Below are 141,548 nucleotides of genomic sequence, written 5' to 3' on the forward strand. Positions count from 1 at the left end.
TCCAGCATTGCAACATTCCACTCTCCCCTTGCCACCACGAACACACGCATGCACACACACGCACACACGCACCAAGGACTCTCCCAGCCCCTCAGCCCGACAGGTGTGTTCTACGTGAAGTCTGTACATGTAGACCAGACGGGCCAGGCTTGGGAAAACCACAAGCGCCTGCGAAGTGGGTCTGAGAGGGGAGGGGGCTCTTTCTTAGCCAGAGGCAGCCCTGGCTCTGTGATTGGTCCCCTTGGGTTGGGGGCGGGGACTGGGACTAGCCCTGGGGAGGAGAGGAGGATTTGAAGTACTAATTGATGAAGATCAAAGACTGCAGCCTAAGTGTGAACCTCCCCTAAGAAAAAACAAACAAACACGTTTTAAAAGTCTCCCGGCATGAAGCGGCATTATGATAAACAGACAGATTGAAGTCCTCCAGGATTTTCTTTCCCTGGGGACCACACCAGTGCAGTGGGCAGACCTCCAGCACAGACCTCTCCGGAATGACTGTGAATGAAGAGAGTTCAAATACTCAAGTGTGCCTGACCCAACAGTGGCATCTCCTATCCCCTTGTTTGAATGCCACAGCCGGGCAAGGACAGGGAAGACCTGAGACCCCAGACCCTGGGGACAAGGCTCCTTGGAAACCAGGATGGTGAGACTTGGCCACGCGTGCTCTGGGCGCGTTCTCAGGGTAGAGCAGCGCCTGGAGGGCACCACGCTCGGTCGGGGGTCAGGGAAAGAGAGGAAGCCCGGCAGTGAGCCACCCTGGCACAGTGGCTACAACAGGGGGCTCACAGAGAGACTGTGGGGATGAGGGTACTCAGTAATGCATGGGGTCCCTGGAAGTCAGCCCTGCCAACACCACCAACACCACCACTGGCAAACCAGGCCTGAAAAGTAGGTGTGCCTGAGGCTTCTGAGTGGCCTTTACCTGGAGGGTCCTTTGAGCCGGCTGAGCGAGGGCCCGTTCCTGTGTGTGCTCGCCCAAGCCTTTCATTGGCAGGTGCCTCCTGGGTACTGCCCTTACATTAGAGGTGATTTCATGCCCACAGCCCCACGCCTGATTGATCCCCGTGTGCACTATGACAGCACCAGACAGAAGAGGGGCTCCTGCTGGCGCAGAAGCTAAGCACTGGACTCCCCGAAGCTCAGACACAGCCAAGGCTCTTAACTGCCTTCCTAGCCCTCCTCCACCCCACCCCCACCCAATGGCTCAGTTTTCAGCCAGTGTAAGGGGAACAATGGAGCCCTGGTGGTGTTGGGCTGCTAAGCACAGGTCACCAGTTCAAAACCTCCAGCAGCCACGAGGGAGACGAGACTTTTTGACAATGGTAAAGAGTGAGTCTCAGAAAACCACAGGGTCGCTGAGTGAGCACCGGCTGGATAGCAAGGAGCTACAGGGAGCGCAACAAGAGGACGGTGTGCATACCTTAGAATCACCACGCTACAGGGGCAGCACCTGGCCAGGGGCAACGTGCGGGCAGGCAGAGCAGAGGCGCGGCGGGCACGGGGGCGGGCAGGCAATAGGGCGTGGACGCGAATGCACGATGTTGCATCCAGAGGGTGGCGAGTGGACGGTGCATTGGAAAGCCCCCCCCCCCCACGGGAGCAAACTAACAGGGGCGCATTTCCCTGGCCTGAGCCTCTGCCACCCACCTCTTGGGCCACTGCGGCCTGCATCCCGTGCCACCTGCCCCGCTTAGACTTTGTCAAAGGGAGCCTTCTCTGCCCATGGGGGAGAGGAAGAGCTACTTCCTGTCCGGAACGGTGCTCCTTCAGCGGACAGCCCCCGTGCGTCTCTGCTCCACAGGGAGGGGTCACGGCCCCTCTAGCCCCGAGCCTCCTCCATCAGCCCACTCAGAGTCCACAACCCCATGAGACAGCAGAGCAGCTCCTGGGGGCCAGGCCTCGGGGAGCATGTAGTCTCCTTCTCCCACAGAGCGGCTGACACGTCTGGACTGCCAACCTTGCGTTGGGGTGAGCAGCCCCGCACTGAGTTGCCTGCACCAGGGGAAATGCCTTAGGTCCCCAGAGGCCAAGACGGACCCGAGGCATCTTGCCCAGATAGAAGGGCTGCAAGGGCTGGAGAGGCTGGGCACAGGGTAGGGCTGTGGCTTCTGATCCAGGTGTCCTGGGAGTCAGCGCCGACACCACCTCCTGACAGCTGCCTGTCCTGCTGTGTGGGTGAGCCAGAGGGGGGGGGGGTGCGCTAGTAAGCCCACTGAGCCCTGCCTGTAGCTTTCCAAACACCCCCTGACTGACAGCCCCTCCTCTGACAGCCCAGGGGTTTACTCCGAGTTCACCCTATACCACCCTACCCCTCCCAGCCCCCACTGAGGGCAAGAGCCCTGAGACCCCTCATGGACTGCAGGGCTAGAAGCGGGGTCACAGCCCTGACTTCCTCCAGAGGGAGTCCAGCCACCCCAGGGAGCAGAAGCCCCACCCCCAGCCCACCTCAACGCGCCCACAGCACACGGAGCTCCTGGCCGCTCCCACCTGTCTCACCACCAGGTAAGGGCTCTGAGAGCTGCACTCTGGAAGTACCACCGTGTGGCCGGGCTCCGGCTCCCACAGGTGCAGGCGTAGGCCATGCATTGTGTGTTTCAGCCTGTCTTTGCCAGCATCAGGCTGTTATAGACAAGGCCTCACCTTCCGAAGGCCAAAGTCTCACTGCCGTCGAGGTAATTCTGATACATATTGACCCAAGGGACAGGGTAGAACTGCCCCTGTGGGTTTCCGAGACTGAAACTCCTTATAGGAGCACGAAGCCTCATCTTTGTCCTGAGGCGCGGCAACCGGGTTCAAACTGCTGACCTTGTGGTTAGCAGCCCAACAGGTAACCCATGATGCTGCCATGCAAACAAACTCAGGGTCATCCAGGTGGGGCCGACTCACAGTGACCCTGAAGGACAGGACAGAACCGTCCTTGTGGGTTTCCGAGACTGAAACTGTTTATGGGAGCAGACAGCCCCATCTTGCCCCCGAGGAGTGGCTGCTGGTTTCAAACTGCAGATCTTTCTACTGCAGCACAACGCTTAACCACGGTGCCACCAGGTTCCTTACTAAAAAAAAGTTTAGGTCCAATCCACACAGTGGCTTCCGAGGGCCGGGGAGCGGCTGGGCCCGTGGAGTTTGAGGCCGAGAGGCAGCTCGGAAGGTGGTGGTGACTGAGGGTTGAGATCCCAAAGGGGGCCCTGGCGTGGGTCCTCTGGAAGGACACCGGGCCGTCTCGGGGCTGGTGAGGAAGAAGGGCTAAGGGAACTGAGACGGTGCTGGTGAGAAGAGTCAGGGGAGCTGTGCCCAGAGGTTCTCCCATCACGACCGCTCCTTCTCAGAGGGCCGCAAGGGCAGGCCCAGGAGCACGTCCACCCTCCAGCCAGCGTCTCATTCCATGACTCGCGGAGCCATTCAAGGAGCCATTCAAGGGGGCGCGCGATGGGTGCGCTGCCTTCTGGATGTGGTATCCTTCGGAGAGCAGAGCTCTGGGGAGGGTGGGAGAGACGGACAGGCCACCTTCAGAAGCACAGAGACCTGGGGGCAGCTCTGTCAAAAGCAGCTTCCTGTTTCCACGTCTGTGTTTCATAGGCGCCCTATGATTTGAGAGCAGTACTTCCTAATTCAACCTCATAGAAGTGGGGAAACTGAGGTCACTGGCCCTTCAGCCCGTCGTTCCCCTGCCCAGAGTAAGGGGCCCCGGTGGGGGAGGTTAGCTCGAGTCCCCACAGCAGCAGAAGTAACCCCTGAGGCCCTGCTTTAACCAGCACGTGCTTTCCGGTCCACTGGGGCGGTGCTGGGGTCCCGGAGATAGGAAGTCATTGCTTCTGGTCTCGTGGAAACGCCCAGTGGCTGGAAGGGCCAGGAAAGAATGGGCATGCACTGCCGCGGCTTTCCAGAAGGGGGCAGTGCCACCTCGCACATGGTCTGGTCCCCAGGTTGCGGCCCAGAGGTACAGTCCAGATCAAGACCCTGGGAATGTGTGTGAGGACCAAAGGGGCTGGGGACCGTCTGGCCTGCCTCAGCCTGACCTCTAGGAAAAACCTGTCTATCTCCAGGCCTCTCCCCCTATCAAAACTCCTTGAGGGACTGGGGGTCCCCCAGCTCTGTACATCGACGTTCAAGGGGTGCCCCTGCTAAAGAGCCGGTGGAGAGCGCCGTGTGCAGTCCTGCCATCCGGGTCCAGGAGGGCCCCAGATGGCTGGCGCTGGACTGAGAACGGAAGGGAGGGGAGGATTCTGGGTGACATTGCCACAGTGGACATCAGACACGGGCACTTGTCAACCCCAGGTGCCTGCATGGCCCAGGGACCCCTCATCTGGATTAAGTCTTCGGGGAGGTGCACAGGCATCCATGCCCACTGCAGACAAGATGGAGGTCACCGTCGGGCAGACACAGGAAGCAGAGGTCACAGTGGTCAGCTCTGGAGAGTGACCAGGAGCAGGCAGGGGAATATGGACGGTGAGCCCCAGCTGATGGACCGGCTCAGAAAAGCAGCCAGACCTGCTGCCTCCTCTCGGGCCCTAGCTGTAGCACATGAGGGGGGGGGGCATGGGGGGGTAGGGGTATAGTGGGCGTAACCTGGGGGGTGGGCTCTGCACCACTTTCCCATGAACCAGAATATAGCCCTTGCTAAAGATCAACCAGTGAAAACACTTCAATGAGAGCATGGGCCTCTGTCCTCACCCAGGATGATAAATGAGGATGACCCCTCCTACCTAAGGCCCCCAAGACTCACTGGACACTTCTGGTGTCCATGCCTCCATCCAGTGTCTTCAGGCCACACATCAAGAACACCCCCAAAGACGGGCTTTGACTCCAACTTCCTGTCCAGACACCCACTTCCTCTCCTACCTCCTACTGGTGGTAGGGACAGACCCTCCCCACCAATGGCCCAGTGACCAGCAGAGTGCACAGGAAGTGCTAGATAACAGCCCATCCCCTACCCCCAGCCTGAGCACCCCCCCACTACCCTACCCGGCTGTGGCGGGCCCCTCCTCAGCTGATTCTGCCATGATAAACTCCCCCAGCCCCTCATCCTTGGTCCGGAGGGACTGCCCTGGCAGACGTGGCCATGGTGACGGGCACAGCAGCGAGGCCCGAGCCAGGTTTCCCTGTGATGCCACCTGCAGGCCCTCAGGTTCCTGCTTGGCTGTGGGCTCTGGCCTGCTCGTCCCAGGGGGTCACCTGGCCCACCCGCAGGGAGATGTCCATACCGGAACCCTGTCCCCATGTACTCCACCCACCTCACCTGCTGCTCCAAGGGACCATGAGCACTCACTGTTCCCAGTGCCCCTGCCATCCCCCAGGAGTCTGACCTAGGAGGTCATCTCAGTCACCCATCTACCTGGACCCAGCCGCCCCTGGCCCTGCAGACCACTGAAGGGACTGCCCACCACCCTGCCCCAGCTGGGCCCCAACCACTCTCTTCCCCCAAGGGGGTGGAGGCACAGCCACGAGGAGGGGCCTGTCATTGCGGGCAGCTGGGGCAGCAGCGTTCCTAGGAAGTCCTGGGGGAAACCCCAGGAGCAGCAGCTGGTTGAGGGGAGCCATTCACTACACAGCAAGTCCTGGGTTGCAGGAAGCAGCTCCCACAGCCCCAGGGGGGGAATGTAGTCTTTTGGCCCCATGGGGGCTGGCTCAGGACCCCAGTGCCCCAGGGTTAAGGGCAGACCCTTCCTTCTCAGTGGCCCCAGCATCACCTTTCTGGGGCTTACATGTGCCCTGCGCTGCGTGCACGTGTGTATGCCCATGTATGAGTGTGTGAGAGTGCTGTGGAGGGGCCCCGCACAGGGACCTTAGATGCCATGAGGCTAGATGGCCCCAAGGCCTGGCTCCCGGCACAGAGGTGTCCAAAGGCAGATGTTGGACAGATGTGCTCCGGGCTCCAGGACGACATTGCCCTGAAGCCCAGCTCTGGGCACAGGGGGTCTCTGAGGGCCCGCTGGAAGGAAGCACTTGAAGGTCTGGGACACAAGGTTTCCCCCCAACCCCACCCCACCCCCCAGTCCAGACAGAGAGGCCCTAGCGCCAGTGATTCGTGGGGCAGGTCTCTGACATTCTGAAGCCCCCCACCTGCTCTGCCAGTGTGGGCAGGGGCGGGGGCTGAGCCAGGGGCAGCTCCCGAGTTGTTAGAGGTGGCCAGGAGCCTGGGCAGTGGCCTCCATTTCTGGTCAGGGGGTGGGGCTTGGCAGCAGGCTCCCCCACCCCCAGTCAAGAGCTGGGAGGTCATGCTTTTAGAATATGCTCCCATTTCATCGCTCCCCTCCTGTCGCTCCTCGCACTCCAGCCCTACCACCAGGGTCTGCAGAAGCCCAGGGGCGGCCAGGTACGCTGGCACTGGCCTCTCCAAGATCACTCTGGGCAGTAGGTTCAGTCAGAGCCAGTGGGGGGCCACCGGCAAGGCGGGGTGGCAGCTTGGAGAAATGAATCCGCCCGGGGAAGAAGTGCTTTGTAAGTGTCCAGCCCACCCCATGCCCCAAAGGAAAAACTACACATCTGCAGTGTTCCGTAGAGAGCCTTTATGCTGCGTCACCCACGCCCCGGACAGGTGGGGGCGCGCACCCGGCCGGAGCGCTTCCGAAGCAGCCGTAGGGCCAGCCCCCACCCCCGCCCCCAGCATCTCTTCCTTGTATACACGAGGGATAAAATTACATTTGTACAAAAATAGATTTCTTTTAACCTCTCCTGATGCTGTAGACATCTTCTCTTCGCCCCTCCACGATGCGTGACCCTTGAAGCAGCCGCCCCACATCCCCGCTAAGGCATGGCTTAAGGCTGGGGTCCGCGACCCCCACCCCCACGCATCTTAAAATCGATGCGCCCCCTCGCCTTGAGAAAGTCATTTGAACCCGGATTTCATCCAAGGAGGGGTCTTCGGGTATTTCTTACACACACGAGCGTAAGCAGACATGCAGCCCACGTGGAAAGGGCGCAGGGGCGGGGCCTCTGCGTGGACTCCGCCCCGCTGCCCAAGGGGCCAAGCTGGACACGGCCGCATTCGGGACATCAGCGGACTGCTGCCTTCTGCCAGCCGCCCCCCCCCACCAGAGTGCTTCCTCCAGGGAGCCCAGGCCTCGTGCCCCCCAGGCTGCTGGCCATGCCCAGTGCTGACATGGGACCCTCTGCCATCTGGTGGCCTCCCTCAGGCCAGCTTCCTGATGGGGTGTGGCAGGAACTTGGCCTTGCCACCCCCCCCCCCATGCAGTGCCCTCTCTGCTCCTGCCACAGAGGCACCTGGCGACATCGTCGGTGAGGATGGGGGGCAACTGAGGATGTACTGGGGGGTGGCAGAGGAGGGCAGCTGTGTGTCCTAGGTCATTCAATCTGAACAGCGAGGGGACAGGCACAGGGTGGCCACCAGGTTGATGTTAGTGCTATCTTTAGAAAATTAAAGATTGTCCCACCAAATAACAATAATAACAAACAATAATAATTACAAACGAAATCACCGTAATTGAACCAGATTTGTAAGGACAGTTTAGAGGTCGCTCAAGGACACCCTCTGCCAGCCTAGAGAGGCCTGCCTTTCCCCACCAGCCTCCTTTCCACACGGACAGACGGCTGTAGTCATGACAGTAACCAATCCACAACCCGGGTCTCGACACAGGAAGCAGTCCAGTCCAATGAGAGACTGGGGCCAGGGCCCCTCCAGCCCAGGTCGGACGCTGAGTTCACCCTGAAAGAAGGGCACAGCTAGTGGGCAAGGCCATGAAGGTGGCTGGTGGCCACAGAGGAACATGGGGAGCAGGGGGGTGGTGGGTCCCCAAAAGTGCCCATGCCAAACTTGCTGGCTGACAACCCTCACTTCTGAGTGGAGGCCCCCCCTCAGGCAGCTCGTGGCAGAGACAGAGGGTGGACCATGGGGCCAGGTGAAGAAGCAGCCCCCCTTGCTGCGGATCTGTTCCTGAACACCCCTCCCTAGGGGCCAGATCCTGTCCCACCCAGGCACCCAAATGACCAGCAGTCGGAGATGTAACATGAACAGTGCCCAGGCCTCAAAGAGAGAAGACGCCTAACCACCTGGGATAGCTCCCCCACTTCACCATCAGAGCACTCAGCTGGCACTCAGCCCCGCCCACACTCAGAGCCGCGCCCCCAGCCCACACGGACCATCTCGCACCCACCAGAGCCCCGCCCCGACATTCAGCTCCGCCCCAATAGAGCCACACCCTAGGAGCCCACCACCATTAAAGCCCCGCCCCCACTCAGCTCCACCCACACTCATAGCCACAACCCCTAGAGAGCCCTCCCACACGCCATCAGAGTGCCCCACATACACACACCATCACACACACCCTCAGAGTCTCCCCAAGAGTCCCAGGCACAGTGGAGGAGGGCCCTGACTGGACAGGCTGGTCCAGGGCAGCCCTGGGCCTCCACCCGAGCAGAGGTCAGGGCAGTGCCTACACAACAGGTGTGAGGCCGCTGGGTTGGATGGCCCCAGCTCCCCAAGCCTCACTCGCCTGCTGACCCCACCCTCCAGGAGCTGCTGCTGGCCACTGGAGGAAGCAATAATGGCTCCCCAAGTGAAGGTGGGGGAGGGGAGAGGTCACCCCAGGTGGAGCATGGACACATGCAGAGAAAACCAAGGAGTCAGGGGTGGGCCCCCAAATCCCACACCCCAAGATCAGCTTGGCTAAGCTGCAAGTTATCTTTGGAAAGTGCTGCTCACCCTGCCCTGGTGAGCAGTAGGGGTACCCTGGCCACAGACGGCACCCTCTCATCTTCAGGGACACTGGGTGTCTGCAGCCTCGGGAACACTGGCCCACCCACCATTCTCTCCTGGTGCCAAGGTGCCCCAGGCTGGCCAGGCATTTGATAATGCTGAGAGGGAAAGGGTACTCCTAGCTGTCACTGCCAGCCAAGCCCACGTCCCGGGCCTCCGGCCTTGGACCCGGTCGTCCCCACAGCTACCCCCATGGGGCAGCCTCTGTCTCGGGACACAGACCGGTATAGAGAAAGGGACTGGAGGAGGGCGCATCTGAGGTGGGTAATGACAGTGATGGGCAGAGTCCCGGGGGCCACACAGGTCAAGCAGAGCAGGGGACAGGCGTGGACAGACGGAGGGTCTAGGTGATTTGGTGAGGTGCCTCCAGCATTTCCATGAGGAAGGTGTCGATGGGCGTGTCCCCGATGAGCTTGAAGAAGAAGAGGTGCTCTAGGCACTTCAGGCCGATGGAGCGCAGGGCCGGCAAGCGGAGCAGCAGCTTGGCGAACCTGGATGGGGGTGAAGTGGGGGAGGCAGGGGCAGAAGGTCAACCCGCTGTTGGACATGGGTCTGGGGAGCCCTCGAGGTGCAGGGGGTTTAGTTGGAAGACAGGGGGAAGCAGGGGTGAGGGGTACACAGGGAACCCCAAGAAGGATGGCCACAGTCAACTGCAAAGAGTGGGGCTGGGGAAGAGGGCTAGGGGGCACATGCAGGTTATGCAAGAAGCCCTTCTCCTAGGGCAGTGGGGAGCCACAGCAGGAGAAAAGCAGGGGAGAGAGCAGCAAGAAGGCACCCACGCCACGGCTACTGCCCTGGCCACGCCGGGGAGGTGTGGGGATGAGCAGGCAGGCCCAGGTTGAGCTGCTCCAGGGACATGGGGCTGAACTCAACACAGCTGCAGAGCTGGGGTGTTCAGGAGGGCTCCCCTGCCCTAGCCAGCGCCCCTTCCCACAAAGTGGCCAGAGACCAAGTTGTGGAAAGGCCAGCTGCCTGCCGCCCAGAGAGGAGCTGCCCCTTCTGGGCTATTTCCTGCCCCTTCTGGGCTGCTTCCTGGGAAGGTGCTGAAGTTTAGGGTGGCAGAGGTCAGGGGACAGGCACGCAGGGTACGGATGGGCCAGTGGCACCCCCCCCCATTTCCACCATCCCCTCAGCACTGCCCAATCCTCCGACGGTCCCCAAAGCTCCTGCCTCATCCTGACTTTGGGGAGCAGCCTAGCCCACCCGAGCCGCCATGCGGGCAGAAGCTGGGCCCGCGGCTGGCGCTGTGCCAGGAACTTGCTGTTTTCTGCTGAGCTGGCGCAGCGGCCAAGGGGTGGGCGGGCAGCCAGGACAAACAGGCCCGCGCCCCCCCTGTACTGTCCCTCAGTCCGGGGAGTTTCCCTTTAAACCAAACCAGATGAGGCAGAGGGTAGGCACAATTAACCGTGTGTGCACCATGTCTGTGTACCCCACTACCCCATCCCTAGGAGCCCCACACAGGGAGCCCCACAGCCCACACCCACCCCTGCATGTCCACTGTGTACCGGGAGGGAGCCCCTGCCGGGGGACAGTGAACCTGGTCACCCCACGGCCTGCCTTCAGAAGGTCTGGGGGTGGGGAGGGACAGCACAGTCCCTTCCTCTCTGCACAAATAAAGGAGCATGGGGGGGGGGGGCGGTGACCTAAGGGTCTGGCCATAGGAGGCTACAGCACTCACCTGCCCGGCTGCTCAGGGTACTTGTGTTTACAATAGGCCTCCAGGGATGCGTACACCTTCTCCCTCAGTGCCTCCACCTCGGCCGGGTTCGAGAGCCCCTTCGAGTCTGGAAAGGGAAGGAACCAGAGTCCACTGCAGAGCCCCTGCCAGCCCCAGGGCCACAGGCACCCCATACAGCAGGGTCAAAGTGCCCATCACCCCCAGAGTCAGACACTTACACACAAGGTCAGAATGCCCCACTGGTCCTGGGGTCAATGATGTACCCGCACATCGCAGGTCAGGGACTCCCATTGGCCTCAGGGTCTCAGGCACCCACACAGGGCCACATGGGTCACAAGCACCCACACACACAGGGTCAGACTCCTGACTGGTCCCACAAACTTCTAAGGGAGGCTTGCACCCACAGCAGGCTGCTGGATGACTGTGAGCTGCCCTTGACCGTGGCCTCCATTTGTGCGATCCACCAGCCTGCTGTCCACCCTCCCCTGGTGACCTTGGCGGCTGGAAGCCAGCTCGGGTGGCTGTGGCTATGTTGAGTCAGATCGGGGAAGGCTGCCCACCTTCTATTCTACAAATCCCACCCCCGACCATGGTGCTGAGGAACCCGGAGCCACCTGGAGCCTCAGAAGTTGTGAGTGGGGGACCCGGGGCAGCCAGGAGTCCTGCCTGGAAGGGGCTCACGTGGGAACATGGTGCTCAAACCACCAGGGGCTGGGAGGGGAGGGGGAGAAGGACAGTGCATCACCTGTGGTCACAGGATTTCTGCAGGGGTGAGACCTCCGGGTAGGAGTGCCTCTCAAAGAGCCCTGCCGAGGACTGAGTGTCCACCTCAGCCCCTGCCTGGCCCGCCTTCCTTGCTGACCCCGCCATCAGAGCCTGCGAGGGCCCCCTGTGCCACTCTCTTTGTACTGAACACTGCCCAGGCCAGCCCCCTGCCCACAGCCTGTCCCACCAACCCCAGCTGCCTCCCCCCACAGCTCGGGGGATTCCCAGGGCTCCAGGAGAGCACTTAAATCCAAAATGTGGGAACTCCTTCACTGGGTCCCCAACTCCCATCTTCAGGGCAGGCACCCCCTCGCCACACCCCCAATCCCTAACTTGGGAGAGCATTCCCTTGCTGGACTGCCTCCTCCCGGCACCCCAGACTCCCAGCCCAGGTGTCCCCTCCGCACCCCCATTCACCAGGTCCCTGCCTTTCTGCTCCATCATCTCTGCTGCGTTTACTAACGCCAAGTGTGGGATTGGAGAAAGAGGAGGCGTCTGGGAAAGGCTCGTCCACCGGGCGCGGGGAGCCCGAGCTCGGTTTGGTTTCTGCCTTGGCTACCAGTTTCCCCAGGGCTACACGTGTCCTCCAGGGCCCCAAGGCGGGCAGCAGGAGCGGTTGCCTTTACGCCCTTAAGAACGGGGCAATCTAAACCCAGAGTGTCCCCCAACTGCGGATGATTCGCATTGCTATTCACATGGTATCCGCTAGAGGCGCCCCTTCCCGTTTGACCCTGAGCCCTTCTCTCCACCCCACCAGCGGGGCCAGCTGTGGGCGGGGCCAGTGACGGGGCAGGGCCACAGGTGGGAAGGGGCGGGGCCGGGAGGAGGACAGCGAGGCACCATACCAGGGTTGAAGAGGACGATGGCGCGCAGGCAGCCCAGCTCCGTCTTGTCCATCTGCATGTCCCTCATTTTGGACACGAGCTCCGTGAGCACCCTGCGGGCGGCAGAAAACCACCATGCCAACGGGCCCGCGCCCTCGCAGGGTTGTGGGGGCAGCTGTCCAGAACAGGGGAGGGTGGAAGCCTGGGGCCTGCACAGCCCTTCTCAGGGTGGGCACCCCCTCTCACTCCTGCACCTCTGTGGGAGGGTCTGGGGGCCGTGGGGGTCTTGCGTAGGCTGAGCCGCAAGGCTGGGTCTGGACACGGGCCAGGCTGCTGTTGTCCCTCCACCACACAGCCAGCCTACAGGCCCCCTGTCAGAGAGCTAGGGTCCTCCAGAGGCCGTCCCTTCACCCCCCAGCCCCTGCGACCCCCACTGGCCTCTCCCCTCATCTCCAGTGGTTGGCCCAGTATCTCCAAAAGCATGAGCGCTGGTCAAGGAGATCGGGCTGCAGAGAGGAGATTTGGGGTGCCAGGGCCCGAGGGTGGGCAGGGTGGGCTGCAACTGGGGCAAGCAGGCTCGTGGGGCAGAGGTGGGGCGCTCTGAGCCCGCTCCCTCAGCCTCCTTCATGGGGCCCTTAGCTTCTTGCCCCGTCACCCACACTGAGGCAGGGACCATGCGCGTGTCATTTAAAATGGCCACACCCATGGGACTGCTAATCACAAGGTGGGTGGTTCAGACCCACCAACAGGAAGACGTGGCTGTCTGCTCCCTAGAGATCGCAGCCTCAGGAACCCGGTGTGGGGTCACTGTGAAGTCAGAAGAGACGTGCTGGCGGCCGCTGTGGGTGGCCGTAATGCCCTTGGGAAGGTGGCAATAGTCACAGCTACGCTTGGAGGGTGTGTGTGTGTGTGTGTGTGCACGGTCCATGCACTTCTAACGCCCAGGTGTGACGGGGGTCACCGTCACGTTTCAGGGCCCGCAGGCATACTACGGCGCTCACTTGGGGCCCCTCAATCTGTCCCCCCCCCATCTGGGACCCAGTGCTGCTCTTCCAACCGAATGCACAGGGCCTCAGGCGCTGCCGCCTGGACAAGGCACCGGGGGTGGGCCTGGCATTCGAAAGGAGCAACTTGGGGGAGACAGCCTGTGCCTCCCCCCTACCACACCGCCAGCCTGCCCTCAGGTGAGGGGGGCGCAGGTGCGGGCGGGCCATCAGGTGTGCAGTGCTAGCGCACACCTGGACAGAGAACCAACTGCCAAGTCCCCCAGGCGCAGTGGGGGGGTTCTCAGGCCCGGGCGTGTCGGGGCAGACACGCTCTTGTGAAACTCGGAGGCAGCTGGGCACGTTTGGAACAAAGCCCTAGTTCCTCTCATGGCACAGAACCCACAAAACAAAGGCAACCCACTGCCACTGAGTCGATGCCGACTCACAGTGACCCCCCAGGACAGGGTAGAACTGCCTCTGTGAGTGCCCGAGCAGACAGCCTCATCTTTCTCCAGAGAAGCCCCCCGCGATTTTGAACTGCTGAGCTCGCTGTGGGCAGCCCAATGCAAACCAGTAGGCCACGAGGGTGCACAGATGGGATCGAGGGGAGGGAACCAACTAAGCCACAAGGTTCCCTGGCTAACTGGCTACCTGGTTAAACATGAGAGGACTCCCCCAGATGCTGGCTCAATGGGGTACAGCCCCCCACCAACCCCACCAACAGCATGGCGACCCCCAGGTCCCCCCAACCCTCCCCCGCGCTGCCCGTTCCCGCCCACCTGTCAAAGATGGCACCCACGCCTGCACTGTGGGCGCTATTGCGGTGCACATGGAGGCCAGTGGCCAGCAGGATGCCGTCCTTCACAGTGATGGAGCGGTGGGAGAAGGATGCGATGAGCAGCTCGTTCCACCCTGGGGCGGCAGGGGACACAGGGCACCGTCCGGGTCAGGCACAGGGGCCACCACCCGCTGCATGACCTTCCCAGAGACACCCCCCCCCCCACCCTGCCTGGGTTGCCTGGGCTGAGGGCTGGCTGGGCAGAGGGTGTTGAACCTGGGGCCTGGAGTGGGGACCAGTTAGAACCCTTCCCCAGTGAGGGGTCGTGTCACTGGACATGCAGCTTCAAGGCAGAACTCTCCTGTTCCCAGAGGGGCCAGTCCAGGGCCTCCGGCACAGCCCACTCACCTGCCCGCAGCAGGATGACCTGGTCGTCCAGGGGCAGCTCGGAGAAGTGCGGGACCCGCTTGGCCCACTCCACCAGGGTGAAGAGCTGCTTGTCTGCGGCCTGGCAGATGTTGGTGACAGGGTCATTGGGCTGCAGGGCAGAGTGCATGGGGTCAGGACCACCGCCCGCCCGAGCAGGTCAGGGGAGATGGCACACCACTGGGTGGGAGGCTCAGGAAGGCCTGAGTCCGGGACCTTGGGAGACCATGAGGACTAAGCATCTGAGCCAGAACTGGTGGAAGGGAGAGCTTTGGGATTGAGGGGCCTGAACCCTGGAGCTGGAGAGGTCTCCGAGCTGGGGGGAGGGAGGGGAAAATTATAGATTGAGGGGCCTGAACCAAGGGATTGGGGGCCTGGGGTTGAGAGATCTGATCTGGGGACTGGGGAGGCTTCGCAGAAGTGACAAAAACAAAACTCAGAGCCTCCCCAGGAGCCTCCAGACGGCGCTGGGCCGGCCACCTGTCCCCAGCCCAGGGAGGCTGATTGGAACTTGACCCTGAGCAGGGGATGGCACCCATCTGAAACTCTGGGTCTGAGATCATTCGTTGCCATGGCAACAAGATGGACCTGCATGGTGCCCGGTGCAGGTTTGTGGGAAGAGGTTCCAGAGGAGGAAGAGGAGGGGCATCTCTGGGCAGCCATGCTGCCCACCAAGCAGGTGCTGGGGACACCTGGTGTCCTTTCTTAAAAAAACAATTTTTTAACAGAACAGGAAGTGCAAGTGACAGTCAAGACACAGGACCCTGAGTGTAGGGGGTCCCCTGGCCCGTGGGGGAGGCGGTGCGTGGAGGGAGGGGGCTTCCAAAGCTTCCTGTGACACAAACGTCTACTCCAAACACAGGGTGGAGCAACCAGTGCCACATGGGGCCTGCTTGGTGGCGGGGGTGGGGGCGGTGTCCAGGGGTCCGTGGGGGTCTATCCTTGGGGTGGGCAGAGAGGAGGGCTGTCTGAGGCTCTTGCCAGCTGAGGGCTCCCTGCAGGGGAAGGAGCCATGATACCCCAGCACTGTCCATCCCCCATAGGTGGGCCAGTGGGGGCTTCACTCCCATCTTGGGACCCTCCCTGGACAGCATGCCTGTCATGAGCCCCAGCAGGTGCCAGGGGAACAGCAGAGACTGGCTTGCCCAGCTTCACCCAAGAGTGAACACAGGACCCAGAGTCCAGGGAGTTGTCCACTGTGGCCGTGGTGCTGGGGGCCGCCAGCCCACCCCCACCCTGCTCTGGTTCCTGGTGCTCCTCCCCAGAGGCCGGCTAGGCAGCCTTCCTCCGAAGGCCCACGCTCAAGTGCCTGCAAGCTGCCTTCAGAATGGACTGGGCACGGGCAGCCAGTAGACTCGGGCATCCACAGAACGGAATGGGCAGAGCCAGTGGCCGGCTGCTCCCGTTCTCCCTGGAGCATATCCTGACCCGGGAGGAACCCCCAGCTGGCATCTGCACCAGACCCCTCCCCTAGACCTGATGCTGGTAAGTGACATGGAGTCGTGACCCGATGAACAGCGGAACAAAACACTGCCCTGTCCGGTGCCCTCCTCCCCCCCTCCCTACGTCTGAGCCCACTGCTGCAGCCACTGTGTCAGTATGTCCCCCCGTCTGCCCGAGGGCCTTCTCCTTTAGCTGGCTCTCCACGTGACGGAGCACGACGTCCTTCGCTGGGGACCAGTCTTCCTGACCACACGTCCAAAGTATGAGAGACCGAGTGTCGCCACCCTCGCCTCCAAGGGCCATCCCTTGTGCCCAGACAGACTGGCTTGTCCTGGGGGCAGGCCACGGTGCTTTCGGTCGTCTCTGCCACAGTGCACACCCACCCATTCTTCAGCCGCCTTCCTCGCTCGGTGCGTGACTTTTCCGCCGAGAGGCAACTGAGAGGGAACAGCTGGAGTCAGGCACGCCTTAGCCCTCCAAGGGGCTCAGGTGGGAGATTTGCTCAGTGCAGTGATGTGTGATTTGATGTCTTGACCGCTGCTTCCATGAGCACTGGCGGTGGATCCAAGCAGGAGGATCCCTGACCACGTCACCCTCTTCTCTGTTGACTATGACCTTGCTCGCTGGTCTGCTTGTGGGGGGTTGGGTCTTCCTGACGCTGAGCTGTGCTCCACCCTGAAGGCTGCAGTCCTTGGCTTTCATCAGTGAGTGCTCCCGTCCTCCTCACTGCCAGTGAGCCAGGCTGTCTCACCTGCACGTGGCAGGTTGTTAAGGCGCCTTCGTCCCACTCCAATGCTCGTGTGCCCCGGCTTCTTGGATTACATGCGCAACACACAGGCCAAAGAAGTGTCCTGAACACACCTGGCCAGGGTCAAGGGCGGATGGAGACTCCAGGCAGAAGCCCTGGGAGAAGTAGGGACAGCCACGCCCGGGAGGCAGGAGGAGGCTGACTGAGTCAAGTGGGCCCCAGCGGTCGAGACCCACCCGGCAGGCGGATGAACCTTGGCCAGCACACTGACCACAGCCCAGAGGCAGCGGGAGGTAGAAAGGTGGCCTCAGACATCACGGGGCACGAGGACCAGCCTACAGGGAGGCAGCAAGCAGCCTTGTTTGTGGGCAGACACCTGAGAAGGAGGAGCTGCAGACCACCACCCATTGCCTGGAGGCTGTTGAGGGCAGAGGGGTCCTGGTAGGCAGAGCCCAACTGGGAAGGCCATTCCAAAGCCACCTCCCACATGATTCCAAAAAAGGCCATCACTGGGCCGACAGGCAGCTGCAGGTGACCACAGGGGAGGCATGAGCCCACAGGGCCTGCACATCAGGGGCTCAGCAATTATGGGTGAGCTGGGGGAGGGGCCAAAACTGCAGCAACCTGCAGCCTCCTCATCCCCCGGTTACCTAGAGCAGGGCCCTGCTGGACTGCAAAGCCACCAGTGGGCGGACACAGGCCACAGGCGCCCCAGGGGATGCAGCAGGCACTCACCGAGCTGGGGTTCAGCCCCATGTTCGCCTCCACGTAGGTCTCAGTCTTGGGCTCCACAGCCACCTCAGCCTCCAGAATCTTCTCCACGGGCATGTCCTCGTTGGCACTGCTGGTGGACTCCACCTCGTTCTCGCTCCGGTCCTTGCCCCGCTGCCGCTCCTCCTGCACAGCTGGGGGTACAGGAGCAGGAGGGGGGCAGGCCCAGTCAGTGCCTGCTAAGATGGCTAACCCACCACCAGTAAGCGACTGCCTACAGACCCCAGTCCAGAGCCCCACATCCTCAGAGATGGAGCCAGGGCAGCCAGGGCCTCCCGCCAGTTCCCTCAAGCCCCTTCCCTCTGCCGCTGCCCAGAGCAGGGGTCCGGGAAAGCCAGGGAGGCTTCCTGGGGGAAGTGGCAGAGATGACATCCAGGAATCCAAGACCATCTGTGCAAAGGCCTTACAGGACAGAGTGGGGGCACCCCAAGGAGGCTCCAGTGGCCACGGGGCGGGAATGTGTGACTCAGGGAAAGGGGAGTGGCTGTGGGGAGGCCCACCCGGCGTGGACAGCACGGTGGCAGAGCCGGCTGATGCAGGACCCAGGCAGAAGTGCGAGCTGGGGCAGTGTGGTGGGAAGGGCCTACTTCCATCCTGCCCCCCCACCCCCAGGGAGGAAGGACACTGGACAGGGTTACCTACCCAGACTGGGGGACCACTGTAGCCCAGCTGCTCCCAGCAGGGCCCCCCGCAAGGCTTAAGGCAGTGCTAGGGAGCCCCACCATGGCTGCAGGGTCCTTGCTGACTTCAACCCGCTTTCTGGGGGTGCATTGGGATACGGAGGTTATAGGGGTTCTCAGCCTACCATCGGTCCCCTCAGCACAAAGCAGACACTGAGGGAGGGTCTCAACCCCAGTGGAGTTGGGGGTCCGCAAGGCTCCATCCCCTTAGCCCACACAGATGAGCAACCTGCCCCAGACCTCCACACACAGGCCTCAGCCCATACTGCCACAGCCCTTCAGCTGCCCCGGCTCCTGCCAACCCCTCCCCAGCCCCACCTGCGGCCTTACCAGCACACAAGCCCCCCAGGACTGCACCCTCGATACACCGCCTCCACCACTGCTCGGGCCAGCAGCACAACACCCAGCCCACCGGCACCCACAGCAGCGGGCCGATCTGCATGGGACCTGCACACACCGGCCACTAGCCCCCGCGGGGAAGCACACCCCTGTCCCTGCAGCTCCACGGGCAGCACCGCCCACAGCTCAGGGAACCCGCTGCCCAGAGGGACAGACTGAAGTTGGTACACACCTACTCCATGCACAAACACCCCACACACACACGCATACACACCACACTCACCACATATACCACACCCACCCCCTCCATACACCCCACACACACATACACCCCACACACACATACACCCCATACATAAACACACACACCACACTCACCACATACACCACTCACCCCCTCCATACACACCACACGCATACACCCCACACACACATACACCACACTCACCACATACACCACACACGCATACACACCACACACGCATACACACCACACACGCATACGCACCACACACGCATACACACCACACACGCATACACACCACACACGCATACACCCCCCACACTCATACACCACACTCACCACATACACCACACACGCATACACACCAACACGCATACACCCCATACATAAACACACACACCACACTCACCACATACACCGCACACACACACATACACACCACACACACATACACCCCATACATAAACACACACACCACACACACACACATACACCCCATACATAAACACACATGCCGCACTTAGCACACATACACACACACACACGAGGGACTACCACTGCATCGCTCAGAAGCCACGCCACAGGCCCGGGCGGATCTGGAGGGCGCGCTGCAGAGTGAGGCTGTCAGTCCTCAGAGGCCCCTGTGTGAGACCACTGACACGGAAGTTAATGATAAGGGGTGCCCACAACACAGGAAGCAGATTTTGATGGTTCCCGGGTGGGAGGGCAGGGTGTGTAGATAGGTGTCCACTTGGGTGAAGTCAAAGACAGACAGAAACACTGCCGCCGGCATTCTCCAGAGGGGATCTGAGCCCACAGCCTCACTTTCTCCCGCTGAGCGGCCGGTGGGTTTGAACTGCTGACCCTCGGGCGGACGCCCCAGCACATGCCAGCACATGATGAGGAGACCAGCGAGTGGCAGAGCAGGAGGAGCCCCTGCCTGTGCCCTGCCCCCAGCAAGGGCCCTTGGCCTGCTCCCCAAAACCCACCTGCAAGTCAGGGGACACTCAGCCCTGACCCCGCTTCCTGAAGTGAAGGACCCAACATTCAACTCAGGCCCTGACCACCTGGGGACACGCAGCCCCTGGACGTGGCCTCCTGCAGCTGCTCTGCCAGCCCGGGATGCAAGAGGGACCCGCTTCCAGCACCTCACGGGGCCTCACGCTGGAGCAGAGTCCCCACCCTGCCCCGTCTCTGAGGCCTGTGCGGGGGAGGTGTTCACCCACTCCAGGGTGGCCCCTCCCATGCCCGTGCCCCTCCCTGAGAGTTGGCTGATGGGGTTTCTCGGGGGAGCCCCATGCACTGGGCGAGGGCACTTCCAGCCACACCATGCGGCAAGTCAAGGGCAGGCGCCAGCAGGCCTTGGGATGGGGTTTGCTCTTGCCTGGATCTAATGGAAAACCTGACCGCAACCAGAGCCAGGGCAGGTTGGGGGGAGGCTCCGCCCCTCTCGCCCAGGCCCCCAGGGCCGTCACCTTCCCATTGTCGCCAGCCAGGGCATGGTCAGCAGTCCAGGACAGTCAACCCCCAAGGGGGGTTCCCTGGCAGGAGGTGCTAAGGCAGGCTGACCTCGGCCCACAGGTCGAGGGACCCGGCACAGGGATCTAGTGGGAATCGTGGGTCTTAGCTGAGAGGTCAGCTCCTCCTGCCCCCGGGTGGGGAATCAGGCCCCAGGCAGCCCTGTGGCTCTCTCCCCAATATCCCTGCAGTGAGCGCGGCCTTGTGGATGGGCCCAGGGAGTTTACACGCCTACCCAGGAAAGCAGTCCTGGAGTGAAGGAAGCAGATGAGGTTGGCCCCTGGTGTGGGACTGGAGGGGGTGGGCACAGGCGGAGAGCAGGCTCCTGGCACCTGCCTCCCCCACAGGCTGCCAGGCACTAATGAGCGAATGTTTTACGAAGCACTTTGAAGCTGTGAAGGGCGGCATCGTTGTAAACATCATATTGTTTACAGGCGGCGGCTGGCGCTGCCAGCTCAGTGACCTCTGCAGCCAGGCTCGCGGATGTACACACGCTGGCGCCCGAGGCCTTGGGTGGGAGGAGTCTGCAAACATGGCCCCTCCTCAGGCTCGGCTCCCAGGCTGGGGGGACGCTACATCTACATCTGCCCAGCCGAGGCCCCATCCAGCTGTGTGTGGGGGTGGGAGGGTTGCTCCCCACTGGACCAGACTCTGGGCACAGCCCCTCTGCCAGGCGGACCCTTTACCACACCCTGTCCAGACCCCACTGGGTCAGCCCCAGCCCAGGCACCAGGCAGCCAGGACAGAGCCCGTCTAGCACAGGGCACCTGAGACCCCAAAAGAAGGGTGCGGGCAGAGCTGCCCCACTGGCTCAGGAAGGCCATTAGGCCTGCATCCAGGAAGCATGGGCACAGGGCTCCCACTCAGGGAAACTGAGGCTTTCCATGACCAGGTCCCTGCTCAGTCTCAAAGCCCAAAAGCTCCAGGCCAGCTCTTCAGGACAGGCACACAGACATACACACATACACACATGTACACAAATGTATGCATGCATGCACACATATGCACACCCGCACACACATGAACACTCACATGTGGGCATGTACATGCGCACACACACAAGCTCGCGCATGTCATGCAAGTGCATGCACATGTAGGGGTGTGCATACGCATACTCACACACCTGCATGCATGGGCACATGCATAGCTTGCACGTGTGCACATGCGCACACACATGCACACACAGACGCTGCCCTTTCCTCTTGGGCCTGGTCCAGAGCTTGGTCACAGGGACAGGAAGCAAGGGGAGGTAGAGAGGGGCCATCCTGGTAGAGGGAAGGAGAGGAGCCAGGCCAGCATCATCCCATTGGGGTGGCTGGGTCTCCCCAGCAGGCTGGGAACCCCTGCAGGATCCTCAGGCTTGTCTCTCCCATTAGACTGAGTGTCTGCTGGCCACCCAAAGCCACACAGGACGCCCCAGCAAACAGGCCAATGCTTCCGCATGGTGGAGGGCGGGGGCTTGTCAACATGGCGTTCCCGGCCTCGGCCCCCACCCCCACGGGCCCCCCGGAATGCTGCAGAACGGGTCCAGGGCACTGCCTGTGTGCACAGGCCCTGAGGTTGCTCAACCTGAGATGCTATCAATGGAAGGTGGGGTGACTGACGGCCCTCCTGGGCAGGGCGTGTGGTCAGCCGCCCCACACTGCCATGCCTGCCCTGGCCCCATTGGTAGCGGTGTGACGGTCAGGCCTGTGCAGGTCACGCGGCATCAGGCTGTCAGGGCAGCAGCCAGCCTGGCCGGTAGAGGGAGAGCGGGCAGGCCTTCGGGGCTGACCCTCAGCCCAGCTTCAGGGTGCAGCAGTCAGGACCCCACTAGTAGACCACCATGGAAACAGGACATGCTCAGAGGGAGGTCCAGGGCATGGCCAGGGGCAGAGGCTGCCTGGGACCACCTCCCAGCCTTGTCCTGTGTGGTGGCTGCAGGCGTGGACACCACCTGCACTGCACAGAAGGGCGACTCCCGCCCCACACAGGACCGGGGCCACGTGGCTAGGGCCACGCCTGGCCACCCACATGGGCTGGGGCAGTGCCGTTGGGGCCCTGAGAGGGCTTTGTGGGAGGGTCTTGAATTCCCATTCAAGGTTTACAAACAAACCAGCCAGGGCAAAGGGCGGGCTCCACTGGACCTGGGATTCCTGGAGCGGCTATCAGTCGGGGCTTCCTGCCCACGGCACCTGGCTCGGGGACCTGCTCAGGACACCCACCCACCTGAGCCCAGAGTGAGAAGAGTGTATGGGGTCTGGTCAGTGTAGCCCTGCTCTCAGCACCTGCTCAGACCAAAGGCTGCCATCCAGGGGACTAACACGTGGGGGCCTCCCAGGGGCCTCTGGAGGTGGCACACTGTGACTCTGCAGTCCCCTGGCCCACTGGCCCTTCCCCACCCACTTCAGCGTGGACACCTGCCCTCTGAGGCTGGCCCCTAGCCTCTGCCTGACATCCATGCCTCAAGTGTTGACCACCCCACCCACCAGCACACTTGGGGCCCAAGGTCCACAGAGGCTGCAAACATCCAGGGCCACCAAGGGCCCACCTCCGCCCCACACTCCATCCACTGCTCTCGCCCTGGACAGACTGGTCCTGCCTCCAAGCCTGGGGGCCCTGGCCAGTCCTGCCTGACCACAGGTGCCTGCGGGGCTGGGGGTGGCATGTGCTCTCACCCCTGCAAAGGGAGGGGAGGGACTGGCTGTCAGTCCAGCCAGATGACCCTGGACAAGCCCTGGACCCTCTGGGCCTGCTTCTCCACCAGCACAGCGTGGGGCAAGCACAAACTCGCAGCCCCCACCAAGCCGAGTCACAGGGAGGGGCCAGGCCCACAGTCCCCCAGCTGCCCTGCCAGCTGCAGCCCCGACTCAGGCCAGGGCCCCGGTGCAAGGACACTGGGTACTTCCTTCTCTCCCCATACCCCCTCCCCACGTGCAGCCCCTCCCCATGTGCTCGGGGCCCAGCTGGGGTTCTGTTCTCTCAGCAAGAACAATTGGGGCTGTGGGGGTGCCCCAAAACTTACAACAACAAATTAAAAGATCCCTCCGCCCACCAGCACCTGTGAAGCTGCCCTCGGGGAGAGGTGGGGAGGTGAAAGGGGGGTGTCTAGGGGGAGGGAGATGGGATAAGCTGAGACTCCAGTTTCCAACCCGACTGCTGACCACACAAAGCAAAGGGTCAGCACCTGCATGGACGGGCCACAGGTCAACCTGCCCCCCATGCCCAACCTGTCCTCCCATGCCCATGGCCACCCTGTGCCCCCCCATGCCCAACCTGCCCCCCATGCCCACGGCCACCCTGTGCCCACAGTCACCCATCAGAGAGGGTGCTGGCCACAAGGAGAAGGGTGAAGGGTTGCAGGTTGCCCTATCAGGGATGCCAGACCTAACCAGGGACACGCTTGCCCGTTACAGGCCTGTGGATGGGTCTAGCTGCAGGGCCCAGCAGCACAGTGTCACCGTCGCTGCTGGAAGGGCATTTCTGAGCCAGTGACCGGCCACCGAGCCGGCTCTGCACAACATCACCCAGAGCTGACCCCTACCCTGGGCCGCCCGCCTCACAGAGAGCCTACAGGCTGAGCAGGGCAGCTCACGGGGCACAGGGCTGGGGACCCCACGGAACCTAATGACGAACTGTACCCACCTGCCCCGAAACCAGATCAGAACCAGCCACGGCCACAAGTCCCCCTGGTACACAGCCACGCAGATGGGCAGGGCAGAGCTGCTCCCCAACCTAGACCCCACCCCTGTGCCCCATCCCTGCACTCGTGCCCTACCTCCCCACTCCATGCCCACTGGCCCTATCCGCCCTACCTCCCTGCCCCATGCCCACCCAGCTCCGTCTGCCTACCTCCTGACCCATGCCCAATGGCCCCTTGCCCACCTGCCCTATGCCCATGCGCTGCACCCTGTCCGCCTACCTTCCCGCTTCATGCCCATGGCCAAGCACTTCTGGTAGCGGCAGTACTGGCAGCGGTTGCGCTGGCGCTTGTCGATGAGGCAGTCCTTGTTGTCCCGGCAGGTGTAGGTCAGGTCCTTGCGCACCGTCCGCTTGAAGAAGCCCTTGCAGCCCTCGCAGCTGTACACCCCGTAGTGCTTGCCTGGGGTGGGCGGGGCGGTGAGTGCCCCTACCCTGCTCACAGCACGCCCCCACCCCACCCCCAGGTCTCCGCCACATGCCCCCGCCCTCGCTGCGGACAGGACACAGCCGCTGCCCGAGCCCAGGGCCGGGCCCCCAGAGCCGCTACCTGAGGAGCGGTCCCCGCAGATGGCGCAGATGTGCTTGGTGAAGGGCGCCATGCTACCCGAGGGGTGCGCAGGGACCTTGAGGACCCCATTGAGGCCCAGCGGGGGCTTGATGTCCTCCGTGCTGCTGACCAGGTTCATGGGCGAGTTGAGCTGCAGAGGGAGGGGCGGAGGCAAGGCAGGGGGGACGATGGGAAAGCGGCACTCGGGAAGGCCCCGGGCTGGGTTGCTGTGTGCCCCCACCCTCCCTGCTGTGGGGACCCACCCCCCACCTTGCACCAACACCTCCCTGTGGGGCACCTGAGCACCCACAAGGAGCCCAGCCTGGTCGAGGTGCACCCTCTTGGGGGTGAGTTGGGGGCCTCCCTAGGCAGGCGCTCCTGGCTAAAGACACTGAGCCGTTAGTTTTCACAGCCGGGGGGCTCCCACCCCACCCCACCTGTGTGCACGCTGTCCCCGGGAGCACACTGAAGGGGCAGGGTCTGGGGTCTCTGTGCAGGGGACAGCCCTGCAGTGGGCTTGCACACTCCACGGGGAGGCGGCGTGGGAACCTGGGGGGTCGCTAGGCAACAGGGCAGCTGTGAGACAGCAGTTTTGGCCTCCCCACAGCCTGTCTCCAGCCAGCGCCAGGGCCCGCCGCCAGCCCCATCCTTGGGCGCCGAACCCCAGCCGGGCAGCCCCCACCCCCACTTCTGCAAACCCCAATGAAGGCGGAACTCACAGGCAGGCCTGAGGAAGCCTCGGGGTGGGGGTGGGAGGTTGGCAGCTGTGAAAGCTGCCCCCTGGTAGCCCCGGGGTACTCCAGCCCCCTCCCCTCTTCCTTCTCTGGAGCCCCAACTCCCAGGCCTCTTTCTCAAGAGACAGGAAGGGCGCGGGGGGCTAGAAGCCAGCACAGCAGAAACCACCCCACCCCATGCTGGGGCACACGCGCCTGGTGCCTGGAAGGAGCCTCGGGGCAGGCAGGGAGAATAGAGTTGGGGGCCCAGGCAGGGGTGCTGCCATGAATGAGGTCGGGGCCTGGACTGATGTGCGGCTCAAGGGGTGGGGTGGGGGCTCTGTGCCCCCACACACACCGCTCTGGTGCTGGCGGAGATGGAGCTGGGCGAGGCAAGCCCCTGCCCCTCACTCCCTGTGAGCCTGGACTTGTGCTCTCTGCCCATATCCCGGACAGGTTGGCCCAGGCCTGGCCTGGCAGGGGCAGAGAGGGCATCAGGCTTTGTGGAACAGAAGAGTGCGGGCAGTCACATGACCCCTGTGATGCCAAAGGGGAAACTGAGGCCGAAGGTGGGGCAGGACCTGCCCAGAACCACTCAGTGAGAGGGACACAGCCCCCAGGTCCCTACTTCACCACTGTCCATCAAGAGCCACACACAAATAGCCCGAAAGCCCCAGAGAAGGGGCCATGAGCCCTGCACCCTAGCACGGTATCTCCCAGGGGGGTGGCCCTGGCTCGGGGTCCCTCCTCCCCACCAGGGGCTGCCTATGGGCTCTGACCTTGACCCTCCCCTGGCCCACAGCCTGGCTCACAGCCCTGCACGGCCACCTGGAAGGAGCCTGGAGTGCTGCAGTCCATACCTGTTCCAGGCAGAGGGCTGCCCAGTGGCCTGAAGGGCCAGACAGTGGCCCAAGGCAGAGGGCTGCCTCAGCTGACATCTGTGTGGGGGAGTGGGAGGCTGGGTCAGAGAGGACTTGGACAGGGGGCAGGCTGCTGGTGCCCACTCTGGGGCCAGGGCAGGGAACACCACAGAGAAGGTAAGCCTGGGCCCACCTGTCTTCTCTGGGTGGCCAGGTTTGGCTGAGCAGAGTAGGGGGCTCCCCATTCCTCTTTCTTGGCTCCCCAAACCATGCCAGGGATGGGGGCCCCCGCCCTATCTCCCAGTCCTGAGCCAGGGCAGCCCTGGGCTTGGCACTTGCCCTGAGGCCAAGGCTGGGCCTTGAGATGGGTGGCTGAGGCCTCCACCAGGGCCGGTGCCCAGGCAGCAGAGCAGGGCAGTTACCAGCTCTCCTGAACTTCAGTGCCAAGGCAGCGCCTCGCCCTGAACACAGGGCACTCCTGCCAGCTCCCACAGATGCTGCTGACCCATGACCTCTCTCAGGCAGGATCCCCAATGGTCACCAGGAGAGCAGGCCCGGCTCAAAGCTGCCAGCCAGAGCAAGGTACCCTGGGCCTTCTACCCTGCCCACATCATGCTCCAACCTCAGGGACCCACAGCCGGTCCCCACCCCAGACCACTCCTAGGGAACACCATGATGTGCTGGAGGGGTGGGGTGGGGGCATCCATTTCCCCTTGCCACTCATGTCAGTTCCCACCCAGCCTCCTGGGCCCACCTCAGCTGCTCCTGCCATGCCCACCACGCCCTTCCTCCCCACTGCCCACAGATGGTTCTGCTGCCCAGGCAGGGAGGTGCAGTGGGCAGGCAGACGGCCTGGCAGGCTGTCTTAGACTGCCCTGTGGCACTCAGTGAGGTGGATGCCCGGTCCCAGCAGGCACCACTGCCCGGCCACACGTGTAGGAGCTGCGGGCACACCCAGGCCAGAGGGCACAAGACAGCCTGTCTGACCCAGGACACCGGCCAGCTTCTATCTACTCGCCCAGCGATGCCCACACTGTCCTGGCCATAAGCGTCAGCAGGCCGAGCCCGGCAGGGCGCCAGGCCTCCTGGCTCAGAGAATCCTGCGGTTTCGGCAAGTCGAAGTTTGCGGTTGTGGTTTAGGGTGGGGGGGCACATCCCCCCTGGACTCCACCCACACTCCCATGAATATGGGGAACTTCGAGTTTTCAAGGCAAACTGCTGAAGCCTAGAGGCTGCACGGGGCCCGCCCGACAGAAAGCAGCCCATCCCAGAAGGGGGGCCAGTTCCATAGCAGAACCCCCCCCCACCATGGACGGCTAGCCGCACTCACCTGGGGGCTGCCTGCGCCAAAGCCCAGGGCAGGTGCGGGGGGCACCGTCAGGGAGTGGGGGCCCATGGGAGAGCTGATGACCGAGAAGGGGGGGCCCATGCCGTTGATGGGGGAACTCAGGGTGCTGATGGGCGAGTGCAGCTGGCCTGGGGAGCCCAGGGAGGAGCCGACAGCAGGCCCCAGGGGTGGGTGCAGAGAGGACGCCGCCATGGGCCCACGGCCCGCCGGGGTGCCGAGAGATGAGGGGTTCACCTGGGTGGAGAAGTCTGCAAGACAAGAGAGCAAAGCACAGCGTCAGGGTTGAGGCCATGGCCCCTGGGTCAGCCCCCACCCAACCGGGTCCCCCACGGCCCTAAGGTCAGCCCCCACCGCTGTTCCCCCAGTCCTCACACACCAGGTGACTGGGCTATGTACAGCCCTGACCCCTCCCCACTTCTCCCCATGGACCACAGCTGAGCCCAGTCACAGGCCTCCCCTCACCCAGACTGCAGACACTCAGGGCAGGAAGGAGAAATCGAGCCCCAGGCAGCCCACGGCCTGGCTGGACCAAGGCAACAGTCAGAAATATGAGGCCGCTGGTGGCCCCCAGATGGGGAAATGGAGGCTCTGAGTGCTTGCAACTGACCAGCAGCATGCCCCCCGCCACCACCACCACCACTCAGACTCCTCAGCCTCTTCAGGGGAATCTCGGACTTCACAGGGACGGCTGGGCCTCAGCCTTTCCAGGGCTGCCGAGACTCAGAGCAGAACAAGGGACAGCTGAGAGCAACCCATTCACAGGCACAGGGCGCTCAGTGGTCCTACTGACTGACATGGCGGGGGGGGGGGTGTTGAGAGCCACGCACCCCCGCCCTCAGAGCAAGTCCCCAACAGTGAGGGGCCAGGTCCTCCACAGCCAAGCCCCCAGGCCCCACCCAGTGGCCGCCACGTCCACTTGATTCCGAGTCTTGGAGAGATGCACGTGGTACGTGAGGGCGCTGGGACCCCCACCCCCACCAAGCCCTCCAGGTCATGGAACACATTAATGGAGGCCCTGAGAGTCCCCAGTCCATCCTGCTCCTCGGGGAGAACTTCACCAGCTGCCTTTCCAGAGGGAAGGGGCTGGGATGCCACCCTCGGGTCCAACTTAGCCCGACAGAAAGGCCTGCAATTGGGTGGGTGGCCTGGGCTCACCTCCACCTGCAAGGTAGCTTCGTCTGAACCCTTTGCAATCCACAGCCCCCAAATGGGGGAAATAAAGCAGTATACTGAGCGGGCAGAGGCAAACCTATGGAATTTCTGAACCACAGTGGCGGCGCCTATTGGTGGTGGGTGGGATTGCAACTCAGCTCTATTAACCATCATTGAACTGCCAGCACAGGGACGGGCAAAATCCCCATATGGGTGTCCAGCACTTGGAGCCTAGCGGGAGGTCCCCAGGTCCAGGAGAAACCCCCAGATGGGGAGCTGCAGACACCGAATCAGGGTGAGGGTTTATGCCTGTGTGCCCTGAATCTGAGGCCACCCTCCAGCACCTGTGGTGCACAATGACACAAAGGGTCAAGGAGACGGGAGAGGGGCCTCAGTCACAACCTCACAGCCATCTCCAGCTGCCCCCCCCCTGCCCGGGCAACCAGCAGGGATCCAGCCAGTCATCGTGCCAGCAGGACCCAGCACCCGGCACAACATCATCCCTTAGGCGGGGGACCCTCAGTCACCCTCTTCTCTTTCCACGCCCGGTCCCATCACCTGCCAAATGCAGACAGGCAAGTCCAAGAAGCTGGATTAGTAGAAGAGGCATCAGAAGCGGAGGAAGGCTTATGCAGAAGCTGCAATGTGCAGGTGACCCCCGGCTTCCTGAGAGCCAGAAGGGAGTGCAGCCTCCATCCGGGATGGATCACCAAAAACATCAAGAAAACACAAATCCTCACCATGGGCACTAAGCAGCATCATTCTTGGTCGGCGGAAGAAAGACGGACGCGGGCAAGGGTTTCATTCGACCCGGATCCCCGGCCCCCACCAAGGGCTCACACCTCACACGGCAAGTCTCTGCAGAAGTGCTCAAGGGGCGCAGGTGTCCCTTTGAAGACTAGGGCAGGCCTGACCCAAGCCACGGGGTTTTCAACACCTCACTGCCCCAGAAAGGGGTTTGGGGGGGTGATGTGTTTGGGGGGCTTAGGGGGTGATGTGTTTGTGCCCCAATGCTGGCAAAGAACACCGCACTCACCCGCCCACAGCACGACGAGGAGGACGGACACATCCGTCTCAGACGAAGCACAACCCAGTGCTGCTAAGAAGCAAGGATGGTGAGACTGTCTCCTACGTACATCAGACGTGTTGTCAGGAGAGACCCGCCCCTGGAGAAGGACCCCACGCTTGGCAGCAAGAAAGAGGAGGCTCCTTGAAGAGATGGACGGGGACCATGGCTGCAGCCAGGGGCTCAGGCATGGGGGCAGACGGTGAGGATGGCGCAGGGCGGGCAGTTTCCGTCCCATGTGCCCGGGTCCTTATGAGTCAAAACCAGCGTGATGGCGCCTGACAGCACTGACCCGCACAGAGGGGGCGCAGCAGCCTGCTGCAGGCTGGCACAGAGCCAGGGCTGGCTCTAGCCCCTTCCAGCCCGGCCCAGAGAGGACAGCGGCCGGCTGGGGCCCAGAGCCCATCGGGTGTCCAGAGTTGGGCCAGGCTGGCCCCAAGAGCTGCACCTCTTTCTTCCTGGCCTGGCGGGTAGGGGTGGGGGACAGGACAGTCACTCCTCTATCCTCCACCCTCCCAGACCTGAGGTAATCCAGGGAGGGAGGGAGGGATGGTCTCATCTTGGGGGCAGCCTGCCAGACCACCTCTGGTGCCCCTTCCTGATGGGGCAGAGGCCCTCCATTAGTCCCTACCATGCAGGGTGCAGGGCCAACGGAGAGGAAGTATGCACCGTGGCCTGAGGCTGCTGCCGGGCAGGCGGGAAAAGTCCTGGCTGGACTTTCGGTCTGCTCTCCCAGCAGGAAGTTGGGGGCCAGGCAAGGATCTTGGCCGGAAGGAAGGAGGGAGGGCAGGAGGCAGCGTGTTGGCTATCCACTGCAGACTGCACCCCAAAGGCCCCAGTCCTGTGGAGAGGGGAACCCACCAGGGGGAGGGGGCACTGGTCAGCCAGGGAAAGGTATGGGGCATGGTCAGGGGAGCTTTGAGAAGGGGGCGGGGCAGGTACAGGGGAGGGGGGCACAGGGGTTTTGTCATCAGAGAGGCCAGGCCGCAGGCCTCTGGGGCCTCAGCTGGGGCTGAGCATGGCAGGTGCCCGGAGCATCCCAGCTGTGCCCGGAGGCCAGAAGGCTGGGGGGTAAGGGGGGCATCTTCCCAGTGTGTCCTGTTTACACTTAGGGAGTACTCCAGGAGACCCTCCAGGGCCTGGCAACAATGGGATGGGTGGGCAGGAGGGGACAATGACCAGAGCTGAGGAAGCCTCTAATCACACTGGGCCTGTAGGCCAGGGTGCCCCGCCCTCCTCCATGTGTGGACCAGGCCACCTCCCCAGTTGCAGGCTGGCCCGCCTGCTGAGGGGGGGTTGCGATAAGGCCTTTTCCTTTAAAGACCCCGCTTTGGGCACGCTGGGGGTCCACCAGCTTATCTGGTGCACCTCCCATGGGCTGGAAGGGGGCCCAGGATGCAGCTGGTCCTCTGTGCCCCGCCCACCCAAGGGGCACCGAGGTCCTGTGGAGGGGACCGGGTAACAGCTCTGAGCCTCAGAGCCGCGTAACCTCAAGCTGGCCATCACCCTTGGCATCAGAGAGAACTGGGGCTGGGGGGCAGGCCAGATGGGGCCCTGGTGCTGGGGAGCTACCAGGAGAGCCCCCGACACCCCACCACCGGATGCACACAGGCCCCTGCCGTTATGAGCTTGTCAGCCCCCGAAAACTTACTGCCTGGGGAGGCCAGGGGTGGGGGCGCGGGGCAGGGCTCTGCTGCCTCTGCACCTGAGAACCAGGGCAGTGGGCGGCACACACAAGGAGGTTTGGAGCCCACGTGCTGTGCTGTCCCTGCCTGAGGACTCCCCCGGAACTGAAACCCTGTGGCAGCGAGCTAGGGGGCCCTAAGCAGTTTCCTGGGGCGCCCACCTCCAGCCCCCGACTTCCGGAAGTGCCACTTCCCCTGCCGCCCGCCAATGGGAGAAGTGGCCGCCAGGCAGGGGCTGTGGCAGGGACGTGGCAGCAACCACGGCGAGACGGGGTTTGGAGAGCTACGGGTGGCTGGAGCAGGGAGGCAGGTGTCAGGAAGTGTCCACTGGACAAGGGGCACCCAGGAGCCAGGCGAGTAGGCAGACCTGCCAGAGATGCCACTGCAAGCAGGGGTGGAGACTTCTGTCTACCCACCGTGGGGCCAGGCCCACCACTCGCTGGCTGAGGGGCCCAGGGACAGCCCCGTGCTGGCTGGCCCTCATTTTTCCTGTGTGAATGCAGTAAAGCCTCTGCTGTGGGCTCCTGGCAGAAGCTAAGCCAGGGGCCTGCTGCCCACGGCCCTGCCCGCCCTCGGGAGAGAAACCAAGACCAGGCCTGTGACCCCTGGCCCAGGCAGCAGCACCGCCTGCTCCGGTGTTGGCTTACGACTCAGGTGGCGATGACTGAAATTTCAGCTCCTTGGGGGTCACCCTGCCCTTTCCCCGGCCAGTGGCCTCGGCCCCCAATCTCAGCCCCCACTGAGGAAGTGCCAGGGTCATTGGGTCCTCATGATGGGGGAGGGGGTCCATTGTCCCTGTCAGGTGCTGGACGCTAAGGACAGAATGACTGCCTGGTCCTGCACGCCCCCCAGGCTTGTTAGATCAGCAGACAGCAGGGCCAGAGGCAGTGGCCAGTGAAGGATAAAGTGAGGCCCAAGCCTTCCCTATTGTCCGGAGGGGCCGAGACCACCTTCAGGATTCCTCAGTCTGGCACTGAGACCACCTCCCCCCCAGGAGGCAGGCCGCTGCACCCCAGGCGCCCAGGCCTTGGGAGAGAGGCGTGGGGTTCTGCCCAGCACTTCCTGCTCCCACCCTGGGACCAGAGGGTCCAGCCAGACAAAACCCACCGGAATCCCAGGTGCCCCTTGTGGGTGCCAAGCCTCCCCAACCAGGCAAGCAGGGTCTCAGTGCCCCAACCCCCCAGGAGCGGGCCAGAGTAGAAGCTGATGGGAATGGGGGTCTATGGGGGAAAGCACATCCTCATTACAAGATGGCATGGGACTGGGGCAGTTGAATCCTGCTGTCCACTCAACCTTCTGAGGCCAGCCCCTGGCAGAGCACAGGAGTCCCTGCCCGGGGACAAAGCTCTGGGCTCAGATCACGCCGGTGACAGGCCTCCTCGAGGCTGCACCTGAGGCCGGCCTGCACCCCCAGTGGCCAGAGGGACTGGCGGTGAGCTGACCACAGTCTGCCCCGAGTGGTCAAGGGCCGGGGTGCTTGGGGACAAAAGAGGAAGCAGTGGACACACGGCCTCGCCCACCACCACACAGTGCCTGTGGTCGGCTACAGTGGTCAGCAGACGCAGCCGTCATCACCTGCGGAAGGGGCCCGTGGCTAGCAAGAAGGGCTGGCCCTCTAGCCACCACCCCCCAACTCATGCAAGGAATCTGCAGTGGCCCAGAGGGGCCCCCGAGCCTGCCCTGTCTGACAGCACCCCGAGGACAGACACCCACCAGACAGGCTGTCCCATGGGCACCCACCAGGCCCCTGGCACGGGTGTGGGACCTCCCTGCAGGCCAGCCCCAGCTGGAGCCCAGGCCATCCGGGACACCAGGGTCGGAACAATGAGCCCACCCCCTCCTGGCCTTAGGGGGTCCTCTCTGACTCACCAGTCAGGCCCAGGGCACAGCCCCACGAAGACCCATTGGCTAGAGAGCCAGGTCCAGTGCTAGATCCAGGCTGCTCCGGCCATGGCTTCCTCTAGCTGCCCCTCCCCCGGGACCCTGCCAGGTGGGCTCGAGACTCCCCACCAAGAGGGAGGCCAGGGGCTTGGGCTGCCCCTTGCAGTCACATCTCCCTCTACCCCCCACTCACGCACTCCCACCCCTGTGCTGCCTGGGGTCCCCTTCCCTGAGGTGGGGAGAGTCAGGAGTCACCACACCCTACTAATGAGGGGGGCTGGTGGACGCAGCCTCGGAAGGGTAGGAAATGAGGGACCACAGGGAGGGTCCCCTAAGGCTGGGCTGCTGTGTGAGGTCCAGCAAGGCCACACACCTCACTTCTGCATAGTGGTGCACAGTGCCTAGGGTGGGCCAGCCCTGCCCCTACCAGCCCTGAATGTGACACCCCTGAAACAGTCACCTCTCCCTCCTGTGAGAGCAGTCCCCACCTAACCCTCCACCCCCCACCCACCCTCTACCCAGCCCCACACCTGGCCCCTGCACAGGTCAACAGCAATGGGAGGACATCCACACCCCACCCTGCAGGGGACACACACTGGCACACACATACCCCACCCTTCAGGACCCTTGGGTTCAGTCCACCTCCTACCCAGGCTCAGATGCACACCCCCCTCCACACACATACCCCACATACACCACTTACACACACACACCACACACTCACATACACACACCACTTACACACACACCCCCCACACACACCACTTACACGCAAATACACACAACACACATACAAACACATACATTCACACACACTCACACCCACTACACAAACACTCACAGGGACAGGCTGAGCACGCTCACCTCTGCCAGGTCAGGCCAGGCATCCAGCTGCAGCCTCCTGTCCAGGCTGTCCCCGAACAGTCCCTATCCCGGAGTGCCAGGTGGACCCCGCACCCCCTCCTCCAGGGGAATTCCTGGTGAAATCCCCGAGCACACCGCAGCCCTGGAGGAGGCTGGGGGCTGCGGGCGGACGCCCGCCAGGTGGTTTCTCTTCAACAACAAATACTTTCAGTTTGAGCTGCGCTGTCTGCGGCTGTCGGGGAACTCACTCCCACCAGGCTTCCTCTGACTGCCACCTGTTCCCTCGGCCCAGCACCCAGCTCGGGCACTGTGGGCGCCGCCAGGCGGGTGGCTGAGAGGGGTGATGGGGTGTGCCACACAGCCGCCCTGCGGCTGCAGACTTACCACACAGGGGTCCCGGGAGGCCAGAGCAGCTGGTGGTTCCCCAGGGGCTCCCAGGGGCCCGCTGGGAGTCGGGCGGGGGGGCCTCAGCCGACTGGCTTTCCAAGAACCACCAGCTCGGGGGACGGTCCCCAGTTCTACCCTCAGCAGCCCTGAGTCAGCGTGGCAGCCCTCGAGGAGCCCGGCCTCTGCAGAACGGGGGTGACGACACCAAGAGCAGGGGCAACCACGCTGGGGGAGGGGGCCTCCTGTCTCAACCGTAGGGTGAGTGCCTGCTGGCGGGCCCTCCATGGGGTCATTAGGGCCCAGACAGCGGCGACATGGATGGCCCCCCTCACCCACTGCACCTCCTCTCCCCTCCACTGATCCAAAGGGGCCAACCTCCAGTAGCATGGGGTGGCCCCTCCCGACCCAAGTCCCCACCCGAGCCGCTTGCCCAGCCGGACTCTGCCCACGCTGACCTGCTGTTTCTCTCAGCACCCAGGACGTGCCGGGGTCCCAGCTCCTCCACATCCCCTGCACCCCGCCACCGGGATCCCACACAGGCCCACGCGGCAGCTCCACAACGCCCCTCTGCCACCTAAACAGGACAATCCCCCAGGCACTGCTGCAGGCCCCACTGGGCAGGAAGGGCCGGGCAGCAGAGGCCCGACTCCAGCCAGTGGTGCCAGGCTGCCCTCATGCTGCCCACATCCCCCTCTGCTCTGGGCTCTCTGATGACCACAGGCTGCTATCTCCCACTGTCCCGGGGCCCCCACTCCTACTCCCAGCTCTCTGGGTCCTGAACCAGTCGATGTGGATAAGGGCGGGTAGCCAGCCCTTCTCTTGGGAGCTACAGACAAGGCAGGGGTCTTCCCAAGGGAGTCACAGTCAGGTGAGGGTGGATGGCCATACCATCCCCAGAAGGAAGGGCTGGTCCCAGGCTGGGAGAGGGTGAGGGGGCCCAGCTATACAGCACCGAGCTCCTCAGGGAGAGTAGGGCCCACACCCTGTCTGGACAAGGCCTCCACGGGAAGGTGAGGCCAGGCAGCCCCTGACCTGGGCATCAGCAAGAAGCAGACCCCTTCCCAGAAGCCAGCCAGCCCACCCAGCCTCACAGAGGGAAGCAGGCCCTGACCCGACAACAGCCCGGTGGGGGGGGGGGGGCAGAAACTGCCAACCATATGCCCTGGACCCCCGGCCTGAGGCGTCCTTCCTGAGCCCACTGCCTCAGTCCACAGAGCGCAGGGAGCAGAAATTGAGCGGGACGAGAGACCCCTACCAGCCTGGGGACAGAGTGCTGCCACAACACCAGAGTGCACCCCACCTCCAGGGACAAGGATCCCACGCCACCCCCCCCCCCCCAAGAAGGAAGGGCGGGCAGATGAGTTTCTACATGGTGCTGACTGACTTTGATGACCGAGGGCCCAGGCCACCACCAGGCAGGGACGCCAGGCACACCTGCCCTGCACTGGGAGCTGCCTGGTCATGAAGCCAAGGTCCCCACCGGCACCCCACCTCCTGGAGTGCTGCCCAGGGGTGAGGTTGAGGGAAGGGCACTTCCAGAAGCCTTAGCTCAGGGACTCAATCTGGACCAAGCCGTCGGGACGCTTGGCTATCCCACCGGGGCAGCTAAATCCCCCAGCCTGTGTGTGGCAGGGCATGCCAGGCAGGCTCTCACATGCTGGCCACCACACAGGTGGCCCTTCCCCGGGCGCAGACGAGGGAAGCCAGAGAGACTGGGGTGTCCTGGGGCCAGGGGTCACAGCTAGGCAGCTGTGGGTCAGTCACTTCACCTCTGAGCTTCTGCCTCCCCAGAAGGGCCTCCCCCAGGCCCAAGAAACCCCCAAGAAGGTGTCCTTACCCCCAGGCCAGGGCCAGTGGGGCGGGGGAGGGGGTCCCGGTCCTGGGGGCCGCAGCGTTGAAGGCCACTGTTGGACACAGTGGTCCCTCTCCACCATGACACTGCAGCTGAAGCACCCAGCCCCGCCCACGGCAGGAGTACCTGCCAGGATGCCCAGAAACTGCCCCTCTGGCCCTGCCCACACGGCTTCAGAACTGTCCCTCGAGAGGGCAGGTGGCGGCCAGGCCAAGGGCAGTGGGGCAGACCCACCCCAGGCTATGTCCCTAGGACCAGTGGGGCGTGCTCCCAGCCCCTGAGTCAGCTGCCTTAGCCAGGGCCCACCCCTCCCCCAGGCCTGCCCTGCAGGCGGTGCACCTGGGACCCTCACCTGCCAGCCACCTGCAGTCCCCGGCCCACCAGGGCAGGCCACCGCCCGGCAGCGACGAGAACAGGTGCATGCGCATGGCCATGGTGGGCGTCAGCCCCCACCACGGGGGCGGCCCTGGCCCCCTTAGCGCCCGGCCCGCTGGCTCGGGGCCCCACAGCCTCCGGGGAAGCAGCGTGGCGGCTGGAGCAGGGAGGCAGAGCCAGGGGCAGCGTCCCCAGGCCAGGCGCCCGCTGTTGAGAATGGGTAGCTGGCGCTGCTGGGTGGCAGAGTTCCCCTTTCCCGGGGCCTGCCACCCTCTACCCAGACACCTGTGACCACAGGCGGCTCCCATTGGCGGAACCCCAGAGCCTCTGCAGAGAAAGCAAGGACCCCACATTTCCTCAATTCAGGCAGATGGTGGGGGATGGGGGAGGGGACCGTACACTTGGGGTCTTGGTTGGGTAAGGGACGGGGCCCACACCCTACCAAAGCACCCATGCATGATGCCCCCCATTACAGTGCCAGCTGGTGCCAGCCCTGCCCACCAGTCATGGTTGCAAATGGGGAGTCCTGGCCAGGCACCCCCTCCCAGGACTCACGCCCCCACCCCAACCCCACTCCCAGCAGGAGGCACTGTGCACAGGGCCTGGGGGGAGCAGCCAGGATGGGGGGCCATGGAATCTATACTGCAGGGGAGGGATCTGGGATCCACAACATGGGAAGAGGTGTCCCCAAACCAGGGAGGGCTCAGGGGCTAAGGGGACCTGAACTGACAAGATGTCTCTGGGGCCGAGGGTGAGCCCCGCCCACCCCACTCCCACCACACCAGCACCCTTCCTCCAGCGCATATGCCCGCTGCGGCCTACCCACCAGTAGCTAAGCCCAGGGTGGGCAGTGGAAGGGTGCACACTTGGGGTGCAGCACACAGGGCCTGGCTCCAAGTGGGGGGCATCCATCCCTGTCTCAAGAGCCCTGGGACCCAGCCAGCCCTGCCCACTGGGATGGTCCAGCCCTGCTGCAGTAGGAGAGGCCCTCTCAGGGCACCCCCAGTGGTCAGTGGTCAGTGGTCAGAAGTGAGGCTGCCCCCACTTTGACCCCCTACCACAGGGCCCTGGCAGTGGGGGCGTGGTCTGTGCACCTGGAAGACTTACAGAGAAGGGGTGCAGGAACCACCCCCAGGCCCGGGAGCTACCTGGCCCCTGCCCCAGGGCCCCCACCACACCAGCACGAACCCACTAATTGTTCAAAGCCCCAAGGGCGGTGGGACCCTCCGTCCCCACACCACTAGATCCGGCCCCCGACTCCCCCTCCCGGTGTACTGGTCTGGATCCTGACACCCACCCCCCACGAGTCCGCACCTGTCATAATGACACAAGAACCCAAACGGACAGACAGACCCGCCAGCCGTCCACCCCGCAAGGCCAGCAGCAGACCTGAGCCAGCTCACCCAGGGAGGGGGCCTGACGCAGCCCTGACTACACCTAGGAGCAGCGCTGGCAGGCCGGGCGCTCCCGCTGGGCCAGTCCATGCCTTTACTCACAGGAAGCAAGTCGAGCCGGCTCAGCTGTGGCGGTGGTCAACCGTGACCCCCAGCTCCTCCCCAGGGCCTGAGCTCCTGGGCGGGGCTGGGGAGCGGCCTGCGGGAGGGAACCTCTTGGCTGTCACCTTACAGAGTCAGTTCATCAGTGCCCAACCAGCCCCGCCATCTGGAACAGAGCCCCGCAGTCCTCGGGGCAGAGGGGGGAAGGGGAGAGGGAGAGAAGGGCCCAGGCTGCTCAAGGCTTGGGCTAGGCCCCACAGGGGCGGGGGCTGGGGCTGGCACTGGGGCCTCCTTCACCAGGCCCAGTGTGCATGGACACGGGCTCGGCCCGAGTCCCAGCCTGGCTCCCGCATGGCGAGGCCTCGGCTCTCAGCCCACCCACCAGCCACAGCCCTGCTGCCCACGCCGGCGGGGACATGGCTGAGACCTGGGCGGTGGGGACATGGCTGCCCTGGGTGGGTCCACCCGATACCCCCACCTGCAACAGGACAGCGCTCGGTGCCCAGCCTGTGTGGGCCTCGATGGGGGGAAGATGGGGCTGCCGCCATCAAAATGAGCAAATACCGCGCACACACCCCCAATGGGCAGGGTAATGAAAGGACACCAGCCCCTCTCCCATCAGCTGCACCTCTCTGAGCCTCAGTTTCTCCACCGCCAGAACCCCAGACCCACAGACCTGCTGTTCCACCCAGCACAAGGGATCCAGCTAGCCTGACCCCCCCCCCCAAGACGTTCCTGCCCCTCAATCTGCAGGCCAGGTCTGTCTCCTGCCACTTGGACAGCCCTGGGCCCATGCCCTCTCCCCGGGCTTCACTGGGAGGCCCCCTGCCCCAGCCTTGCCCTCGGGGCCCAGCCAGAAGCACCCAGCCTCCTTCCTCTGGGTCCGGCCCTTGCAGGAGCGCGGGCTCCAGCTTCAGAGGGGAGCTTCGGTCATGCTGGCAGCACGGCCGGGGGTCTTGGCACACAGACCTCAGGCCAGGGCCCCTCGGGAAGGGCTGAGCACTACAGGACAGCCCTAGATGACTGTGCCCCTCCACCCCAACACATTTTGACGGTGTACCACTGGGAAACCTTCTTTCCAAGCCCCCCCACAAATTCAGGGTATCACCCTCAAAGCTACCGTCCCAGCACCATCCCCAAAGATGGGACAGGAGGGCAGATCAAAGGGGAGGACCCCGGGATCTGATCTGCCAATGTCTCCCCCACCTGCCTATTTGCACAACACCTGGGGCCCCAGGCAGCCCCGTCCCTCAGTGAGGTCAATGTGGGGGGGGGGGCCTCAGAGCAAGCTAGCCAGTCACGCTCTAGCCAGGACACCCTCAGCTTCCTCCCTGCCCCCCTGCAGGCACAGTCCAAACCCTCAGCCCTGTAGTAGGCACCCCCCCCTCACCCCAACACACACACACCTTGAGAAGACTCGGCAGGTGGGGCTGCTGGCCACTGGGAGGCAGCTATGGCTTGAAGCCATGCATAGAGCCCAAGAGGGTCCCCTCCTCTGTCCCCAGACCACCCAGCCCTGGTGTGAAGGGACCCCCAAGTGCACTCAGGAGTCCCGCAGGGCTGCTCTCCAGCCTGCCCAGGAACTAGGTCAGAGGTGCTCAAGGCAGCAGCTGTAGGACATGGGCCTGGGGACCAGGTCTGGCCAGTAGCCCTAGCCAAGCCCTCCCACTGCCAGCCAAGTGGGGTTGAGCCATGAGAATCATGGCCCACTGGAGCTGAGAGCTTGGGGACATGCATGGGGGTCTCTGGCCTCTGGTCCTCCAGCCTGCCGTCCCTGCCTCACCCAGGGACACCAGGGACAAGGAAGGGGAGCACCCGCCCCAGAAGACACCGAGCCCTACCTGGCTCTCGGCCCAGGTCTCCTCTTCCTCCTCCATGCCTGCCTCCCAGGGGAGGAAGGGGGGAAGCAGGAGATGCCCCAAGGGACACCCTGCACCCACATGCCCTCAGTGGTTTTCAACCCAGGCCCAGGCAAGCCCAGCACAGGCCTCGGCACGTTGGGTCAGAGCCCACCCCCGGCTCAGGGTGACTCACTGAATGAGCACACCGTCCGTCCTTGTGCACGGGGCAGGGAAGCCGCCCTCTGGTCACACACCTGCCCAGCAGAGCACTCCCACAGCTCACTTGGTGGCAAGACAGGGATCTCTGGGCACCCAGGCAAGACCTTTGGGATGGGGGGACCTGGAAAAGGCCACTGGGCACCCCCCACCCCACAGGGCCAACATCCTCCCTGGCCACCCTGGAGCTGTACCCTCTGGGCACTGGCCCGGGTTCCCACTGCCCCTACCTGCGGAGGCCTCAGGTTTGGGTTTTGAAAGGTAGAATTCCGGGGGAGAAGGGCAGACATGCAGTACGCACTGTCATAGGCCTCTGCCCTGAAGGGACACCTGAACTGCCCCCCTCAGTCTCCCTGTCTGTAAAATGGGAACAAGACCTGGATGCCCAACTGGAGCCCCTCAAGGTGGGGGGGGGTTCGTGGTGTACAGGGAGAGGGGCTCACTGTACTGGGGGAGGAGCTCACTGTGTACAGGGAAGGGCTCACCTTGTACAGTGGGAGGAGCCCACTGTACTGGGGAGGGGCTCACTGTGTACAGGGAAGGGCTCACCTTGTACAGGGGGAGGGCTCACTGTACTGGGGAGGGGCTCACTGTGTACAGGGGGAGGGGCTCACTGTGTACAGGGGGAGGGCTCACTGTACAGGGGGAGGGGCTCACTGTGTACAGGAGGAGGGCTCACTGTACTGGGGGAGGAGCTCACTGTGTACAGGGAAGGGCTCACCTTGTACAGGGGGAGGAGCCCACTGTACTGGGGAGGGGCTCACTGTGTACGGGGGAGGGCTCACTGTACTGGGGGAGGAGCTCACTGTGTACAGGGAAGGGCTCACCTTGTACAGGGGGAGGAGCCCACTGTACTGGGGAGGGGCTCACTGTGTACAGGGGGAGGGCTCACTGTGTACAGGGGGAGGGCTCACTGTACTGGGGGAGGAGCTCACTGTGTACAGGGAAGGGCTCACCTTGTACAGGGGGAGGAGCCCACTGTACTGGGGAGGGGCTCACTGTGTACAGGGGGAGGGGCTCACTGTGTATAGGGGGAGGGGCTCACTATACTGGGGGAGGAGCTCAGTGTGTATAGGCGGAGGGGCTCACTGTGTACAGGGGGAGGGCTCACTGTACTGGGGGAGGGGCTCACTGTGTACAGGGAAGGGCTCACCTTGTACAGGGGGAGGGGCTCACTATACAGGGGGAGGGCTCACTGTGTACAGGGGAGGGCTCACTATACTGGGGGAGGAGCTCAGTGTGTATAGGCGGAGGGGCTCACTGTGTACAGGGGGAGGGCTCACTGTGTACAGGGGGAGGGGCTCACTGTGTACAGGGGGAGGGCTCACTGTACTGGGGGAGGGGCTCACTGTGTACAGGGAAGGGCTCACCTTGTACAGGGGGAGGGCTCACTGTGTACAGGGGGAGGGGCTCACTATACTGGGGGAGGAGCTCAGTGTGTATAGGCGGAGGGCTCACTGTGTACAGGGGGAAGGCTCACTGTACTGGGGGAGGGGCTCACTGTGTACAGGGGGAAGGCTCACTGTACTGGGGGAGGGGCTCACTGTGTACAGGGAAGGGCTCACCTTGAACAGGGGGAGGGGCTCACTGTGTACAGGGGAGGGCTCACTGTACAGGTGAGAGTTCACTGTGTACAGGGGGAGGGCTCACTGTGTACAGGGGGAGGGGCTCACTGTGTACAGGGGGAGGGGCTCACTGTGTACAGGGGAGGGCTCACTGTACAGGTGAGAGTTCACTGTGTACAGGGGGAGGGCTCACTGTGTACAGGGGGAGGGGCTCACTGTGTACAGGGGGAGGGGCTCACTGTGTACAGGGGAGGGCTCACTGTACAGGGGGAGGGCTCACTGTGTACAGGGGGAGGGCTCACTGTGTACAGGGGGAGGGCTCACTGTGTACAGGGGGAGGGCTCACTGTGTACAGGGGGAGGGGCTCACTGTGTACAGGTGAGAGTTCACTGTGTACAGGGGGAGGGCTCACTGTGTACAGGGGGAGGGGCTCACTGTGTACAGGGGGAGGGGCTCACTGTGTACAGGGGAGGGCTCACTGTACAGGGGGAGGGCTCACTGTGTACAGGGGGAGGGCTCACTGTGTACAGGGGGAGGGCTCACTGTGTACAGGGGGAGGGCTCACTGTGTACAGGGGGAGGGGCTCACTGTGTACAGGGGGAGGGCTCACTGTGTACAGGGGGAGGGCTCACTGTGTACAGGGGAGGGCTCACTGTGTACAGGGGGAGGGCTCACTGTGTAAGGGCAGAGCTCACTATGTACTGGGAAGGGTACTCAGTGTACGGGGGAGAGCTTATTGTGTATGCAGAGGGGCTGCAGTGTGAGTAGCCCACTCACAGCCCAGGAGGGAACGTGAACATCACAGGTGGTGACCACAGGGGTGGTCAGCCTCTGGTGCCCTGTGGAGGTCATCCTCTTCCCTGGGTGCAGCCACCTGCAAGGAGTCAGAGATGTGACTACAGGCCCTGACTGGGCCTAAGGTGGCCAGAGTACATGCACACCCCCGGGGACGCTGCTCTCTGTGCCTGGCCACCACCCCCACAGAGGGAAGCTCAAGCAAGCACCCACGCTGCCCTACAGAGAAGTGTCACCTCTCAGAGACACACCCCTCCCTGTGACAAATGCGGGCTCAAGCCGCTTTAAGCCCAGGGGCCTCGTCCTGCCCACTCTCCCCACCTCTGCCCACAGCGCTGCGGCTGACAGCTCCCTGAGCCCCCCACCCAGTGCCCCTTCAGTGTGAAACCCGCTCACCACACCCGGTCCCTCTCCTGGTAGGAAAAATGAACCACAGGAAGTGGGGGCCAGACCCCAAAGCCTCTGCCAAAGGGGGAAACGGGGCGCCAGTCACCCTCGGCGGGGGGGGAGGAAACACTGAGATTAGAGGGAGCGCCAACCTCATGGGCCTGGGAAAACGGCTGCCCAGGCAGCCCCCTTGAGGGCTAGCCCCGCCAGGGCTGTGCCCACCCCACAGAGACCACCCTCAGGGCCCAAGGCTCAGCAGGACAGACACAGGCACAGCCCAGGGTCAGGACGCTGCTCAGGAGCCAGGCCTGCAGACCCACACAGGTCCCTGCATGCCACTTTCTGGGATAGTGGGAGCCCCTGTGAGAGCTGGGGTGTGCATGGGACTGCCCCCCAGGGAAGTGGGCCTGCTGCCCCCCTGCTGGCTCCCCTCCCTGAGCACTGGCAGACTCGGAAACCCCGACAGGGTAGGTGCCGAGGGGTGCGGAGTAAGGAACCGGAGAGGATCCCTAAGGAGCTGGGGGCACTGTGGGTGGGCCTGGGGATGCTGGCGGCCAGGTTGGAGGTTCAAGCACCCCAGTGGCTGGAGGGAGAAAGATGAGGCTGTCTGAACCCACAGAGAGCTCTAGCCTGGAAACCTCACACAGACAAGTGGGTCATGATCAACCCAAGAGCAGTGGGTGTGGGTTGGGGTCCCTGTTCAAACCCACCCACCACTCCAAGGGAGGAGAAGGAGGCTTTCTGTTGCCATGAAACGGACACCCTCAGGAACGCCCAGGGGCAACTCTGCTCTGGGCTCAGAGGCAGTGGGCTGGGGAGTCAGGCCCAGCAGCAAGGGGTGTGCACGGGACAGAGAACCCAGCACAGGACACACAGGCACCCGCAAGGCCATGGATTACCCCCTTCAGTTCCCACCCAGCCGCTGCACAGCTGCCCCGGCCTCTGCCTCAAGGATGACAGGCTGTGCTTTCAGGGTCCTCGGACCCCACGGTGCTGGGTCACATGGCCCCTCCATGTTCCCACTTCCCCTCTCTGAGAACCAGAGCCCCGTGCCCTGTCACTGGTGGCCGCATGCAGAGCCCACGGCTAGCAGGAGGCTGGGATTTGGGGGGGAAGGGGTGGCCTGCGCCTCTGGACACAGAGGGCTTCACATGGGGGCTGTCGGGGACCAAGAGGGAGACTTTGATGATGGGTGCAAGCACACATGCAAGGTCTAGGCACAAAGCCCACCACACACTCATACACACACACACAAGCCCCCAGCTCCTAAGAACGCGAATGTACCCCAAGGCCCAGGGTCTCCAGCCCCAGGAAGGAACCTCCCCCACAAACAGGCAAAGGACATATAGACAGTCTCCCGCCCCACAGCAAGGGCACCCATGCATAGGCTGGGTGCGAAGCACCGTGGGGGACGGGGGCAGATGCTGGCCACATCCTAGGCCTGGTGCTGGTGTGGCTCACACCTTCAGCCACTTACACAGGCCCCCATGCCAGGGGCTCTCCAAGCCAGGGACAGTCACCCTACTGACCCTTCCAGAAGACCAGCCACCCCCAGCACACGTAGGAGCCCGCCAGGAGGGGCTCCACCTGCCACCAGCCCAGGTCCATCAGCCAGGCCAGGTAGCTGGCCCTCACCCACCTGCGGGGCACCCCATCCAGGGTCTGCTGTCCCTCTCCCAGCTGCCAAGAGAGCCGGCCCCTCCAGCCAGCTGGGCTGGCCCTGAGATGAACCAGACTTGCTCTGGACCCACAATGGGAACCCAGCCCCCCGGGTGCCCTCATCTCCTCCAGCCCCTGGCCACCACGGCCACTCCCACTCCACAAGAACCACATGGCCTGGTCCTGGCCAATGTCCTCCTAGCTGGCAGCTGGTCTCTTCCAGGACCATATAGGTTTCAGCCTTGAACATGCTGTCCTGAGCCTGGGATGCTCCGGCCCGGGCCTGCTCACTGGGAGCCCTCCAGTCCTCCCAGCCGAGGCAGAGCCCCTAACAGATTCACAGCACCTTAGACAGATTGGGCACAGGCTGCAGGCCTCCCGGAGGTGCCTCAGGGTCAAGGGTGCCATCCCTGCCAGGCTGCCCACCTTCCACCTCAGAAGGAAGCAGCTGGTGCTGCCGGCACGCCAGGTCCCTCCTGGAGGCTCTGCGTGTCCCCAGCACAGTCAACGCTCCCCCACGCTGACTCCCACCGCCTGAGTGGGCCTGCCCTGTGGGGCCTCCCCTTCCTCATCCCTGTGGACAGCCTCCGGGGCCCCTCCCTGTGGCCGCAGCCTGGGCGAGGTCTGACCACAGCGCTTCTTAGAATCCTCACCCCACCCAGCTGGGTCTGGGGTGGGGGGGGAACACAGCCAATGAGGAAGGCTCACGCCCCTCCCCTCCCCCTGACCACTCCCAGAGCCAGACTGCAGAAGAGAAGGCCAGCAGTCCCCCGGGGCCCAGAGAGGCCGGGCAGTTTCGTGTAGTCACACAGCAGGCAGGGCTGGGCTGGACCTGCACAAGCACAGCCATCCTGCCGAGGGCCTGTGCCCTGGACGGGTCACTCGGCCTCTGTTGGCCCTGTGCACCTAACCCAGCTCCGCCAAGCCAGCGGTGCACCCTGGGGTCACCAAGCCTCTCTTCCCACTGCCTACCCCACTCAGACCAGTCCTGGTCCAGGGCAGCCCAGGCCAGGCCCTGCAGAGGGCAGGGTGCAGGCCCTGAGCCACTACCCTGGTCACCCACCTCAGAGTGCCCTCTCCAGGCACCTGAGAGGCCAGGCCGGCTTCTGCCTCCTCCTCCCCCATCCCCTCTCCATGCTGCCCCTTCCACCAGCACAGTCACCGGGTGCAAATACCGGGGTCCGGATGCCACCCCACTGCTAAGTCATCCACCTGAGCTCCCGAGCCTCAGTTTCCCTCCATGTGTGCATGTGGCAGGGTGTGATGAGAGCCATAGCCCGGAGGACGTCAGGACTTCCGCCAGGGCCCAGGAGGACACGGGACCCCGCAGGCGGGCCGGCGGGCCTGACACGTGGCCTGTGACACCCGGCCCTGTGACAGCCAGGAAGGATGTTGGGAAACTCACGGGCGTCCATTTCAACACAGCTAGGAGCCGGGGACGGGTTTCGACACGCAGCTGCCCGGGCAGGACCATGGCCATCTCGAGGGGTGAAGCCAGCCCCCAGCGCAGTGTCCCCAATGTGGGGACAGACCCTTGACCTCGGGGACAGACACAAAGATTACACCCAGGCCGGGCTGCTGGCCGAGGGAGCCGGAGCTGGGCCCCACGGGCGAGGGCGGGCTCCGTGGGGAGCCGGGTCCCACGGCTGTGAGATAGGATGAGTGGTCCTGCCGACCTGCCAGGGTGCCACTCCAGGCAGAGAATGTTCTAGAAGGGGCCCCTCATCAACATGGAAGCGTCAGCCATGTTAAGGAGAACTTTACCCCGAGGCTACCCAAGCCCCAAAATACAGCTGGGGTCCCTCCACAGTCACCCACAGCCAGGAACCCCCAGAAGGCCCCCATCTGCCCCAGGTTCCGGACATCCCAGGTACAGTCAGGGGGTCCTCCTGCAGCTACCTGCAGTCCAGAGCCCCACGGCCTCCTCCCATACTCTGCTCTGAAGCCCCCCTGATGCTCTAAACACAGCCAAGGGGTCCCTCACAGCTACCCAGAATCAGGAAACCCCACAATGCCCCTCTCTGCCCTGGGACCCATGCCGCCCCCACACCCCAAACACAGCGAGGCCCCTCTGCAGACACAGGCCTTCAGCCGCCTTTTTAGCAAAATCTTTGGCGGCTTCAATTGTTCAATTGCCACTTGAGGGCCACCCAGGCACAGGGGAGGGGGCCCTGGGAGACATCTGAGGCCACCCACGCCCAGGAGGGGCCCCTCTGAGCCAGTGAAAGGAAGAACCTTTCGGGGAGTTGGGGGGCGGGGGTGGCCATCAACCTTGATGTCAAACCCCATACGCCCCTATGTGCCCCACTACAAGATAAAGGCAGGGCTGGGGGTCCCCACGGGCAGAGAGAGGAGCTCCCCCAGGTCACTCTCACAGGCAAGAACACGAATCCCGGCCTCCTGTCAACCCCAGCCTTCTCCATGAACCTATTCTAAGCTGGCACCCAAAAGAGGCTTTGGCTGGCCAGGCCCTGGGCTGGGCAGAGAGAATGGGTCTGCGGGGCCCAGGGCAGGACAAGGGGGCTGTACAGAGACTGGGGAGGGTCTCCAGAGGCCTGGGAGAAGCCTTGCAAACAGCAACAGGCTCCCAAAGAGCGGCTTTCCCCCCCAGGACCCTGCTGCACCCTGCCTAGCCCACTGACCGTCTGCCAAGGCCCTGGTTTGTGCCAAGCTGGGACTGGGGGGCCCCCTTCCTCTAGGCCCACCAACCACACCATCCTCCAGACCACACCACCTGGAGCAGCAGTGTGAGGGCCAGGAGGGGGCAGGCCGGCTTCTGGGGACCCGGCTTCTGGGGACCGGAGAGGGTGAGATTGAGCAGGCTGCGTGTCTTATCGGCTCCTCTCCCTGCCAGAGACATGATCCCGGCTGTCAGGAGCGCTGAGCACCATTAGCTTAATTAGCACTTCCTGCAAGCTCAGCACAAAACCACAGGCTGGGCCGGGAACCAGCAATGCACCAGGGCCAAGTTTGGGGTGGGGCCTGGAGAGGGAGAGGGGCCCACGGGCGTCAGCCAGGCGGCCCCCACCCAAGGGAGGCTGGAAGTGCCAGCATGGAGGTCTCAGGGCCCAGCTGGGGCCTGGAGGCAGCTCTCAAGTCAAGGTCACCCTTGAGCCCCCAAGCCCCCAAGTCCAGGCAGGAAGGGGCAGGGGCCCCCAAGCAGCCTCCACCAGCCGGGCAAGAGACTCCAAGCACCAGTTCTGCGGGGGACCCTCCCGGCCCAGGTGCAGTATCCCAACTAAAGACAAGACTACAGGCCAGGAGCAGCCTGTGCAGTAGCATGCCTGGGGTCACTGCGGTGCTGACAACCAGATTCAAAATCGGGGTCCCAGGAAGATTGAAGGGCCACACAGTGGGGGTGCTGGGGAGGTAAGTCCTAAGAACACACAGTGGGGGTGCTGGGGGGTAAGTCCTGAGAACACACAGTGGGGATTGCTAGGGGGTCAGCCCCAAAAGCTTATAGATAAGTGACAGGCCACAGACTGTGAAACGGTGCATTTTACGACACCGGCCCACGGCCATCGGTTCAGTGAGTGCCACTGTGACTCACAGAGGCCCCACAGGACAGGGCAGAAAGGCCCCTGCGGGGTTCTGAGACTGTTTTTGCAGGAGGAGAAAGCCTTGTCTTCCCCTGAGGAGCACTGGTGGCTTTGAACTGCTGACCTTGGGTTGAGCGGCCCGACAAGTGACCACTAGGCAACCAGGGCTCCTGTGTGATTTTTTTCTGGGTACAGAAAGCCTCTTCTCCCGAGGAGCAGCTCGGTGGGTCTGAACTGACGACCTTGTGGTTGGCAGCCAGCCTGTGAGCCACTGGGCCACTGGGCCCCTGTGTGTTTTGGAAGCTCATTCTGTTGGCTCAATAAACAGCTGTCTGATCAGAAGCTCAGGGCTCTGTGCCTGGGCTGAGCAGCCCCTCCTGGGGCTCAGAGGCGGGGCAGGGACCGGCTAAGCAGACCAGGGCAGGAGGAGTTCTGGGGCCAGCTGCCCATCCTGGGGACAAGTCCGAGCCCGCCCTGTCCCTGTCCCTGTGAGGGTAGCTTTGTGGGTGGCACGGGCCACACAGGCTCGGTCACACCAGCCACCAGGCTGAGAAGCCCAAGGGCAGCCCTGCCAAGAAACCTGCTCCTCGGGGCCTCCGGAGCCCTAGGCGGTGCTCTGACTCAGTTTCCCTGAAGCCACCTGGCTCACCCCCCCTCCCTCAGGCCCTGCCAAGCTGGTCAGCATGCCCAGTCCCCCTTGACCACTCTGGGGCCACAGGGGTGCACTTCTGCTGCCTTTGGGAATACCGCAGGCAGGCTGCTGCCACCATAAAACATTCCAGATGTGGCCAGTGGAGAATGGGAGCAGCCAGCTCCCTGCTGAGGAGCTGGTGCTGAAGAGATCTCGGAATTCCGGAGCAGGCCAGGGCGCGGCCAGCAGGTGCACTTGATACTGGCCCGGGAGACCACCCAGAGGGCCACCCTTCACCGCCCACCGGGCTTCCTGGGAAGCTGTTTCTCTTCCAGAACCCCAGGAAGGGGTGAACCAGCTCTGCAGACGGGGGACCCCCAAGGCCACTCCCCAACTGGGCCGCCACCAGGGGCTCCAGGCGCTCAGCCCTGTGGAGGTCTAGTCCTGAGTGGGGTGGGGGGGAGCCAAGTGGGGCACACGTGTCCAGATGTTACACCGGGGCCTGGCCCTCAGTCCAAAGCCAGCGCACTGCCTCTGAGGTCACCCCACCACATACACTGGTCAGTCCACTGCGTCCTTTCCAACCAGCATCTCTCCCATCACATCCACCACAAAGCTCTGCAGTCGGAGCACCCTTTCCCAGCCTCCGCTGCTTCACATGTAAGAGAGGCTGGGGAGGGGCTCGGGCCCCCCCATCTGTAACTTCTAAGAGACGACGACAAGCCAGGGGCTGGAGAGGAAGTCTCAGCTCCCCCAGCACCCCAAGAGCAGCAGGGCCACTGCAGTTCACAGTGGGAGGGAACAGGCAGGGCCCACAGATGCCTTCCCTCCCGGCCACTCCACCCCTGCGCACACTCACAGGCCTGTGTTCCCCTGCGCATCCACGCCGGGACACAGGCCAGAGTTTCCTGGTGCACGCACGTGCGCACACACACACACACACACACACACGCCTGGGCACATGCACCTGTGTGCACACCTTGCAAACTCAGCTCAGCGGAAAGCTGTCTTATTTCAGTTCAGGAAGACACCGGGTGGCCAAGGAACAGCGATCAAGGGCATGGCTGAGGACGGGCAGGCGACGGGGACATCAAGCCCAGAGGGAACTTGGACACGTCAGCCCAAGGCAGCTCCGAGCTGCAAAGTTCCCCCCAAACCAAACTCCACCATGGAGTTGCTGCCGCTCACGGTGACCGGCAGACAGGGAGGACACTCCTTACAGGAGAAGCGGCCTGGCCTTTCTCCCTGAGGGCGGCTGGGGGCTCCAACTGCTGACCCTGCGGTCACAGCCCAACTCCTCACTACTGAGCCTAAGGCTCCTGGGGAGGTCCTAGGGAAGCTTTGCCCCAAACGTCTGCTCCACGGAGATAAGAAAAGGACACAGTGCGGGGGTCCCACTCCCCCTGGAAGCCGCACCCCCTGTGCCCACAAAGCCCTTTGTGCCGCACTCAGAGCCAGGCCTCCCCTGCCGCGGGCCCCAATTATTCTGTACCCTCACTACAGCTACCCCCTCGCTGCCCGAGGCCTCCTGTCTCTGGGGGCCTTCCCACCTTAGAAGCAGGAAGATGGTTGACCCTAGGGGGCAGCAGGGCCCAGCAGAGGGGACTCCAGGTCCACAGCTGTTCAGGTGGGAGACTGAGCCGGGAAACCAGAGGAGGACGAGGTCCTCTGCTCCCAACTGGGCTCCTACCTCTCCCCTCCTGGGCTGCGGGTGGGCAGCAGGACCCTGGCTCCCGGACGCCCACTGGTTGCCTCAAGGCAGGCGTCTCTGAAGGTCCAGCCTGCCCTGCTACCAGAGATTCCTGGATCCCACACGCCAGGAGTCAGTACCTGCATACACCCACCAGCCAGAGCCCAGGTCCTCAGGAACTTTACAGGAATTTTTACGGGAGCAGGCCACCTCCTCTTTCTCCCTCTGAGCGGCTGGTGGGCTTGAACTGACGGCCCTGCAGTTAGCAGTCCTTGGTCTACAGGAGAGCACCCAGGGCACCTCAGATCAGCCACTAGGCACCCAAATCACAGCGGTCCTCCCAGCCCCCACAAACCTCAGTGCCCCAGGCCCCATCCATCAGCATCCAGCCCACCCCAGCACCCATCCAGCCGCCTGAACCCCATGCCCTGCAGGAGGCACCAGGGACATGGGGCCATGAGACGTAGTTGGGTACATCACATATGCCCGGCCGGCCCTCCGAGGGGCCTCCCCCCAACCCCACGTCCCTCACAATGGCAGCAGCAGATGTGAGACAGGCACCCATGGGGTCTGAACAGAGACCCATGCCAGTGTCGAGGGACCCATGGCGGTGTCGAGGGACCCATGCGGGTGGTCCCCAGAGCAGTGTCCAGGCCTGAGCCTAAAGGGCTTAGGGTATGGGCAATGGCAGGCCCAGATGGACAGCACCCGGAGGCCTGCTCCCCACATCGAACAAGAATGCCAGCAACCCACCCACCCCCCTCGCTCCCTGGAGCTCATGAGTGAACCAACCTGGTCACTTTGATGGCCCAGATGGCTGGCGTGATTCCCGATGCCCTCGGGCTTCTAGCAGTCACTGGGGTTGGCCAGCATCGTCCATCACAGAGGGCCCTTCCTACACAGCAGCATGCCTGTGTCCACCCCAGCCCCGAGGAGTGCCCCCCAGGGTCCTCGTGTCCATCCCCAGCCCTAAGGAGCCCCCCTAGGGTCCCTGTGTCCACCCCCCAGCCCTGAGGAGCCCCCCAGGGTCCCAGCTTTACCATTTGACCTGAGAGGAGAGGGGGGCCTCTGGGTCTGGGAGCAACACTCGTTCCCAAGGACTTCCCGAGGCAGAGCAGGTGGCACCACAGCAGAGCACAGGAAAGGAAACTGAGGCTGGGGAGGGCAGAGCAGGGCCTCGAACCTAGCACCCCGCACCCAACCGGCACTCAGAGAGGCTCATAGCAGGGGGCGGGGGGCTGCTCCTCCTCTTCCTCACAGCCTGAGGGTGGGGTACCAGGGTAGCAGACTGCTGCTTGATGCACCTCTGTCCACTCTGCTGCCTGGCCACTGGGCCCCCAGGCCACACCAACACTGGGTCTGCCCACCAGCACCCCTCACGGAAGAGCCAGGACATGGTGTCCAGCACACATGTCCACACAGGCCCCCACGCCCTCCCCAGCCCAGCAGTCCAGCAGCTCCAAACTCTACCTGGGGGGCCAGGTGGGGACTGAGCTCTCAGATCCTGTTCTCATGGGCCCCTGGTGGCACCAGACAGGCCACCCTGGTCCCTCCCACGAGGCTGCCCAGCTGGACAAGGCCTACAGCAAAAGGGGTCCCTGTCTTGGAGAGGGGGTTCTTGACAGGAACTGGGGTACCTGGGCAGCCTTGCTGTGAGAACAGCACCCACATAATGCCTAAAACCTGATCCCTAGTTAAAGTGTGCAGCAGCGTCAGCTCCTATGAATGCCACCCGCCCCCCCCCCACCCCGCCAGTACCCGCAGGGCCCAAGCCTCCTGGCAGCCCAGGCCCCACACGAGCCCTCCCAGCCCCAGCTAGGGGGCAGGGCCTCTCTCCAGGGCCTCTGGGAAGGCTCTTCCTTGCTGCCACCTCCAGGAAGCACACCTGGAGCCCCCCTTACCCCCCCGCCACAACCTGCCACCCCTTCCTCCCCAAGCGTGGTGGGTGCGGCCAGGACAGCCTGGCTGGCATGTCCTGAACACAAGGGGCACTGTTGGGGTGTAGACGCCCGGCTGCTTGGCCGGGTCCTCTCTGCCCAGGAGGGTGTCCTACTGGGTCCTGTTGGCCTTGGCAGGTTTGGGCCCACCTGTCACTCCTGTCCTCCGCACAGCCGCTTCTCCGCCCCCACATGCGCACATGCACGTGCCTGCGCACACATGCCCACAGGCACAGGGCCCGGCCCCAGCCCTCACAAAGCCAGGTGCCCCCGGGGCTGAGCAGCTGTTCTCTGTCCCTCCCAGGCCGTGGGGCCGGCTGGCCCAGGTCTCGTGGTTGGGTTGGACAGGTCAAAGGTTGCCAGGGCCAACCCAAAACAAACATATGAAAAAACTGTGACTGATGCCCCCACGGCTCTCAAGCTGACCCGTGGCACATGCTAGTGTTCTGGAACGTTCCACCTGGCCATTGTGGCTCTGGCTGGCTGTGGTGCTTGGCTCCGTGGCAGAGGGCTGCCTCAGGCCTGGAGCAGCCCACTCCCACCATGCAAGGCCAAGCCTGGCCCCGTGGCTGCCCACTGCCCTCACGGCGAACGCACACCAAGGGTGGGGGCCACCCAGCCGGTCCCGACTCACAGTGCCCCTCCCTGGCACAAGAAAAAGACATGCTGCAGCATCCTGCTTCCTACGAAGTCCTCACTCACCTCCCCACCCCACCCCCCCTGAGTGGTCTGAGCCCAGCCTTGTAGCCAGTGGGCAGGCCGGCCTCCTCAAGGGCCTTCCTCTGTCCCCCTCCCCCGCCCTGCTTTTTGACCTCAGCATCGTCCTCCAATGTCCCTCCCGATGTCACGTCCAGAGCATGAAGCCGGACTGGCCATCCCCTTCCCTGTACACAGACACTCTTCACCACCGCCACCACCCCCAGAAAACTGAAACTGGCGGGCAGAGCGGCCGTGGGTGGGCCCTGCACAGGTGGGTGGAGGAGGGAGCCAGGCCCGTGAACTCTGGCCAGCTTTCCCTGGGACCACCCCCCCACCCCTCCCCAGGCAGAGCTGAACCTGTCCGACTGCCCCAGACAGCCCTGAGCTTCGAGGCACTATCAGCCCCATCTCCACTGCCCCACCCGCCTGGGCTGAGAGATGCCCTGATAAGCCTGCTGGCTCTTCTGGGCTGGTGGGCTGGGTGGGTTGTGTTTTGTTTTTTGCACTGTTTTCTTCAGCTTCCGCCCAGGCTGGGGATCCCTGCAGGGGGTGGGGGCTGGGCTAAGCAGGACAGGAAGGGCCCCTGAGAACCAGCCTCCCCTAGTGAGGAGGCCCAGTTAGGGCAGGAGGTGCCCTGCGGGAGCCTGCCTGTTCACCCAGCTGGTGGAGACACTGGCCTGCCTGCCCACCCCCACAGCTCCAGACAGCTGCTTATAGGGCACTGAGCAGTACAGTCCCACAGCCTGTGGTGCAGTCAGGGCCCCGACATAGGGCCCCCTCCATGGGACAGAGCCGGGCTGCCTGGTGGCCTTACAGAGAAGAACCTTCCAGAAGGCCAGTGCACTCACGGGCACACATGCTGGGAGCTCCAGTCACACCTGTCCATCCTGGTCAAGGGTCCAGTCCAGCACAGGGACCCTCCACACTGGGAGGGTGTCCACCTGCACAAGACCTGTAGAGGAGCGGTGTGGGGGGTGGGGTAGGGGGACTTGCCCACAGCCCTGCACTCCCCACCTCACCAGGCTGGGGGCTGGGACTTTGGGAGAAGTGGGGAGTGGTGCCGGATCCCCAGAACGCCTCTCTCTCCCAGGTCCCCATGGGGTCGAGGGAGGACTCAGAGTTCACCATTCCAGGTCAGACAGAGCCCAGTCAAGCAAGCCTCCCCAACCCCCTCCTTGTTCCACCAAGTCTCCTCAGCCTGGGGACGCAGGGTCCCTGGACACCAGCCTCTGCAGACGTCCACTCCTGAGATGAGGGACAGCTCCCCAAACATGCGGACCCCAGGGCAGGGCAGGGCAGGCCGGGCCAGGCCCTGGGAGAGATTCCCCAGTGGGCCAGCCCCGACCTGCCTGAGCAGTGGCTGCTGGCTCCTGGGAGCAGAGACCAGGGCCCCCGCCCTCGGCAGGCAGGCGGGCAGGCCGACCGGCAGCTCCTGGGCCTGGGTGGCAGGCCTGGAGGCAGCTACCTCCCTCCCTGTGGGCTGCCCTCCCAAGTCACACTCCCCACACCCAGAGGGAGAAAGCATTAACCCAAAATAGGACCAGGCCCCTCCAACCCCCACCAGGCCCCTGTTCATTGCACACCCAGTTATCTGCCAACTGTCTTCCTGCCCCAGGTCAGGCCTGCAGCCTGCTCAGGGAAGAGCTGGCAAGGCAGAGAGTCTCACACGGAGCCAGTGTACCCCAGTGGGCCCCGGGGGCTAAGGCCTCCCCCAAAAATGCAGAACAAAAGTGCAGAGAAGCACAAACACACATGGGCCTCCAGGGGGAGGGTCTCCCCAGCAGGTCCCTACCCCCACTCGCTGGGTGGAGGCCAAGAACTGGGAGGGGCTGGAGGCAGACCTGTGCAGCCAGAGGCTCAGCCTCCTCTTCCTGGAATCACCCGTCTGGGGCCTTCTAGAATGGAGGGGAAGGGAGGGAGGTCTGTCTCAGGCCCTGAGGGCCAGACCGCCCCACCACCACCCCCACCCCCACCACCAGCAGTAGCTGACCCCTCTGTTCCCACCTGGAGCCGCCCAGTCAGGCCCTGGGGACTCAATGAGCATGGGGCCCAGGCCCAGAGGGAGGGCTGTCCCAGGACAGCAGAATTTCTGGAGGTTTAGACCCTAAAAGCAGAGAGAGCCAGGCCCGGGGGCGGGGGAGGGGCGGCACTGCCCAAAGGAAAACATATAGAATCTGGTCCCACCCATCCACAGCCCCTCAGACCCCAAAGGTTGGCGTGGCCTACCTGCCCAGCAGCTAAGGCTCCTAGAACATCCTCTGAGATGGTCACAAACGCTGGGGCATGATATTTACACTCACATAATCACACACACACTCACATACATACTCACAAACACACACACTCATATAATTACACTCACATCATACACACTCACATAATCACACACATTCACACACTCAAACATACACTCACAAGCACACACATGCACTCACATAATCACACATACATACACAAACACCCATACTCATATACTCACACACACATCACACACACCCACATAATCACACACATACACTCACTCATACATACACTCACATAAGCACACACTCACACACAAACACCCATACTCATACATACACTCACATACACACACAATCACACACACACATACAATCACTCTTACACACATACACACACACTTGCACACACTCATACATATTCATACACACACACTCAGATCGTCTCACATACACGCATACTCGTGTACACATGTATACACACTCACACGCATACACTCGGTCATATACACACAGACGCACACTCACTCACAGACACGCCCAGGGAGGGTGGCCAGGACAACTGAAGCAGTGGTGGGTGGGAAGCAGACCACCCTCGGCGCTGACCTGGCCATCCACCATCCGATCTGCACACTGATCTCTGAGGGGACTGCCACAGCCAACGCCAATCCATGGGCCTTCCCTGCAGTGACCAGACGCCTGACAGCTCTTCCCAGGGAAGGGAGCTGCAGCAGCCCCTCCGGTTCCCCAGTCCCACGGGTGCCCAACACCCCGCGCCCAGGACACTAAGAGGGGCCCGCGGACGACCTCCAAATGGTGGCATCATAGCTCCCACCAGACCCGTGCCAAATACCCGAAACGGGGTCATGGGAGGGCAGCTCCCTGTTCCCAGGGTGGACAGCCTCCCTCAGGGGGACTGGCTGGCCCAGCTGGACGCACTGGGGCACCTGAGAACAAAGGCTCGAAGAACCAGGATGTTTGCCTGTGGCCCAGCCGAGGGACAGTGAGACACACACAGGTGTGTGAACACAGGAGCATGCACACGCATGCACATGTGCAGACACGCATGCAGCACACTTGTACGCACACAGGCATGTGTGCACAGTCATATACGCACATGGGTACCGTCACATATACACACAGGCACATGTACACTGTCATATACACACATGGGCATGTGTACAGTCACGTAGACACACGGAAACATGTACACCATCGTGTATACACACAGACATGTGTGCACAGTCACAAATACATATGGTCACCTGTACAATCGGTCATGTACACACGGACATGTGTACACTGACACGTACACACATGGGCTCAGGCACAGTCAAAATGTACTACACCTTCATTAAACTAAGCTCTCAACACGTTAAGCTAGTGTTTGTGGACAGCCCGTCCTTCGTCCACTCTATGGCCACCTTCGGAAGGCCCTGGTCCATCTCTCCACGCTCCCCTTTTGATCCACACCCCCTGGAAATGGTGGCCTGTAAGGCCTCCCCCAGGGGCCCACCGCGCCCCCTTGAACGGCTCCGCGAGTCATGGAATGAGACGCAGGCTGGAGGGGCAGCTCCGGGCTGGAGGGTGGACGTGCTCCTGGGCCTGCCCTTGCGGCCCTCTGAGAAGGAGCGGTCGTGATGGGAGAACCTCTGGGCACAGCTCCCCTGACTCTTCTCACCAGCACCGTCTCCGTTCCCTTAGCCCTTCTTCCTCACCAGCCCGAGACGGCCCGGTGTCCTTCCAGAGGACCCACGCCAGGGCCCCCTTTGGGATCTCAACCCTCAGTCACCACCACCTTCCGAGCTGCCTCTCGGCCTCAAACTCCACGGGCCCAGCCGCTCCCTGGCCCTCGGAAGCCACTGTGTGGACTGGACCTTGTTTTTAAAGGGCCCTGAGGAGACCGCCTGGAGTGGCCTCGAGGGCTGGAGGGGAGCAGAATGCGACTCCCCAGGGTGACCTGCCGGCAAACAACACAGCAAACGCCCTGCCATCGGTCGGTCTGAAGCTGCAGCAAGCCCACCCCTCTGCGGGTGTCTGAAAGCTGCCCCGGTCCCCCTGGCCTTCTAAGAACACAGTTCACGCTCATGTCTTCACACCCCAAGACGCTCCACGTGGGGCCAGGGCCTGCATCTCCCCTGTGGCTCCGAGGGGGGTCCGGCATCCCAATTCCAGACAGTGAGAGGACCCCACACGGATGCCAACAGAAGAGGATGTGCACACACTCCCAGCAAAACTCAGACGGGCCAGATGTGGCCAGGGGTCACCTGGGGGGAGGGGGGGGCAGGGCAGCACCAGACTGAGTGGAGAGAAGATAACACGACGACCACCCCCTAGATCCTGGGGGTCCGCTGGCACCTCCACCCCAAAAGCGTCTCCTAGCCCTCCTCCATGACCCCACAGGGAGTGGCCGGCTGTTCCGCAGTGGGCCTCCCAGCACAAAAAGCAGGTGTAAAAAGCAGGTTGTGTAAAGCCAGGTGAGTTTGGGTTCCACAGGACACACACAGACTCCTGCCAGGATGCTGTTTCACATGCACCCCCAGCCCCTCCCACAGCCCTCAGGCTGTCAGGACACAGCCGGACCCACTGCCCTGGGCCTCCTGCTGCTGCAGCCGCTCCGGGAACACCAGCGCCATGAAGCAGCGGGCGGGCTGCAGGCCCGGGTGGTGCAGGCACTCGTCCTCAGCCAGTGTGCGCCCTGGCTCGCAGCAGCTTCTTCCCAGAGCCAAGCAGGGCCGCAATGACAAGTCTGGTGCCAACTGGCCCGGCCCCATCCTTCCCAGAGTGAAGAGCGCCCATCATGCACCCCTTCCCCAAGCCATCCCACCCTGCTGTAGCCTGGGCCATGCCCGCTGCCCAGCACCCCACCCCCACCCCGTGCAGCTCAGCACCTACAATGGGGTGCTCAGCCCTGGGCTGCGGGCCCTCAGGGTGCCTCGGGCTGTGCTCACTGTCCTAAGTGCTCATTCACACCTCCCCCCACAAGGGGAGGCCCCGGGCCTCCGGTCCCCCACATACACACTGCCCCACCTGCATCCAAGCCCAGCCCACTCAGAGGGTCCTTGAGGAACAAGCCAGGCTTCAGCCCCCCACATCCACGCACTCACACCCGCATGCACGCTCATGCCTACACTCACCTCTCACATTCACACACATTCACACACTCAGTCCACACCTGTTTCCATCACAGCCACACTATCACAGCCATACTCACACCCATGTTCACACTCGCACCTACACACCCATACACACAGCCACACACTGACACCACACCACACTCCCACTCACAGCCACACTATCACACCCACATGCACACACCTACACTCACAGCCACACACATTCACACACACCCCACTCCCACTCACAACCACACAATCACACCTACATTCACTACTCTCACACTGAAACACCCACTCACTCGCATTCACACCTGCACTCATTACCTTGAGAGTGCACCTGAGCCACACACACTCATGCACAAACACACTACACTCATACACTGACACACTGATACTATATGCACACTCACACCTATGTGCACACACACTCTCATGCCCTGACTCCCACCGACCCTCACATATGCACACTCACGGGGCCCTGCTCAACACAACACACACACACATGTGCTCATGGGCAGTGCATACTGCACACACACCAGGCACATGCTGGCTCAGAGACACGCTCACATGCACCCCCCAACCGCACACCAGGCGTGGGCCAAGCCCGCAGGCCCTAGGGGTCATCACACTTTCCTCCAAAGTCCCTACCTCCCCGCAGACAGGACCCTGTGCCCACGCCCTCTCCCAGTGGACTGGCCATCACATTGCAGCTTAGGAGAGGGGCCCAGGGGAGCTACAACAACGTCACCCTCACCAAGGAAGGTTCAGAGCTACGCCCCATCTCCCTCCCCCTTGCCCCTTCCCCAAGCAGGGACGCAGCTTCAATATTTAATCTGCTGATGAAATATTCACAGCCTGGGCAGGATGGCCTTTCCCAAGCAGGACCCCAAGAGGAAGAGGCCACAGGTGGGGGATAGAGCCAGGGGTGGTGGAGGAGCAGCCCGGGGAGCTGCTGAGCACTCTCATGGCTCGCCCACCCCACCCGCCCCTCTCTGAGGGCCGAATGCCCACACCTCACCAAAGCCCTCTGGGGTGGGCACAGCGGCCTGCAGGGTCACCTGCAACTCCCCTGCTGTTTTTCCCGACCACCAGGCCCGCAAACGCCCACCCCCAGGATGTGCTGAAAACCAGCTCCCCACTGCCAGTTCACACGCCTCACCGGAGCCCCATTTTACAGATGGGGACACGGACAGGCACCCAGCCACCCTGGCACTGCCCATCCCCACCCTCAGAGGCTCACCAGGAAAGAGACCACACGGAAACAGGTGGAGACCGGGCCCTGCACAAGCTGGTGCCGCCACACTGTGACAAAAGACAGCAGACCCAGGCCCTGGGCACTGGGCTCCCCTCGACCCCCAGAAGTGGCCCTGCGTGTACTGGTGGCAAGAGCCACCTTCTTCCCAGGGAAGAGCTCCCCAGGGCCAAGACTCTCACTGGGACAGAGAAGTGATGGCCACTCGAGCGGATGAAGCCCTGGGCGGCAGGCACTTAGCTGCTCCTGTCCCTAAGTGTAGCCTCAAATGGACAGCAGGGGCGCGTCCACGGCCACTGGTGCTGTCCAGCGAAACCACTGCTGCGCTTGTGTGCAGCAAGTGAGCAACCAGTCCACCAAGAACAGTGCCCACCTTCCTCCTTCCCTCCCTCCACAGTTGGGGAAACTGAGGCCACCCCAGGAGTGTCCAGCAGCTCCCCCCATGCTGGGTCTGCCCACACCCTCCTCCAGCGCCAGCTGCCCCAGACCCTCGAGACTCTGCCCACCCCCACAGTGTACAGTATGCAGCCCGGGGAGCCTGCCTCCCGCTGGCCCAGCATGACATTGACCAGCCGCCCAGGAGACTGCAGACAGGCCACTCCATCAAGCAGCCATCAGCACCACATCGCTGGGCCTCGCTGGGCAGCTGGGCCCACTGGCCAGCTGGTAGGCCTCAGCTCCCAAGTCCTGAGCAGAGGTGGGAGTCAGGGCCCAGGGTGGCCGGCTGGGTGCATGGGCACAGGGAGTGGGGCCCAGCAGGGCCCAGCGGGGCCCGGCATGGTCCAGGTGGATGGGAGGAGCTGAGACTGGGTACACCCTCCCTCCCGGGAGCCACACTGCACCATCTTCCTCAGAGAAGCATCCCACAGGGGGATGCCCCGAGATCCCCAGGCCGAGAGAAGCAGGGCACACAGCTGAGATGTCCAAAAGCACATGGAAGACCGCAGGCCAGGAGCCCCTAGGCGCAGGGAGACCCCAGGCCCCAGTGGGCAGGTGGCGCTCAGGGGACCCCGCCCAAGTGGGGGCTCGGGATACTGGGGCTCAAGTCCACTGGAACACCCTGGCACCAGGAACCCCTGTCCGCCCCATTGTCCCATCCCCACTGCTAGGGCCCCAGCCCCATCCCAGGGGCTCAGACCACGGAACAAGTCCTCGTCCCCACCCCTTCACCCACCCCCAGCTGATGCCCCTCTCAAGGATGTCCAGGGCCTGTCCGCCCCCCCGGAAATCCTGCCCCACCCAGCACCCCTCACCCAGCGGAGCCCCCCTCCCCCACCACAGTGCCTTTGCACATGCCCTCTGCTCCTGCCGCCCCACATCCCAACACCCACGTCATTCCATGAGGATGCCCAGAGCCCCACACACCCAGGACCTGACCGCCAACAGAGCAAGCCCTGGCCACACTGGTCAGCCCCGTGCACCTTGAACACTCAGAGGGAAGGCCCCACGTCGGGGCCGGGTCCTCCTCCAGGGCAGGCGGGTGGGCGGGCGGTGTCCTCAGCAGTGCAGAGCAAGGAGACAAAGGCAGCTGACCACCGAGATGGTAATTCATCTCGGTCAACACCCGCCGGGCGGCCTCCGCCCGGCCATTTACATTTTTATTAAATCACCTAGGAAAATTAGAAACAGGGGCACCGTGCTGTCTTAACCCTTCCCTGCCCGCTCCCCTCCGCCACGCCAGGCCAAGCATGGAAGCCAAGTACCGCCCCGCAACCCACCTGCATTCCACCTCCACCTGGTGCTCCTACTCTGGTCATCAGCCATCAGCGCCATGTCCTGGGGGCCCCTACCTGTGGGTCCTCTCACCAGGCAAAGGGGACAATGAGTTGGAGAGGAGAGAGCCGCCTGCACAGGGCAGTGGGGTGCAAGGAAGGGTCCTGGAGAACAGCATGCTCAGGCCATATGGGGTGCGGGCAGGGGGGTCCTGCTGTACTGGGGGCCGGGAGAAGGTCCAGGGCCTCTGAAGGGACCAGGTGCCTGAGGGGCCCAAGTCCGGGCATGGCAGGGGAAGCGAGGCTGGCTTCCTGGAGGAAGGGGCACATGGGCCCAGCGACCCCTGGCCCGGAGGCCCCTGTCACGGCTTCCCCGAGGTGCATAATTCACACAGCTTTGACCACCTCTGGGGCGCCCCCAGAGGCCCTGCCTGGTCCCAAGAGGTGCTGGCACCGTCTCGGGGGAGAAGGGGTGGCGAGCTGGTGCTACCTGTTGTACAATGTCCAAGAGGAGGACTGGGTGACCAGGGTGCCCTGGAGCCGAGCAAGGACTCGGGGCCAGTGAGGGGCCCAACACAACCTCCATTCCGAGTGCCTCCCTCCCAGCAGACTGCTGGGGGCCTCCCTCCTCCCCTCCAGACTCAGCCTGCTTCCTGGGGGTGGGGGAGCAGATGGAGGCCCAGAGCAGCAGCCATGCCCAGAGCTAGCCCTGACCCCATAGTCCCCCACACGCAGCTGGAGACACAGCCCTTCAGCCGCCACCCTCCCACCTGCCTGCCAGCCACCACTGAGAGCTGGAGCCTAGGCACTGGCTGCAGGCACAAAGGGAATGCGGGAATCCCCTTGCCCCCCAACACTCGCCATCTGACACTGCACAGGCCCAAACGCAGATCCTTCCAGTGGGGATTCTGGACGTGAAGCCCGCAGCCCCCCCACCCCCCTCCCCAGCGATCATAGGTACATACAGACTGAGGGGCACTGCAGTGGGGAGCCGGCCCACAGGGAGTGGCCGGTGCTCTGGATACTGAGTGGTTGCCACTGAGGAGCTAGGGCAGCCTGTGGCCCTGAGCCACAGAGGGATGAGCAGGAGCCGGGTCTCAGGGCAGTGTGGGAAAGGGCCCAGGAGCTGGCCCTGCCACAGACCAATTAGTCTGTGAGGGTGTCAGGAGAGTCTGGGCTCTGGGCTTCGGGCGGGACCAGGGTTGGGGTTCCCTTCCTCAGCCTGCTCCTGCTGAGTCAGAACGGCCCCACTTGGCAGGAAGCTGGAGGTGACTGACCCCCAGCCCCCACACCCCCACCACGTGCCCAGCCAGCCCCAAGCTCCCCCCACCCCCACCGCCTCCACAGGAAGCATGCCCCCACACCCTCACGGTCAGCCTGGAAGGGCCTGCTGGGAAACTGAGGCCAGGGAGGGTGGGGCAGGCTTGACTACTCCCGTGCCACACAGCGGGACCCCTGAGGCACAGGCAGGAGAGCCTTCCCCATGAGGGACACCACCTAGGGCCTGGAAGGGCCTTATGAGAAGGGGGAGAGGGCACGTGCCACAGGGGGGTGCTGCGGGGTGAGGTTCCTGCCTGATGACCCATCGCTGGCCCCTCTTCCCCGGGGAGGAAGCACCCATTCCCACAGTTACAAAAGATCCTCTTTGCTGAAACAGGCTGGCAGGAGAGGCTCCACTCCCAGCTCCCCTCCCCCCCACACACACACGCCGGGGTCCCTACCCACAGCCCCAAGGCAGTGCGAGGCTGTGCAGGGGGGGGTCTCAGCTTCCTGGACCCCACCCCCCTGAGAGCCCCTTCCTGGGGAGTAGACACCCCTACCTTTACCAGCAGAGCAGCATGTCTCCTCCCAGCAGAGGGGGACACCAGTCACTGCCCCTCTGCCCCAGACAAGGACTTAGCAAAACCTCTTTTGGTTGCCCTCCCCAGGCCCTACGGGAGCTGCAGAGTTTGAAGGAAACCCCCACCCCAGGTCCACAGCTGTGCAGGGGCTGGGCCACTGGACGATCAGGGTCTGTACCCCAGCACTCTGGGGTCCCAGCCTGAGGGACAAAATACCCCCAGGGGCCTCAAACAGTGGTCCTGGCTGCCCACAGAGAGGTCAGCGGGCAGCACTCCTGTCGGCCCTGCCCACCCAGGCACCGAGTGACCACTGGGCCACCTGTGGGCATAGCTGCTGCCACGGTGGGGGACTCAGAGGAGCAGACAGGCTGGACACAACGTGCGGCGCCCGACATCTAGGCCCCCCACCCATTCTCTGAGGCCTGGGCCCCTGTGGGTCCTGCAGCAGAGAGCACACCACACCCCACCACAGGGCCACCGCCAGGCCACCATAGTCCTAGGTCCGCCCCCCCCCAAGCTGCACCCCCATCAGCCCGAGCATCAGGAGAGCTGGGAACAGGCAGGGACTCCCATCCCCTCAAAGCCCTGCCATGGACAGAGCGCCCTGCCCACAGTCGTGCCCTTGGCTCCAAGGACGGTGCAGCCTTCACAGAGCATGGCCTGTGGACCCCCGTGTCCGACCCACCCTGCCCAGCTCCCACAGGGCACCATCTTCAGCACACACACACATGCACACCCCTTCCTGCAGGCCACGTGTCCAGAAGGCCCCTGAGCCCACCAGCTGAGCGACCGCGGCGGCACTTACACAGGCCTGTCCAACCCGGTCGGGGCCACCCATGCCCAACACAATGCATGACCAGGCCTTGCTGCCCAGTGGTATGGATGCCAGCTGCCTGCAGATTCAACCAGGATGGGGGGGGGGGGCCTCTGAGCCCACTGTCACCTTCTCCAACTCAGGGCTAAGGAATCTGCTGGCTTCCCTCAAGACCCACCACCTTGGCGCCCCCATCCCCAAGGGACGTGAGACTGCCCAGATGCCTCTGAAGCCCCGAGCAGCACCACCGACAACAGGAAGCCTGCCAGGACTGCCTGTCCCTCGCTATTGCCAGCTCGGAGGAGCCACCATGCCAGACAGTTACTGCAGGTCTCCCCCGGTCCCTCTGTGTCCCCATCCACAGCGCAAGGCCACTTGAGGTGGAGCTGCAGGAACTAAAGGCGGGATCCATCAACACTGACCGACCCGTGACCCTGAGGGCCGGCTGGCCCTCCTGAACCTGTTTCTCGCCTGCCTGCAGGCAATGTCTTCCCAGGCAGAGTGTGGTGGGCTTGGCCCCAGGACCCCAGCAGCCAGAGTCCTTGTCTAGACTGGATCTGGCAGCTCAGAACCCCCTCGTAGACCAAACACCACCCACAGCCACAGACAGGACCCCCCTACCAGGCCTGGCAGGCACAAGCAACAACCCCTGCCCAGGGGGCTTCCAGGCTCGCAGTCCTTCAACGGGTGTGGCTGGAGCCAGCAGTGGACACAGATGGAACACGCCCAGCCCTGCCTCGTAGCACCTGCTTGGCCAGTCCCAGGCAGGAACGCCAAGTATTCACCTCCCCACCCGTCCACAGCGCCCCCACACCCACTATCACCCTTCCTCCTTGGCCCAACCAGCCCTGTGCTCAGCACCCAGCCAAGGGCCAGGGGAGGGTGGGTATGAGGGCCTGAGTCACAACCCTCAGCACCCCCACACACTCAGCCGGCCCCAGAACGCTCCCTGTGGACAGGGAGGGGCTGCTCTTCTGAGCAGATTGCCTGGAGGGAGGGAGCTCCCAGTCTCAGGAGGCATGTAAGCCAAGCTGATCCCCCCCCCCCCCACACACACACACACACCCTGCCATGAGGAGCTGAGGGCCATGGCCCATCCAGCCTAAGGCTGCTAAGAGAAGCGAGGAGGGAAGTAAAAATAGGAAATTAAGGCACCCAGAAGGAGACCCCCTGCCCAGCTGGCTGGCTAGGCTCCAGACCCCTCCCGGCCAGGGCTGGCTGCCCACTCCACCTGGACCGCCCCTGCCAGGCCCTGGGCAGAAAGCCCCTTGAAGAAATCTGGAGTGCTGGGTTTGAATCCTGACCACGCCCCTAACGAACAGCGGATCTCTGTTCTAATCCACTCCCGGGCCCCCACCTTCCCCACCCATTCCAGCCTGGCACCCAGCTCTCCCAAAGGTGGGTGGGCTGGGCTCGAGGTGTGGTCCCTCAGCTGCCCATCTGCACAGTAAGACAGGGCATCCCTTCCAGTTCTCTCCAGGGAGGGCCTCCAGAGTTCACGCTAGGCTCATTCACGCTCAAGTGTGCATGACTGCCCTGGCTTCAGTCTCTCAGGTGCCCCAGCCAGAGGGCCACAGGGTGCAGCCCTTGCCGCTACACGCCTGCACACCTCTGGGGTGCGGTGTGTGCTGGGAGGGAGGGGAGGTTCTCCACTACTGCCTCGCTCACCAAGGCACTTGCTGGGGCAGCATGTGATCAAGGCCATCCATTGGTGACATCTGACCAGGACACCTGCGGAGGGAACCTGGGTGCTACGATCAATTAGTGATGTCTGCCCAGTCTTGGGCCCAGAGCAAGGAGATGTGTACTGTGCACTTGCCACAGGGGCCACTCTCATCTCTCCTGGCTGCCCAGCCTCTGCCCCTGGGGCTGGCCACCAGCATCCCCTCGCCTCTCTCCAGGGACTCAGTGGGAGGTCTGGGGGGTTGACACCGTCTAACTCAGCACCTGGCTGCCCCAACCCAATCTCCCACGACAGCCAGAACACTCACCTGCTCTTCACTGCCCTGCCCTGCTCTCAGGGGGGTGTCTGGTATCCTTGCCCTCCTGGCTCTTCTCTGCTGCCTCCCGACAACCAGGACCAGGCCTGGAGCTGTATGCACCCTCAAACACGCGCACACGCACACACACATATGCACACACAGATACACATCCAGAGTTCACACACACACACACACACACACACCTGCACTCCACTGCTCACACAAGCCTGCCCTGGGCCCTTCACTAAGGGACAGGACCCGTGGGGGGGGGGGGTGCTTGACCCAGGCCACAGCTTCTCTGGCTTCAGAATGTGGAGCCTAGAGTGGGTTGACCACAGGGGCATGCCTCCTCCATGTAGATCTGGCACCAGGTCCCCAAGGGGGGGGGGCTCAAAAGGAAAAGGGCCCCCAACCCCACCCTCAGACCCTATGAAGGGCCCAGCAACACAGGCAGGGGGTGTGGGTGAGGCCTGGACAAGGGATATATGGTGAGACAGAGGACACAGGGCCAGAGCTAGGGCCACGGCCTTCACGGCCCCACCCAGACACCAGACCTGGGGGCGGGTGACCCAGATCTCAGGCGGAGTCCCCGGGCTGTCCCGAGGTGGAGGCGGCTGTCCAGAGCCCATAGGAGACAATAGAGATGGCAACAATTGGCCCCTTGTCCTCAGAAAGGCAGCCAGGGAACAGGGGAGGGACAGTGGCCTGCGGCCGGCTGCCAAGGAAGGCGGGGGTCGGCGGACGGATGGGGGAGGGGTCAGGGCGGGTTTGGGAAAGGCCTCCTTCTCTCTGGGGTCTCTGGAGCCCCTGCTCCAGGCCCCAAGCTGGGTGGGACTCAGGATCCGGCTTCCATGCAGGGCCTGGAAGGGGTGCGGGTAGGGGCCCCCGATAAGGAGCTCCGAAGCTTATCAGCCTGGTCCAGGGCCAGCTCGGCTCCCCTGGCACGCCACCGCCAGCAGACAGGATGCGTGCTGGCCCAGCCTGGGCTCGATAACCCTTCCCCAACAGGCACCGGGTTCCACAGCCTCCTGAGTCAGTGTGGCCCGGGCGCTGCCTGCAGCCGCTGACCTAGCTGGAGGGACCAGGCTGGGCACCTGGGCTGGGACGGCCTTCCAGACCCAGCAGCCCGCAAACATGGGCACGAGGGGGCTGTGCACCCCCGCCAAGCCCTTCCATCCTTACAGACATGGCCCACGGTAGTCACTGTGCACACACACGGATGGGCCTGGTCCCAGGCTGGCCTGCACACCTGCCGCCCTCCCGACCTGAGGACACACACTGGGCGCCCTCAAGGCCCACAGGGCCACACAGCAGTCCTGCTTAGGCTCCAGGGAGTGTCCTGACGCACCAGGCTGGTGACGGGACCCCCCTGCCTTACTCCAGGGCTGGGCCCAGGGACCACACTGCAGGGCCTGGAACGGTCACCCCCAGTAGCAAGGGCACCCCTCCTCCACGGAGACTGGTCTCACAGTTTTCCCCGCTGGGCAGGACAGGGAGGCGGCCTCCAGCAGGGCAGATCAGGCCTGAGATGGATAGGGAGGCAGCCCTGGAGCCCCTCCCCCCAGGTCCCTACCCTCGGGCCCTATCCCAGGCGGGACCCTCTCGGGGTGGCTGATCTAGCCTGCACCCTCCAGAGCCACCACCCCCCCGCCCCGAGTTCCAAGGGCTCTGGAATCACACACACACATACACATTCCAATCTATCACCCCACCGGCTTCATCTCCCAGCCTTCCCCAGACACTGACCCCACCTCACAGCCCTTGTGGGATCTCCTTCATCTCTCCCCTTCCCCACAGAGCAGCTCAAACGGCTCACGCCTGCTCAGTGCAGCTTGATCACCCTCCGACGCCCGGACGCCTCACTCCTCAGCACCCCGCCCAGCAAAACCACCCACTGAAAGGCTTGCGTGGGACCATACTCCAGGTGCACCTCACTTCAGGGACCACACAGGGTGCACCCCACTTCAGGGGTGGCCAGAGACCCAGATCCAAGAGGCTCTGGCCCCGAGGGAAGCATGCTGAGAGTTGGGGTGCAGTGCACCCAGCGGTGGGAGGGGGCTGGTCTGGGAGGGCCAAGCGAGGACTCACCAGCTCTGCCTGCTGGCTCTGATAGCAGCAGCTGAGACACGGGCCTGAGGAGGCCAGAAGTGACATCCCCCTGCAAGCGCTCACATATCCCCCCCTCCCCTCAGCTCGGACCAGGGCAGCTGGAGAATGATCCTGTCCCTGTCCGTGGACACAGCCACTGTTTGCCACCGTAGGCCCGACCTGCTTCCGCGCCTGTGAGGAGTGACAGCCCACTGTACAGACAGAGCACCGGGGCACAGCTTGTGCCAGGTCACACGGCTGGGGACCCACTCAGCTCTCCCTCGTCTGGGGCCAAACACAGCCGGACAGCAGGACGGATCGATGGATGGAAGAAGTCTTCTCTGAACCTCTTGGCATGTCTAGCACAGGGGAAGGGGGGTCTCCTCTCATCTCAGGGGGTCCCAGGTTTCACAGTCGGAGCAGCCTAAAGCAGCCATGCCTACAGCAAACAGAGCCGGGGGAGGGAACAGACTCCAGGCCCGGGGAGGGGAGGGCTTTGCCAAGGGGCTCTTAGCCTGAGGGGGGGGGCTCCCTCAGAGGGCCCCCAACTTCAAGGACTGGAGGAACCAGCTAGACACACAGCAGGACTTCCCTGCCATCCCTGGACATTCATTCCCTCAGCAGCACAGGCTCGGGCAGCAAACAGGTGCTAGGGGCCGGCCATGATTGCTTCCAGGGCTGAGGAGGGCCACGTGGAGCAGCAATGCCCACCATGGTCCTAGCCTCAGGAAGCCACTGGCAGACCATCCCACACCCGACCCATCCCACGGCCCCTGCCACTCCACAAACAAGGAAGCCAGGAAAGGAAGGGGGCCACCAAGTCCATGTGGTGAGGCCCAGGCGAGAATTGGGGTCTGGGGTGACCCCTGGGCACAGCCTGGTGCGGCTCTAGGACCTTCCTTGTGCAGGGAGGACTGAAGGCAGGGGGAGGGGAGCGGGGCAGCCCCGACCCCTGGTATTGTCCCTCAGTGTCACCTTCCCCAGAACCAAGGCCAGCCCGGCCCCGAGGCCAAGGCACCCAGTGACTCAGTCCCCCACCGCCTGGCCCAGCCCTCCACACCCCCACCCCCGACCCTGACCCTGGGTGAAAGTCCACCAGGCAGGGTGGGGTGGATGCTGCCACCCTGTGGACTCTGGTCCCCATCGGCTGTGCTTTCTTCTTCCGGGCCACAGGGCAGCCAGGGCCAGCTCCTGGGAAGCGAGTGGCCCAGGCATGCAGGGGCAGGACCAGGGACACGAGGGACGGATGAGGGGTTTGGGGGCAGGCAGCCCCGGCAGCCCACCCAGAAAGCAGCCCTACCCTGTCAGCCCCCACCCAACTCCAGACCAGGAAGTCCAGGAGAGACAGCAGGGGGGCGGGCTGCGGCCACCAGGTCCCAGGAAGCCCACTCCCACCCCCTGCCACAGCCCGCACAGGGTTAATGATTGCCAGACCAGCTGACACCCCCACTCCATGCCCTGTGTCTTCTCCAGCCACCGCCCCCCCCCAAACCCCTAGGAGACAAGGGGCTTGCCCAAAAGAGCCTGTCCCTGTTAGGTCCTGCCAGCAAGACCCCCACACCACATCCCCCTGGGGCCCGGACTCCTGGGAGGGTTCCGCTCCCCCCACCTCCAGGACTCCGTCCCACCCCTTACTCCTCACCCCCAACAACCACAGCATCCTGGGGGGGGGCTCTCTGACCCCCTGCCTTGCTCTATAGACCCGCCCAGCCACCTGCAGACTCAACAAGGCTTCAGACCAGCCCCTCACAGCCGTGGAGGGGCAGCACACTGCAGGTGCTCCCTCAGATTGTTTCTGAAAGGATACAAAGGCAGGAGCCCCCAGGCCAAGCGAGCCTGCCTCAGTCTGAGCCCCCGCCCATGGGGTCACACAGTGCCTCACTTCACAGACAGGCGGCTGAGGTCAGACGCTGCAGTGCTGGCAAGCACGGTCATTGGGGAGGTGGGGGGACTTTCTGAACAATGAGGGGTGCTCCACAAGGTGGGGTGGACCTCTGTGCTGGGGGTGAGAAGGAGCTGTGGGGTGCTGCAGGGGGGAGGGTGTGGCCCCACTGCGCAGGCTCTGCCCTTACCATCATCCCTTTCCCAAGGTGCACTGCCTCCCATAAGCCACTGCCCACCCACGTGTGGCTCCTCCCAGCACGCCCAGGTGGAAGCCTCAGCCCGAAGGGACGGTGCTGTTCCCTGGCTGGGTCTCCGGCCCTCCAGTCCAGTGCATCCCTCCAACGGGCACAGCCCTCTGAGAAGCAGAGGGTTCACTGAGACCAAGGCCCAGAGGGAGCGGGTCTCCCAGAGCCCCGGGACCAGCTGCACGCAGCAGGGGCTAGGCAGTGGCCTTGAGAGAGCAGGGACTTCCCTCTCACAGCTGCCCAGGGGACATGGCTGATAGGAACTGCTCAGGAGCACCCCCTGCCCCACCTAGGACGAGTGCCAGACCTGCCCACTGGCTACCCTGCCACCCCAGGCCTGAGCAGGGCAGGAGCAGGCATCTCAGCGCGGGGGGGAAGGGCGGGGGGACTCATGGGGGGCCCACAGTCCCCTCCCCAGAGCACAGCACCAAAGCATGGGGGTTCCAGGCCAAGGATGCCCTGCTGCTGCCCAGAAATCTGAGAAAGGAGGGGCGGGAGGGGTGTCATCCTCCTTCCCGCAGACAGCAACCCAGGCGGCAGATGCCCCGGGGCGCACCTCACCAACCAGGGTCCTGCAGCCCAGGCATCCACCTGGTCACCGATGGTCAGAGCTGGGGGCGCACCCTCCCAGCCTGCTTAATGAGGGTACCGGCTCTTGGGCATCTAGAGACGGAGCTCAGGCTGTCCGGCTGGAGTGGGGGTGGCTAGCGGGGAGAGGCAGGCCCCTGAACCCCTCACAACATGAGCACAGTGGCCCAGGCAGCGGCACTGCCACTGCCACCACCGGCCTCTGCCCCGGGCGGGCGGCACAGACACTTAAGTTAAATTGGTCAATTAGGGCTGTCCAGCCCCCATGGCTCCGGGCCTCCCTGGCCCAGGGCCGCCCTGGGACGCAGGTGGAATCAGTAACCTCATTACGGAGCTCAGCCACACCCAGGCAGCTTTGAACTCGGCGGGGTTTCTTGGTGGCTGCTGGAGGGTTTGCACTGGCCTGGCCCCAGTCCAGCTCACCCTGCCTGCCTCCCCGGAGCCTCCTGGCTCCAGGCTGGGGGCTGGCCTCTGCTGAGACCCATTGCCACCCTCACCAAGCCAGGGCAGGGCACTCACACAGGGAAGTTGAACAGACAGGCCCGGTGTCACTAGGAGCAGGGTCTCATGCACAGAGCCCTCTCCAGGTGTTAACTGGGAGGCGAGAAGGCAGGTGTGACCACGTCGGGCAGGGGTGGACCCCACACTCACACCCCAGCTGCTCCACCTCTGGGGCCTTCCTGTCAGGCACTGCCCCACTGGCTGGACACCCAAAGCTCTTCCCAGACCACAAAGGTAGGCCCCTACCACACCCCAAGGCTCTTGAGGTGGGGGGCAAAGTCAAAACACTGCATCTCGATGCTCAGGCCTGGGGCCTGTCACCCTCACAGAGAGCAGAGCCTCAGGTGGGGTCAGATGTGCACCCACCCCCCAGCCCCTGCCATGTAGATCCACTAGCTCACCAGGCCCCCAAACAGGGTTCAGTGAACGTAGGGGTAGCCAGGACATGGTGCGATGCCTGTGCCTTCCCTCCCGGGCAGACAGGGCAGACCTGCAGGCCTCTCTCAGGGGTCCTCTGCTAAGGAAAAAGAGCCCCCGGTCCTCCCCACCACCCAGGGCTAGCTGAGTCCCAGGCAGGCTGCTCACGGGAGGCCAGCCAGTTGTCAGAGGTGGACGTGAGCGGGCTCAGAGGCCCCACGGGGACATGTCGGGTGGTGACCTCCTGGGCCAGTCCTCGCTGCCCGTCTCAGCCGTCAGAAGCAGGACTCCCTGAGGCCTTGCTTGCCTCACCTGGGTGCCCCTGCTGGCCAACCCCACAGACTCCAGCAGCCCCCTAGCCTGGCGCCTGCTCAGGCCCCAGGGCCTTTGTCTTACGTCCCTGCCACCTGCAGAGCCCCGCCCCCATCCCCACCACCTGTTGCCACCTCTCTCCTCTCTCAGGCCAGATGAACTCCTCAGGGAGCCACACCAGCCCCCCTTGTGCAGTGGGTGCCCTGTGAGGCCTGTGGGAGGGAGGCTGAGCCATCCCCGGGCACATACCCTGGTTGTTGCCCACACTGTGGTTTGCTCATAAGTCTGACCATGGGCATGTGTGCAAGCTGTGTGTGTGTGTGCACAAATGTGCATTGCTGTGGTGAGTACAAGAGTGCAGGAGGGGCAGGCAGGTGTGTGTCAGTGGGTGTGAGGTATGTGGCTGAACAGCAGGTGTGTGGAGCTGAGTGTGTGAGGGTGTGGGTATAAGGAGTGTGTAAACATGCAGGTGAGGTTACGTGAGAGTGAGTGAGTGTGCAGGTGGCGGGAGGGAAAGTGTGGAGCTGTGTGTGCAACGATGCAGGTGGGGAGAGTGGGTGTGCAGAGTGAGTGTGTAAGGGTGCAGGTGGAGGGAGTGGGTACGTGGAGCTGAGTGGGCAAAGGGTGCAGGTGGAGGCAGAGTGTGCGAGGATACATGTGCACACACGTGTGCACATCCTCCGCCTGCCGGCATCACGGGGGCCAATCTCCCTGCTGGGCTTTCTGCTCCATTTCCCGCTCATTCAGCTGCTGAGCTAGACGATTGCTTTGTAACTCAAGGGAGCCCTCTCCCCGTCTGTGAGGCACTGGGCCACAAATGCTCCCAGCAGCGCATGCCCACCGGCTGGCTGTACCAGGGCCTGGCCCTCACCTCCTGCAAGCCCTGGGGTCCTGTCCACTGCAGAGAAGAGCTGGGCTTGGCCTCAGGGACCCAGCAACCCTCCCACCTGCCCTCTACCCAGAGCAGGGCCACAGGAACCCCCAGGGTCCTGCACCCCGGCAAAGCTTGCCAGACTGACCACCCAGTTGCAAAGGCAAGTGGACAGCAGGCAGCTCTCATGCCTGTGCCCTGCTTGCTCACACCAGCACCTCTGAAACCTCAGCGCCACCCTGACAGCAGCGAGGGGCACAGGGACCACACCCAGGACTAAACCCGAAGGGTCATTTCACAGATGGCCAGTCAATACTGTCAGCAGCCTGGCACTGCAGGGGCGAGCCTGCCCCACTGCCCAGTCCACTTGTCCAAGAAGCACCCAGTCTGCAGGGACCGCCTGCGCTCCCCCCACCCCCACACCACCCCACACACATACACACACAGTCTTGACACCTAGGTTCTCGGAACCAGGTGAGCGGATCCAGAGCCCAGCGCCTCCACCGTGCAAAAGGGTCACGGAGAGCCCCAGCCAAAATTTTTTTAAAAACACAGCCTAGATGTGAGGCATGTGGGGATGCCCAGCCCATGGCTGGCCCTGCTCCGTGGCCTCTGCCGTGGGCCTGCAGGGTGGGCTGGGCCTGGCACCCTCCTTCGATACCCAAAGCCAAGGCCCAGGGCCTGAGGGGCCTCACTGGAATATGAAGGAGGGGCCAGGCCAGATCTCACACAATCAAGCAAGGGGTATCCCACAGGCTGCAGCCCCCTCCCGGTCAGTCTGCAATCTGTCCCCTTGGGTCCCCCAGGGGGAAGGGCCCTCTCCCAGTCAGAGGGGATCCCCAGAATTCAACCCAGCCCACCAGGAATTCCACCGAAGCCCCATGAGGCCCCACTTTCTGGGACAGGGGACCAAGAGGACCTCCAGCCGGAACTGCCAGGGGCTGAGGGGAGAGCAGGGGGTTCTCCTGGAAGCGGACACTCCCTTGAGGTCGGAAGGATGGGAACAGCTGGGGGAGCTCCAGGGCCGTACATCCACCCGGAGCGAACAGACGCCTTGCCTGACCCTGCACCCCACAAGTCCTAAGAGACCCCAGCCGAGCGCCCGACCACCTGACCACCCACCCGCCTGCTTGCCGGCCTTCCTGGGGTCGAAGCTCCACGGGCTACATCTGGGAATGGGGAGGTCAGAACTGCCCACTGGCGCCTGGGCTCCGGGGCCAGCCAGTCCCACATGGCAGCCCGTGTGAGAGCCACACGGTGAGAGCCAGGCGAGGCTGCATCTGTCCTGAGGGCTGTTTTTCCGGCCTTCTCAGTTCCTCAGCCAACAGAGCCCCTCGGGGTTTGCCCAGCCCCACACCCGACCACTGGCAGTGCCCGAGCTGCACACGAACTGCCTCGTCAGGCCGAGCTGGACTCTCGGCCCTGCCTCCGAGTCACGTGATCCTGTTATTTCGGGAGGCCTAGGATGTGCTCTATTTTGGGTTCTGTAGGCTCCGGGGATACCAGTAACCCCTCACCCTTCTCCAGGCTCCCCGACACGCCCCCCCCAAGTTCCCCGAGGGGCCCGTCAGTGGGCTCTGACCCTGCTGCTGGCCATCAGCCGCCCACAGACAGCACGCAGGGGCCCAGAGGGTCCAGCGTGCCCTGAAACCTTTGGACCCTGAGGCTCTGGTTGACCAGCCCTTGCTGGGATCCTTCCCAGATCCCCACTCGGGCCTCCCCGGTGGGCAGCTCTTACAGAGGGCAAAAGTGCCTTGGCCCACCAAGGCCAAGGCCTCTAAGTGGCGGCTCCAGCAGGCTACATGGGGTGGCTGTGGGCTCCAGCCGCCTGGCTGCTCTGGCAGCCAGCATGCTGACACTCACACCCTCACCCCCCCACACACACACACACACAAGGGATTAGGCCATGTTGACCAAAGGGCTTAGGCAAGTTGCCTCTTCAATGAGCCTTCAAGTCCGCTGGCCCTCAGAGTCAGTCACAAGCTCAGGAAAATCTCAACTGTAATTAGAGCCCATGACTGGAGCTCAGGCCTGGGACAGGGGCTTCTGGGAGACCCAGCCAGGCGGGAACACGGGCCCTCGAGACTCCCGAGGGCAAAGAGTGTCCACCAGGGCCCCTCCTGTCACAGGGACTAGGCAGCACAGATACCCTGCAGCTGGGAATGCTGGCCCTGCCCGACATGCAGCAGCCTGCACCGGTGCCTCAGACCAGGTCTGTGCTTCCAGTGTCGGGGACAGGGACTTGCCCTGCCCCAGCACCCGGCCAGGGTGCACCCAGGCCCCCACCACGTCCTAGAGACACAGGGGCATCCCGGTAAAGAACATTCCGGAAGAACCCACCGGGGGGGGGGGGTGTGAGTGTGTGTGTGCCCACGCACAAACATGCACTTACATGCACACAGCTTTAGGGAGGAAGGAGATGGCTGGGCCCACACGGGGAGCGCCCCTCCTCCCCAAAGCGGCCAGCAGCAGTAAAGTCTCTCGGGCACGAGCACCCACAAACTGCAGGTCCAAACCCCAAAATCACCACTCCATAGCGTGGGTTCTCAAGTGAGACCCTCCCTCTGAGGCCTTTATCGGCTGTAAAGTGGGTGGACATGGGCCCAGAGCCGGGGGCTTAGGTGAGGAGGTCTCCGTGAACACTGGAAGCCCAGGGCGAGTGTGCCCTGGGGGACAAACTTATCCTGAGCAGGTTCTGGGCGGTCACACCCTCTAGAGATGTCCCCTGGCCTGGTGCCACACGGCCTCCCAAGCACCCCAGCCGCAGGGGGCAGTGAGCAGGCGGGAGGGGCAGCCCACGGAAGCCTTCATTCATAATCAGCTGTTTTAATTTCCATCCAGCACAAATCCGTCACCCAGTCTGACAGGCTGGCAGCAGCCCTCGCCACCAAATTAATATCCTTCCAGAGCTCATTTATAAAGTACCCCCTGCCCGCCTACCCTGGTGCCAAAGCCCTGGGGAGGGCATTGTGACCGGGGCCAGACCCCCTCCTCCACCGCGGAGGGTCTGGAGTAGGGCAAGGGCTGGGGTGTCCCCCCAAAAGCGACTCCTACTCCAGAGAGCCACCCGGTCCAGCGGCTGTTCCAGAGACGGGCCTCCACAAGTCCGCGGGTTCCACAGGCCCCTGCGTGACCACTCGCCTGGGGCTGCTTCGGTGGGGTGGGGGTGGGGGTGGGGTGGGGGGAGCGACCGGGCTGCCTTCTCCGAGGACACACACACACACACGCACACACACGCACGCAGGCACGCACGAGGGGCCAGGGCCCGGGCCTGCGCTGCCCAGGCCAGGAAGGGCCCAGCCGGCCCGCGGGGGCCCGGCGGAGAGAAGTTCCCCGGCGCCCGACAGGCTGCGCTGGGCCGGAGCGGGACGCCAGCGGCCCGGGGGGAAGTGCCCGCTGGCCGGGCGGCGGCCACCCTAGCGGCGGTCGTGCGCCCAGGGCGATACCGGACTAAGGGAAGGGGGAAGGGGGCAGCTAAATTTAGTCGGGGGTCGGGGATCCGCAGGTCCCGAGCGAACCTGCCGGCCCGCGCTGCCCACGGCGCCCGAGACAACTCCGCTCCGGCCGCCCTCCCCGCGCCGCGCGGCCGGAAAAGTTGCCGGCCCGGCGCCCGCCCGGCGCGGCCAGCGCGCGGGGGACGCGGGCTCCGGGGTCCGCCCGCCGCGACACTCACCGAGCGGCAGGAAATGCTTGGTGTCCATGGCTGCGGCTCGCTCATGCCCGGCCGGCGGGACCAGGGGCGGCCCCGGAGGCCGGCCGGGCCCGGGCGCGGGGAGCCGGCGGCGGCGGCAGGCGGCGCGCGGAGGCCGCGGCGCGGCGAGTTGTTGCAAAAGTCGCCCAACAATGTAAACTCCGCGCGCGCGCGCCGCGCCCCCGCCGCGCGCCCCCGCCGCGCGCGCGCGCCCGCGCCCCGCTCCGACCGCGCCGCTGCGGCGCCGGCGGGAGGGCGGCGGGGGGCCCGCGACGGGCGGGGACTCGGCGCAACGCCGCCGCCTCGGCCCGGCGCGCTCGGACCTGGACCCCGGACCCCGGCCCGCCTGCGCCCGCCGCGCCCCGCGATCGCCGCCGCCCTGGGTGCGCGCCGCCTGCCAACTCGCAAGTTGGCGGCCCGGCTCCGGGGACCCCGCGGCGAGCGGGGCGGGGCAGGGGCGGGGCTCCGGCCGCCGGAACCGACCGGGCGAGGGGCCGAGCGCGGCGGCCTGGCCGCGGCCACACAAAGCCGAGCTGCAGCGGCCGCCGCCGGCCCGGGAGCCCCGGAGCCCGGGACACGCCCGCACGCGGACCCCGGGCACGCGGGGAAACTGAGGCCGCCGAGTGGCCGGTCGATCGTGCTCCCGAGCCGCCCCTTTCACGTCTCCGGTTAAACCGAGGCCGCGGGCACCCCAGCCTGGCCCCCACGCCCCCGCGCTCGCGGGCGGACCCCGGGCCCTGGCAGCGGGGCCGCGGAGGGTGCCAGTGTGGCCCTGAGTTTGTGCCTCTGGTTGCTTCCACACCCCGGGGTAGATCTTTGCACTAACTCTTAAATTCACGAGTTGTTTGTTTAAAATCGAAAGGAAATGCTCGGCTCCGCGAGGCGCTCGGCCTCCTCCTCCTCCCTCTCTCGGGGCTGGACGTGGGCTTTGGGCGTGAGCTCTGCGCTGCTGCCAGCGGCCCCTGTGCCAGGCCCAGCGCCTGCTTCCCGCCCCGCCCCTGCTGGCGTCTGGGCGCCCCAGTTTACCATGTGGAGCCTGAATGCATGCACAGCACCCCGTACCCCCAGGGCTGCCTGCCCGCAGGGGGAGATCCGCCCACCACCCGGGAAGAGTGCCCCTGCAGTGAGCTCGCTGCCCAGCCCAGTCTGTGAAATGAGAGGATAGGTGTCAGCAGACCCCACAAACACCACGGGCTCCATTCCACTTGGGGCAGGAGCCAGGGGCAGCCCCCCACCCTGGTCCCCCAGGGCAATTTTCATCAGCTGTTTCATTACCCCCACCCACCCAGCTGTCATCCCAGCCACAGCAAACCCTCCCCACCCCCAAACTTCTTACCCCTGCCCAGGCCTGGGGGTGGGCACACACAGAGATGCTTGAAACTGGACCCAGCTCTCAGACAGGATCCTTGGTGACCGGCCAGAAGGGAAACTCCTCACCCCATGCAGGGACCGTGGGGCCTGCTCCAGCACTACTCACCCAGAATGGCCCAGCAGACCTGCAGGCACCAGGATCTTCAGCGCTGCCGACTAGTGGGAAACTAAGACTCAGAGAGGGGACTGCAGGAACAAGGGCACAGCAGGACATCTCTGGACTCTGGGACTGTGGTTCTATGGAGCCCCCCCCCCCACCATGCTCCATAGAAACTGGGTCTCCGAGCAGAGCAAGGTGGATGGGTGCAGGCTGACAGAAGCAAGACACCCCAGGAGTCTTGTGCCCGTGTCCCGGATCATGCACTCATTCAACGAACATTAAGACATTGAGCCCTTTCTCAGGGCAGACCCTTGCCCTGGGCTGGGTGTTCAGGTGCAGGTTCGGTCCTGGCATGCATGGGCACTGGTCAGGAAGCCAGACCCCTCCTACCTCCACTCCTGGCTGCCTCCCCGCACCCCGGGCCTCAGTCTCTGAATCTACAAAATGGGTCTGACTACACCCTGCTGTGAGTCACTGAGCTAATACTGGTAGTCCGGTCCTGACTTCTGTAGGTAATAGTTACTGTGATTGTCATCACCCCTATTATTAGGAGGCAGTGTTGAGCCGGAGAGGTCACGGCCCAGAAAGGAGATAAGACTTGCCCTCAGGCACCTCCGGGTCCAGGTGGAGCAGGGTGGGCAGACAGGAAGTGGGTGGATGCATTGGGAGCAAGCTCCTATCCAGGGAGCCTGCACAACTAGTGCTGGAGGTGGACCTGGAGACCGGTCATCTGATTGGGGCAATCAGGCATCCAGGCAGAGGGAACTGACTGGAGGTGGTCAGTGCCAGGCAGCTAGAGGGAGGCACAGGCATACCCCCTTGGCTAGGAGCCAGGGCCGCCGGGGTGGGAAAGGTGACCCCAGCGACCGTGGGGGTGGGCTAAGCCCCTGAGCATCATAACCAGGTGGCAGAAGTAGAACCTGAGCTCCCACCACCCATACCACCCTCTGCCCAGAAATCTCTAGTGCTCAGGGAGGGGGCGCTGGCACACTGCTGCTGTCTAGGATTAGGGTCCAGCCAGGCACGTGGCCCTGTAGGGCCCAGGTCCCTTTCCCCAGGACCTCAGCCCAGGCCTCCTGGACACAAGCACATGGCAGTGAACGGCTCTTGGGTCCAGAGGCCAAGACGCCCACCATCCCTGACGGGCCCCCTGGATGGGCACCATGCAGCCCACTGCTCGTCTTGTCGCACACACAGCCCCGTTGGGGCTTTTTGCTGCAGATGATCCTGGAAGACCGCCCACCAGGGGACGGCCAGGACAGTGCCTACACGTCTGGCCAGGTCCGGCTAACCATGGAAAAAACACCCCAGCCTTCCGGCCAGGGGCGCCAACGGCCAGAAATATTTGTATAGTAATATCCATCTATTTACAGCCCGGATCTAAGAGGGGTTTGTTGTTTGTTTTTTGTTTGGATCTCCTTTTGGGTAAGAAAAAAAAAAGTTCCTGAAGGATGCTTTTTAAGGTGTTTTGGCGGCTCTGTGTGCCTGTCTGGGCCGGGCTTGTAAACAGCCTCCCAGATTGCCGGTGAATAGCGTTTTTAAGGCCCTGTCTACACTGGGCTGAGCTCTCTCAGGCTGGTTTCTGGGCACAGCTCCACACGGGGCCAGGGCTGCCCGGGGGGTTGGGGGGGGAACTGCTTCCGGTTCTCCCCCAGGAGGTGGTATACTCTGGACCTGGCTGTGGCACGCAGTCCCCCAGCTGCCCTTGTGTCATGGCCGCTCTGACTGCCAGGCCCATGGGGTCCACCTCCCCGCAGTCCACCATCCTCTGTGGTTTCTTCAGGGTCATATTTTCCGCCCATGGTGGCAGACGACTCAAGTTGAGCAGTTTGTGGAGTGGGGGAGGAGGGGGGGGTGTGAAGGCAGGTTGTTGACCTGACATCACTCCGGGTCAGTGGAACTGGGTGAGGACCTCGGGGTGCCAGCCCCCAACCACACCCTTTTCCCTCTCTCGGCCTACAGGGAATGGAGGTGCTGCTGGCCCATGCAGGGGAGAGGGAGGCAAGAAAGGAGGGGGAGGGGCGGGGAGCAAGCAGCTCCCCAGCCCCTGAGAACATCCGTCCACCCGCAGGACACTCTGCTGTTAGAGAAGCCCCTGGACCCACCAGCCTTCCACTCCAAGACAGCATCCAAGAATAGAGAGGCTGGCTCTGCCTACAGGTGGGTCCTTCTGAAGGCCAGCGCACTGACCACCCTCATGAGGCAGCCTGTCTGGAGTGGTGGTCTGAGCAGACCCGTGCTGCTGCAGAAGGGTGGGGGCAGCCCCCGGGCAGAAATAGTGGGACCTCTGCAGAGACCCTTTGAGACTCTTGCCATTGGAAGGCATCCCGATACCCTGGTGTCCAGGTGGAGGAGGCCGGCTGACCAGAGCTCAGCATAGTTCCGAGGTCCAGGTCAGCATAGGAGCCCCGGGCCCTGGTCAACGGTCAGACTCTCACGGAAACTCTGGACAACCTTGGCCCCATCTCCCAAGGAGCACTCTGCTCCCTGCTTCTCACAGGTGTCAGTGAACCTGCTCAGAAGACAGGGAGAGGACACGGGAATCCCGGGGCTGGACCATGACTGGGATTTGCGCCCCCCCCCCTCCCCTATGGTCCTCTCTGAACCTTGGTCTCTTCTTCTAAACAATGGCAAAGAGAGCTGACGAATCACTGAAGCCTGGCAGCAGGGAAACCAATGGCCAGCATCCTGGGGGCTTGGGCCCGGGTCTCTGCCGGGTCTGGGAAGGTATCTGCTCCCCCGGCTCCTCTCCACCAGGGCCCTCTCCAAGGGGCTGCCTTCCAGGGGGAAGCTAATGTGTTTTCTCGGGGGAACTTATTCTTGACAGTGGCTGATGCGGGCTCCCTCTGCGCATGCCGTGTAGACCCAGGGGAGAGGTGTGCAGGGCCGGCGCCCACCCCAGCCACCCCAGCAAAGGCAACTTGCCCATAAAGATAAGGGGGGGGATTCATAATATTTGTTTGGCAGATATGACATGAGCCATAATCGCCTGTTGGGAGTAAAAACACCGTCTGTCTCTTGTGTCCCCTGGTGTGGTTAAATGTTACAGATGTGGCGGTGGTGGCACCAGGACACTGGACGCCGTGATGGATGGCAGCTGTAAAAAGGCACCGTTTGCACTGAAGGATGGGAAGAACTGGGGGAGGGCAGGGGGGGCTGCCTCGTGCTCCTGGGACAGCCCCAGAAAGAACTGGGCTCAAAAGCACCATGCGGCCCAGCCTGCACTGCCAGCAAGGGAGGTTGGTCCGGTGGGGACAGTGTTCTCTGCTGCAGCTCCAGGGGCCCCTGAAACCAAAGAAGCTTGGGCCAGGGCAGCCCATGTCTGCTTGCTCCTCCCCAGCTTCCAAGCCCTCCCACGTCTGCCTCCCTAGGGGTCAAGTCCACGCCCCAACCCTCCCTGGTCCCTCTGTCCTCTGAGTCATCTCCCTCCTGCCCACACCCTTCCCCACAGCCCCTTCCTGCCTTGGGTCGCTCCGGCCACTCCACAGTCCACTTGAAACTCAGTCCCACAGACCTCCTGGAGACTGTTTGTCCATGTGCCCATGCCCCCAACCAGCCTAGGCTGGGACTTCTTGGTGATCCCAGCAAGCCACCAGCCCCTCTGTCCCTTGCGGTGGTCATGGCTGGAGCTGGGGAGGGCTAATGTCCCTTTCTTGTGTGACGTCACTGAGGGAGCAGAGTGGACACAGGTGAGTGGGTGAGTGAGGGACATAGAGAATGAGTGAGACCGTAAGAATGTAGGTGGGGGAGGAAGTGAGTGAGAATGAGTGAGTGAGTGTGTGAGTGAGTGAAAGAGAATGACAATGGATGAGTGAGAGTGAATGAGTGAGTGGATGAATGAGAAAATCAGTGAGAGGCTGAGTGTGTGCGTGAAAGAGTGATAGAATAACAATGAATGAATGAGTGAGTGAGTGAGTCAATTAAGTGAGAGACCCAGTGAGAGAGTGAGAGAGAGCACGGACAAGGAGCGTACTCTGCCCTCAGGGTGGTCTCTCTCCACGGAGCAAGGCCAGGAGGGCCTGACTCACTGTCTCTGGCTCCCTCCTTCCAAGACGCTACCCTTGAATAAGCACCTTCCTCCCCAGGGTATCAATTTACCCCTGGGGCAATGGATCACCTGCCTCCGGAGACTGAAACCTGGAGTCACCAATCCTCCCACCCCCCACTGCGCCACCCACCAGCCAGTTTCCATGGTCATCATGCCACTGGGGAGGACCCTCGTCTCTGAGCTGAGGCCCAACGGGGCTGAACCCTGGAGGGAAAGTGCCCAGGGAGAGGGGCCCAGGCCCTGGGGGGGGGCAGCCAGGCCTTGACCCAACCCCCAAACACCTACCCAATGTGGCCAGTGGGGTGGGCGCTCCTTACAGGGCTCCCCAGCCTCCACCCCACTTACGTCCTGTGCCCATCCTGGGACCCAGCAGTAAACGTGGTTGAAGCTAGAAGGGAACACAGAGCCTGTCCAGGGAGGCCGCAGCCCCTGAGGCCCTGGCCAGACCCTAGGGCAAAGACCATTTGCATCAGGAAAGGAAGGAAGACCCCCCCCCAGAGTGCCCCCCCCCCGGACTTCTGAACAGCACATGGGAAAGGAAGGCATGTGGCTCCCAGCTGTCCCCGCTACCATCACAGCCCTGCTGGAGAGCACATCTCAGGAGGGGGCGGGAGGGGCAGTCTTGTGTCCCCCTGAGGTTACAGTTTAGAGTTGTGTGCAGGTGGAGATTGGTGTGTGCAGGCTGTTGGTGGGGGAGTGGTTTGTGCAGGTGGGGGTTGGTGATATGGAGGGTTTGTTGGTGGGGGGTTGTTGGTCTGTGCAGGTGGAGGTTGGTTGTTGGGGAAAACAAAGGTGTGTCTGTGTGAACTGTGAATGGGCAGGGGCGGCGTCCTGGCTGAGGGGGCCACAGGACCTCTGTATCCCCTGCGCTGGGCAGGCAGGGCCCAGGGGGCTCATGGACAGCATTCACAGGTCTGTCCTGTGGACAGATGGATGGCATTCACAGGTCTAGGAAAGAGCATCACATAGGACAGACCCATCCTAAGGGTACATCCACAGCCCCCCATCTCATAAACAAGCTCATGCAGAACCAACCCCCAGCCTCACCTGCCCTGAACTAGAAGGGTGTTCCTCCTGGTCTGTGCCCTGTTCCCAGGGGACACAGATTCCCACCTGTGGACGTAAAGTAGGTGAGTGGACTGAATCCTAGGGAGCCCTTCCCCTGAGCTGCACAGGGCTGGAGTGGCACCCCACCCTGGGGTCCCTGAGGTGGTAAGAGCTTGGCAGTTCAACCTGAGCCCCAGGTTAGCAGCTTGGACCCCCACCCCCAGAGGCAGCTAGGAAACAGGCCTGGCCACTCACTTCCGAAGGATCCGGTCACTATGCAGTCAGATCGCTGAGTCAAGTCCCCACCATGGCAGCGAACGGCAGCCTTGGGGAGTCGCATGGGACAGAAGTGACCCCGGGACCCCCAGGACATGAGAGCTGGCTGCAGGGACACAGACCCCACTGGAGGGAAAGTGCCCACCCTGCCAGCTACCCACAGGTCATTGAAACAGCAGTGGAGAGATGAGCCAGTGCGGGGGCCCAGCCCTGCCTTGTGGGAGGGCAGCAGGCACAGAGCCAGGAAGGGGATTCATCACCCGGACAAAGCTTGGGATGCCTCAGTTGATCAGAAGAAAGGCAGGCCCGGCCAGGGGCTCTGGGCACCATCCCAGGCAGTGAGCCTCCTGCCCACCCACCCAGGCCGAGCCCAGGGGAAGGGACTCAGGACCCCCAGAGCAGCCCGGAGGACAGAGCAGAGCTGCCTCGTAGAGTGGCCTCATCTTCCGCCCATCTTGTAACTGGTGGGTTCAAACCGCCGACATTTGAGTGAGTAACCAAGTGCTTAAACACTGAGTCCCCAAACCAGAACCCAGACCACACTCACTGCCATCGAGGCCTGGAGACCCTCTAGAACAGGGTAGACCTGCCCCGTGGGCTTCTGAGTCTCACTTTGTACAGGAGCAGAAAGCCCCATCTTTCTCCCCAGGAGTGGCTGGTGGTTTCGAACTGCTGGCCTTAGGGATCACAGCCCAGCTCGTACCCACTGAACCATCAGGGCTCCCAGGCCACCCCAAACCCACTTGAGGCCCCCCCTCCCTGCTCTGGTCTTATTCAAGGGGACTCTGGGCCCAGGTGGGCAGGACTTGTCCAGGGCTCGTGGCTCTGAGAAGCTTCCACAGAACTCAGGGTGGAGTGGGGATGCCCCTCCCACCAACACCACCCCTCTGAGAGGTAGGGACCAGCGCTTGGGGCACTACCCATGTGCCTGACCCCCATCCATACTCCAAGGCCACAACATCTGTGAGGGGTGGCTATGCATCCCTGACCAACTATTGCAGAAACCCTTGGTCAGGACGTTGAGGAAAAAGCATTCATAACAAGATATGAACACGTGAGGCTAACCCGGTAGACAAGGTTCGTGTAGCATGACCACGCGGGGGTTTGTCCCAGGGGGGGCAAGTTTGGCCAGCCATTCGTAGAATTCATCATACAAACACAGGAGAGCCACACGGTCCTCTCAGAATGCGGTGAGCTTACATTTGGCAAAATGCAAAATACCTGTTAGGATTCAAAAAGCAATGGAAGCGACTGGAATTCTAGCTTTCGGGAAGCTCGGGATAGCAGGCACTTCCCTCAAACAGGTCAGTGCGGGGTCTGCAAACAGCCGGCAGCCAGCACCACGCCGGCCTCCCGGGTCAAAGCACCAACGTTTGTTTCCCTCGCCGTCTCCACACCGGCAGGCTCAGCATTGCTACATCCACCACCGGAGCCCGCTCCAGCCGGAGGGCCCCAGCAGGATCGAGCTGCCCCCGACCGTTGTCCAGGCTGTCAGTCTTTGTGGAGCGCCCACCATCCTCTTCCTCCCACTCGCAGCGGCCCTCCATAGGATTTCTGATGCCGGCAGGAGCTCACAGCCTCATCCTGCTCCCGGGGCGCAGCTGGTGGGTTTGAACTTCGGACCTCTCAGTTAGCAGCCCAGTGCTTGGCCGCGAGGTCGCCGGGGCTCCTCAGCCATTGCTGTCAGCAGAAGACACTGAGGCAGAAATGGAATGGTGGCATGGTGGCGACACCAGTGGGCTCAGCCACGGGAGCGATTGTGAGGCCGCCGCAGGTCGCTCCGCTGTGCACTGGGCGGCGTGACCCAGGGCTGAGTCAGTGCAGCAGCAGCAGCAGCACTGGCCGGCGGTGTTATTACTATTGACAGGAGGTAGAAAAACCACCACCCAAACTAATAAGTAAATTTGGCCCCATTGTAGGATGCCAGGTTAGCACAAAAGCGCCCATTCTGCTCCCAGGCCGGGTGTGTCTGGAAGTTCGCGGGGAAATGGGATGAGGTGGTAACAGAATGGTCCACCTAATTCACAGCCTAAGACGTGTTGCAAGAGAAGAACAGGGCAGCCCCTTTGGAGTGGCAACAAGCAACTGCAAATGACCGCCAGAGAAAGTCATTGGAAACAGTATACACACAAAAACGGGCTGTGGCAGCATCATCATGTCCTGTCCACGTGAGCAAAGGGGTGGAGTCTAGCCTGTCCATCAGGTCATAGCCAATGGTGCCTCTGTGTGGGTGTGGCCTTCTCCCGAGGATTCTGGGAACTCCTGTCTCCTCTCTGGAGGTGGGACACACACTCTCCCTGTGGGACATTCCTGTTCACAAGCCACATGGAGCCATGCTGTCGAGTCAGAGCCCTGGAGCTGGAGGAGCCACGTGGAGACCCACGCCAGTGCTGAGATGCTTCCACCGCCACTGGATCCACCCACTGGCCTGTGATCTTCCTGCGTTTGGCATCATTGCATGTGTTGCGTGAGTCTGAAGAGGAAGTTACAGACTGGCATTGGACTTGTGGACTTGATGTGGGCTGGGCTGGGCTGTCTTCTTGATGTGCACTCACTCTTCCTTAAAGCTCTTCCTTACACACGCGAGCGTCTATGGACTTGTTTCCGTCGTCCACCAGACTGGCACACATAAACTAGAAACTCGACAGCGCTTAGCTGTGCAGCGCAGCCGTTCCCTCGTCTTGGCCCACGGATACAATCCCAATTAATACCCAGCAGACCCTTGAGCGGACACGTCCAAATGAATTCTACAATGTGCTTGGCACACGCGAGACCTAGACTAACTGCGGGGGTCCTTCAGGAAGAGCAGAGTTGGCAGGGGTCTCCCACCGGCTCCAAGGCCTTCTTCTACAGGCCGGCAGATGGACCAAGCAAACCCACCCCGTCCAGGCGATTCCAACTCATCACAACGCAGTGCAGGGCTTCTGTGGCCGCCAATCTTTATGGGAGCAGACAGCCTCCGCTTCCTCCCTGGGAGCAGCTCAGGGGTTTGAACAGCCAACCTTTCAGCTATCAGTCCAACTCTGACTCGACAGGGCCAGACTTTCTATAACAAATCCACAGTGACCAAGACAGTTCAATATTAGTCTAACATCTACATATGTTCATATAGAGAGACACATATATATGTTCATATATATCAATATGATGTAGTGATGCCAGATCAGCAGTTCAAAACCACCATCCGCACCTTGGGGGAGAGATGGAGATTTCTACTCCGGTCAATGGTTACAGTCTCAGAAACCCCCAGGGGCAGTGCTATTGTCCTGCAGCATTGACTCGATGGCAGTGTTTGTGGCTGTCGGTTTGCGTCGGGGAGTAGAGTGCCCCTGGGTGGACAAGGGTCCAGCTGAAAGCTCATTCCAGCAATCGATTGGGGTCTCTCCGAGAGGACACCTTTTCCTTGTGAACCCTTGTGGGCAGCCTCAGGAGGCAGCAGAGCTCAGACTTGGGACTCTGGGAGATCTGGTCGAGTCCCACCCCAGCACGGTGCACTGGGACAGTCCCTCACACTGAGCCCAGAGTTGTTGTCTACGAAGTGGATCGGGGAAGAGGACCCTAGGTCAGTCCTGGGGTGAGGTGGCTCAGGAACACAGGAGGTGTGTGGCTGCCTTCTGCCCTCTGACCTGATTCTGCCCACCCCTCATTCCTCGGGCAGCTTCGGTAGACCACAGCCAGGGTCCCCCAGCAGTTCCATTAACAGGACCTAGTACAAGAAAGTCCAGGCTGTGGTCAGCACCCCCAACTCACCTGGGGAGACTGGGACTGCCCTGTCCCATGAGCAGGTTGAGGCAGGGCCCCTGCAGTGCCTACCTGGGCTGGGCAGCTCTGGGTTCCGGAAGCTGCATGCCATTCCAGAAGCTCACACCCCCTCCCTTCCTTCTGAGACGTTTCCAGCCCTCTAAGCACTAGCTTCTAAACACACCTGCCTTCCCTCTCCTGTACTGAGAAGCAGCCGGACTGACTTGATCTGCCTTTGGGAAATGATCATGGCTTCCCATGCACCCAAAACTGGAGGGCGCCCAGGCCTACAGGCTGAGCCAGGCCACCCTCACTGACCAAGTCTGTCCAGGACACACAGCCAGCATCACTCAGGCTGTCTCTGGTGCTGGCTACAGCTACACAGCAAACTCCCCAAACAGAGCCGCTTACAGCCCCCGGCGGTCCTGCCTCTTGGTCATCGCGTGGGTCAGGAATGCGTCAGGGTCCACCTAGGCAGCTCTGGGCCACGCGGCATTCGTGGGGCTCCCTCAAGGGAAGGCCGTGGCAGCTGGTCTGGCCTGGAGGTTTCTGAGGTTCTCGCCCGTGTCTGGTCCCCGGGTAGGTGGCGTGGGTGTGGCGACCGCGGTATCTCGGCATAGCGGGCTTCTTGTCTGAGGCTGAGGCCTGGGGCTGAAGGGCTCTTCTGATTTTCCCTTGGAAGTTCAATGGCTCCTTCCCACGGCATTCTGGTATTAAGCAAATCACAAACCAGCCCCGATTCACAAGAAGAATTAGACCCCTCTGCTCCAGGGAGGGAGGGCTTTGGAAAGGCTTTCCAGCTCCTGGGTTGGCTCTGCAGCAAGCTCAAGAGAAAGGTGCCTTCTCACAATTATCACCGTAATCACCACCACCACCACCACCATCACCATCACCACATCCACCACCGTCATCACCATCGCTATTACCACCACTGCCATTACTACCATTACCACCACCACCACCATCACCATATCCACCACAGTCATCACCACCATCACCACCACCACCATCACCACCATCACCATCACCACCATCACCACCACCACCACCACCACCTCCACCACCATCACCACCACCACCACCACCGTCATCACCACCTCCACCACCATCACCACCACCTCCACCACAGTCATCACAACCACCACCACCATCACCATCACCGTCATCACCACATCTACCACCACCGCCATTACTACCATTACCACTGCCACCACCACCATCACCATCATCACCATCACCAACCACATCCACCACTGTCATCACCATCGCTATTACCACCACCACCATTACTACCATTACCACCGCCACTGCCTCCACTATTACCACCACCACCACCATCACCACATCCACCACCGTCATCACCACCACCACCTCCACCTCCACCACCACCATCACCACTGTGTTAGACAGGATTTTCTAGAGAAACAAAACTAGAACACTAATAATTTTTATATATTTATATACAGATAGATATATAACATAAGAAATAATAGTTAATTAAATTATAAATACAAATGGCTCAGTGCAACTCATTCTCGTGAGACAGCTGTGAGACACTGGCAGTCCTTCAAGTCTTGAGGGCCGCCGGGTAGTCCTCTGTAGAGCAATGCAGGCTATGCGGCCACAGGCAGCAAACAGCAAGGCAGGTCACCAACACTCAGCCAGATGACAGGGTCTGACAGCCCTCAGCTCAAGAGATGTAAATTCCAATGGCGTGGCGAAGCAGACCTTGAAGGAACCTCAAATTACAGCAACACAGTCCACGGGTTAGGTGTCCCACAGGTAGTGCAGCTTGCAGATGGAGGCACAGAATAAGCAAGGCAGCTGCACACTGGTATAATGATCAGTGTTTATTAGCCACTAACTACTTCAATTCATCCCTTGCCAACTTGGCACCTGTACACAATCTTTACCATATATAATTTATGGACATTAATGAAATCACACTTATACTTAACATCAATCATCTATCATACATATAAATGAAAACACACTGAGTCCAATTGTATCTGATATATCATACCTGAACAAAGAGAAGACATGCAATAAGCACATAAAAAGAAAATACACTGACAATTACAAACCTCGCTTTTGCAATTGATCACGTGGTCGAATTGATAGGTAGAACTACCTTCTTCTACTACCCATTCTGTATGACCTTTGCCCTCAGCAAGCACCTCAGCTGGCCGTGGCTCTTTGCCTGGCAGGGTGACCCAGACCTTCATTCCTGAGGGGTCTGGGTCATATTGCGTCCTGTCAGGATTGGGTTGCTGCAACTTACCATTTACTTTAATCACAGGGCAGGGTAGTACTAAGAATCGGCCTATGGGATCTCCTGGATTCCAGACATATTCTTCTTTACCTCCATTATGTAGCACCAGTCCAATTTCTCCTTGGTAATCAGGATCAATCACACCACTCAGTACAGTGACACCCTTCCTGACCTGTTGATCCAAAGGCATGAGAAGTCCAAAGTGCCCAGGGGGCATTCTCAGCTGCCAGTTTAGTGGAATCCGTGCTGTGTTTCCAGGTGGGAGAGTTCCTTCCTTGGGGACCAGGACCTCCAGGCCTGAGGAACACAGGGTTGCTGGGACAGGAAGCAAAAATGCTGCAAGGGGATCACTAGGAGTAATAGTGAGTGGTGCCACTCCAGCTTCCACCCCTTGGTTCCTGGACCCATGAATTCTGGCTATTGGAGACACAGTACCATATATTGGCCGCTGGTTTAGAGCATATACAGCTTCCTGGAGAACATTGCCCCAGCCCCGCAAGTTGTTGTCACCTAGTTGGCGCTGTAATCGTGTCTTTAGGAGCCCATTCCATCGTTCTACCAAGCCGGCAGCTTCAGGATGATGAGGAACATGATACGACCAGTGGATTCCATGGGAATGGGCCCATTGCCGCACTGCATTTGCTGTGAAGTGAGTTCCTTGATCTGAAGCAATGCTAGGTGGGATGCCATGCTGGTGGATGAGGCATTCTGTAAGTCCACGAATAGTAGTTTTGGCAGAAGCATCATGTGCAGGGAAGGCAAATCCATATCCAGAGTAGGTGTCTATTCCAGTAAGAACAAAACGCTGTCCCCTCCATGATGGAAGTGGTCCTATGTAATCAACCTGCCACCAAGTTGCTGGTTGATCTCCCCGAGGAATTGTCCCATATCTTGGACTTAATGTTGGTTTCTGTTGCTGACAAATGGGACACTCAGCAGTGGCAGTGGCCAAGTCAGCCTTGGTGAGTGGAAGTCCATGTTGCTGTGACCATGCATAACCTCCATCCCTGCCGCCATGTCCACTTTGTTCATGTGCCCATTGGGCGATAACAGGGGTGGCAGAGGAAAGAGGAGGACCAGTCTCCACAGCGCGTGTCATCTTATGCACTTGATAATTAAAGTCCTCCTCTTCAGAGGTAATCCTTTGGTGAGTGTTCACGTGAGATACAATTAACTTTACTTTCTTGGCCCATTCAGAGAGGTCTGTCCACATACCTCTTCCCCACACCTCCTTGTCACCAATTTTCCAATCATGGTCCTTCCAATTCCCTGACCATCCAGCCAAGCCATTAGCCACAGCCCATGAATCAGTATCCAGTCTCACATCTGGCCATTTTTCCTTATATGCAAACTGAACGGCCAGGTGCACTGCTCGAAGTTCTGCCCATTGGGAAGATTTCCCTTCACCACTGTCCTTTAGGGAGGTCCCAGAAAGGGGCTGTAGTGCTGCTGCTGTCCACTTACGAGTGACACCTGCATATCGTGCAGAGCCATCCGCAAACCAAGCATGACTTTTTTGGTCTTCACTTAAAGTATGGTAAGGAACTCCCCAGGAGGCCATAGGTGCAGACTGGGAGAAAGGAGGCAATGTGACAGGAGTGGAGACTGTTGGCATTTGGGCCACTTCTTCATGCAGCTTACTTGTTCCTTCAGGTCCTGCTTTGGCCCAATCTCATATATACCACTTCCATTTAACAATGGAGTGTTGCTGCGCACATCCAACTTTATGATTACGTGGGTCAGACAATACCCAGTTCATGATAGGTAATTCAGGCCTCATGGTGACTTGGTGGCCCATGGTGAGGCATTCGGTCTCCACCAAGGCCCAGTATCAGGCCAACAGCTGTTTTTCAAAGGGGGAGTAGTTGTTTGCAGAGGATGGCAAGACTTTACTCCAAAATCCCAATGGTCTACGCTGTGATTCACCAATAGGGGTCTGCCAAAGACTCCACACTGCATCTTTATCTACGACTGACACCTCTAGCACCATTGGGTCAGCTGGATCATATGGTCCCAGTGGCAAAGCAGCTTGCACGGCAGCCTGAACCTGTTGAAGAGCCTTTTCTTGTTCTGGGCCCCACTCAAAAATGGAGGCTTTTCGTGTCACTTGATAAATAGGTCGAAGTAGAACACCCAAGGAGGGATATGTTGCCTCCAAAATCCGAAGAGGCCCACTAGCCAATGTGCCTCCTTTTTAGTCATTGGGAGCGCCAAATGCAATAGCTGATTCTTCACTTTAGTAGGAATATCTTGGCATGCCCCACATCACTGGACCCCTAGAAATGTTACTGAGGTGGAGGGTGCCTGAATCTTCGTTGGGTTAATTTCCCAACCTCTTGTATGCAGATGTTGCACCCATGAATCTAGAGTCTTTGATACATCCTCTTTAGTGGATCCAATCAGCATGATGTCATCAATATAATGGACCAGTGTGACATTTTGTGGAATAGACAGGTGATCAAAGACCCTTCGGACTAAATTATGGCACAGGGCAGAAGAGTTGATGTACCCCTGGGGGAGAGTTCTGAACGTTTATTGTTTCCCCTGCCAGGTGAAGGCAAACTGCTTCTGGTGGTCCTTTGAGACTGGTATGGAGAAGAAGGCATTAGCCAGATCAATAGCTGCATACCATGTACCAGGAGAAGTATTAATTTGCTCAAGCAATGTAATCACATCTGGGACAGCAGCTGCAATTGGAGTCACCACCTGGTTAAGTTTACGATAATCCACTGTCATTCTCCAGGATCCATCTGTCTTCTTTACAGGCCAAATAAGTGAATTAAATGGGGATGTAGTAGGAATCCCCACCCCTGCATCTTTCAAGTCTTTGGTGGTGGCACTGATCTCTGCAATCCCTCCAGGAATGCAGTACTGCTTTTGGTTTACTATTTTCCTAGGTAATGGCAGTTCTAATGGTGTCCACTTGGCCTTTCCTACCATGATAGCCCTTATTCCACATTTTAGGGATCTGATATGGAGTACTGCCAGTTACTAAGTATGTCTATTCCAATGATGCATTCTGGAACTGGGGAAATAACCACAGGATGGATCTGGGGGCCCACTGGACCCACAGTGAGGCGTACTTGAGCTAAAACTACATTGATAACTTGACCTCCATAAGCCCACTATGACTAGTGAGCCTTCGAAACACTTTGGGTCTCCTGGAATTAGTGTCAGTTCTGAGCCAGTGTCCAGTAATCCCCAAAAAGTTTGATTATTTCCTTTCCCCCAATGAACAGTCACTCTTGTGAAAGGCCGCAGGTCCCTTTGAGGAAGGTTAGAAGAAAGACTAACAGTATAAACCTTCAGTGATGTAGCAGGATCCTCCTTACAAGGGACCCGGCCTCCCCTTCATTCAAGGGGTTGTGGGTCTGTAAACTGGCTCAGGTCTGGGAATTGATTGAGTGATTGTGACGGTCTATTCTGCTGTTCACCTGATCTACCATTCTTCCGCCTGTACAGATCACGTAAATATTTAGTAGGCTTCCCATCTATTTCATTCCTAGGGACACCGTGGCTAAGTAGCCAGTGCCATAATTCCACACGAGACAGGTTGCTTTGATTACTAGGGAAACCTTGTTATAACCACTCCTATTATAACTACGCCCACCCTATCTCTGTTGATTCACTGCTGACACCTGCCCTCTACCACCACGGGGACCAATCAGCCCCATTGTGGGCAAATGTCGGAGTTCGCTTAGGGCAGTTCCCACTGTTAATCCTGGTGCACATAAGATAGCAATTACAGGAGTCTTGAGAGATGCTGGGGCCCACTTCACAAACTTGTTCCTAATGATTGTGGTAAAGGGTATGTCCTCAGGACACCCCCTTTTTGGGTCTATGGGAATATCCTGATAGATCCATTCCAACACACCAATTTCCCTAAGCTTTTGGATGCCTTCCTCTACAGTGTACCAAGGTAGGTCAGGTCCTTCAAGTTGGTCTAATCTAGGCCATCTGGCAGTCCATGCTTCAGCGAGCCAACCAAATAAAGAATTAGATCCTCTCTTAGCCTGTCTCGCAGAGACATTGAAAGAAGAGTCTGTGCTTAGGGGTCCCATATCCAGAAACTCAGACCGGTCTAATACTACATTTCGTGCACCAGTATCCCACACCCTTAGCAACCATTCCCAGGGGTATTCCCGAGGCTTCTGCTTGTACATATTTGAAAAGTGGAGCAGGTCTCTATGAGTATAGCACGCTTCTTCTTGGGTAATCATCTCAACCTCACCTTTAGGGGTTTTCTGAGACTTAATTTTAGTGACAGGTCTAGTGGAAATAATGGGTGGTGAGGGTGTTTCCTGGGTGCGCTCAGCAATATCTTCTAAGCCTGCTCCCTCAGGCAATGCTGCCGATGCGGCCCCACCTGGCATATCAACTTGAACGGTTTGGCTAATCTGCTCGGGTGTGGATTGTTTTATTGATAGTGGATTAATACTTTCTCTGGGAGGGGTAGATCTCTGGTGTGGGTCAATTGTTTCTAGGGGCTCAATATCCTGTTCTTCTGTATCATCAGCCCATATGTTCCTATCCCATGTTTCAGGGTCCCAACTTTTCCTGATCAATGCCCTCACTTTAGTATCAGACACTGCTGTAGATCTGCAATTCAGCTGCCATTGTAATTCAGCCACTCGTATAATGAGACTCTGGACCTGGTTCTCAGCAGTGTCAGCTCTTTTACTGGAGGAGAGAGGACTCTCCTTTGTAGCACAGATGGAAGCTTTCAAATCTGTTAGTCTGCACCTGAGGCGCGCTTCTGAGGCTCTGAGACCATCCCTCTCCTTAATCACACTTTCCATTGTAAGAAGGACCAGCCAACCAGCTTCCCGATACTTGTCATCCTCACGAAACTCCTGGAAAATATCAAACATATGAGCACTCAGAGCCTCTCCTGTAACCAGCACCTCATCTATCGGTGGTGATACTGTAGGTATTAACTTTGCTATTTCACACCACGGAGTAGTAAGAATAGCAGACTTATCCATACTTTTGGGCATAGAAGTAGCATTATTAGTGCGGTTAAGACTAATCAGGATGGAGAGTCCATTTAAGAAGCCTATATTTATGATTTTATTTCTCTAGAAGCAGTTCTGGTACCAAATGTGTTAGGAATCTCTAGAGAAACAAAACCAGAATGCTAATAATTATCTATCTATCTATCTATCTATCTATCTATATATATATATATACACACACACACACAGATAGATATATAACATAAGAAATAGTTAATTAATCTATACAGCGGTACAAATGGCTCAGTGCAACTCATTCCCGTGAGACAGCTGTGAGACACTGGCAGTCCTTCAAGTCTTGAGGGCCGCCGGGTAGTCCTCTGTAGAGCAATGCAGGCTATGAGGCCACAGGCAGCAAACAGCAAGTCAGGTCACCAACAGTCACCAGATGACAGGGTCCGACAGTTCCCAGCCTAAGAGATGTAAATTCCAATGCTGTGGCGAAGCAGGTCTTGAAGGAACCTCAAATTATAGCAACACAGTCCACAGGTTAGGTGTCCCACAGGTAGTGTAGCTTGCAAATTGAGGCACAGAGCAAGCAAGGCAGCTGCACACTGGTCCGATGACCAAAGAGCAAGAGACAAAAGGGGCGAGGTGCGCCAAGCCATTTATTTCTCCGCCCTTCAATGAATCCCACATGTGTTTATCAGCCAGGTTGGCACAATAAGCTAACTACCTCAACCACCATCACCACCATCACCAACAATCACTGTCACCATCCTCTCACCACCCTCCTCACATCTCACCACCACCTCCAGCACCACCACCATCAATCACCATCACTGTCATCATCACTGTGGTGGAGTGAAATTTCTTACTATGCCTCTTCTTCCCATTTTCCTAAGAGCTCATTGTGCTTATGAGTTGGGCTGCCAACAACAAGGTCAGCAGTTCGAATCCACTAGCCGCTGCTCAAGAGAAAGATGGGGATTTCTATGCTTATGGACGGGTGCGCTCTCAGAACCCACGGGGTCAGTTCTACTCTGTCCTCAGGGGTCACTGTGAGTTGGAGTGGACTCAATGGCATTGGGTTTGTGCCTGCGGCTATTGTTAGGGGTTCCTGAGTGAACTTGAACTCACACAGGCCCCAAGTACAACCTAATGGAACTTCTGCACCAGCCTCACATGGTTCTGGTGTTGCAGCCACTGGTCAGCCCATCGTGTCCAGGGTCATTTGCTGTCTTTTTACTTTACCGAGCATGATGCCCTATCCCAGGGCTGGTCTCTGGTGACCATATGTCCAAAGTATATGAGACGAGGCCTCAGCATCCTTGCTTCCAAGGAGCCTGCGGACTTCCCTTCTGCCAAGGCAGGTGTGCCTGGTCCCATGGCAGCGCACGGCACTGTCAGTGTTCCTCGCAGCGCCGTCTTCAAACGCGCCGGCTCTCCTGTGGTATACCGTCCTGGTACAGAAGACCAGCCCTGGGTTCTGAGGTGGCATCTGAGTCCACCTCCAGCGCAGGTGGAGAAGCTGAGGTGAGCTTTGAGAGACACATCAGGTGCTGGGTACAAGTCCAGGCCTGCACCCACCCCCTCAATAAAGCAGGCGTGCCGTCCGGCAGAACCCACGCCCGGCGTGGGCCAGAGCCAGCGAGAGGACTGGGGCCATGTCATCAATCCTGGGAGAGGAGGAAGCTGGCTGCTCCCAGGACATTTATATCCTGGAGACCCAGGGACTCCTCCGAGGCTGCTCCATGGTCCCCACTGTGGCCTGTGCGGGGAGCTTGGTTGTCCCTAAGCCAGAGGCAGAGGGGTTAGGCGGAGACTCAGTGAGGGCACTGGAAGCTGACCTCTGGCTGTCGGGACACAGCCAACTGCACTCACCAGGAAATCAACGGAGAGGGGACTGGGAGCCAAGGACGGCGCTGTCGACACTAATCAAGTTAATTGGATAATTGGCACTTGGTGGTGTCTGGTGTTGACACAAACTTGAACTTGATCATGAAGGCTTCTACCCAAAGCTCTCCTCCAGCAGGGTCCTCTGGCTGGGGGACCGACAGAGCCTCTTCTCTCCCGGGTGAGGAGTGGCGCTGGGCCACCAAGAGGCCAATGACCACCCTGGAGGCCAGAAAGCCACGCGAGGACAAGGTGACGAGGGAGCCTGCCTGCCCCTGCCCCCGGCTGATGGCGAACCCTTGAAGGAGATGCGTGCCCCTGGCTTCCTGGTCCTCCTGTTGGGGGACCAACCAGGGAGCGTTAAGGGGAAGACAGCACATGAGCGCAGGGAAAGGTGCTCTCGACTCACAGCAGAGGACATTGCCCGGCAGAGCCCGAAGTACCAGCGAGCCCCATGGGGCCGTGGGGCCAGGCTGGCCAGGAGGATGCGTGCGAAGAGGGCTCAGGGGCGCTGCTTCTGCCCCGTCTGTGGGAAGCAGAAAAGTTACTCCCCAGGTTGTCCCCCACCCTAGATGCCAAACCCAAGGTGCCGTTTGCAAACACGTGGTCGCTGACTGCACACTTGGAGGTCAGCTGCTGGAAGGTTATCTGTCTGAAGGTCATCAGCCAACTAGAACAGTGGTTCTCAACCTTCCTCATGCCATGACCCTTTAATGCAGCTTCCTCATGTGGTGGTGACCCCCAACCATAACATTATTTTCATTGCTACTTCATCACTGTCATTTTGCTACTGTTATGAATCGGGCAACCCCTGTGAAAGGGTTGTTCGAGCCCCAAAGGGGTCGCGAACCACAGGCTGAGAACTGCTGCCCTACAGTCTGTCCCCCCTAAGCAGAGCCCACTCCCTTCTGTAAGGATAATGGATGTTTCCCCTGCAGGAGAGCCCACAGACACCTAAGGTCAAGACAACTCAGGGACGGCCAAGGTCAGGCTGCCATCCCGACTCCAGAGCCCGCCCATCTTGTTACAGACGTGCCCTCCTGTCACGTGTACACCTGTACAGCCCCATCCTGTGACGCACGTGGCTTCCTGTAATGAGGGGGTGGCAAGCCCCTGAGTGTGTACAAGCTTCAGTTGGAAATATATTTGCTCTCTCTCTGCGTGGACCTGGCTCCTGAAGTCACGGCCGCCCCGGAGGTGAGCGCTTGCATGCTCTATCTTGTCGGACGTCTCTAAGGTCACCCCTCAGTTACATGACCTTGGGCTCATTCGATTGTGGAGTCTGGCACCCCACACCAGCCCAGGGTGTGAGCCGGCCGCCACGTGGAGAGGAGGATGCTGTGGCAGGGCGAGGAGGCCTAGTAGCCAGGGAGGGATGAAACAGGGCCTGCTGTCCACCAGTGCCCAGGCCCAGTCCTGGCCAGACACGCTGCTAGAACCTGGGAGGAGCCCTCTTTCCCTGGGAAAGGAGGAAGATCGGAGTGTGGCCTGTTCCCTCAGTGACACGTCCTCCTGGGTCTCCTGAGTCAGCAGCAGGGGGTTTGGGGTGGATTTGGAAACACGGCCCCCGGAGCCCTGGTGGCATAGCGGTGAAGCACCCAGCGGGCCATACACTGGAAGGTAAGTTTCTCAAAGCCCCCAGAGGCTCCGGGAGAGAAGAGGCCTGGGCCCCTGTCCCCATTGGCATCTCCAACCGCTGTGAAAACCCTCAGGGGGTGGGTGGGGGCAGCAGGTGGGTGCTGCTTGGTCCCATAGGTCTCAAGTCAGAATGGACTGGATGGCCTCGCATTTGGCCGGTGAGGGATGCATTTGAGAACGCAAACCAAACCCAACTCAATGCTGCCGAGTCCACGCCGACTCCCAGCGCCACCCACGCCCACCCCTCCCCTGCCCAGCCCCCTGACTTCCTGAGCCGGCAGCTGTTGGCAAGAGGAGACCCAGTCGGAGAGGATGGGGACAAAGAACACAGGAGACATTGGTTGGGGACCTGGGATGGGGCCCTGAGCAAGGAGGCGCCTCCTCAGTGTGCAGGCCAAGCTGGGTGTCCTCCAGAGGCAGCCCCTCACGGTGGCCCCAGGGGTCCTGGGAGTAGGCCTAAGCTCCACTCGGGTGCTCTCGGCCGTGACCTTAGGGATGCATGTCAGCAGGCCTTTCACGAGGGGCACCCCGAGGTGGATCCTGCTGCAGAGCGGAATTGATCGGGCTCAGCAGTGGCCGTGGACCGAGAAGGCATTCTAGCCATGTCTGCAGAGGCGGAGGGGGTTTCTCTGCCATTGAGGCTGGCCAGAGCCAGACACAGCCAAGGGTTCAGGATGTCTGGGGCGGGGGGTCCTTTCCCCACTGACAGCGCTAGGGAGCAGCCAGGTAGATGGCAGAGAGCGGGCACCCAGGAGGGAGAGGCTGTCCTCCCCCACCCCTGCCACATGCAGGGACCTTCAAGGTGCGTGCTGTTTACACACCGTGGCTGTTGACCACGTAGGAGGGTAGACATCACGGTCAAAGTCTGCTGCTGCTGGTGGTGGGGTCATCGAGTGGGTTCACAGAAGCATGGTGTCCAGCCCCCCACCCTACTGCCCCACGAAGAAACAACCACAACCGAGACTTTGCTTTGGCCCAGCAACTCCTCTTGGTGCATTCACACACGGAACTGAAGGACAACAGGCTCCCCACAACACTTTGACTCCCCTCACAGACGGACCCTGAGTGTCTCTGTGGGCTAAGGGTGGCGCTTCTAACCCTAAGGCCACTGGTTTGAACCCACCAGCTGTTCCACAGAAGGAAGATGAGGCAGTCATCGACTTCCGTAAAGATGTACGGTCTCAGAACCACCGCTTGGGAAGAGCTCTGCTCTGTAGGCTGGATGCTCTGAGTTGGAACCAACAGTAACGGGCTACTGTGCACATATATCCATGTAATATGCATGTAGTATGCTTGCATGTGGGTATATGCGTGAGAGGACTGCAAAGCTGGTAGGGAGATGGGATGGAAAGAGTGAAATGTGTGGATGAACTTTCTGAAGGATGTACCTGCATACACACGCATGTATGCATACACATGCATATGATGTGGACTTTGAGGACCAAGGCAGGGCAGTTTGTCTCTCTTCATGTGCATGTGAGAGGTGGACACTGGCGACATCATGAGGGGAGGGGGTGACTGCGGAGGGGGAAGGGGGATAAAGGGGAAACCCATCACAAGTTTGGATATATAGCCCCCCAAGGGGACAAGTAACAGAAATGTGGGTGAGGGGAGACAGCGGACCGTGTAAGAACTGAAATAATAATAATATATAATTGATCAAGGATTCATGAGGGTGGGAAGGTGGGGAGGGAGGGATAAAAAGAGGAGCTGATACCAAGGACTCAAGTAGAAAATGTTTGGGGAATGCTGATGGTAAATGTACAAATGTGCTTGATGCCATTGATGTATGGGATGCTTTAAGAGCTATAAGAGGCCCCATTAAAATGATTTATTTTTAAAGAAGAAAGATGGACACTGAATAAGGAAGACCACAGAGGGGCTGGCGCACTCAAATGCTGGCTCTGGCAGAGAACAGTGACAGTACCGTGGCTGCCAACAGGACCGAGAGACCCGTCCAGAAGAGCTAGCGCTAGAAGGCTCCGTAGAAGCCGGGATGGCTGGACTTGGTCTCAGGTACTGGAGAGGGGCTGGCCCTGGAGAAGGCCATCAGGCTCGGCCAAGTGGAGGCGGCAGCGGCAAAGGTGGGGAGCGTCAAGGAGAGGGACAGACGCTGTGGCTACGACCAGGGTTCAAAGTCAGACGATTTTGAGGACGTGGCATGTTCGCGTTCAATTGTTGCTCTGAATCGAGCAGCACTGTACTGGGGAGCGTGCCGCCCGACCCTCGCCGGCAGCCCGGACCACGCAGGATGCCGCCGCATTTCGTTCAGCCACACACAAGGGCGCAGGTGTCACAGCTGACCCCGCGTCAGGTCAGGGCAACAACCTGGTTGAGTCTAGAAGTTCCCTGGGGGACATTTCCCCGCAGCCTTCACATCTCTCGAAGTGCTCACTGTGCCTCCGGCTCTGTCAGCCTGTGAACAAAGAGTCGGAGGGAGAGGGGCAGTCCCAGCTCTGTGGGGTGGGGTGGGATGGGGGGTGTGTGCCAGGTCCTACCCAGCAGCTCCCCACAGGCTGTATTCTGCGGCCGCCTTCCGCCACCCTGGAGGAAATCTACCCCGACTGCAGGGGGGTTCCACTGTGGCAGAGCAGGGGCACCAGCCCTCTGAGCCCCACGGTGTTCTCCCCCGGTGGGTGTCTGTCGGCCTGACTGTGGACAACCTGGTCCCTGCTGGCCACATCCAGGGCCTCTGTCTGCACACATGCCCTCCCAGTTTAAGACAACACCAATCCGGGGTGAAGGTGGGGAGAGCAACCGTTTTCAGAAATGCCAGACTTAAAAGACGCCTGAGTTTCCCAGTGTTGTCGGCCGTGCAGCCGGGGCATCGCTGGCGTCTCTTGCTCCACAGCATCAGCGTCTGGGAGGGAAGCGGGCGTGGGGTGCTTCCATGAGGAGCACAGATGAATCAGCTTGGCGGGGGCGGGCGGGGGGCTGGGGCAGGGGTGGGCGGGGGGCTAGGGCAGGCTCCTCCCCGCCAGAGTGTAGCGCCTCGCCCGCGTTTCAGGGGCTCAGACGTTCCTGATGAGCAGAGACCGGCAGTCCTAGCACTCGGGGACTTGCATGGTCCCAGGAGCATGGGTAAGGGACCCCTTGGAATGACGATGCAGGCCCAAAGTACTGACCCTGCCGAAGACGCCCCAATAACCACAGATCTGACTTACAGGAAGTACGGCCAGAGCCTCCTTAATGGCAAGGATGGCAGGGCTCAGTCTCACATACTCTGGATGTGTTGTCAGCCTCGTTTGGGGGTTCCTCTGCTAGGTGAACAGGCCCTACTTTGGTGCCCTGAGAATGCACCCAGGCCCAAGGCTGTGGGCTCTTCAGGGGTCAGGCCTGGGCCCCAGGCCCTGTCATCTGGCCCCACATGGGGGACACAGCAGGTCACTCAGAAGCCCACCTACCTCAAAGGTAGGGTGAAGCGTGCATTTCACTAAGTGATCCTGAACCAGGGCCCCGAGCCCCCCCAGCCTTCCTCCCAATGGGTGCTATCTCCCTAATGAGCATTCCAGGGGCAGCCCAGCTCCGCCAGCAAGCTGTGGCTGGCACTCTGGCTCTGGGGACCTGGTCCTGGGCCCAGAGGGCTCACTCAGCAAGGTGCCAACCTTCACTCCTCAGGGGTGACCAAACAGAACCCTGTCCACTCGGACACGGGGCTCACCCCTACACCTGAGCCTCCCACCGCTGCTGCACTCCTCTCAGGTGGACACTGCCCCTCCTGGGGGCCACCTCAGGGAAGGGGAAAGTTCATAACCCCATGGCTGTTGGGGAAGGAAGATTCAGGGCAAGTGGCGGTTGTGGGGAGACCTAGAGGGTGGGGAGTCAGGGGAGGGGGCAGTGACCCTTGCCCAGGGCCGGAGGGTGGGTAGGGTTGGTCATGTGAATGTGGTGGGGGCATGGAAATGGCCCATGTGAGCAGCCCATGGCTGGGTCTGGATGGTGTGGGTAGAGTCAGGTGGACACAGGAGAGGCAGGGCAGGGTCCGCAGGGCTGGATGGGAGCCATGAACAAGCTCAGAGGTGGGACGTGGCCTGGAGTGTGCACTTGAATGTGTCCTGAGCCCAGGCAGAGCTGTAGGCGCGGCTGTGGAGCTAGGGCGGTGGGCAAGCTGGGGGAACTTACTGGAAGCATACTACCCCTTCTGGGGGGCCCTTCCTGCCCTGGGGGAGCACCTCCCAACAGATGAGGGTCTGCACACGCGCCTGTGTCTGCTCAGTGTGCAGCATGGGTGGAGAGTTTGGCAGACTGGGCCCTGGAGCATCCCCGAGCGCAGGCCGGGCACACGTCGGTCACAGTGGCTGCGCAGAGGCAGGGGGGCCTGGGCATCCTTCAGGGTCGGCGCTGGGGAAAGAGGGCGCCAGGAGGGGAGCAGCTTCTGTTTCACTGTGGAGGGAGGTCCGAGGATAGCATTACAGGGCGCCCCCCGCCCCCCACAGAGCAGTAGTCGGACCCACGTGACTTTGCAGACAGCAAGCCTAAGGGGCACCCAGAGTGGCCTTCCCGTGGCACCTGGATGGTGGGGCTGGAGGCCAGGGTGTACATACAACATGCCCAGGGGCTCCTTCCCATGACACAGAGGATGCCTTTCGAGCCCCACGGGCTTGGGCGCACTCTGGAACCTGCCAAGTGCTCCCCACGACTCCCAGGAACACCCCTAGCCCCCCAGCAAGCAGTGCCCTGTCCACGTGGCCTGCAGTCCCAGAGGAGAGGGAGCAGGCCACGGTCCTGGGCCTCATCTGTGTGGACGTGAGGAGGCCAGAGGAGGCTGGCTGGGTGCCACTTTGGGACAGGGGTCCTGGTGGAAGGACACGGCTCCTGGGTGCCCAGGCTGACCTCGTCCTCCTCCTGGCTGACCGACCCGCAGACATGCCTGTGTGACTCCTGGCTAAAGAGTGATCCCCGGCTCACGGTGACCCTCGTACAAACCAACAGGGCCCTGGCCGGGCCTGCGCCCCCTCCCTGGTGCCGGTCAGCTCGGACCCACTCCTCCATCACCGTGAGGTTAGAAGGCTCCCGCCCTAGGGGCTGGTCCTCCAGCTGCACACCCCGCAAGGCCCTCTTGTGACCCGCAGGGGTGGCGCTGGCCGGCCACCAGGCACTGGTCGCAGGGAACTTTCTTCCCAGTCTTAGGCCTGAGGCTCTGTTGAAACCTGTCCCTCAGGGGTGACCTGCTGCTATCTGAAATATTGATGCCCCAGCTCCCTGGCAACCACCGGCCACCACCGTAGGACAGACAGACAGACGAGCAGGGAGGAAAACGCCCTCGAGTCCGCTGGCACCGAGAGAGACCAGGTCAAACGACGATGAGGGACCGCCGCACACCGATACCTCTCGAAAAACTGAAACACAAAGCCGGGAACGACTGAGCGCCGGAGAGGATGTGGAGGGACAGGTACACCTGCAGGTTGCCAGTGAGACAGGAGGACCGGACAGACACTGGGCACCGGCGTGGCACTGCCTTCCACCAGTGCCAACACAGCAGCCTGACGATCCAGCCATCTCGCTACTGAATGTGTGTGTGTGTGTGTGTGTGTCCCATGAAGAATCAAAACTCACACAAACAGACACATGACACTGACGCTCACCACGGCAGCAGAAACATGGAAACATCTAATGACTCCAAGCAGAGAGGGCTGGACAGACAAGCTGGCATGTTCTGGCAGCGGAGTACTATGCAGCCATGAGAACCCAAGGATGGCCGTCTTCAACGGCGCAGGGCCCGCACAAGGCTGCAGGAGACCACGCGCAGTGGAGTCGGTCAGTCAGTCTCACAGAGACGGCCATGTAAGGACACCCTGCAAATAAGGGGAAACAAAGAGAAGTCTGGATTTTGCAGGAACGGTTAGACTGCGTTCTGGGAACAGGGAAAGGCAGGGACGGGGACCTGCAGAGAGAAGAAGAGGATGAGGGCTGGGGGAGGGATAACGGGCTATTATTACTGGTTTCATTTTAGAGCAGAGCTGTGCAGGTACCCAGCATGCGCTTCTTTGAAAACGTAAATAAATACTTTTGAGGGGGAACCACCAAGAGTGAAGGGTCACAGCCTTTAAACCCCCTCCAGATGCCTGACCCCCTCGGTCCTGACTGTGCATCTGCGGGGCTGTAAACTGAGGACCACCGGATGGTAATGAACTTGCAGTCTTTGGTGAGACCCGGGTGCATTTCACGCACGTGGAAAGCAGCGAGGCTCAAGTGTGGCAGGCCCTCTGGTCTCTGGTCACCCAGCTCTCCACCAGTGACGTGAGGGGGGGCTCAGGGATCTGTAGTCTCTGCATCCCCACACTCCAGGCCCAGCCCCTGCCACCCATCGTCCTGTGGTGGCCTGAGGTTCCACAGAGGGCGTGGTCCGAGGCTGCAGTGGGAAGCGAATGCCCGGGCACAAGGGCATGTCCCTGTCTGCCAGGCTCTGCACAGGACTCACTGGGGACTCAGTGCCCAACTCCTGTGTACTGAGGTCACAGCTGGGCATGCCAGGCGCCACGGATCACTGACCAATGGACAGCCACACGTGCTGGAGGAAGGCCAGGCCTCTCCACCCACGCCTCCCGGGATGGGGCCTCTGTCCGACCCTCGGGGATCAGGTGTCTGTGTAACGTATCCCCAGAGAACCATCCGGAAGCTCCATTTCCAGTCCAGGCTGGGTTCCGAGGTCGCCCCAAGCTCACGGGGTAAACTCCTCCCACCTCTCACCTTTGCCAAGCCTTACCGTCCACTCAGCCGGGGCCAGGGGGCTTCTGATGGCCCTGTCGGTGTCGGCCTTGGGCTGGGGACATGGCTCTAAACCAGCCCTTGTCCCCAGTTCTCTCCACCCCCCAAAGTGCCCCACCCCCTGATCCCCTTCTATTGGGGGGCCCTGGGTCCATGCTTGTATAGACCCCAGTCGGCCTTCAAACCAACTTCCAGAAGTACCTCAACCGGAAGCCCCGCCCCCATCCCTCCCCTGCCTCCAGCACCTGGTCGGACATTTGAGGTGTCTATTTAAAATGATGACTCTCAGGGCCTTGGCCAAACCCTCACCCAGCATGACCAGAGGGACTTGGCCAGCCTCAGACAGGTGCCCCTGCCCATGCCCTGCCCACAAAGCATACACCCGCCAAGGCCAGCTCAGGGGTTAGCCAGGCTGGGCACAGCAGTGCCAGCCACCTCCCAGCCCTGCCTATGTCCAGCTGCTCCCTGGCCCTGGGCTCCTGGCCGGACACACAGTAGGTGCTTTGTGAGTGGAGTGGTGATGATCAAGGTGGCCACAGGGGTCAGAGAGCAGGCTGAGTCTGGCAGCCGCCACACCTGGAGGAGGCCAAGGTTAGGGCCAGGAGACCAGCCTGGGCAGAGGACAGGTACCCGTAGGAAGGTAGGGACAATGGCCTGCTGAAGATGGGGGTCTCGGGGAATGGGAAAGCGCACTCATTCAATTCGATTGTTCATTGGGACAGCGTTGGCTGGGCCTCACCAAGGGGCCTGCCCCGGGACAGGGGCGAATGGGCTGGACATTGGTGCCTCCCGAAGCTGTGGGTCTGAATCCAGCCCTGAGCTGTGCCCCTCAGCTGACCCTCACACCCGAGGGTGAGGTAAAAGGAAGATCTTCCCAAAGGGGCAGCAGGCAGCCCCCCGAGAGCCAGCTGAGCCATGGGCCATGGGGCCCAGTGGCCGCCCAATCCCTTCAAATCCTCCTTGTCCCCAAGGTCCAAAGGCATAGGTCTTGTAGGTGGGGCAGGAGCTGGGGGGCCATCTGCCCTATCCCCCTTCGGACCACTGCTTGACGTCCCACATCATGGGGAGGGAGGGCTTACCTGGGACAGTGGCCACAGGAACAAAACGGACCTACTGTGCACCAAGCTCCAGGGACTCCTCCCCGAAGTCATTCTATCCCCAGGTCTGCCCACACCCAGCTTGTCCTACACCGAGGCCAGAGGGACCCATGGGGCTAAAACTCGGGGCCGATTCCCTCTGTGAGCCTTCTGAGGCCCCCAGCACTGTCACGGCTCCCGGCACTTGGTTCTACTGTGTCTGTGCACCAAGGTCAAGACAGAAACAAAGGAATGCCCTGCCGGCCACGACAGCCAGACGGGCAGAGAAAGCTGCCCCTGTGGCTTTCTGAGGATGTCACTCTTTTCCAAACAATTATTTTGCAGGCAATTAGGTGGGGGGTACATTTCAGATCACCAGCCTTGCAAACCCTCTTCAAGCCCTCCAGTCATCCATGCCCCACTTACCCCTAGCACCACCACCACCCCCTGTCTTCCATTTCACCCAGATCCACACCCTCCAAGGCTGTCTACCTTTTCGGGAGCAGAAAGCCTCTCCTTTCTTCTGAGGAGTGGCTGTGGGTTTGAACTGTTGACTTTGTAGTGAGCAGCCCCAAGAGTCTCCCCTGCATCTTCCCCAGGGCTCCTGGGACTCTGTGCTCCACTTCACCTTGAGAATGAAGCAGTGATTAAAGGAGGAGAACCTCACCAAGGCCTCCAGGCTAATTAATCAGTTGCTAATTAATGCCATCCTAACTAGCAGTGCTGCAATTCAATGTGGAAAGATTTTCCAAAATAATTGTCAGTCTTCATCGAATAACAGGAAAAAGCAAAAACGCATTCACTGCCACCAAGTGGAGGCGGACTCAGACGCATGGTGGCCCTGTGGGCTGTGGTAGAACTGCCCCTGCGGGTTTGCCAGGCTGCTACTCTTTCCTGGAATGGACAGCCTCGTCTTCCTCTCAAGGAGCGGCTGGTAGTGTCGAATTGCCGACCTTGCGACGGCAGCCCAATACATACCCACGACTCCACCAGGGCTCCCTAAGAAGCATTACGTGTGAGCAATTGACAATTCATTTGTCGCACATTATTGACAGAGCTGTGGAAGGGCAGTCGGTTAGCCACTAGGCTGCTAACCTTGAGGCCGCAGCCTCTCTGTGGGAGAAAGATGAGGCAGGTGCTCCCATAAAACTTAACAATCTCAGAAACGTTATGGGGCAGTTCTGCTCTGTCTGGAAGGGTGGCTGTGAGCTAGAGCAGACAGATGGCAGTGGACCTGAGTTTGGTAAGGATTCTGTACAGTCTGGTACTGCAGGCAGTCTGAGGAGGGGCAGGCAGGGGACACCATGGGCCACATCGGGGGTTGACATCAACCCTCCTGACAGGACTGACTCTGGGTACCAGTACCTGGTCAGGGGGAGCTCCCAGGACTCGGTGAGGAGCCACGGAGACCGAGCACCTGTGAGCAGGGTACTCTTAGTAGCTCATTGCAGGAGGGCTAGCCTGTGTGGGGACCCCGGCCACGGCACTGCTCAGAAAGCACTGCGTCCAGGTCACATGTGTGCCCACCAACGGAAGGCTGGGCAGGGAGGAGCCCGCCCAGGGCCTCCCCCTGTCCTCTATCCCAGCCAGGCATCCTGTGGGAGGCTGGTGGGAACCCTGAGGGCCAGCAGGGATGAGGGAGCCCCCCAGGGGGGCCCTTAGAAGACTCCAGCCTCCGTGCCAGTATTTGCCATGGAGGTGGTCAGCTGGGACGCAGTGGTCCCCAGAGACCATAGAGGCCCAGGGCACATGCAGGCCCACACCTCCCAGCCAAGCTCAGGGTGGCACACTCCCAGGTTAACCTGTGCGCAGGTGCGCTGCATGCTCCTATGCTAACCTGGGCGCAGGTGCGCTGCACTCTCCCAGGCTAACCTGTACCCGGTGTGCTGCACGCTCCTATGCTAACGTGTGCGCAGGTGCGCCACAATCTCCCAGGCTAACGTGTGCGCAGGTGCGCCGTATGCTCCTATGCTAACGTGTGCGCAGGCGCGCTGGTGCTACTGGGCACTGTCAAGCGGATGCAGAAGCATGGTGACCGCCCTACAGGACAGGACAGAGTGGCCAGGGCTGCACCGGGGCCCATCTCCAGGCTGCTCCCTGGGGCTGCTGGTGGGATCAAACTGCCCACCTCTCTGTTAGCACTTCACAGCTGCGGCCCCGGGGCTCATTTCGCAGCTTTCCCAGCCTGGTGTCGCTCACAGGATTCAGTAGGATGAAAACAGGTCTCAAACGCTCAGGAGTGGATGCCGACTCGCAACGAGTCCATAGGACCAGGGGGAACCCTCCTGTGGAGTGGCTGGTGGTTGTGAACTCCCCAACCCTGTGGTTGGCAGTGCCGCGTGTGGGCCACCGAGCCACAGGGCTCCCCAGAGGGAGGTTAGCATCTCTGTCCTCTTGTTCTCGTAATAGACCCCCGAGACTGACTGCCCCGTGAAAGCCGTCCCTGTTATATTGCGGAAAATAGGAATGGCGAGCCTTTCTCGGGAAAAGGAAAAGGCTGGGCAATGATGGAAATCTGTTTCCGCTGGTCAGTCTCGGAGCACCAGCGGGCCGCACGCACTTCTCCGAAGGCCGGTCCGCCCAGTCACAGCCGCACTGAGCGGATGCACACCCACCAGCCCGCGGGCCCAGGGCAGTGGGCTTCGGCCAGGTAGCCCTCCCAGCAAGGTTCTCAGAAGGGGAGCTAGGCTCAGAGGGTGGGGGTGGGGGATCCCTCCAGATCTGGGCCCCCAGAGAGCTCCGTGCCAGGGTCCACGTGCAGACTCAGCGTGCCTGAGCGACAAGCACATGAGGGTGGGCAGAGAGCTGCCGGCACACACACACGCACACGTGTGCCCCATCCAAGCCAGCCTGGAGTGAGTCCCACAGTGCCCCCCCCCCCACCCTGCCCAGGCATCCGGGCCCTGCAGGGAACTGGGTGAATCTGGGGGCTGCCCCGCCCCCTCCGTCCCAGAGCTGAGAAATCCCACCCCCAGCCTCCCGCGCTGACAGTCTGCGCACAGGTCTCCTCGCCATCTACGGTCTATGGGGGCCATCCTGCTGTGGCGCTGACCCCCCTCTCCCATCAGAAGATACGCTTTGGAGGGGGAAGAAGGGGTTCTCCAGCCCAGAACCCTAGGAGCCCTTCCTGTGACAACACCCCTCCAGCCCCAGATGCTGTCTGATAGGGAGCAAGGGAGCCCCAGAGCAAGCCCAACCCTCGCCCCAAGAGGTTGGGTGGGGGTCCCATCCTCTGCCCCCTGCAGGCCCCTCTCAACCCCCTACACAAGCGTCTTGCTGGTGCAGCCAGCTGGGGATGTACACGTGCACCGTGCTGTGTGTTTGCAGTGGCTGCACAAAGCCAGGCCTCACTGACAGGACAGCAGGTGCCCCTAGACTTGAACGCCAGCTGGTGGGCTTGGTTAAGTGGCTTCTCCTCTCTGTTTGGGGGGTGCTGGAGAGGACTGGCTGACCTTGAGGTGCCTGCCTGGGTGGAGGGAAGGTGCAACCCGGACTGGCCCAGCCTCGGCTTGGGCCTCACCTCCTTCTCCAGATGGGGAAATGGACGCCCCGGGCCACCCAGAGCTTCCCGGGGGAACAGTCTCAGAAGCACAGCGGCTGGCCGCTGGACATGCAGTACTGGACTGCCCTTGGTGCCGGACAGCATTTCTAAAACCAAAGCCGTTCCAGAAAACCCGAGGGGTGTGTTTGCACTAAGAAAGAAGCTGACCCTCTCCTAAAAATTGGGATTTTGCAATTTGAGCAAGGCCCGGCCAGTGTCCTATCTGCACCCCTAGAACCAGGGTGAGTGTGGGGACAGCCACCCAGCCCCCAGCCCAACTCCCGGGTCCACAGCACTACCTGAGCCCAGTTCTCAGCCCAAAGGCACTGGCCAGTGACTGGTCCCAAACAGGAGTGCCCCTGGCATGCTGCTAGGGTGGGCAGTCGGCCTGTGCCCGGTGCCCACAGGGATGGTGGTCAACCAGTCGGTCAGCACCCCTGGCTCCACTCGGGCGGGACTGCCCCCCTCCAGACCCTCACCTCCCCACCCATGAGAGATGCTCTTTGTGTCTCCCCGTCCCCACCCCCAGCAGAGGGGGAGGGAGCAGCCCTGGTTTCCAGGGGGGAGGGGCTTGGCCTCATTGGTTCCCAGAGCTGCGCCCCTCCTACCCAGCCTGGAGCCCAGGTGCGCCCCTGTCAGGGAGATAAAAGACGTGTAATTAACTTCCATTCAGCACAGTGATTTGTTATCACAAAGCAATCTTCTCCTTCAGCCCTGCGGCTGGGCACTCCCCCCACCCCCCACCAGGTCTGGCCTCTCTGTCGCCCCCAACCCAGCTGCCAAGACCAACGTCCAGAGGCGACATCCACCCCCTGCTCCAAGTCACCGAGGGTGATGATGAAGTCATTTTTCTAAGGAATGGGCTCCTGGACAGTCCCCCCACCCCACCCCCACAGCCTCTGGCTGATGGTGCAGAAAGCAGACCCAGGGCCCCGGTGAGATGTCTGCCACGGGGGGCCAAGTCCAGTGATGGATATGGGAGTGCCTGTGCCTGGGATTGGGGAAGAGAGCCCAAACCAGGAGGCTCACCCAGCCCAGAGGCCTTCCGGGTGGACAGTGGGCAGCTGGGGCAATGCGTGCCTGGGTGGAGAACAGTGGGAGTCGGATAGTGGACAGTGGGTGGCCGGAGCAGTGGGGACCTGTGTGACAGGGCTCCAGAGGCATGGAGTGGTAGGCGCCTGAGCATGGATGTCTTGCTATGGTCTCACACATGACATTCACAGTGGCACCCTTGCATGACCCCATGACCCAGGACACAAGCCCCACTCAGCCCTCACAGCACACCCGGCCTCGTCCCTGGACGTGGGGGCTCCCGATGGTTCCCTCACTCTCCTCTGGGTGTAACTCGCAAGTCACGCACCTCTGATCCAATGTCCAGAGCTCACGGCCGCTCCCTCACACTGGCTGCTCCACTGCCCGGCCCCTGGGTGCCAGGATGCCTGTCTGTGACGTGCACCTTGCTGGGTCCGTGCACGTACAGCCTTTGGCATGGCGAGCGATGCCAGGAGGCTCAACAGTGCTGCCCATAGGTGTGGACGAAGTTGAACCTGAATGGCGGGTAGCCGAGCGGGGTGGCAGGCCGATGCCTTGCTGGTTTTCTGTGCTAAAATCGGTCTATTGACTTTCAGGAGGAAAAAGCCAGGCCAGTGTGCGGCCAGGGGCTTGGCAGGCCAAGGTGGTATGTGGGCAGCCACAGCGGGTGGGCAGGGCCCAAGGGAGGATGCACTCCTAGGTGGCAGGCAGGCGTGGGGGTGTTGACTTCAGCCTGCAGTGTCAGTGGTGACTGGGCCGTCTAAGGGAGCGTGGGCGTGGGCTCACAGCAGCCATCCTATGCCTAGCTCAGCTGCCCACAGGGACAGGGCACAGAGCCCCACCCCTCAGGCTGCAGAGAGTCCAGGAGGCAGGCCCGTGACTCTACATTCTCCAGGGGAGGGGCCACAGACACACGTGGAAGGACGGGAGAGCTGGCCACGGCTGCCTGGGAGCTGCGTTTTTAAATCATCCACCATTTGGTCCCGCCATAATCTACCTGCCCTGCCTACGTGGGAGAGGACTGGATGCCAGGCTCTGCTGGGTTGGAGACCTAGCCCTGTTCAATTAGTCATGTCTGCCACAGTCCCAGAAGGGTGTGTTGGTTAGTTATGTCTGCACAGATACAGCCAGTGCCAGGCCATCTACTCATTTCTGCCACAGAGCAGTACGAGCATGGTTGACTAGTCATGTCTGCCAGGGTACAGCAGGGTCCTGGTGACTAGTCATGTCTGCCAGGTGCAGCAGGGTCCTGGTGATTAGTCATGTCTGCCAAGTGCAGCAGGGTCTGGAAGGCCCTAGCTCAGGGTTGGTAGGTTTTCCTACCGAATGTAGAGAGGGCTCGGAATCCAGACTTCCATTAGGGTCCAAATCTTGGCTCACCCGAACTCCCTCACCAGCTGCCGGTCCGTCTGTCCATTTGTCTCCGGTCCATGCGGCTCTAGCTCAGGCCTGTGTGGGGCAAAGGCTGGAGGCAGAGTATGGACCACATGGCCCACCTCCAGGGAACTGGCAGTACACTTGGTGCCCGAGGCCCTGCGTGGAGTGGGGGGAGGAGGCACTGGACTCGGGAAGAACAGACACAAGCGCCCAATAGACTGTGGGGTGGGGGTGAGGGTGAGGCAGGGTCACCCAGTAGAGAGCCAGGATGCCCCCCCAACCCCCCCAGGGGGCAGCAGAGGGGCTGAGCATCACAAGCCTTCCAGAGAAGGGCAGAAAAGGCCCCACCTAGCCGGCTCCTGGAGCCTGTGTACGGAGCCTTGGTGTTTCCATGTGTGGCACCAGGAGGAGGCTGGTTCTCGCTTCGATGACGCCATGAGAGGCTGTGTGTGCGCCCACTGCTGACGCGGGCCTCCTCTCTGCAGGACACTTGCTCTCTGAGCCTCAGACCTGACTCAGCCCAGGTGACTCCCAGCGTCCCTGCCTGGGGGGGTGGTGGGGCTGTGACACCTGGCTGTGACAGAGAGTGTATCGGGAAGTGCCCAGGCCCCTGCACAGGGAAGTCTCCTGATGAGGCCGGGGCAGGAGCTGCTGCCAGGGCAGAGTAACAGCGCCCCTCTGGCCTCAGCCCCCGGGAACTGGCACATGCACACCCAGGTGTCCACCATGGGACCAGGCTGCACAGCTGTGGGGCAGAGAAGCCCGGGGGGCCCCCACCAGAGGGGAGCCCCGGCACATGTACTATTGCCCGGCCGAGACCATGTCCCCAGGCCCTGGCCTTGCCCGCACGGACCCTGGCTCGGGGTGACCCATGCACATGGTCCTTGCCTCCCTAGGGAAGTCCAAGTTCTGGCACTGAACAGGGTTCAGAGGTTGACCCCAGGGGCAGGGATGGTGGAGGGTCTCCCGGGGACCTGGGACCAGGTGCCTTGGGCCCTCCTGGCGAGGTGCCCAGGCCCGCCCACCTGGGAACAGGGATCCAGAGCAGGTGGGGCTACAGATGCCCAGATCTCTGCCCACTTCTTCAGGTGGGCCCGGGACTCAAGAACGGGCGAGTGGAGGCTGCGGGGCCAACGGGGAGAAGTGGGGGAGAGGAGCCCGGGCCAGGGCTGACAATAAGGATTCTACCCAGCTCCTTCCCCGGGTGCAGCCAGGGAGGCTGGAGAAGCATCGTGGGGTCTGAGTGCTTTGGCAGACTCAGGCTGGACCCTCCCCCACAGGGACCCTCCCTGGCACCCAGCTCCGGGCCCTCCCCCAGGACACACCGAGGAAGGGGGAGCAGTCACTGGAGAGCGGGTTCATCAAGGCTCTGGGTCTCCCCGGGACCGTGGCCTTATGAAGGGTTCTCTTGGGCTCCTGGGGTGCCCTAGCGGTGACGTGGTTCCCAGTTGGGTCGCTGTCCTCAAGGTCTGCAGTTCAAAACCATCAGCCGCTCCTCAGGACAAAAATGGGTTTTCACTCCCGTAACCAGTTCCAGTCTCAGAAACCCACAGGGGCAGTTCCACCCTGTCCTTCAGGGTCACTGTGGTACGGGGTCGCCTTGATGGGGCAGAGTGTGGTCATTGATCTCCCCACTTGGTCATCACCGCCACTTTGAAAGTTGACCAGTAAAGAGACCAGCCAAATCCCTGGGCCTGCCTACAGAGACGGGAAAGCCGGGATTCGAACACAGGCCCCGAAGGGCCCTTCTTTCTCCCCTGATGTGTCCTGAGCCCCCAGGAGGACAGCCCCCAGACCACCACTCACATCTGGGCCTCCCTGCCAGCCTCCCGGGCCAGGCTTCCCAGCCCGGGCTCAGAGCTGATCACGTCTGAGCCATTTTCTCCGGGAGTTGTAATTTTCCTTCATTTCCTCTTCCAAACAGACTAATTAACCGGACATTGTTGCAGCGGTCCATTGACATGCAAAAAGCAGCCTCTCTCTAAAGACTGTTCCCTGATTCTCTGGAGGCGACTGTGTACATTGCTTGGCTCTCACACAGCTGTACCCATGAGCACACGTGGGTGTGCGCACGCGCACACACACACACACACACACGAGAGCACCCCACGCTGCAGGGCCTCAGCTCACCTGGCTGGCCTTTCGCTCCAGGTTGCACTCAGCGGGACACGGGGTGAATGCTTCCCCCCACCCAGTGTTTTCAGCCAGTTGGCTGAGGAGCAGATGGGGGGCTGGAGGGCAGCTTCATCTTTTCTCTTGCAGCTGGGCCTTTGAGGAAGAGGCTGTGGGAGGTAGAGGCGGCTCTGGGGAGCTCCCTGAACTGAATGCTCGGGGGTAGAGCCCCTGCCTCTTCCCTGGGCTTGGCTCTCAGACTACCCTACTCGCTTTCCTGGGAGCCCCCCACCACCCTACCCCCGGTCTCCCTCTGAGCAGCCACTGGCTCTTGCCGGGCCCTTGAGCTCAGCTCCACTGGATGGACAATGGGGTCCCTCCCAGATGCCCCATGTCCGCTCCAGCTCAGTCAGAGTCCAGGGGCAGTCTGCCTCTGTGTCCACAGCACACAGCCCCCTGGAGCTCAGTCCGCACTCACAGCATTCACACCCCCAGGCCATCAGCTCCTGGACACTGCCCCCAGACATCCTCAGTATCTCCTGCCCCCGGCCATGGCCTCCCTGAGACAGACCCCAAAGGTGACAGTGAGCAGGGAGACCCCAACCAAGCCCACACACCCCCAGGTGCCCAGCACCAGGCAGCCCAAGCTGCCCAGACACCCCTCAAAGGTGCTCGGGGTCAGCTGGCAGTGGCTGGAGGTTGTTGGGAAGCAGGCCACCTGTGATGGCCCATGGTCTCTCCAGCTGGCCCATGGGAGCTCTGTGGGCGGGACTGGGACATTGGCCAACCTACCTGCATCTTGAGTCCTGGGAATGTCTCGGGGGTAAAGATGGCCAGCTGAGCTGTGGACAGGTGACAGGTGACCTGTGGAATGGGAGGGTGCCAGAGAGGGATTCCTGGATGAAGGGACATCTCCGAGAACTGATGTTCATCAGTGCTCAGCACGAGTGTGTGTGGGTGAGGACATGGGTGTGCCTGAGCGTGAGCGTCTGAGGACAAGACCGTGAGTATGGCCAGGGGGGTGAGTCTGGACGTGAGCCTGAGTGTGTGCACATTCCTGTGTGAGCCTACCTGAGCCGGAGGGTCTTTGGGGTGCACTAGGTTGTATGTGTGTGCATGGGTTGGTGTGTACATCAGTGTGATCATGACTACGTATGTGTGAGTCGTATGTGAGTGTCTTTACCTGAGTATGTGTGCATGCGAGTGTGCAGGTGCACACGTGTGAGTGTGCATGTGTGCACATGGCTAGTGTATGGCTGTGTGAGTGTGTGTGTGCCTGATGGAGTGTGTGCACACACAGTCTGCATGCTGTAGGGCAGGTGTTCCCAGTGGGGCGAACCAAGTGTGCCCTGTGGCACACTGAGCCACAGACAGGTGGCATGTGGCCCTGTGGGTGCTGCGGGCAGGGAGGGAGGGAGTACAGAAGGTGACAGGCATCAGGCCATCAGACGTAGGCCTGGGTTTCCTTGAAGGGGTCGGTCCACGTGCTCTTGGCCACTGTTGTTACTCTCTGGGAGGCCATGAGCCCAAGATCAGGCCGAGTCCGAGACCAGCAACTCAGGTGTCCAGGTCAGGAAGGACACAGTGGCCGAGACTGCTGGCCAGCTGCACACCTGCTCCCTCCTGCAGAGCAGCTGCCCTAGGAAGGGTGGAGTGACTGAGACAGTGGCGGCATCCTTCCGACACCTCTGCTGAGCTCCCCCATGGCCAACCCTTAGTCACTGAGACCCAATTGCTTGGCGGCTGCTGTGGGACTGGTTGTCGGACAAATGAATGGCAGAGACCAGTGGGGACCAGTGGGGATTTGGGTCCCCTGACTGCCCACCTGGTTCTGATCTTAGTGGGAGTGGATGTTTGAGGCTGGGCGACCGGTGGGGGGTGGGGGAGGAAGAGCAAATGCTTTGTGTGGACGCACGTGGTGAGAGTGCATGTGAGAGTCAATGAGTGACTGTGGGGGTGAGTGTTTGTCTGACTGCGGGTGTGGGTGTGTTTGAGTGGGTGTGTGAGTGAGTGTCTGACTGTGAATGTGAGAACGGGTGTTTGTTTGACTGTGGGTGTGAGTGAGTGTCTGACTGTGTGAGTGTTGAACTGTGGGTGGGTGGGTGGGTGGGAGTGTTTGTCTGGCTGTGAATGTGAGAACGAGTGTCTGTCTGTCTGACTGTGGGTCTGTGAGTAGTCTGTGGGGGTGAGAGAGGACCTGGCTGCGTCATGTGTGTGAGCATTGAGGGGATCACAGGAGCCTGGGAGACAAGTCCCACGCAGTCACAGCTCCCCAGGGTCTGGGGGGCACTGAGTCTTGGACCCAGAGGGCCTTGGGCTGCCTGCAGGGGACCCTTCACAGGGAGGGCACATGGACACCAGCCCAGGGTCCCATGGCCGTTTCTCCTAGGAAAAGAGGCTGAAGCCAACAACCACCTAGAAAGGGGCTCGGTGTGCTTGGCTGTCGGTGAGATGCCACCCAAAGGAGTGCCGCAGAGAGAAACGGAGACGGACGTCAGAAAGGCTAGACAGACCTGCACTCAGACCCGGCGTCTCCACTCCCAGGTGCACTCCCAGGAGATGGCCACCCAAACACGTGCACACGGGTCTCCTTAGCGGCTCGCTTACGTCCATAGCAACCCCGTGCACAAGAGAAGGAGACACGGCCCGCCCCTGGCCATCCTCACCCCCTTTCTGATGCCACGTGTCCGTCCACCTGAATGCGGCCTGCTCTGGGCCAGCCTCAGCTAGAACAAGCAGGATGCCTCCCACCATCTGCTGTCCACTTGAGCGAAGGGGTGGAGTCTAGCCTGTCAATCAGGTCACAGCCAGTGAGGCCTCTATGTGGGCACAGCCTTCTGCTGAGGATTCTGGGAACTCCTGTCTTCCTCCCTGGAGGCAGGACACACACTCTCTCCCTGTGAGATATTCCTGCTGAGAAGCCACATGGAGCTATGCTGATGGAGCCAGAGCCCGGGAGCTGGAGGAGCCACGTGGAGACCCACGCCAGCGCTGAGATGCTTCCACCTCCACTGGATCCACAAGACTTTCCTCCCACTGACCTGTGATCTTCCTGCACTCAGCATCATTGCACAGATGAAGAGTCTGATGAAGAATTTATGGACTGGTATTGACATATGGGTTAAAATCAGACTTATGGACTTGAGCTGGACTGGGCTGGGAAGTTTTCTTCAGGTACAATTACTTTTGTATATAGAGTTCTCTTATACACATATGAGTGTCTAGGGATTTGGTTCTTTATCCACTGGACTGACAATGCCCTTGCCCCCCAGAGCTCTGCCCCTCCTGGTCCTCACAGCTGGGCCCAGGGGTAAGGTCATGGTCATCAGAGTCCACCGTGCTCCAAGCCACCGTCAGTGCTGGGGAAGCCACAGTCGAGAGGTCAGCATGCACTGGGTGAGGCTGCCACCCGAGACCTCTGTGTTGAAGCACAAGGACTAAGGTGCTCCGGTCCAGGCCGGGCGTTCCCCATGACCGCATCAGCAGGTGAAAGTTGGTGTCTGAATAAGGACTGGAGAGGACTCCGTGCACATGGTGAGTGTGTGAGAGCGGGTGTCGGCACGTGGGTACGTGTCGGTGGTGGGACTGTGTGGTGAGCTGGTGTGTTTATGAGAGTACGTGCACCTGTGTAAAGGTGGGTGTGAGTGTGTGTGAGTGCATTCGTGTGTGAAGGCAGGGGTGCGTGTGTGCTTGTGTCCTCTTGAGGGTGTGCAAGACTGAGCATGTGGATATGCTGTGTGTGAGCAGAGTGTGCACAGGTGGGTGGCTCTACGTGCAAGTGCATTCGTGTGTGTGTACACATGAGTTTGTAAGTGTGTGTGTAAACAAGGGTGTGTGTGTGTGCACTGAGTGTGTGCATGATTGAACGTGTACACAGGCTGTGTGAGGGTGGGGGGAGGGGAGGGGTCTGGCGCAGGTGCAGGTCAGCAGAGTCTGTGGGTCATGACAAGGTGGTCAGGTGTCAGCACTCCCACTGAGGGGTACTGGGGTGCCACAGGCTGCAGCAGGGTCAGACTGATGACAGACTGCTGGATGGGCCACGTCAGAGGTGAGGACAAGGGGCAGCGAGCCAGGGCTCAGGCTCGGGCAAGGCCCTCAGAGGAGCTCAGGAAGCAGCTGTGGGGGTGCTTGGTATCGGGGTCACACACCTGGGCAGCCTGCAGTCCCCAGCTGGAGGCCCCGCCGTGGACCAGGCGGGAAGCTGAGGCTGACTCTGTCTACCTGAAGCCAGTGGGCACAAGGGAGCAGCAGGTTGGGCGGGGTCAGCGAAGTGAGGGTTCGGGGCATGAAGTGTCCCCACTCTGCCAGGAAGCGTGGCCCCATCCCCCGCCCCCTGGAAGGAGCCCAGCTCTTCAGACGGGCAGGACAAAGGGAGACGATGCCCTCTGTGGTGCCCACCCCTGCCCCCAAGAGCACCCATGCAGGATGGAGACCCCAGAGTGAAAGCCTGCGTCAGAGGGGCTGGCTGGACTGGCCACCTCAGGGGGCGCCCTGGCATCACACAGACACGAGGGTGACTTGCCAGGTCGTCCAGGGTCTGTGAGGTCCCCGGCCCTGCCTGTCCTTGCCCACCTACATCTCCAGCCCCTGAAAGAAGGTGGCTGTGGAGGGAGCTCCCTGCACCAGCCCACTCCAGGTCTGTTCATCCATCACCTCCAGATGGGCAGATCCCCGACAGATGCAGGCAGGACTCTTGCCCATCAGGGCAGGGCTGGAGAGAGAGCCTGGGGAGCAGCCGAGGTGGGAGGAGTGGCAGGGGTGGGTGGGAGGCAGCTCTGCCACCAGCCCTGCTGCCCTTCTTAGTGCCACTTAGCCCAACTGTTAAGGAGATTCCAGGCACTCGGCTCAAGGGAAGCCATAAATCGCAATAACCATCAACCCGAGTTTGCTCTCTCCCTGAAGCCACAGATGCGGTTTCACTGGCTGGGCCGCTGGCCGGTCCCCGGGGCCTTCTTCCTGATGAAGAGCCACTTCTTCAGCCTCCAAAACCACACTCCTCTCCATGTCCCCAGGGGCTCCCCCGGGGGCTGCTCGTGCGCCCGCCCCACGCGGCCACAGGCAGGTCAGGGACCAGGGGGGTGAACTGGAGTCTACCCAGGTTTCAACTGCCTTCAACCTGCCAGAGGAGTCTCAGGGCTGCCAGCTCATCTCTGCTAGCTTACCGCCAGTGCTGGGGTGCTCACTACCTCACACAGCGGCCCGCCTTGAGAGGGGCTGAGCAGAAATAGGTCGGATGTTGATGTCCCCTCAGCCCCACCTTGGACACCAGCATAGCCCGTGGGGGGGGCAGGGAGCACCCAGCCCCCTGCACTGAGCCTCGGCCCCGGGGAAAGAGCCCATGTGGTATAGGGGGAGGGTCACCACTCACAGCTTTTGCAGAGAGCAGGTGCTGGGTGTGTGCAGAGCAGGGTTGGGGGCTGCTTGGAGGAGGGGCTGCCTGGTGTTCATGTAGCCCAGGAGGGGGTCGCATGGGACTCTCTGACCAGCATCCATTTGTCACTCAGTCACACATGATGACTCAGCTACCCACGGCCATTGGGGACCCCAACCCACCAGGAGGGGCCCCAGAGAGGACACGGTGGGCCGAGCTGCGGCACTGGCTGACCCGCTGCTCCTGGCCGACCCCATCTGTGACCTGGGCTGGCTCCTCTTCTCACTGCTCTTGGGGCTCCTTGGGGTGCCTCTCTAAATCGGAGAATTGATCTCCTGGCGCGCTCTGATCACTCCTTCACTGAGCAGGGCAGTGCTTGGGGGACCCAGCTAACAACCTCTTCCTGCCTTTCTCGTCTCCCTGTGACTCGGTCTCCCTCTTGCTGCCAGGCTCAGCCACTGCTGTGGACGCCGGCCAGTGTTCTCCCAGTGTCCCTGGCATGTGTGTGAGTGAGAGCAGGACCGGAGGATGGTGGCCAGCCCATGGACGGTGAACTTCCTCCTGTCCACACAGACCACACTGACAAGAGGCTGCGCCCATCCCTCCCAATCTGGAGCCCTGTCCACACCCCAAGTCCTCCCTCAGGGTGGGGTTTTCAGGGTTTAGGGCTGGCTCTCCACTTCCCAAGGCTGCTACCCACTTAGGACCTTCCAGAAGGTTCTATCTACAAAGGTGAGCTGCTGCTTTAAGTCCTGATGGGCATGTACCCTGAGCCGGGGGCTCAAAGCCACTACCCAAGCTTCAGGCCTGACTTTGAAGTGTGTGTGAATGCATGCATGCGTGTGTGTGTGTGCTGCACACCTATGTGAACACACAAGGTGAGAGGATTCCTGCCCCAGGTACCCAGCCCATCCCCACTTGATCTCAGAGTAGACCGAGAACTTGACGCTATGGATCAGTGTGCAGCACCTCAAAGCCAGCAGGAGACTGGGCCCTCAGGGAGTCAGAGGCAAAAGGATCCTTGTTAAAAGATCTGGAAGCTCAGTTCTAACGCACAGACAGGGTTCGGGAGGCAGGTCTTCAGGGCTCCAGAGGGCACCTGCACTTGCCGATATGAACTGAGATGGCAGGAGAGTCACCCATACCTCAACCACCCTTCCTCCATACCTCCATCCATCCACTCTGCCATTCACCTACTCAGCCACCCACCCACCCACCCATCTATCCATCCATCCATCCATCTACCCACTCAACCACCCATCTACCCATCCATCCACCCATCCTACCATCTACCCAACCAACCAACTACCCATTCACCCACCCACCCACCCATCCATCCCTCTAGTTATCCATCCACCCTATCATGCACTACACATCTATCTACCCACCCATGTACCCATCTATTGATCCGACCATCCACCTGACCATCCATCCATCCACCCTATTACCCACCCCTCTATCATTCCATCCATCTACTCAGTTTACCGTCCACTCATCCATCCATGTACTCATATGTCACAGAGTGAACTGTGTCCCCCAAACTACGTATCAATTTGGTGAGGCAGTCTGTGACTCCCAATATTGTGTGGTATTTTTGTGATACGATGTAGTTTGTCCTGTGTGTTGTAACTCCTAATCCCTGTCTGTGACTGAGGCAGGAGCAGGTTATGTTCCGGAGAATTGGCTTATGTTTATGATGTTATGGGGCAGGATTGGGATGGGAGCAGCCCCCTTCCTCAGGTCCAACCCTGAGGTTATGTGAAGGGAGTTTCCCTGGGGTGTGGCCTGGGTCTCCTCTTCTCTGTACAAGAGAAAAGTGGGGAGAGAAGTGAGCAAAGCAGAAGAAATCCGACTTTTGCCAAAAAAGAAGAGGTGGGAATGGACTAAGTCATTTAGACCATGGGTCCCTGGGCTGAGGGCCTCCTAGACCCAGGGGAAGATTGATGGAAAGACATCGGGAGCTCTCCAGGGAACGTCAGGCCCACCGACACTGAGAGGAAGAAAGGACGTTCCCCTAGAGCTGTCACTCTGTATTTGGACAAGCAGCCCTGGTGACACAGCAGGTGAATTGTTGGGCTGCCAACCAAAAGGTCAGAGCTTCAAACCCACCAGAGTCTCTGAGGGAGAAAGATGAGGCTGCTCACTCCCGTGAGGGTCTGCCATCGCAAAAATACCAGGGAGCAGCTAGCTCTACTCTGTCCTTCAGGGCTGCCATGAGTTGGAATTGGCTCAGTGGAAGTGGGCAGTGGGTAGCCTCATAAACTATGAGAGAATAAATGTATCAAAGCCATTGACTTGGGGTGTTTCTGTAAGAGCATCAGTAGGTAATTAAGACACCATCCACCCATCCATTCACTCACCCACCCACCCATCCACCTTCCCATCCATCCATCCATCCATCCACTTACTCATCTATCCATCTACATTCTTATCTATCCATCTACCTTCCCATCCATCCATCCATCCATCCATCCATCCATCCATCCATCCACTCACTCACCTATCCATCTACCTTCTTATCTATCCATCTACCTTCCCATCCATCCATCCATCCTCTCACCCACCCATCCATCCACCTTCCCATCCATCCATCTACTTTCCCATTCATCCATCCATCCATCCATCCATCCATCCATCTACCTTCCCATCCATCCACTCACCTATCCACTCACCTACCCACCATCTGCCCATTGAGCACTCCCTCAGTGCCTGCTGTGTGTCCTACTGTCCACTTCTCCCAAAGGGCACAGATGAACTTCCCTGGAAGACAAACGCAGACACAATATTGGCCAAGGGCACCAGGCATTCCTATGGTAGGACACCTGCACCCCAGATATCCGCCAATCCTCATCCTTTCACAAAGGGCTCCCTGCTGAGGTCTTCACAGCCCTTTCCTTGTGCTCCCTGAGTGCCACCCGGGGCATCCTCCCCCCGACTCCCCTGTGTTCTAGAAACAGCACTCCGCTCTCACCCAAGCTCCTGCCATCAAGTGGATTCCGACTCACAGTGACCCCATAGGCCAGAGTAGCCGGCCCCTTTGGGTTCCTGAGACACATCCTTAGAGGAGTAGAAAGCCTCCTCTTTCTCTCCCCTCTCCTCAGATCATCTAAGTCCTACCTGTCCTCGAGTGCAGCTCAAAGGTGCCACCTCCTGTGAGTTTCTTTACCATTTCGCACCCTGTCTGTCTCTGTCCATCTCCCCCGCCCCCGCCCCCAGCAACTGGAGCTGCCCCCGTTCACAGCACAGTCCACACAGAGCCGCCACACCTGTGCACTGTGGGTCTCCCCTGAGACGTGTCGGGTGAATGCCTGAGTGAATGAGCAGGCTCCCTTCTGGGGCCCACCCCCGGGTCCTCAGGTCTGGGCTGTTTGTCCCCCACCCCAGCTGGGGGCTGTTGGCTTCCCCATGGTCCCCCCCCCCAGCCCAGGTCCTGCGTCCTCCTCTCCACACTCCTCAGGCTGTTGGCGGAGGTCACGGCTGAGCTCTTATGGTCCTGGGGAAGGGGACAGGACAGGCCGTGAGCCCTCAGGAAGCCCGCACCCACCTTCCCCTCATCCAGTGGACGGGACCCTGACGCAGAGAGACCCTGTAGGACAGAGTAGAAGTGGCCCTTGGGGTTTCTGAGATGAAATCACCTGGCCCTCCCCAGAGGGCCTTGCATGCTCCCTGCTCCGCCCCCCCTGCTCCCCCCATTCCTTCCAGGGACTGGTCCAGTTCTTGGGCCCTCCATGCTGTCCCCACCCTGGGGTGGGGGGCTGAGCTTCTAGTTTATCATCTTACAGCACTGCTTGCTGGGAAGAGGTCCCAGTCAAGGCCAAGGCCAAGGGCCACAGCCTTGACCATCAGTCCTTGGCACGGACCCAGCTCACACCAATTAATGTTTAACTCGGAAAGCTGTGCCAACCACTAATGACTCCACGTCCGCTTTGCAAGGATCAGCCGTTCAAAGGGGCCGGCTGGTCCTGCCCAGGCCGCCTCACTCCCCCGGCCTTAGTCCATAGTGGGCGGGGGGTCGAGGGTGGGGGTCTTCTGTAGGTGTACGCAGACCCAGAGTGGGAAGGTGAGAAGCAGGCAGTCACACGGGGGCCAGGCTCTGGGGTCCGAGTCCTGACCAACTGGGGAGGGGAGATGGAACTCTTGTGTGTGTGGGGGGGTCCAGAAGTGAGGAGGTGCACTGGGTGAGGGGAATGCTGGATTCAGGCCTCCACTGCACCCTTGGCTCACCCCGGCACTGGTGGGGTGCCCCCTGTCCTCCAAGGTCACCTTCCATGCTCAGCCCCCTCCCAGACTTCCTCTCCTACCCACCGTAGCTGCCCGCTGAAGCCCAGGGCCAGAGTCTGTCCTCTGTAGGTGCTTGGTCAGCTGCCACCCCTGTTGCCCCTTGGTGGCCCAGGCCTGGCAGGGGGCATTCAGGGGTCAGGCAGCTCCAGCCCCAAGAGGATCTGCACAGGGCCTTGGTGGTCTCTGTATCTGTCCTGGGGGCGCCCAGAGAGCCGGCAGGAGAAGACCAATCAGACAGGGTCCCAGGGAGTGGCACAGCACTCTAGGACCCTCCCAGCGGGTGTCTTTCAGCAACCCAGCCGGGGCAGGGAACCCCAGGACTGTCCCCCCAGCCAGGGCCTATTGCTCCTTCTCTGCCTTCAGCGGCAGCCTAGGCTGCCCCCCACCCCCCAAGGAAGGTGAACTCTGAGACTGGGAAGATGAGAGTGAAAATCCCATTCCTGTGACTGAGTATGCCCAGCCGGCTGCTGGGCACGCTGAACCCGGGTTCTGCAGAATGCTGAGCTGGTTGCGGAGGGTGGGGGGGACAGCTCCCCAAACCCAGTTCCAGGAAAAGGGCCGATAAACACCAGGAACAGTCAACAAACAAAGGCAAAAGCTCGGAACCCCTGGTCCGAGCACGCGGACTTTGTCTCCCACCCCCAGCCCATCCTCGCTCTGTTTGCCCACGTCCAGCCAGGCAAACACAGCCCCGCGGTCAGCCCTCCAAGGTCCAGCTCTGGTCACAGGCCTCAGGACGGGCTCCACAACCCGGGGGAGGTGTGAGCCCACTGGGGCCAGGGCACGGAGTGGCAGGAGGCAGCCCAGGGTCGGAGCCCCTCCCCTCGGTCTTCCTGCAGGGATCATGCCCGAGGCCCCATTCTGCAGATGAGAGGTCCAGGCCCTGAGCGAGGGGCCGGGGACATGCCAGAAGCCCACTGTCACCTATCAGGAGCAGAGTCTATAACAGGCACCCCAAGTTTTGAAGGCTGGGGAGCTGGGCTGCCTCCACCAGTCCCACCCCACCCCAGTTCGGGGCTCCAGGAGGCAGAGGAGGCTGGACCCTGCCATTTTCACCGTGGGCTTCCTCTTTGCTAGATACTGTGCTGGCTTTCTAGAACCTTCCAGCAGCCAGGGCTCAGCCTGCCCTCTGGCTGCCATGAATCCAACGCAGGGAGAGTGACGAGGGTGTGACAGAGGATGGCAACAAGAAGTCAGGGGAGGTGGGCAAGTGTGAGGCCACGGGGAGGGAGGAAGGGGAGACGGTGCACAGGCCCCAAGGTGCACCCCCTTTGGGATTCATAGAGCAGTCAGAACTGTCATCCAGGTGGTCAGAGACCCCACCACACCCCACTTTCCTGTCTTTGTCATCCCACCAGGAGGACATGCTCAGGACCCTTCCCCTGCTCAGTCTCAGTGCCCTCCAGCCTCCAGGGAGCAGGGGTCCATGTGGGGTCCACGTAGAGGGGAGCAGAGTCAAAGCAGGGACAGGGGTGGAGCAGGGGCTGACTGGTGCCCCTGTCCCCCGGTGTCACCTTCCTGAGTCCAGTCCCCAGAGTCTGCAGACCCGCTCCCCAAGTTTCCTGGCACAGCACACCACCCCAAGAGTGGCCTGAGCTCAGCCTGGGCCTTGGGGTGCAGGGTGGGTGCCAGGGCTGGGGTGCTTGGCAGGGGTCCTGGACGGGGGCCAGTATCCCTGCCCCCTCTAAATTCAGGGATCTGGAAGTCATGGCCTGCTCTCAGCAGCAACCCCCCGCCCCGGGTTCCAGGCACAGGGGTGCCCACAACCCCCAGCCTGCCAGAGCACCGATGAACCCGTGTCCTGGGCCCCATCGGGAAGGCAGGCCTTGGGAAGTTCAGCTGAGGCAGAGCAGCTGCCAGCTGCCCAGGTCCCCACAAGGTCTCACCACTCTTCCTGGGAGAGCCGCCACCCGCTGTCCTGCAGAGCTGCCCCTGAAGACCCTTAAAACCTCTTCACCCCCTGCCGAGAGGAAAAGCCCATCAGCATGGACATCGGTTATTGTCCTGCAGGCCTGACGCTCGGTCTGGGCCTCTTCTGCAGAAAACGTGTCCACGCTGCCCACCTCTCTCTGGGCTGGGGCCTGAAGAAAGGACCCCAAAGGGAAGTGAGGGTGATTGATGGGTGGCAGGTGGGCAGCCCGGGGCGGTGGAAGAATGGTCCCCTGTGCATTCCTCCCACAAAGCTAGCACAACATCTGGGAGGTCCCACACCCAAGCAGAGCTGTCCTGCCTAAAGCCTCCTGTCTCCTCCTCTCCACCAGACCAACTTGCTGGTAGAATGAGGAATCTCTCTCTCTCTCTCTCTCTCTCTCTCTCTCTCTCTCTCTCTCTCTCTCTCTCTCTCTCTCTCTCTCTCCCCCTTTCTCTCCCCACTCTCCCCTCTCTCTCTCCCTTCCCCCTCTAGGTATCAGCAGTATCTCTGCTCTCAGCAATCCCCAACATCTTTTGTGGGTCTGGTCTCATCCAGAAGAAGCCAAGAGCTCAGACCTCGGCCCCAACAACAGTCTCTTGCAGACGACCGTGATGCCGGGCCCATTCACTCATGCACTGCTTCAGTCATTCATTCATTCCTCCTAGCCACTCATTGACTCATGGAAAGGAATGCCACGCCTTGGCACCAGAAGTATCAAATGAGGACCCGGACAGCCTGCGCCAGGCCTCTTATCTGCAAGCACAGGAACCTCTCCACTCCAAACAGCGTCCACACGGGCCCTCGCCGCGCCCTCACTGTGCACACCATTGTACTGTGGGCTCAGGAATTCCCGTAGGGTCCACGTGTCTGTCTCATCTAGACTCTCATTCAACTCTCTGAGAGCTCTGAGAGGCCCAGACCCAAAGCCCCCAACTCAGCCTCTGTGGACCACCACCAACAAAATGAAATAAGCACTATCAGGTCAACTCCGACTCACAGAGACCCTGCAGGAGAGGGCAGAGCTCTTCTGGGTTTCCAAGACCAAGTCGTTAGGGAAACAGGCAGCCTCGTCTAGCTCCCCCAGAACAGCAGGTGGGCTTGAACTACCAACCTTGTGGTTAGCCAGCCAACACTTAGGTTCTAGGGCCCTTGGAGAGTCTACTGAAATTTGTGAATTCTTCTCGGAGGTGTGTGTCATGTCCAGAGACTACTAGGCCCTGCAGGGCTCCTGGCCCACAGAATAAAATAAACCCCAGTGCTGGGGGTTAGCTGAGTTCCCAAAGCTGCCCCCTCTGATTCCAAAGTCCAGTTTCCTCTTGAGTGCGAAGACCCTCCCATTCTGCAGCCGCTGCCCCCCCCCTGGATGGCCCGGGGCCTCTCACCAGTTTGTGGGTTGACTTCTGTGCCCCCCAATAGGTGTCAATGTGGTGGGACCACTGCCCTCCGTAGGAAGCCGTTACCCTGTTTGTGACCTGGTGTCTCGGTCGTTATGCGCGGAGCTGCTCCCCGGAAGGCCAGACGCTGGAGAACACCCGCGTGCTGGGAGAACGACGGGCCGCCCACTCCGCACAGAGAGACACTCTTGGAGCTCCACAGGGGACGCTCCACGCTGTCCTGTGGTGTTGCTGTGAGTCGGCACGGACTGGGTGGAAGTGGGTTTGTTTTTGTCTCTTGGTTTGGTCGTGACCATACATGTTGACACCTCCACCTCGATGAGGCCCACGAGGCAGGGGTGGGGCGGGCGCGTCTGTCTGCAGGAGCAGTTGGATCTTGAGTGGGATGAGGCAAGCAGGCAGGGACCCAGGGACCTAGGTGCCACCTTTTAAAAAGGAACGGGGAGTGCACGGAGTCCTCTGGGGTTCCCCAGGGGGGCCTGCGCTGGGAACCTCCTAGACACAGAGGCCGTGCCTGACCAGCACCTCCCACAGAACCAGTGAAGAAAGAGCCTCCTTTCCCGGGAGTGGGGCCCTGAGTGCCTGCTTCCAGTCCCCTAAATGGTGAGAAGTAAATTTGTTTTCTAAAGCCCCCATGTGTGATTTTTCTGATATGGCTGCACTGGAGAACAGAGGGACACAGACACCAGGCTGTCCTGGCAGCGATGTCCACCCAGAGCCACCCTGCTCATTCCTCAAGCTCTCTGCCCTTCGCCGTCACTACCCCAAGACAGAAGGAAGCCCGGCACAGGGACAGGCTGCCCGGCGCGGACGGTGTTATGCGATGGTGAGTGGATTTTCCGGGATAGCGTTGGCTGCCCTCGGTCCAAAGCTGAACCATAGGGACCAAGGGCCACTTCCCTGGGGTACACAGGCCTGCCCTCCGCAGCCTCCCGGCTGCCTTCTCGCTGTTTTCGCCCCTCCACCAGGCCTGGGGCAGGCAGCAGAATGATCCCTGCAGCCAGCGTGGCCTGTGAGTCTCGGCCTCCTGAGTGGCCGATAAATTCTTCTCTGACTTCGCTAATGAGGAGCCAGCGGAGCCCCACTCCAGCCAGGGGGCGGCTAGGCATTATCGAGCTCCCTTGCCACCAAATGAGACCTCCGGGTGTGCAGCGCACCTGAAGACAAAGAGGAGCAAGTCCAGGGGTGAAGAGGTGGCCCCAGGAATCCCGGGGCGCAGGAAGGGCCATCGCCACACGTCATGGGGACAAAAGGGATCTTTAAATCACAATTATCCCACTCTCCACTTCAGCGCTGCGTTGGGCGACAGGACATTAAACATTGTTTTAGCTTATTACCCGCCTATAAATAAATCCCTCACCGACCGGACACGGAGCGGCCGTTGTCAGGAAGTGTGATCTGCAGACACGAAACTCTTGCGGAAGGGGCATATTTTACACTTAAATTAAAACTAAATTCAGGAAGCTCCCTTCCACCCAACACACAGATAGCATCTATGTCAACCTCCCCCTGAGCAGCGGCGAGCCGGACCCATTCACCTACCGGCTGTTGGGACTTTCTGAGCCAGGAGCCCATGGCTGTCTGTCTGAGCTTAACTGTGGAAGCAGGAAAGGCCCCGGACACACGGCCTCCGCATCTGTTCCCTTGTGCCCTGGCTCCCCAGCAACCTGCACAGAGACACAGGCTCTGGGCACTGAGACCTTGCAATACTGTGGCTCCCAGCGCCAGGGAAGCAGATAATCGGAGGAGAAACCCCAGTGGGGGGGTGACAGCAGGGGTGCCAACAGAGGCATACGGGCAACCATCTCGGGATGGTGCTTGGAATGTGCTACCCGGAACCCAGAGACGCCTAGCGGGCATTTTGCTTCCTTCGCAAGGGTGGGAGGTGCAAGATGCAATATTTGTCTTTCACTTGAAGGGGACACCTGTCCTGCCCCAGGCCACTGTCACCCCCAAAGCATTGGTTACTAAGCCTTGAATCCCCATGTGGTTTTCCTACCATCTCTAGAGATACGGGGGTGCATGAACCCCCTGTTCCAAACACCATGGAATGCACATGGACCGCACCCCACCCCCAGCACTGTGCACACACCCATGCCAGGGACTCTGGTTCCAGGGATCTTGGGGGGCACAGTGCCTCAATCACTCATAGAGTGATCTTGCTTCGGGGGCCAGAGCTCGCTGGGGTCCACGCCTCTGATACGCTTCACGTCTTGCTCCCTCAGCCAGATCACCGGGATGGTGGCGCGGTGAATGCCCCGGATTCGGGAGCTCTCAGGAGAGGGCATGGGTCAGTGAATACAGCTCTGGGGCAAGAGTGTAAATGGGCCCGGTGCCAACCGCAGGGGACCATCAACTGCTTTGGTTGTTCCTGCCAGGCAGACCTGGAAGAGTCTGGCACCAGCCAGGCATGTGTCTGGCCCCTAGAGCTGTGTGTGCTTGTTGGGGGAGCCTGCCACATGGGCAGGGCAGATGGGCAGCTTCTCAGCTGCATTTGCAGCACCCCGCTCTCACCTTCCGGTAGTCCTCTGGGTCCACAGAGGTGGACTTGGGAAGCAGACACGGCTGTGATGGAGACCACGACCTGCATCCATCGGCCTTGGGAGATGCTGCAAATCACTGCGCTCCCACCTCAGCCCACCCACGGTGCAAATGCGTCTATTCACCACTCTGGTGGACAGGGCGGTTCCACTGGGTTTACCCTTGGCCTTCCCCACAACCATAACTGCAGACCCAAGATACCAACGTGAGGGTTTGGGCAACTAGCAAACGTGCCCATTGCAGCCAGCCACCTCCCCAAGGACCTGGGGACAGACAGCAGGCATGTCTGTGGGCCAGGGAATGCCGTGGGACTCCATTCACTCCTGGAACCCCAATGTCTCACTCTAAGAAGGGGACGCACTGCCATGACTGTAGTTTGGCGTGGTCTATTTAGTGGCCTCTGGACGACTGATTTGGTACAGTGGCTCTGCTTTGCCAGGTGTGGTTTGTGAAGTCTCTGTGGTCAGCTGAGGACCAGATGCCCAGAGAGGACAACAGCAACAGAAACAAAAGCCAGGACCCCCAGCCAAGGCCCAGCAAGCCCCCGGGACCAAGGGGAGCCATTTGCCAGGCCCCCAGGCCTGGGCGCCTCCTCTTTCTCCTGGGAGTGAACAGGCAGATGCAAACCACGGGTTCAGGGCTCAGCACCCAGTGCTCAATCCACGGTGCCACCAAGGTTCCTAATTATCAGACAGGAATCAGAAGCAAACTCACCACCATCGTGTCAAATATGGCCCAGAGTGACCCAAAGGGACAGAGTCCAGCTGCTCCTGGGAGTCTCCAGGCCCATCTTCAGCGGAGCAGCAAGCCTCCTGTCTCCCCAGGGTGGCTGGGGGGTTTGCAGACCGCCTTTGCAGTGAGCGGCCCGGTTCAAACCCATTGGGCCACTGGGTGCTGACACAAGTACCAGAGAGAGGTTTCCGTAAACTCCTGTGACCAGAAAACGTGGTGGTCTTAGCAGAGCAGCTCCGAGCCAGTGTGTGTGAGTGTGTGCATGTGAGTGAGTGTGTGTCCATGTGTGCACTTATGTGAGAGTGTATGCGCCTGCATGTGTGAGAGTCTGGATGTGTATGTGTGAGTGTGTGTGTGTGTCCCTATGTGGGCATGTGAGTGTGTGGATGTGTAAGTGTGGGTGGGTGCATTCATGGGAGTGTGTGCATGTGTGAGTGCTTATGTGAGAGTGTATGTGCCTGCATGTGGGAGTGTGTGTGCACTGTGTAATGACTGTTACTATGTGTGAGAGTGTGAGTCTGTAAACACCTGCATGTATAAGAGTGTACGTGTGGGGACATCTGAGTATGTGAGTGTGTACATGTGATGAGTGTACACATGTGGGTAAGTGTGCGAGTGTGGGTGTGAGCAATTGCATACATATGTGAGAACATGCGTGTGTCTGTGAGTGTGCTGTCTTAGCCCCCCCCCCATTCCTACTTCCTTGGCATGTAAAGTCAGCCCATGGGATGAGTGGGGCCTCCTCCTACACCCCCCACCTCCACCTGGCCCCCTGGCTCCCCGGTGCCCAGGCCCACGGTGCCGAGTGTCACAGGCCTTGAGCCATCCCACTCCTGCGCTCTCAGACCAGCCTGCTCTTCTGCCCACGTGTGGCTGTGGCCACAGCCTGAGAGAATGGCTAACTGGGGTGTTTTCTGCACGCACCACCTCCTCCTCATCTGGGCCTTTGAGCAGAGGACCAGTCTGAGCGGTTTCCAAGGCTGTGGTCTTGACAGAAACACACCCCAAATCCTCCTCCCAAGGAGTGGCTGGGGGTTTGAACCACCAACCTTTGGACACCAGCACTTGACCCTGTGCCACCGGGGTGTACAAGTTATGAGCCTTCTGAGCTGGCCCTCCAGGGCGTCCCCAGCCTGGTCAGCGTGCGTCAGATGACAGTGCTCTGAGCAGGAGGCCGCCTCTGCTCCCTGCAGCGCTCAGACTGGGCACTCACTGTCACGGCCACCCCTGAGGCGGGCGGGGGCAGGGAACGGGGCTGGGCGAAGCGAAAACACCAGAGTTCCACCGTCCTTAGCAAGAATCCGTCTGCTTTCTTCAAGTGGGTGTTTGACCGCGTAGCAGCTAGCCCTTGGTTAACTCCCCTTGATCTACACACGACGTAGACGGAGAGGCAGGGAGGCCGCGTGGCTTAAAATCAGGGAGAGCGTGTGCCGGGTTGTGGCCTTTCACCGCACTCTGCCATGTGTATGCTGAGCGGAAGATCCAAGAGGCCGGGTTATGGACGGGTGTGGTGTCAGGATCGGTAAGAAGCTGCCACATCGGATGACACGACCCTGCTTGCTGAGAGCGAGGCGGCCTGGACACACTCGCTGGTGGAGACCGAGGACCGCAGCCCTCAGGGTGGGTGACGACGCAGCGTGGAGAAGACCCACATGCTCAGAAGTGGACCCATCATCAGCTCACGGTGAGCAGAGGCAGGACTGAGGACGGGGATTTCATTTGCTTGGATGCTCCAAGCCTGGTCCTGTCGGGGGTCAGAGGACTGATGGCTCAGGTGAGGGGGCGGGGACAGACTACTGCAGAAGACCCCTGTGAAGTATTCAACAGCAAAACTGTCACTTGGACGGCTAGGGCCTGCCGGACCCAAGACACAGGCACGTGAAAGCAGGACTCTGAATCAGCTCAGACTTGGGACAACGTGTCCTCTTGGGCTCCTGAACGATCTAAGTTTTCTAATTCTGTGGTCACCTGAACAGTTACCACCTAGAGATAGAGCAGCGGTTCTCAGCCTGTGGGTCACGACCTCTTTGGGAGTGCCTAAGACCATTGGAAAACACATATTTCCAATGGTCTTAGGAGCCCGTCTCCGGGCAGGTCTACCCACGTGCAATATGCTGATCTGGTGAGAACGAAGCTATCTCAACCTTGCACTGAGTTGGCCTCTTATGCAGACTGTTGCAAAATGTAGCAATGTCATTTACTGTTGTTACATTAAGACTGTTACCCCACAGCATCTGGGCTCTTAAAGGCTTCAAGATAAACAGGCAGCCATCTAGCTGAAAAGCAACAAAACCCACATGGAACAAGCACACCAGCCTGTGTGATCATGAGGTGTTGATGGGATCAGGTATCAGGCATCTAAGACCCAGAATAAGATCATCATACCCAATGGGAATGGAGTGGGGGGGCATGGAGTGGAGACCCAATGCCCATCTGTAGACAATTGGACATCCCCTCACAGAGGGGTCACAGGGAAAAAATGAGCCAGTCAGGGTGCAGTATAGCACCGATGAAACACACATCTTTCCTCTAGCTCTTTGGTGCTTCCGTCCCCCCACTATCATGACCTCAATTCTACCTTACAAATCAGATTAGACCAGAGCATGTGCACTGCTACAGATAAGAACCCGAAACACAGGGAATCCAGGATAGATAGGCCCTCTCAGGGCCAACAAGGAGAGTAGAGGTCTCAGGAGGATTAGAGAAGGGTGGGGGAGGAAGGGGGAATTGATCACAGGGATCAATCTATAACCCCCTCCCAGGGGGACAAACAATGGAAAAGTGGGTGAGGGGTGATGGAGGATGATGTAAGATATGAAAATAATAATCTATAACTTATCAAGAGCTTGTGAGGGAGGGCAGGTGGGGGAGGGAGAGGGAAGAAATTGGGAGCTGATATCAGGGGCTCAAGTGGGAAGAGAATGCTTTGAAAATGATGATGGTGGCATATGTGCAAATGTGCTTGGCACACTGGATGAATGTATGGATTGTGATAAGAGATGTAAGAGCCCCCAATAAAAGTATTTAATAAAAAAAAGACTGCTACCCATGCTACGAGACAAAATTTCATTGATTTGTAATTAGAAATAAATATTTCACAATATATAATTACATATTGTTTTGTGATTCATCACTATGTGTTAATGATGTTCAATGTGTAACAATGAAAATACATCCCGCCTATCAGATATTTACATGACGATGCAGAACAGTAGCAACACAACAGCGATGAAGCAGCAAGGAAAGTCATTTTCTGGTTGGGGCTCGCCACGGCATGAGGCACTGTCTTAAAGGGTCGCGGCAGGCGGAAGGTTGAGAACCGCTGACTCCCTGGCCCAGTCTGAGCGTCTGTCTGAGTGTGGTCCTGCTTCTTGGTACGCACGTGGGGCTCTGTGGGAGGAACATACCTGCAGCGGGTCTGGACGGGGTGATGTTGGTCCAGAGAGGCTCCAGAGAGAGTGTGTGATAGGAGTGGCTTGGTCCAGTCCAGGACGGAGCTGCCTGCAGGCTGAAGTGCCACGCTGCTTAGACTGGCCGTCTCTCTGGTCCACAGCCTCTCCTCACCAACGGCCCTCTGAGGGCCCCGTGTGCCCCGAGGCCTCTTCTAAGCTCCGAGTGTCCTTCTCCACACAGTGAGGCTGCTCGGGCCTGTGGTCCCTCCCACGCAGTTTAGCCTCTTCCTCTGCCCAACGCGAACTCGCCAAAGGCTCAGAAGGACGCACTCCGGAGCAGCAAGCTCACTCAGCTGCCCCTCTCTGAATGTTGGGCTGCTCTGACAGCCAGCCCCAAACTCCATGTCAGCCTGAGAAACTGCCAGCTCTCTGCTGGCCTCCTCTGCCTCTCGGCTTCACCCCCTGCCCAGGTGGACCTGCAGCCTCTTCTCCGGAGCCAGGAGCTGGCAGCGCCCTCCGAGGACAAGCAGGCTGCCGGCTGCCTCATTGCATCGCCCTGCCTCCAGCACCTCACCCACTTGAGTACTGGTTGCCGCTCCGGCCCTCCCGCCCCCCCCCCACCCAGCAGTCTTCAAAGAGCGGTTTGTATATCTCACCTGGGTTGTCTACTCCTGCATCCGCTGCACACCCTCCAGCAACAGGCACGAGCGAAATTCCAAACAGCTGCCCGCATGTTCAGCTCTGCAGAGCCCATTAGGCGCTTGGCTGCCAACCACGGACACTGGCCGCCGTGGAAGCCCCTGAGAAAGCTCCGCCCTGTCCTGCAGGGACCACCCTGCGCAGGGGACCTCTACGAGGGTCCGCCGGTAGGTCGCGTGGCAAGCTCCCAGGAAGCTTTGTCCCAGGCTGACGTCAAGAGCAACGCCACTGCTTCCTGACACATCCCCGGCCCTCGGCCTTCCCAAGACCGCGTTCATCTCGCGCTCTTCCAGGAAGAGCCCTGCACCCTCGGGACCCTGGTCCTGGTCTCCTCACGTCTTCACTCACGTTTCTTTCTGTTTCCGACTTGGCTCCCGTTAGCTGTTCTCTGAGTGAGGGCGCAAGGTCAAGGTAAGGGCTGTGGATGAAGGAAGTGTGGCTTCCAGGATGCCCTTACTCCCCTCAAAGAGTGAAGGAGCACTTGATCATGGGGGGCGGGGGTCCGTGGGGAACGGGTCTCGGCACGACGTTCCTGTTGTGTTTTCTTATCGATGCAGCGTTTCCCGTTTCCTCAAAAGCTCTTCCTAATAAGCCCCCATCACCACCCTGCGTCCTGGGACACAAGCTCCCAGGGTGGCACCTGTGAGATCCCCAAACCTGGCCACCCTCGTCCTCGCCTTCCCAGCTCACCTCTCGCCTGGCGTCTCATGGGCCCAGCAGATGCCCTTGGGAGCCACTGTATCCGTGGGACCTTGGTTCTGGGGTGCTCTGGGGGGACTCCGACCCGTCTGCCCCTGAGAGAACTTCTAAGCATGTTTGGTTTGGCCTAGACCTATGCATGTATGAACTTGAACCTGAGTAGCAAGACTTGTTGGTTCGCAGGACTTCTTAATACTGTTTTTCACGTAACTTAAATACAAGGCATTATGGCCAGCGCCATGGCATGGGTCCTGCGGGCATCCTGAAGAAGCAGAAGTCCACAAGCTCGGTGCATGAAGGGAGGCTCGTCAGTTTCTGAACATCGCAATCAAAGCACCGTCGTTAGCAGCGCCCTCTCGAGAAGCAGAACCAGGGGAGCTTCCGTACTCCCCTGTGTGCGTGCAGAGAGATTTGTCTCAAATGCTCACACAGCTGTAGAAGGTGTCAGATTCCCAGTCCGTGGTCAGGTGCTAGGCTGGAGCTGCTCCTGACTACGTGGCTGCAGGAACTGATGAACCCGAGGTTAGCAGGTCAGGTGGCAGGCTGCTGGCTGCAGAGGTAATGGACCCAGAGCCAGCAGGTAAGATGGCAGACAGCTGACCGTGCCCAGGGTCTTCAGGCAATACAGCAGGCCACTGGCTCAACTGCAAAGAACTAGAGGTCAGATGATGAACCAGATGCAGGATCCACACCCCCAAAAAACCAAGCCAGTTTTACCAGAGTGTCCACACACATTTCAGTGAGGCCACACCCGAGGAAACTTCCTTCCAGTGGCGACTGCTCCCAGCAGAGCGGGCCTTGGATGCCCTTAGATGATGCCTGACCCCCTCATGGAGGGTGTGGTGGTCCCATCGTCTCTTGTGCACTTGAGACTGAAGAGTGAAGGGGTGGAGTCCACCGTCAATCGGGTGCCGCAGCTTGATGACCTCATCTGGAGGCGATACGGAGATAGATAGCTCGCTGGCGATGAGATACTTGCTCACTCCCTGGGAGACATTCCTGACAAGCCTGATGGAGCCGCACTGATGCAGCCAGAGCCTGGGAGCTGGAGGAGCCACGTGGAGACCCACGTCAGCACTGAGATGCTCCCACCACCACTGCATTCGCAACACCTCCACCCTGTGATCGTCCTGCGCTTGGCGTCATTGAATGTGCTGCGTGAGTCTGAAGAGGAATTTATAGATTCGTATCAGACATATGGGCTAATATCAGACTGATGGATTTGATCTGGATGTTTTCTTAATATATAATTCCTCTTTTATAGAAAACTCTTTCTTATCCACATGTGAGTGTCTATGAATTTGCTTCTCTCATCCACCTGGACTCACACAGACGGCGATTACATCTTAACTGCCAAAACACTGAGCTCGCTGACCCAGCCACACGGACACATGATCATAACCAGCCCGAGCAATGGTCGCAGCTGTGGCTCTCACACCACCCACACACAGTAGGCACTTTGTACACGCTCTGCTTATCCCATGCAGTGGTTCTCAGAGGTGAGGCTATGGACTGATGTGGGTCCTGAGCTCCACTGGGAGGGGATGCTGTCAGGACTTGAACCTGGGATGTCTTAATCCCCGAGCCCCTGTGTCCCACTGGCTCACCTCCACCTCCTTTCAGCTGTCCCAGCACCTTTGGATGACTTTTCCAAACGGAATCATCTCTGATTTCCTGCCCCAACCTCGATGACTAGGGATGTCCCCTCAACGTGACATTCTTCCCTAAGACCTCACGGTGAGTTTACAGGCGACCATCACCTGGGCTCCGGTGCCCTCGGTGGGCCTGGCCCCCGTGCTGCTGGGGCATCCAGATGCACCAGAGCACGTCTCAGAGGTTAGGGGCAGTAGGGGGCAGACGGTGGCAGATGGTGGCCTCAAAAGGTGGGCACTGCTTTTCCTTCACACCTTCCCCTCAGACAGAGCAGACAGCCCATGGGGGACAGATTCCTGACGCCAGCCTCCTCAAGGGAGGCGCAAGGAGACAGAGGGCATCTTTGCAAGGGCGCTGCGCCTGGACAGGGCGTCTGCTCCTTCCCTGTCCCGGCTGACACCAGCCTCTCTCGCCGGAGGGTTCACGAAGAAAACACGACCACCGCCTCCCCCTGCACCACGGCCAGAGGTGGGAAGAGCTCCACCGTCCCCGCAGAGCGATGGGTGAGTCCACAGAATGGCGTCTGTGCGCACAGTGGGACATCTCTCGCCCCAGAGGGGAAGGTGCTGGGCCAGGCTGGAGCACAGTGAGCCTTGGCAACCTGACGCTGACTGAAGTCAGTCAGATGGTGACCCACTGAGGGTGGTGCCCAGAGGGGCAGATCCACGGAGACCACAGTCAAGTCGTGGTTGCCAGGGACTGGGGGGGGGGTCGCTTTAAAAAAATGACAAGTGAGTGCCTTTTATACGTATGTAAGTCTAGCTAGACATCATTGTAAATAATTAGATGTATTAATACAGGGACTTCAAAATCTCTATAATTGATTATAAAAATGATCATTCATATGTTTTAATGAGAGAATACCAAAATTTTCAGGGGGGGGAAATTCAAGATAATGGAATGTTTCCACAGTATGTTGAAGATCATGTGTGTGTGTGGCGGTATATTTGTATTGTGTATGTACAGAGAGCGTTACAATCACAGGCATATGCATGGATGTGTACATGTGTATGTATACCATTACACAGAGGTACAACCACACATATATAAGCATGTATGTGTAGATGTATATATATATACACCACTGTATGTAGCTAGTACCAAAATATATGCATCTATGTATGTGTATGCCACTATATAGAGCATTACAGACGCATATATACATGTGTGTATGCCACTATATACACAGTTACAACCACACGTATAGGCATGCATGTGAATGTGCACCAATGTATACACAGTTACAACCACACGTATGTGCACAACAGCTGCATGTGTGGACAGGGCCATGCAGTCAGGTGCACCTCGACGTGTCCCTGTGCACAGCAGAACAACGCATGCTCTGGCCCCTCGCCCTCCTCACGATCGCCATGTCTGAGGCCACTGCTACAACCACGGTCCGTCCGTCCCGTGGAGAGCCTTCCTCTACTCCATTGGCCGGTACTTCACCACTCAGGCACCCCATCCAGGGCCTGGCCCTCCTGATGGTCTCCCCACAATGTCTGCGAGGAGTCTGGCCGTCCTGCTTTCTAAGGAGTGTCCTGCCTGTGTGGGCACATTCCACGTGAGATGCGCATGCATGTGGACCAGGAGCCCCTGTGTCAGTTGCAGAATGGCACTTGCCCAGCAGCCCAGCTCTGGACAGGGCCATGTGAGCACGCTGGCACATGGTCTCCCCCCAAAAAAGAGAAGGTCTCAGTCTGGGCAGTTCCACCCTGTGCTGCAGGGTTGCTCTGCGTCTCACACGGACAATCCGCACTCGGGCGCCAGCTCTTGGGCAGACACTCTCTCTGCATCTCCCCTGGAGCCAGGGTCTGGCCTGTCTGCTTCTGCTCCCCGAGTCTTGGCCTCTCTCTCCCCACAGCCCTCCACTGCTCACTTGGTGGATTTCCTTTCTGTCTCAGGAGAGAGCGACCCAAGACGGCCCTGTTCTGACACTGCCTCACACAGCCATGGGCAGGGAGTCTGGGTCTGGAGAGCACAATCCACTCCAGGGTTCTGAAAGGCACTTTGTCCCATGATGTCCCCTAGCAAATTCCCGGGAAAAGGGGCAGGATTCTGGCTCCGTGGGGATCCTTTTGGGGAACAAGAGTCTCTTTTGTATGTTAATGAAACCCCTCCCCGCAGGGTCCGCTTGAGGTGTGAGCTGAGCCAACGGGGCTCAGCAGAGCAGGAAGCAGGATGGGGAGACGAAGCGGAGAACAAACCGTGCTCTCAGAGCCCACGGACCAGAATGCTTCCCCGCCAAACCTGTATCCGAAACCCAGCCTTCTGCACCCCAAACAGGGAGGGAACACACGTCTGCTGTGAGCGCCCCATGTGTGGGATTTCTGTGGTGGCAGCATGAGGGTGCTGAGGCGCCCGGGACCCGGCCGCAGCATCCTGCACCTTGAGTTGCGCTGTGATCCGCTTGAGGTGTACACCCTGAAACCCCCTTTCTGTTCATCATCATCTGTGTTTAAAACCAGCCTAAGATTGACAGCGAGATCACCCGGCAGTCCCCATGAACCCTGCCTTCAGCGCCCTCTGTCGTTGGCATCTTAAGCTGGTCCCATGGTCCACGTGACCTAACACGTGTGAACAAACCCATATAGATCCATGACTAGCTATTGAAATCCATGGGGCTTCCGTGTTCCCCTGATGCTGGAAGGGAGCTCCGTCCCCTGCCTCTCAAGTGCTGCCGGTGACCGGGTCTCAGCAGAGCTCAAGGCTAAGACCCCCCGCCCCAGGAAGAAGGAGAAGCCGCAGAGATTTTTTTAAATCACTTTATTTGGGGCTCATACAATTCTTTTTTTTTTAAACGTTTTATTAGGGGCTCATATAACTCTTATCACAATCCATACATCCATCCACTGTGTGAAGAACACACACACACCTGTTGCCATCATCATTCTCAAAACACCTGCCTTCTACTTGAGCCCTTAATATCTGCTGCTCCAATAAAATGATTTTTTTTTCATCAATAGTCTAGGCATTCGTGAGCTGAAATTGACTGGTACTGGCCACTTCTCGTTGGACGGTCAGATGACTAACTGCGTCAGAAATGACAGACGCATGATACGCGTCACCACATTCATCGTCCAAAGAGAACGCGCAAGGTCTAGCGTGAAGTGCATCACGGTCAGTGGTCAGAGCAGACCTTCACACGGACAAGGGAGCCCAGACAATACAACTATCACTCGACTGCGGTGCCAACCACCGAGCCGGCGACGAGGACATTACAGGAGCCGACCAGTGCTCCAGTTTGAAGCTGGTGACGCCTGCGACCCAGATTCACTGGGGATTGTTGGTGATTCGAACGCAAAATCTGGAAACAAAGAGGGACTGGTCGTTGGAAAGTGAGACCTTGGTGATAGAAACAAAGCTGGAGATTGCATGACAGAATTTTGCAAGACCAATGATTTCCTCATCGCAAATTTTTTTTTAACAACATCAACAGTGACTATGCATAGGGACCTCATCCCATGGGAAACTCCGACATCGCATTGACCACATCTTCGGTCAGTGTTCTCAGACAGAGCAAGGCTGTGGACCGTCATCAGTGGTCCACACGGGAGTTCAGGTTGATGTTGAAGAATGTTTAAAAGTCCATGGGAGCCAAAGCACAGCCTCAGTCCATCGCACCCGAATGTAAAGAACATCTCGAGTTCATTGAACACTGAATGGCATAGGCCCGATGAGCTGTGGGGGGACAGGAAGAGCTCAAAGCGGTGTCGAGTCAAAGGGCATCTCGAGAAGACAAGGTAAAGGAAGCATTCTCATGGGATGTGCCAAGTCCCGGAACTGGAGCACCGGAAAGGAAGTTGGCACTCAGAGCATCTCAGGCGCAAGGAATGGAGGGGAAGATTCAAGCCCCGAATTGCAACGTGGAAAGATCCTATGGGCAAGACAGTGAACCACAGGAAGCTTCCAAAGAAGACGGGGAGGACGGGGCCGCTCTGCCAAAAAGAGCTGGTCAGCTCTCCACTGTCTCAAGAGCAGCACATGAGCAAGAGCCAGCGGTGCTGAAAGACATCCACGCTGCTCCGAAGGCACCAGCCAGAAACAGGGCTCCGGGAACTGGTGGGATCCAACGGGAATGTTCCAACAGGCTGACGGAAGCACACCCACTCGTGTAGACCAACTGGAGAAGCCGCTGGGCATCGAGGAGAGACCCATCCTTTCGCCCATCCCCTCTCCCTCCCCCCAAAAAAGGTGACCCAACAGAATGTGGGAATTCCCAAGCAAGACCATCCCTATGGCGCTCAGGTGAAACATTCTGCTCCAAGATTGCTCCTGGAGAACGTCACAGGGAGCTGCCAGAAATTTAAGCCGGTTCAGGGGTGGAGATGAGACAGGGCCTCTCCTGGCGGGCGTCAGGGAGTACCAGAAAGATGTCTGTATTTTATCGGCTATGGGAAGGCATTTGACTGTGCGGATCCTAATAAACTATAGATAACACCGAGGGAGAACGGAAATTCCACAATATTTCATTGTGCTCACAAGGAACCTCCACACAGACGGAAAGGCACCCTGGCTGACGGAGGTCAAGGAAACAGCCTTCCGGATGCACCCCAGCTCCGTGAAAGAGAACAGAACCCCTCACCCCTGGCCCCGCAGACAACGTCCTGCTGAGTGGAGGGGAGACAGGCGTGGCAGGGACTTCCTTTCACTTGGATCCACGCGCAACGCCTGCGCAACCGGCGGTCAAGAAACCTAGTGGCATATTGCGTGGGGCAGATTCGCCGCCAGCCACCCCGTGAACACGGTACAGAGCAGAGGTCACTTTGAAGACCACCGTGCACCTGACACGAACCCTGGTCTTTCTGATAGCCTCATCTGCATGTGGACGCTCGACGGCGGGGGAAGCCCGGAGCAGAGACCACACGCCGCCCTGACGGTGCTGGCCACGAATCCTGAAAGCCACATGGACAGCCTGCCCTAAGAACAAACCAATCTGTCTGGGAAGAAGTCGCGTTTGAATGCGCCTTGGAAGCAAAAAGGGGAAACTTCCTCTCCCACACTTTGGACAGGGCATCCGGGGAAAGCCCACACTTTGGACAGGGCATCCATCTTGGTAAAGGATGGAGAGAGAAGAGGAAGGCCGTTAGCAAGACGGATGGACACTCCACCGTGCCAACTGTGAGGATGGCCCAGAACCGGGTCACGCCTGTCGTCACGGCCCCTGTGAGCCCACGCAAAGTCCGTGACACCTGATAGCGGGCCTCAGTGTCCTCCATCCCCCTCCCATCCCTTTTCTGTCCTGGGATCCCCTCCAGGACACCAGGTCCCACCAGACCCCTGTCTCCTGAGGCTCCTCAGACTTCCTCGGGCTTGACAGCCTCGGGGTTTTGAGGGTCAGTGGTCGT

General features: G+C 60.8%; 1 protein-coding gene across 1 annotated transcript; it reads right to left on the bottom strand.

Annotated features, from left to right (window-relative positions):
• Positions 1-6,492: 6,492 nt before the first annotated feature.
• Positions 6,493-76,485, bottom strand: RXRA (retinoid X receptor alpha). Its single transcript, XM_075559835.1, has 10 exons — positions 76,319-76,485; positions 27,045-27,310; positions 24,142-24,292; positions 23,815-23,994; positions 17,097-17,266; positions 14,153-14,282; positions 13,746-13,878; positions 12,002-12,093; positions 10,392-10,497; positions 6,493-9,204 (listed from the first exon to the last, which is right to left on the bottom strand). The coding sequence occupies exons 1-10, from the start codon at positions 76,344-76,346 to the stop codon at positions 9,057-9,059; spliced, it is 1,404 nt and encodes a 467-aa protein (XP_075415950.1). The 5' UTR covers positions 76,347-76,485; the 3' UTR covers positions 6,493-9,056.
• Between the last annotated feature and the right edge of the window lie 65,063 nt (positions 76,486-141,548).

Source organism: Tenrec ecaudatus, chromosome 10, assembly GCF_050624435.1.
Source record: "Tenrec ecaudatus isolate mTenEca1 chromosome 10, mTenEca1.hap1, whole genome shotgun sequence".
In the NCBI taxonomy this organism is placed as follows: domain Eukaryota; kingdom Metazoa; phylum Chordata; class Mammalia; order Afrosoricida; family Tenrecidae; genus Tenrec; species Tenrec ecaudatus.

What these genes read in the sequence shown, in the direction of transcription:
- RXRA (XM_075559835.1), bottom strand. Translation starts at nt 76,346, where the DNA reads ATGGACACCAAGCATTTCCTGCCGCTCG. An exon ending in CAAGCATTTCCTGCCGCTCG is followed by an intron (nt 27,311 to 76,318) that starts GTGAGTGTCGCG and finishes CTTGTCTTGCAG; the next exon opens with ACTTCTCCACCCAGGTGAAC. An exon ending in GTGGGTGCCATCTTTGACAG is followed by an intron (nt 12,094 to 13,745) that starts GTGGGCGGGAAC and finishes TGCCGCCCGCAG; the next exon opens with GGTGCTCACGGAGCTCGTGT.